General features: G+C 39.9%; 7 protein-coding genes and 1 long non-coding RNA gene across 16 annotated transcripts in view; 2 read left to right on the top strand and 6 right to left on the bottom strand.

The window, feature by feature from the left end:
* The window catches only part of stx7l (syntaxin 7-like), an 11,542-nt gene extending 6,736 nt beyond the window's left edge, over positions 1 to 4,806 (top strand). For both annotated transcript variants that reach the window (XM_012879060.3, XM_021324761.2), the window contains exons 6-10: positions 767 to 807; positions 897 to 987; positions 1,071 to 1,143; positions 2,854 to 2,936; positions 3,693 to 4,806. In XM_012879060.3, coding sequence (XP_012734514.1) covers positions 767 to 807; positions 897 to 987; positions 1,071 to 1,143; positions 2,854 to 2,936; positions 3,693 to 3,788 — 384 coding nt within the window. In that variant the 3' untranslated portion in view covers positions 3,789 to 4,806. The remainder of the gene's footprint in view (positions 1 to 766; positions 808 to 896; positions 988 to 1,070; positions 1,144 to 2,853; positions 2,937 to 3,692) is intronic.
* A 38,187-nt stretch (positions 4,807 to 42,993) lies between these two features.
* Positions 42,994 to 45,666, top strand: ccn2a (cellular communication network factor 2a). 2 transcript variants are annotated; one of them, XM_012879063.3, is made up of 5 exons: positions 43,003 to 43,278; positions 43,421 to 43,637; positions 43,724 to 43,975; positions 44,072 to 44,283; positions 44,390 to 45,666. In XM_012879063.3, exons 1-5 carry the CDS (start codon positions 43,216 to 43,218, stop codon positions 44,684 to 44,686), a joined length of 1,041 nt encoding a protein of 346 aa, XP_012734517.2. In that variant the 5' UTR covers positions 43,003 to 43,215; the 3' UTR covers positions 44,687 to 45,666. The 2 variants fall into 2 exon arrangements, with proteins under 2 accessions (XP_021180447.2, XP_012734517.2); XM_021324772.2 differs by having other exon boundaries at positions 42,994 to 43,278; positions 43,724 to 44,283.
* A 6,216-nt stretch (positions 45,667 to 51,882) lies between these two features.
* Positions 51,883 to 62,460, bottom strand: chga (chromogranin A). Its single transcript, XM_012879014.3, has 8 exons — positions 62,181 to 62,460; positions 61,878 to 61,927; positions 59,046 to 59,139; positions 56,225 to 56,293; positions 56,012 to 56,098; positions 53,971 to 54,207; positions 52,867 to 53,297; positions 51,883 to 52,606 (listed from the first exon to the last, which is right to left on the bottom strand). Exons 1-8 carry the CDS (start codon positions 62,224 to 62,226, stop codon positions 52,523 to 52,525), a joined length of 1,098 nt encoding a protein of 365 aa, XP_012734468.2. The 5' UTR covers positions 62,227 to 62,460; the 3' UTR covers positions 51,883 to 52,522.
* Positions 62,461 to 69,962: 7,502 nt separating this feature from the next.
* On the bottom strand, positions 69,963 to 78,202 carry si:dkey-177p2.18 (phospholipase B1, membrane-associated). Of its 2 annotated transcripts, none has more exons than XM_012879019.3 (16): positions 77,824 to 78,202; positions 77,524 to 77,588; positions 75,792 to 75,882; positions 75,626 to 75,684; positions 75,476 to 75,543; positions 75,305 to 75,348; positions 75,090 to 75,210; positions 74,857 to 74,908; positions 74,692 to 74,772; positions 74,536 to 74,601; positions 74,368 to 74,459; positions 73,590 to 73,671; positions 72,887 to 72,988; positions 72,546 to 72,641; positions 71,884 to 71,955; positions 69,963 to 71,252 (listed from the first exon to the last, which is right to left on the bottom strand). In XM_012879019.3, exons 1-16 carry the CDS (start codon positions 77,879 to 77,881, stop codon positions 71,136 to 71,138), a joined length of 1,266 nt encoding a protein of 421 aa, XP_012734473.2. In that variant the 5' UTR covers positions 77,882 to 78,202; the 3' UTR covers positions 69,963 to 71,135. The 2 variants fall into 2 exon arrangements, with proteins under 2 accessions (XP_012734473.2, XP_036003468.1); XM_036147575.1 differs by lacking the exon at positions 77,824 to 78,202 and adding an exon at positions 77,679 to 77,806.
* Positions 78,203 to 80,964: 2,762 nt separating this feature from the next.
* Positions 80,965 to 92,894, bottom strand: sel1l (SEL1L adaptor subunit of ERAD E3 ubiquitin ligase). 2 transcript variants are annotated; one of them, XM_012879048.3, is made up of 21 exons: positions 92,335 to 92,894; positions 92,120 to 92,157; positions 90,579 to 90,768; positions 89,682 to 89,849; positions 89,398 to 89,503; positions 86,934 to 87,096; positions 86,768 to 86,821; positions 86,604 to 86,663; positions 86,429 to 86,510; positions 86,168 to 86,322; positions 84,878 to 84,934; positions 84,701 to 84,769; positions 84,289 to 84,366; positions 84,094 to 84,156; positions 83,829 to 83,916; positions 83,590 to 83,738; positions 83,312 to 83,477; positions 83,142 to 83,216; positions 82,614 to 82,786; positions 81,692 to 81,820; positions 80,965 to 81,544 (listed from the first exon to the last, which is right to left on the bottom strand). In XM_012879048.3, exons 1-21 carry the CDS (start codon positions 92,444 to 92,446, stop codon positions 81,278 to 81,280), a joined length of 2,442 nt encoding a protein of 813 aa, XP_012734502.2. In that variant the 5' UTR covers positions 92,447 to 92,894; the 3' UTR covers positions 80,965 to 81,277. The 2 variants fall into 2 exon arrangements, with proteins under 2 accessions (XP_012734502.2, XP_012734501.2); XM_012879047.3 differs by having other exon boundaries at positions 80,965 to 81,550; positions 92,335 to 92,893.
* Positions 92,895 to 94,001: 1,107 nt separating this feature from the next.
* LOC118566185 lies at positions 94,002 to 97,098 on the bottom strand. Of its 2 annotated transcripts, XR_004932877.1 has the most exons (5): positions 96,869 to 97,098; positions 96,566 to 96,679; positions 95,457 to 95,483; positions 95,193 to 95,366; positions 94,002 to 95,114 (listed from the first exon to the last, which is right to left on the bottom strand). It is a non-coding gene; the product is annotated as an uncharacterized LOC118566185 (long non-coding RNA). The 2 variants fall into 2 exon arrangements; XR_004932876.1 differs by lacking the exon at positions 96,869 to 97,098 and having other exon boundaries at positions 96,566 to 96,828.
* Positions 97,099 to 101,142: 4,044 nt separating this feature from the next.
* On the bottom strand, positions 101,143 to 133,380 carry arhgap18 (Rho GTPase activating protein 18). Of its 4 annotated transcripts, none has more exons than XM_036147571.1 (19): positions 132,946 to 133,378; positions 130,107 to 130,678; positions 117,367 to 117,604; positions 113,320 to 113,449; positions 112,398 to 112,477; positions 112,142 to 112,291; positions 109,262 to 109,310; positions 108,582 to 108,700; positions 107,526 to 107,597; positions 107,348 to 107,441; positions 106,305 to 106,396; positions 105,994 to 106,071; positions 105,728 to 105,887; positions 105,565 to 105,647; positions 104,924 to 105,130; positions 104,664 to 104,828; positions 103,654 to 103,775; positions 103,500 to 103,555; positions 101,143 to 103,391 (listed from the first exon to the last, which is right to left on the bottom strand). In XM_036147571.1, exons 2-19 carry the CDS (start codon positions 130,241 to 130,243, stop codon positions 103,300 to 103,302), a joined length of 2,124 nt encoding a protein of 707 aa, XP_036003464.1. In that variant the 5' UTR covers positions 130,244 to 130,678; positions 132,946 to 133,378; the 3' UTR covers positions 101,143 to 103,299. The 4 variants fall into 4 exon arrangements, with proteins under 4 accessions (XP_036003464.1, XP_036003465.1, XP_012734499.2 ...); XM_036147572.1 differs by having other exon boundaries at positions 104,694 to 104,828; positions 132,946 to 133,376; XM_012879045.3 differs by lacking the exon at positions 132,946 to 133,378 and adding an exon at positions 124,736 to 125,118 and having other exon boundaries at positions 130,107 to 130,218.
* A 1,657-nt stretch (positions 133,381 to 135,037) lies between these two features.
* The window catches only part of fkbp6 (FKBP prolyl isomerase 6), a 13,878-nt gene continuing 5,874 nt past the window's right edge, over positions 135,038 to 143,041 (bottom strand). Inside the window, exons 2-9 of the mRNA XM_012879072.3 lie at positions 140,660 to 140,777; positions 140,470 to 140,559; positions 140,170 to 140,372; positions 139,312 to 139,431; positions 139,027 to 139,224; positions 138,793 to 138,902; positions 138,586 to 138,683; positions 135,038 to 135,228 (exon numbers count right to left, since the gene is read on the bottom strand). Of these exons, the coding sequence (XP_012734526.2) occupies positions 138,602 to 138,683; positions 138,793 to 138,902; positions 139,027 to 139,224; positions 139,312 to 139,431; positions 140,170 to 140,372; positions 140,470 to 140,559; positions 140,660 to 140,777 (921 nt within the window). The 3' untranslated portion in view covers positions 135,038 to 135,228; positions 138,586 to 138,601. The remainder of the gene's footprint in view (positions 135,229 to 138,585; positions 138,684 to 138,792; positions 138,903 to 139,026; positions 139,225 to 139,311; positions 139,432 to 140,169; positions 140,373 to 140,469; positions 140,560 to 140,659; positions 140,778 to 143,041) is intronic.

Below are 143,041 nucleotides of genomic sequence, written 5' to 3'. Positions count from 1 at the left end.
GGTGGAGGCGCAGAATCTGCTCGCATTTCTTGGGAGTATCTGCAGATTTTAAGGAAACATCCAGACTTGTGATCGAAAGGCCAAGAAAGCTGCAGGAAAAATATATCTTTTGATATTTGCTGCTTTCACAACGAAATGAGCTTTTCTGAATCAGTGGCGATCTATTCAAAGAGTCTTGGAAATCCTGGAGTCCGTGGTACGGTGTTAATGAAGTATGAACGGTGCCTGAAGAAGTGCTAACTCATCGAGAACTATTTAAGTATTTATTTCTTCCTATCCTTTCAGGGATTTTGCCGAAAAGTGGAAATTAGACATGACATGTCACTGAATAACACGGTTCTTGAAACCAAAGTAACTCTGCTTGTCTTACGCTCCCTGATAACATTTGTGACAATCTCTTATGACGTGTTGTCATGAGAAGTTTAGTTTTAAAAAGCTCATGTCACTTTCCCTCATGCAGTACGGTGTTCGGGCTTGGATTCCTCTGTGGGAGCCGACTAGCTTGGCAACTCTGTTCCCTCTTTGCTTATCTCACCAGACAGAGGAGTCTCTGTTCAGACCTCCTTCATTTCAATAAGTAGAATCAGTGACTCGCTGCTTTAAGGAGCCCTTTAGGAATTATACTGCTGATGCTAGAAATTGGTATATTTATACATGGAAGTTACACTCTGTATTCACTAAATTCTTGCTTGGCTTAAGAAAATGGCTCTGCTATCAAACTTTTTAAAGTAAGGCACATAAATATGGACTTTCCTCTTTTCAACAGGGAGGTCAGCCTGAAGACAGCTTTGGAAATGCATCTCCAAGGTCAAATCAGATGCGTTTAATATTTCTTATTCCTTCTACTTCTATTGCTGCAGTAACATTTAAAGTATGTTTTCTGCGCATTTATGCAGTTACACCCAGGTTCAAGCACAGACTGAGGTGATGACAGAGGAAGACCTGATACTGATTAAAGAGAGAGAATCTGCCATCAGGCAGCTGGAGGTAAAATCTAAATCCCCTCAGTTACGTGTGTCAGCAGTCACAGACATGAACAACACCCTGTCCTCCATGTTCTTTGGTTTTAGTCCGACATCACAGACATAAATGACATCTTTAAGGACCTGGGCATGATGGTTCATGAGCAGGGAGACATGATAGGTGAGTATCAGTTATTTTTACATTATATTTTACCATCTTCTGTCTTTCTTCCTCTTCTTTAGCTTCTATAACCTGCACAGGCTCATTGATGGCCCTTTTTCAGTTTACCAGCTTAGGCCACCTAGTTGTTCTTTAAAATGTGCTCATTCTCATCGTCTTTGGATGAAAAACAGGCCCACAGCATGACAAATCCTCTGCCGTACCTATGAGTGGATGTCCTGTGCTTTTCCGCTTTTTCATATTTTGCTTGCTGCCAAACCCACCTGGAAGGCTTGTGTCCGAAAATTTCAACTGAAATGTCCTTTGACCAAAGCGCACGGTTCCACTTTAAGGTCCCAGTTTAGCAAAACTCTCCATTGCTGCTGGGACTTGGTGTCCTCTTCATTGTTGCTAGCTGGCAAAATAAATAGGGGCCCTCCTCATAACGTAGCGGGCCCTCATCCGACGCAGGCCCATTCGTTTTAAGCCAGTGGCCTTCGTGTCACATTGGAGACAGGAAGTAATTAGAAGTGCTTAGAACCGCTGATCAACTTAAAAGTCAATTATAAATGAAAATGGCTCCAATGACATTTTTATGGGTGTTAGGGGTGTTAATGGGTGTAGCTTTGATTATTATGCTAAAAACTGTTTTCATTAATAAAGGTTACTTGTTTTTCTAACACTAAATAAGTATTCGTAAATTATAGTCTTGAATATTCACATTTTTAGTACGAACATATGATACTGAAAAAAGTTTGAATTTATATTCAGTGTTTAAAAATGATTTATGTTATTAGGTTTTAATATAAAGAAAGTCATAAACTCTTACATAAAGATGATTTTTTTTTTACTTTTACATAAAGGAGTGGATAAATATTCTTTATAGGAACATTCAGTTTTTACAGAAAATGTCAGAGAAGCACAATCGATTGCATCGATTACAACCAAAAGTGACACAAAAAATCCACTTCCTTTAAAAAAGAATATTCCTTGCATTAATGTCATTCTTTGTGGAAATGCTATGCATATTTTGGATGAAAACGCTTAGGATAAACTGCTAAAACTAGCATTTTTTTTATTATCTTTAAACTATTAAGAGCCACAGTGGAGCCTCTTGCGGCTTCAGAGCTGTTATGATATGGGTTATGATAAACTCACGTTTTCATAAACTTCCTTTCTTTTCCTTCATCACAGTGACCATTCCCCTTGTGCTTATGCGTGTGTATCTGTGTTGTGAAGATCTGTATCAGCTATGTTCATAAAGCAATAACTGTTGAAAGTCCATCCGGCTGGACAAATATTATTAGCAATCAAAATGTGAATGTAAATAATCTCAGCAAATATTGCATCAGAACTGTCCTTCGCAATCCCGATATTGCACACACTGGAACTGGGATTGGATATGTTGTGCATCTCAAACCCACGCTAATGTTCTCGTGCTCGTAGTTTGAAATGCAAACAAAATATGAGGACTAATTTCTAAGAAAACTTGCAAAATCTGTGTTATAACCGATGCGTTTTATGCAAACAGATAAAAAAAAACAACAAAAAAAAAACAATTGTTCTGGCCAATTTTGTGTGGTTGGATCACTTTTCCTCTCCGCAGTGAGCTTCAGTGTGTTTGGAGATAATAATGCCGGTTTATGGTTCAGCATTGACACCAGCTCTGGCACCTGATGTTATGTAAAAAGAAAAAGATATAAATAACTGTGGTGCTTTTTTGTTTTGCAGACAGCATAGAAGCCAACGTGGAGAGTGCAGACACCAATATCCAGGCAGGCACACAGCAGCTTGCAAGAGCTGCAGACTATCAGGTAAAGTAGGAAACAGCAGGAAGGGCCGATGCAACAGAGATGAACACACGAGACAAAAGCCTTACTAATGAAAACAGCAGTAAGCATGACTCTCCTTCCCTAAGAGCATGAAGCAACACCATTAGTCATCTTGATTTCATAAAAAAAGGGCGAGGAAAAGCAGAAGCTTGGTCCAAACGTGTCGTGACTCATCAGCATTGTGTCACCTCTCTGCAGGGCTCCCAAACAGTCGTGAAAAGTAGGGAATCTGATTTTCCAAAGAAATTTGAGTAAAATTAGGCCTGTTTTGTCAGGTTTTATATTTATAAAAAAAAAAAAAAACATCAAAATGTAAAAAAAAAAAGAAAAACTGGAATTTTTAAATGATGACCATTTATCTTTGATTTGCCACATCAAAACTTGAGTTTTAGCCCTACTGAATAATTTTGTTGCTTTTCTGAATTGCTAAAAGTTTTGTGTTTTTAATTTGGGTTCTCAAACTAAGTTAATGCTCATCAACTGATTTAAAGGTGTCTGAATTTAATTAGAAATAATTCCGTGCAGATTTTCATACCTATTAGAGATTTAAATCATAATCATTCACCTCTGTGTTGCTTCATGATTCATGGAAAGAAAAAAAATACAATATTCCAATATTCTAAATAAAAAAATGGACTCTGGAAACGTGTAGAATTTCTAAATGTAATATATGTAGGAATCATGTATGTTGATGAAAAAACTCTTGATTGATCCTTTTTTTTTCTTACGTTCTCTTAGCGGAGCTCCCGGAAGAAGATGTGCATCCTGATGGTCGTTCTGGCTGTGGTTGCTGTTGTAATAGGACTCATCATCTGGGGCTCTCTGAAAAAATAAGACCTTCCTCTCACCGCTGACGTTGTCCGCCTGGACGAAATATGAAACACTCTCCCTCTTCTCCTAAGTTGTCTTATTTCACCCTCTACACCCCACCATGAAATTGGTCTGCCTGGTCTTTGACACTTCTGGTCATTTTATTGTGGATGGGGGTGGGAGGGGGGCTTTAAGTGACTTGTTTGTCTGATTCACATGACACAGTGTTGATGTCTATTATTGCTTCATTGATTAAGCGACGCCACAACTATTTCAGAGTCTCTCGTTTGAATGTAATGGGAGATTATATAGATTATAGATAACTTCTTGGTTATGTCGAGCAGTATGGAAGTCACCAGTGATTATCCTAATGCTTATTCTCATTAGGTTATAAATTGAAGTTCGCACAAACCAAATACAAACTATCATCAAATATCTGTTTTAAGTTAATAATTTGTACAGGAATTTAGTTGATTTACAGAATATATATATAGTTTGCTAATAATTGGCACATTAAGCTAACATTCCAGACAATAGGGCTGAGATTTGTTCTTTAGGTCGTTTTTGTTTCAGACGTAAAGAGGTTTTTAAACCTTTTTTGTTAATCCCATAACCCTGTCCATCCTGTACATATTCACCTGGTGAGGCTAGGGTTGAGTACCTATCTAAAATGTGTTTATGTGTATGTGTATGGGGTTGATTTTAACCTGCTGACATGTGACACTCCCATGCACCTTCATCATCAGTTTCTGTTGATTTTATCTCATCATTTATCAGAGAAAGGATCCGATTACTGTAGCGGGCGCTGAGTGATGATCATTTAGTGACTGCTACCTATACTGTACATAAACAATCCAAAATCAAACCAAAGTCCAGCCAGGCCCAGTATGTCAAACGCAGAGTCCTGTAATATAAGACAGACATTAATGCCACGGTTTCAGAAACATTTTGATGCCTCTAAAATCATTTTGCCATGTATGATTTTTAATATGGATGTTTAAGTTCTGATTATAATGCTGAATAAAATACAGAACCAAAAGTGTGCAGATTGCTTTTTACTGGATGGAGGAGCTGGATATAACAGCTTGAAAAAATTTAGGGTATTGTAAAAAAGTTTAATATTTTTGGTGACTTTATTCAGAAAGTAAAATTCATATATAAATTCATTACACATAAAATGAAATGTTTCATGATGGCTTAATGACGGTGAAAACCCAAAATTCAGTATATATGAAATTTCACGGCTAGGAGATCTGCAGAACCTGATCTTTGGACTGTTTTGATCTAACTAAATTCTCTTAGTTATCAAAATATTAGCTTCATCTATATCTTCAAATTCTATGTTGGAACCAAATTATTTAAGATGGTGTTTACTTTGATTACCGTCCCCATTTTAGATATGATTAATCTATCCTTCACAAAAGGATGTACCACAGGCATTTAAGGAGGCTGTAATAAACATTTACTTAAAGGTTTATTTACCTTTGCTTGATCAAGGCTAATTTAAAAGTAAAATACCTACCGGTATATCTAATTTTCCTTTCTTATCTAAGATTCTTGAGAAAATATTTGCTTATCAAGTGTGTGAGGACCTGTTTGAAGAATTTCAATCAGGCTTCAGAGCTCTAAGATGGCACGCCAGATTGATAATGTGTAGCACTGAAACAGCTCTGGTGAAAGTCACAAATGATATTATCATGGCCTCAGATAATGGACTTGTCTACACTTGTTTTTCATCCTATGTAAACTTTTAAACTGGCTCAGATCTTATCTGTTAAGCTACCTTTCTCCTCTAGATAAAGCCGCTAAAAGAGACATTTTTAAAATGCTGAAAGTACCCCCTCTCCAGTGCTGCTTTGTTCTTTTTGTTTGTTTGTTGTGTTCTCAAACCCACTGTTTCTACATGTTTGGTATGAGAGATTGCTGCAAAGTCAACAACACAATGCAAGCGACTGTCCACTGTTGCTACATGCGCATCTAGGAGGGGAGATTGCTGCAAGTCAATGACTCAATACAATCTGCTAGGTTGACTTTGAATCTGTCAGAAGCATTTACTAGAACTGACTTATTTTTTTGTAAAGTGTCCTGCATAAAATATTTATTTGCTCTATAATCTACATAAACTGAACTGAACTGAAATTGAATTGAAATAATTGAAGTAATAGCAATATTTTGGAGTGGCCCAGATTGAGCCCTGATTTGAATCTGGTTGAGAAACTGGAGCAGAATATTAGGGTGGTGGCAAGTAAATATGTTTCATGGCATAATACAAAGCATCAATACTGGTGCAAATATGCAAAAATCTCCTTGGCAATTATAAAATGGGTAAGTTTAATGTGATGCCAATGAAGAATTTTCTAGTCAGTGACGAGAGGGATATTTCTGAATGCTGTTTTAAAAAAAAGTTAAAAAAAATGCATGTACTGCATATCCCTATAATCTTTTGTGAACATCAGAGCTTATATAACCCTGCTAAAACAATGTTGCACAAACTCTGGTAACTGGGGTCTATCAATTTATTTTTAGTTTTTTTTATTTCATGAAACATGTTTTTAATAATATTCTACTTTAGAAATGTGTATAACTACTCTTTGGCACAAATGTACACAAAAAATGAGTACGACAAAAACAAAGTGAACACCAAAGAGAAGCTGAAGCACAGGAAGCCACAGCAGCATGTTTCCTAATCTCGGACACTGGTCACAAGATGTGCATGTGCAGACAGGGTAGAGATTTTTTTTCCTGGTCCAAAGCTCACACACTCATATTGCTTCGTCAAAATACCTTTAAACCTAATTTTTCCTTACGAGGAGCCAGACTTTCTTGTACCTTGGTAAAGATGTTTGGGTGTGCTGTTCTTTAAGCCTCCTGAAGAATCTTTTAAACTTTTGCTGCATTTTTATTCATTTTTAATCCAGACTCTCTACCTGGCTTTGACAAGATCGTGTGAAATCCACATAAAAACGAGGCACATAGAGAAAAGAAACAATGAAGTATCTGAAAGTCTTGTCTTAGAGAAAATAATACAGTGCATAAAATACAGTGTACCATATACATTACTGTACATTCCAATATCATAAGCTAAAAACATTGGCTCCAGATCTCCTTTTTGTGGCCTTAGTATGAAACATGTAATATCTAGATTGCTTATATAAACAACTTTTAAATATTAATAATGTTAAATGATTCCTATCTGCAGCAGACAGTAGGTGGCACACTTCCTACAGAAATGCCTGAATTTTAAGCCAGGACCTTGTTGTTGTTGTTGTGAGGCAACAGCGATTAAAAAAAGAGCAACAGCATTATTAACTGATGACAAAAAGCACAGAGGAGACGTAGTCACAGGGGAATTTACAAATCAAATTTTATCTTTGCAATTGTTTGCTGAATCAAGTCACAGTCTCTCACTTTATTGTCAATAGGCAAATCTAATGTGCCAGTAGTGATATTCTGACATTAGGCCAACTCTGCAAAAAAAAAAAAAAAACATTTGTCTAAAGATGGATATACAAACCTATAGTTGGACCCATACATAATTAATGAAAACATTACATTTACTATCTGTGCTTCCTTTATGTTGCTGTACCAAATTTGAAATGTTCTTCTTCGACTTTAACTTTACAGCCGAAGTCATTTACTGCAGATACGTCTCCTTCGTGGTTAATATATCTGCAGCAACTCAAAAATAGTAGTCCCCTAATACAGCTGACACCAGATATTTACATGCACTTTATAATAAGGCTTTTATGTTCATACTGTATGACACTAAATCAAGGAAATCTTTTCCCGTTTAGGTCAGTTAGGATTTATCTAGATTATTGCTATTTGCTAAATCCAAGAATAATTGAAATGATCTGGCTTGGAGGTAAACCCGGAATTCAACCAAAACACTGCTACGTTGTTAACTGATTTATTTAAGGGATGATGAGGAGTGGGAAACAGACAGGCAAACAGAACAGAATCCAATGGTAGGTAAGGCAAACATCCAGGCAACACTTGTCAGGGGGCAGGCGGACAGAACTGGGTCAATAAAACAGAACCAAGGTGCTGGGAGCTCTTACCAGAGAACAGAGGATGCACTCAGGGAAATGACGGGATGGAGTGCGTGAATGAATGAGAGACGAACCGACAACTAGCTGAGGAGGGGGTGAGGCTTAAATAAACAGACAAACAGGTGAGCGGAGTGAAAAACTAATTAACCAAAGGTGGAAGCAATTGCGGAACTGACAGGAGCTGGAGAATTAACCAAAATCCAAGGACAATAATGAAAACAAATCGCAGAACTAAAATCAGAACTTATACAGAAAACAGATAATGAAAATAATCTAGAACGCAAATAAACCAAGAGGCAGGAAAATACTTAACCAAATAATAAACGAGAAGAACCAGAACAGAATATAAAATAAACAGGCTAAACCGGACTTCAGAACTTAAAACACAAAGTAAACGTAAGGCAGGGAAATTCTAACTTAACCGAATCATAAACAGGAACCAAGACCGAATATTACAATAATGACAAGGATAGAAATTTATTTTAGAGAATTTCTATAAACTTTCTTCAAATTGAGAAGTTTGCATACATCTCCTGGGCTACTGGCTAATGGCCCTTTAAACTGCATGACTTGATGCTAAACATAGTTTGCTGAAGTTATGAACAGCTCCCCTAGACAGAACTGATTAGTCCATTCTGTAAACGTCCTAGCTAAAACACAACTTTCATGCTCTGCCAACACATTTTCTGTAGGACTGAGACCAGGCCTTTGTGAGGCTCCAGAACACTGACTTTCATACACTAATTTCGAGGTTCGCTTAGATTCACTGACCATTTGGAAAACCCATTCGTATCCAAACTTTCTATTTACCCTCCAATGTTCTTTCCTCGCTGTGGCATTTTGTGAAACGCATCAGTCCTTCCACAACCAAAACCCAAGACGCTGCCACTCGGGTACAGCGCAGTGGGAATGATTTTCTCAGGCTTGCACCCTTTATTTATTTTCCTCCACATGTAAGTGGCCAAGCAGCACTTCAATTTTAGTTTTATCCTAACGTCTAAAGGCTTTTGCTTCTCTGTGCATCTGGAAACTGTATCCTGGCTCCATATGTTGCTTCTGGAGTAATGGCCTCTTCTTCGCTGAGTGGCCTTCAGCCCATGTGGGTATGGGACTTGGTCCACCGTGGATAATGGCACTCTGTTAACAGCTACAACCAGCATCTTTACAAGGTTGTTTCCTTTTTGTTCTGGGATTGATAGACACGTTTAGCACAAAAACGAGTTAAGCCAGTTTCTGTCATGAAAAGTATAATGACTGGAGAATCTCATACTTTTTATACTTGCATCTAAATGTTTGAACAGATGGACACGGCACCTTAAGGCTCTGAGAAATTGAACCCAGGGATGAATCAGATTTGTGGAGATCCACATTTGTCCTCCTGAAATCTTGGCTACTTTTTCGTCTTCACATGACGTCACAAAAGATCGAGGTATGTTTGAGGTGTTGCCTCGAAAGATAGCCGCAGGTGTTCCTTCATTTGACTCGAAGGTTGCTAATTATCCAGAAGTTTCCATAATTTGTTCAGATGCATATAAATCTTTTCTAATCTATTCCTCTGAATTCAAAGAAAGTGATTTCAAATATCTCTCTATTTTTTCTGGCATTTGGCAAAAAAGAATAATTTTGTTAATCCTACTCTAGCTAATCTAATTGAGATAAGTTTAGTCTGATTTGATGTCAGAAAGTGAGGGAAAAGGTTACATACCTCATTATAGTGTATATAAATATCTTGACTTATTTCAACTGTATTAGGGACTAATATTCTTTCTTCTCTCAGCTAATCTTGGTGATTGAGTTGCTGCCCTTTGGTTTAAATATCACAAGAAGAGGAGAGATAAAGAGATTAACAAGGAATGAGATCTGTCTGCAGTGTTCTCCTCAAAGGTTCAAGTCCCAGAAAGAAATCTAAATTTTTGTATGAGGTATTTAAAAAGAAGCTCCAATAGTAAATCTAAGATTCAGATTTTTATTGCTGCTTTTACTTTCAGCCTGCAAAGAGAGTTAGAAACGTCCCAGTACATCACGTCCTGTCCTTGTTACCTTCGAGAGGAAAAAGGTGAGGGAACTGCCTGGAGTTAGCTCATGTATGCTAGAGCAGACGGTGTTGGAGTTGGACTCGGATGTGGAGGTAACAGTCTGCTGTGACGCAGGAGGCAAACTTTCCTTGGCAGGATGAGAGATGAGGCAGATTTGGATCCTGAAATTGTAAATACGCTGCTCCGGCGAGGAGGAGGGGATGAATCTGGCGTCAGTGGGACAGGGGAATATTTTTAGGCTGGTCGACACAGAAAGTTACAGGTGGTTGCAAAGAGCTGAGCAGGATTTTCCTTTTCCAACCAACATTTCACAGCTGTGGGGCTCAGAGTTACGACACAAACTCCGCTTGTTTATTTTACTGGATAATTTAATAAAAAGGGTTTACAGCAAACGGTAGGACTGGAATCACGATAAGTAACAAAGACGTTTCTTTTCAGTGGTGGTGTGTAACAAATTGTTGTTGTTTTTTCCCCCCCAAAATGCCACGGGGAATCACATATAATCCCAGGAACAAGATTAATTTAAAAGACGACATGGAAAAAACGTCTCATAAAGCTGTTTTAAAAGATTTACCTAAAGTCTGAAGTCATCTTGTGTGATAAATTGCAGAAATGGCTCATCTGCCCAAACACTGAGCTCACCGACATCAGGTTTGCATTTGCGTCAATGTTAAAATGGCAAGCTGTTCCTAGTTTTCCTTTCCACAGCCAAGCTACAACAAGCTTTTTTTCCCCAGGAACATCAGCTCAATAGAAGGTGACTCTTTTTCCTGTAGACTAGAGGAAAGATGGGACCTTAACATTTGACTGGTCCAATAGCAGAATGTAAGGCTGAATATGCAGAAGGTTTGTTTTTCAAATCCTAAAAGTCCCAATGGATATTTAAGACTTCTGTTTATCCAAAGGTTTTTTGTATGTTACCTTAAAATGTAATTCTCCTTTATGACTCATAATAGCTTAAATGCAGTTAACTCTATCTCCGTGAGACCATGACAAATGCTAGTCTGATATTAAAAGTAAGCAAGAAAATGTGTGCATCTTTTTTAACCAAAAATTATTAAAAAATATATAATTTTAGTACTTAGACTTCTTTGGTTGGAGTCTATCAGTACCCTACATCGTGGCTTGGCCATATCTTCTGTCAGATTTAGTTCTGAACTCTGGCTAAGTTATCCTGAAACTTTAATATTACTCTGAAGAAGTTGTTCTTATGTTCCTTCGAGTGCTTGCTTGAGTTCAGTGAACCCCAGAAGTTAAAATGCATCATCTTCAGGTTTCTAGTTTGACATCTGGAACTTTTTTGGGGGGAAAGTGGCTGAAATTCAGAAATATTCATTGTTTCACCCACCTTGACAAAAACAAACAAAACATAAAAAAAATTAGTTTCATCTGAATAAAAATAACTTCCACAGCATATATTTTTAGGTGATTCTGTGGAAAAACCTAAAGTTCCTGAACTGTGGGCTAAAGGTTTTATTTTGTTTCATCACATTCTCTGAAAAGGTTTTTGTGAGACTTTATCTAGGACTAAAACTTTTTTATAAAGAAGGACTTTTCTTTTGAAGGACATGTTTATCAGTTTAAACAAACAGAGAATAAAGGAGATTGTTGTCACCTGCAGAGTATAGAGGTTGCCAGAAATTCCTGCAGATTCTTAGGTGTTGCCTCATGGCAGCCCTTTTTCCCTCTTGTCTTTCATCAATTCTCGCTATTTGTCACATATTTTCTTGTTGCTAATATTCTGCTGTAAAGTGTTAATTGTACGACAAAGTTCAACGTTCAAGATTACTGGATCAATGTGTGCTTCTGTGCTTGTTTGTCTGTCTTGTTGTGTCTCTGCTCTGTCTTCTCTAACCCCCAGTTGGTCGAGGCAGATGCTGGAGGTTTTTCCTTCCTGTTAAAGGGGAGTTTTTCTTTCCACTGTCACTTCATGCTTGCTCAGTATGAGGGATTGCTGCAAAGCCATCAACAATACAGACGACTCTCCCTGTAGCTCTACACTCTTTCAGGAGGAGTGAATGCTGTTTGTCAAGACTTGACGCAATTTGCTGGGTTTCTTTAGATAAGACATTTTTTAGACCCATCTGTATAATTTGACTGAATTTGACTTTTCGAAAGTGCCTTGAGATGACATGTTTCATGAATTGGCTCTATATAAATAAAATTGAATTGAATTGAATTAAATGATTGACAGCCAGGTTTGGCCACCTATAATGCCAGAGCAGAGTTATTAGAGGCTGAGTAAATAGCTACAGACCTTAAAACCTTATGCCCCCCTTCAGATTAGCTAACGAATGGTATGGAGAGTTTAATGGAATTGGTTTTCATTGCCAGGCACATGTATCTAAACCTTACTCCAAGTGAAATACAAAGTTTTGAATGCAACAGTGTAAAGCACGCTGCTACTTCGAGGAGCAGAGATGTGTTCTCTGCAGTGATAAATCGTGTTTGTCTGCCTGCTAATCCAATAGATGAGTGTGGGGTCAACAATTACCAGGAGCAGACACTTTGAGCCAGGCCTTTTTGTCCAACACTGGCCTAAAAATGCACTTTAAAAAGAATAATAATAAAAAATCCCTTTAATACAATCCTAAACCTGCAGGAAACAGGGAGATATTTTTCATCCTTTGCAGTAGGGGTCCTCAAATCCAGTCCTGTAGAGCTCCTATCCTGTGACTTTTGGTGAATCCCTTCTCCAACACAGCTGAATCAAATGGGTGAATTCCCAGATCAGCAACATCATTCAGCTCTGCAGGGACCAGATGATGCCATTCAATGAGTCAGGGATGTCGTGGAAAGGGTGCATCTAAAAGTTGCAGGATAGTAGCTCTCAACAACTGGACTCACAAATCCCTGACCTAAAGGATGCAAAGGAGCAAATGTCACGCAGATCTTACTAAGGCAGCTACATTTGATGCCAGGAGTGAGACTGAACGTTAAACCTGAATCAATACAAATGCTTCACCAGATTATTGCCCATCTTTTATTTTACATTCCCCCCATAAGATGTATTTTTTTTTTATTTTCAGGTATCAAAAAAATAGATGAAAACAATCTTTGACATTATTTAGCATGGTCGCTATATAAAATGAGATTTATTCTCTCATTTTACTAGGGGTGAGTACACATTTTCCACAAGCAATAATAGCAAGTATTTCCAGACATTTAATCGATGAACTTTGTTAATTTAATCTGTTTTCAAAGTATTAAAATTTTTAGTTTTTATCTTTGTTTGTTTTAATGGAAGGTTTGTCTTGTTACCCTGACTTCAGCAGGTTCGTGCTGTTGTTTCGGCCCAGTATCTTCGTTTGATGAATCAAATGCTGCCACGAGGGGGCAGTGTTGCGTCACTTACAGACTCCGTAGTTTCATATCCTCCCTTGGGCACTTTCTCTTAAAATGACATGACAGACTAGTGGCACAAACAACACCGAATAGATTTTCCACCAACAGCCACTTTGCATGCCTGCAATGCAAATTTTAAACGGTATGCATAGAGCAAATTCTTTTTAGAGCAGAACACACTTTCTATGATTGTAAAAAGCAGCAGCATAAAACAACCCTCTACTAATCACACACTAAAGCCAACAAGCCAGGGTTTTTGTTACCCCTTCAATTGTTTTTTTTTTTTTTTTTTTTAGTCTGATAATCAGCGTTGATCTCTTTCAAAAGCTGCTAAGGCTGTAGTCACCTTTAGTCATGGTATGGATTTGAGCAGGGATTCTCAGTCTGCTCTGAGGCTAATACCTGTCATCGATTTCTGGAGAAACAGCACATAAAGTATTGTATTTTTAACCACATTCCTCTTTCCTGTCATCCTCCTCCATTTTTCACCTGCACTGCTGAATCGGTCTGCAGATCTCATTGCAGCCTGAAGCTTTTTCACATTTTTCTCCCACCCAAAAAAAAAAAAGTCCCTACAGTATCAACGGAATAAGTGAGAATCTCAATTTAAAGCTCGTCAGCTCTGCGTACCCCATCAATGCACACATGGACAAAAGCTCTTCTTTTTAATGTCTTAATGAAATAATGTCTGTTTTTGTTGACATCGAGTGTTAACCTTACCTCTCACTGAGCGTACCAGCACCGGCCCACTTGTAGTCCTCTGGGATGTCCGGAGCTGTAGAGGGCAGCATTCCTACCTGAAACCCAGGAATGTCAACTTTATTTTGGAGTACAGTATGAGGAATGCACTGTTTGCTTTGAAAATGTGCTCTATGTGCGGTGCATGAATATTTAGAGAAAAGTCATAAATAAAGATGAGGTGCAGCTGGCACTGATGGCATGACACCTGGCAGCACCGCAGCAAAGTGGGCCATGAGGTTTGGGCTTTTTGGATGTAGAGGCTTCTCTTTATTCTAGTAAATATTGATGTTTTAATCGTGCAGGAGGGAGATCTCAGCCATGAGACAGGATGTTCCGTCCATGCTCTTTCACTGCTTGTTGTTGTGCAGACTTAGTACGTTTTAACAGTTTGATTCGATCTAGTTTGATGGCATTTTGCAAGTAAAGTAACCAAGTGGGTGAATTTGCAGCATTTCTTTAACATTTAGCGGCTGACTGGGACAAGGGAAGCTGGAATGGCTGAAGGTCGCTGATTTTTCAGGCAAGTTCGGCACTGGATGTATCTTGAGCAAAGCAAAGAACAGGAGGACCAAGTGCACTTTTGAAAGAAAGATGCTAGAAAAGGACGCAAGATGCTGTAAAAACACCAATAATAAAGATAAAAACAAGTCTTATGGGAGAAAAAGTCATCATAAGACAAGTCATTAGTCAATGTTCTCTGGTCCTCTATCTATCTATCTATATATATATATCCATCCATTTTCTAAACCGCTTTATCCCTCATGGGGTCGCGGGGGGTGCTGGTGCCTATCTCCAACGTTCACTGGGCGAGAGGCAGGGTAGACCCTGGACAGGTCGCCAGTCTGTCGCAGGGCAACACAGAGAGACAAACAGGACAAACAACCATTCACACCTAAGGACAATTTGGAGAGGCCAATTAACCTAACAGTCATGTTTTTGGACTGTGGGAGGAAGCCGGAGTACCCGGAGAGAACCCACACATGCACAGGGAGAACATGCAAACTCCATGCAGAAAGACCCAGGGGTGTACTCAAACCCAGGACCTTCTTGCTGCAAGGCAACAGCGCTACCCACTGCGCCACTGTGCAGCCTATATATATATATATATATATATATATATATATATATATATATATATATATATATATATATATATATATATATATATATATATATATATATATATATATATATATATATATATATATATATATATATATATATATATATATATATATATTCCTCTTATATTTAAGTTATTATGACTTTTTTTTTTATTGAATTGGTGTATTTCAGTTCAGCCAGGTACTTTATCAGCTAGTTTTCACTTGGTTGCCAACAATAATGAAATCAACCAATCTCCTGGCTCCAACTCAATTTGGGCATCTAGACTTGGTAAAGAACGACTTGATGAAGTTCAAACAGATCCTCAGAATGACGATAAAATTTTGAAATGTTGAGATTTAAGGGTCTTGCTAAATTGTTGAAAACACTTAATCAGACAGGTTGGACTGGGTGTTGCCGAAACTATTAATCTGCTGAAAGATTGAACATTTTTCAGTGAGCATCCATTCCGTGGATGAAAATGCCTTGTTGATGTAAAACATCAGAAGACCACACCTAGTGCCATTCTTATTAGCAAAGAACAGGAAATCTCAACTTCTGTTCACACAAGGCTCGTCAAAAACTTTGATGGCGTCAAACTGGAAAAAATTTGTCTTGTCTGAGTTTTGATTTCCAATGAGGCAGTCGTATGGTAGGGTCTGCATGTGGCATACCCACCATGTAGGAAATGGATCCATCTCACTATCAATACTTCCAGCTGGCGATGGTGGTGGTATGATGGCTTGGGGGATATTTCCTTTGGGCCATTTAGTACCAGCTGAAAATGGTTCACCACAGCCCGCCTGAATATTGTTGCTGACCATGTACATCATTTTATGATCACTGTTTTCCCATCCTCTAGTGACTGCTTCCAGCAGAATGATGCACCATGTCTTAAAGCTCATATCGTCTCAACCTAGTTTTATTTTTATTTATTTATTTTTGGACAATGATTTAATTTGCACTCTAGTGGCTCGTTGGGATGTGGAGGAATGGGTGATGTGCATCATGGATTGGCTGCTGATAAATCTGCTGGAAGTGTATGATGTTAGCATGTCTGAAATTCTCTGAAGCATATTCCCAACACATTTGTTAAATCTGTTTTACAAACAAAAATTACTCAGTTCTGAGGGCAAAAGGAGCTCCACATTAGCACTAGGAATATTGACCTAATAAAGTGGCCAAAGCACAGCTCCACCTTGTGCTGGCAGAAGGACAAAGCACCATAGCTGCCCCGGGGAAACACCAATGTCGTTAACAGAAGCATTGTCATAAACACTGCAAGAAAAAAAAAAACACAATAACACGGCAGGAACTTAATCTGTATTTCTTTTTTTGTTCTGGTTTTACACACACTGCAAAAACGGACTTAAAAATAAGTAAAATGTTCTTAAAAATTGTGTTTTTGTCTTTGATTTGAGCAGTTAAATTGTATTATCTGCCAATGGAGTGAGTATTTTGACCCATAAAATAAGACAATTAGACAACCTGCACTTGAAATAGGACGATGGAGATGAGTTGTTCCTATTTTAAGTGCAAAGATCTTATTCCATTGGCAGATCATCTTATTTACCTGCTCAAATCAAGGACAGATACACTAATTTTAAGAAGATTTTACTTGTTTTTAGTTCCGTTTTTGCAGTGCACATGTTAGCTCTGTAGCACAGCAATCAGCTGCAGGAAGATAGAAAAGTAGTAGCTGAAAACGCCATTGAGCCTTTGTTTCCATTTCAACTGCTTTGATATGAGCAATTACAAAAAGGTCCTCCAACAATGAGTCATATGCTCCTAGAGAGGCCGTGAAAAAAATTCAATGAAATAAGACGTACACGTATCTCCATGCTACTGAATATAGAGTTCAAGTGGAGAAAACACTGATTTATTTGCTTGGACGTGAGACAAATTAAAGGAGGCTTTCTTGTACCTTGCTATTAACCCGGGTTTTATTTCATGTGTGACTGACTTAAATACCATCCTAGTTTGCTCACCTCAAATCATCTCCTATAAATACACAAGACTATGTGCAGAGCAAATGTTACCAGGCGGAAAGAAATGCAGGAAGACAAAGTAAGGTAACTTCGCTCTGGCCATCGGACGTCATACCCACCATTGGGGGGGGGGACGAAGACGGAGAAAGGCACGCCGGTTACTGAGGAATGGACGCGTGTCTCCTAGGTGGCCGTGGTGTTGTGCTGGAAGGATGTGGGCACTGGTCAGACCACACACACATATACACAAAAACACACAACCACCAAAAACCCAGTCGTAGTAACAAGGTCATGCCATGCTGCAGGTCGTATTACTGTTATGCAGCAGTGAGCTTCAACTTCACGGTGGACAACCAGAGGAATCAGATTTTGGGTAAGCATGCTTAGGTATTTGAATCTTGGTTTCTGTAATGGTGGGTAATAAATTCAGGGTGTATGTCTTGGTGGGACGGGAGGAATTTGGCCCTGGAGCAGGAAGTTCCTGTTAAACCAGCGTTTGAGATTCTGGATGGAGCTGGGAAAACATACCAAGAGAGTGGGCCAAGCGGCGCTCCATTCAAATTGTATAATTTGAGGCAGTAAATCAGACAGCTCCACATAATTTTCTGTTTTTTCGACTATCAGTGCCTTGGGGAATTGGATTTTAGAAACATTTTTCTAAGCTTTTAAAGCTTTAAAACTAACTCGACTTAATTTTCCAACACAAAAAGCTCCTGAGGTGGGACACAGCTCGATATAAGCAGCTTTTATCACCACATCTTTGTCACTGAATGAATTATTCCTGTTAATTTGTAGCGGTGGAAAGCCTCTGACGTCAGAAGAAGACAAAGCAAACAGCAAAGTTAGGTGTGAAGAGCTCGAGCATGTTTGAGTAAGCAGGTGGGGCTGTCCGGGTCAAAGGTTGAGAGGCCATGACGGGTGGGGCGTGGTGGTGGTTGGGTGAAAGGAGGTCGGCAAACAGTTTTTCCGTCAGAAACATGCAAACTACATGAAGAGCAAGAGAAAAAAGATGAGGGCAAGGCGGGAAGAGGAGAACGGGGGAAGTATTTATTTTATTTTTTTTAAAGAAAATAGGAACGCTGAAGGAGGGAGGCCCTCGGGTTTGTTCACGAAGCTGTGATATGTTCGTCACGTTCCTGCACAGGGCTGGCTCCTGCATGAATGGGCGAGCCCCTCTTTCTGTGCCCGAGAATGTGACAAGAGATTTAATTATTTAACTTTATGTGAAAAAAACAAAATTTCTCTATAGGCTTAAAGAAACTGATTAATCTGTAATCAGTGAAGGATATTTGCATCCAGGTTGTCAGCATGATACAGTTTTCATGCTTGTCTCAACCATAGCTTGTCCAGATGCCCAAAACCCAGAAAGGGATGTTTTGAGTGTTATCACCCAAAGGGGGAAAAAACCTCAAACTATGGTTAAAATTATCTCTTTTCAGTGATACAATATGAGCAGTTGATGATTAAATTCCCGGCAGAGTCTTTAAAAAGAAACCAGAAGGACTGATTTGGAAACTTTAATCAGCTCACAAGGAGTTGGTAAATCATTCGGGCAGCAGCTGATATAGTTCACTTGTTTTAGCACTTGTGCCGCCCCCTGAGAAAGAAGCGCCCTGGGAAAGAGCCATTTCGCTCGTCTAACAAACCACTGCCGCTTCTGCATCAGGAAGGTACTTCAAGTTTTTTTTCTTTCCGTTATGTCTCAATGTTGCCTTTAGTTGTTGAGAATTTAGCTATAAATAAATAAAAAAAAAATCACCAGCATGACATGAAATGATCCCGGTAAACCAGAACCAACCAATGATTCTACTGTTAGGTAAATCTAACATCTAAAGGCATCAAACATATCAATATGTGATAAGTAAGTAGTGGTGAAGCTTCAATGATGCAAAAAAGGCAGTAATGAGTTGACATGCAATCACAAAAGCTCTGTAATTTGATAACTTGAACTTGTTAAAGGTGTCTTGACTTAGTAAATCATGACATTAGAACATCATTTTCAATCAGTATTCAAACAGTAGACTAGAGACCTGTTCTTGATCTGTTTGACTGAAAGCTGTCACAATAACAAGGTGCGCTCTGCTGATGTATGGAATGTGCTGGAAGTGGCATGGGCACCTTGAAAATAAAGACAGCTCTGTCTAAACTGCAGCCCTCCAGAGACAAGCTTGGCTTTCTATTAATTTCATGGCCTGTCAGCACGCCTGTGTCATGTCTGAATGACCACCCCACAGCTTTTCAGGGACGATTTCGACAGAAATCCGACCAGGCAGTGAAGGCATCACTTTATTAAAAAAATAGAAAACTTCAACACTGCAACTTTACACAACCAGATTCACACAGTAGAACAGGAGATGTAGGATAAATTGGGCTTTTTGTTCACATCTATCTGAGGGTACAGTTCGAGTAGAAAACAAAACTCTATGATTTTCCTAGATTCCTAATGGCTTTATTTGCAATGAATATTTTTTTGTTTCCTTTTCCAGAAAAAAATGCTTTTGAGCAAAAACCTAAATTGTACAACACTTCATCAATGTTACACACTTCTACCATATACTACTATCTTTAATAGACCAAGTAAATCTAAATATTAAGCACCCACTGCAAATGGTGGAAAATAAATGAAACTGCACATGTGGGAAGGTTAGTCACATTGTAATTGGCAGTGGGGTTGCCCTACCGGTACCATTGGGAGGGTCCGGCACCACTTCATGGCTTTAGAAATGCCAAAATTCAGTGTGGACTGGAGTCATACAGCCATTATCTGTCATGATTTGGGCATTTGTTCATGTTTTTTTTTTTTTGACAAATTGGCTGTTTTCTCTCCATTCCATACTCCATTCATCAGATTCAGTCACACCTGCCGTGCTCGTTGTTTCTAAGCCATTGCCCCTGGGACTTCACCTAGTTATACCTGCCTCACACAGCCACTCCCTGCCAGATCGTCTCAACTCAACGCCTGCATGTGTTTCCCTGAATCTGGGCTGCATTGCTTGTTGAACCACCGTTCCTATGCTCGCTTTGCCCCCACTTGACCATCGTTCTGGTGGTTGTGTGCAACGCCTGCTTTGTTGTGTTCCTGTTCGGGTTAAGTGCTTGCTGTGATTCTGTGGAAAACTCATCGGCTTCTGCTCTGGTCAAGATCTGTCTCCGTCAGCATCACCTGGTCATTGCCACACCCTTCAATAAATTTCTTTAAACTAACCACACTGCGTTTGGTCGAATTTCGGGTTCCCAGAGTGCTGCTAATTACATATCGTGACTCACACCAAGGTCAAAGTTAATGTTTCAGTTAATCCTACAGTTTTTTTGTTGGGTAAAGTCTGTCCAAGGGAGCATCTCAGCCCGATTTAGACATTTCATTGACACTCTTGCTTCGTTTGGACATATCTTGTCTCGTTCAAAGACTGTACCAGGATCTTATCTCAGACGTGGAAGCCCAGAAGAAGCAGATTATGTATGCACGGTAAGTCATCCCTTATAGTTCTCCACACCATGATAGCAAGGGTAGCACCGGTTTGTCTTCCCTCAAGGTAGGATTTGTCCGCGCTCTTCTTGACATCTGCTATGCAGGCACACAGTCTTCATCCATCGTTATGCAGTTCAGTCATCAGTCTGTAGCTCCGGGTCATGGGATCACTTCAAACATGACCTAGGTTATGAATAGGGCATTGATTATGCAGTTCAGCTCATGCTATTAATCCAGAAGCAATGCAGGATAGCATATGGTGTGTAAAAAGCAATAAAAATCCAATAGTTGCGGCTAGATGGGTGCCACAGATATTCTGAAGTTCTTGGTGCACAAGCAAGAAACAACCTTTCTTGGTGCTTTATGTGCTTGGTTGACTGATACCTGCATAAGTTGTGGGGATGCCCTTAAGTACTCAATGGTTCCAACATTGGGCCTTGATGAGATCTGTATGGCCTACATACAGAGCAGCTGCACAATACAACCCCCTGGCTTCACTGAAAGCCACACTTAAACCTCGTCAAGCTCCATCAAGTGCTGGTCGTGCTGTCTGATAGTAGAAATCATCCTCTGGGCAAAGGTAGCGCGGAGTGTGCCAAATGACACATACTTTAAAGATACATTTTTCATAAATTGTTATATTATTTACTTGAAATTGTTGAAAGACCATGCATTATTCGTTTTGTGAACACTGATGTCACAATAATAATAAATGATAAATAAATTAAGATTTTTTTGATTTCAACATTTTAAAATGAGATATTTGAATATTGCTCACTGCTCATATGCCTACATGTAGTTGTGTAAGTTAGTAAATAGTAAATTACATTACAGAAATCCCCTTGATTATGTCTGATGTTTTTGACCGGAGGACAGCACGGGTAAGGGGGGGGGGGGGGCTTTAAAGTATAGTGCCCAGGTGCACCACATTGTCTTAATACGGGCCTGCTACTGGGAGCACGAAGGATCACCCACCTTTTTGCAGCAGGTATTTTAATAATCTAGTTTATTAGAACTCAAGAAGTCATTAAGTAAAAAAAACAAAAAAACAAATGCTTCCATTCACCACTGCTTTGCTTACACCATCACTGCACATTAATTGAAATGTATGTCAATCTAAAATGTTATCAATAAAAAAAAAACATCATGCACAAACAGCCTCGGTGTGCGTTTTCGTAAAAATGTGTATGCCCTACATTTTTGTTTTTCTCTATCTCTCCGTCTCTTTCGCTTTCATGTCCAAGAAGACACCCCCTAATAACATAGATGATAAAAACTAGAAAATAGATATGCGGAACCATACCAAGAACAGTTTGTAGTCATGCAGTGTGGTGGTAGGTAGTTTAGTTATTGAACAGTAGTTGCTTCTAGATTGCCTATTCATAGATATTGAAGCTTCATACAGCATTTCTTACTTTGTAACGCTGCTGGACTACGGGGAAAATCTGTTTGATCCTTAGCGCAAGGGAATCTGTCTTGTTCAGATCAGGAGTGAACAAAACTGGCACTCACCTCTGGCAGCTATTTTCCGATGGGTTTTGAAAATCATTAAAACACATGTGGTAGTTGCATTGTTGGATCCCTCGATAAATGGGGAAATAAAGTATGCCGAACAGCTTTTTAGACTAAACGAGGGCTCCAAACGCCTCACCCTGCAATGCATGGACTTGCTTTGTTACCTTAGCTCTGGTGACATGAACAGTGGTTTGTTTACCTCTGACTAAAAAAGTTGATTTCTTCAGCACCTTCCAGCAGCCTTTTTTTTTATCTACGTGCAATTTTTAAATCTATTTCTTACAGTACTTTTTTGACCAAACGTCAAGCATTAGAGAAGGAGGCAAACAAGACCAGTTAAATTCAATCTGACCCTCAAAGGCACAAATCTGTCCCCACATTAAAACATTTTCTTCTTCTTTCTACTCTTATAGCTCTTTGCCTTTTTGCTTTAATTTATCTCAAGAATATTTGCCAGCAACACATGCCGTCTTTCACCAGCTCCCCACTTCACACATTCAAACGTGCAGGTCAACAAACATGGGATCGACCGCAGCCTTTCACCGTTGGCCAAGCAGACAGCTCCTCCGCTGCAGCAGCAGCGATTTTGATGCTTAGAAAATTGCAAGAAACAAGCAAAGGGGGAGGGGAGAAGGTCAGACTCACTTACCGGAACAACAAATCTGCAGGTTTTTGCTTCAGTCTTCTCATCAAGCTTCTTAGCTGAAAGCAGCTTACTGTATATTAAATCTGAATCAATGTGTTATATTGACGCAGCATCAAATGAACAACCTAGCTTGGTGTACTGAGCACATTAAGATTTCTCAAATGTAGCAATGTTCAGGCAACAGTAGAAGTGGGAATAAGCTTTTCCACAATGTGAAGAATGCATTACCTATTATTGTGAGAGGCATGTTTGTTGGCTGGCGAATAAAGTTAAAACACAGATTGAGAGATCAGAGGTGATGGTCATTTCGTATAATTTTTTGCTATACTCATTTCATTTGGATAAAATCATGGCACTGCCGTTAAAATGCCTTGCAAAAGTAGTCATGCCCTAAAAGCTTTTACCATTTTGTTTTGTTGCAACCACAATCTTCTGTGTGTTATGTACCTTCACACGAAGAAACAAACACTTGTGAAATAGACAGGAGATTTTACAAGGGTTTAAATATTTCTTTAACAAATCTAAAAAACAAAAAAAAACTCATAATTTTTCTTTTCATTCGTTCTCTCCAAATAGCACAGCTCATACAAGCAGGTTGAGGTGTCTGTGAAAGACGTTTTTTTTAAATATTGCCGCGTTTTGCAGCAAACAGGCTTGAATCGGAGGCATTTGCTCAGTTTTTCAACACCTGTTCAGGAGTCTTTGTCAAATCTGGCGCCTCACATTGTATATAGCGACCTGTAGTTGGAGCCCTGATGTTTTTAAGGCGCATTCCGAGTCAGATGCAAATCAGCGACCCACCCGTCGCTGTCCTGGGTCGTTAGAGGCGATTGCTTGGTGTGAGTGGAGTACTCGGACACCTGAATCATGAGACTGCATAAGACTCATCATGATTCAAGTACTCCACTCGCACCAAGCAATCGCCTCTAATGACCCAGGACAGTGACGGGTGGGTCGTGGTCCTGATGCTGATTCAAAGTACAGTCAGTCTATTGTGTCGCTTTGTAGAGCAGCGTCCGGTGTCAGTCCTTGAGGGCCGGTGCCCTGCATGTTTTAGATGTTTCCTCGGTTCAGCACACCTGGATCACATGAATGGTTCATTACCAGGCCTCTGCAGAGCTTGATGACATGACAAGGAGTTAATTCAGGCGTCTGGATCGGCAGTCCCAGCGACCCTGCACGGATAAGCGGGTATAGATAACGGAGGGACGGCTGGATCAGCAGTGTTGGTACATGGGGGGCATCTATTCAATTCAGCTGCTTTTACGGCGCCAATTCACAACACATGTCATCTCAAGACACTTTCCATGCAGGATGTACTTCTTTTACAGGATGCATATTGCACAAGAAAAAAGAAATCGATGGTTTCATGGACATTGAGCATCTGACAGTCTGACAGTGGCTCGTCGCACCAGATGAAGAGGTCAGCGCTCTGCTTTTCAAAACAGCTCTTCCTTCATTGCGGCGGCGTGTTCCTCTGCTCAGACCAGTCTGAACCGCCCCTCACCAGCGCACGGCCGCCTCGCCATCAAACGGTATTTTTAATGAAGTGGTCAGAAGCTATTGCACAAACATTCTAAAGTAGCTTAGGTCAACAGCGTCCCTGAGCCTGTTTCTGTTAGCTGGAATGCTCCGGCACGCTGCGAACAGGCCTCTCTTTGTTTTCCAGGCCAGCAGCCCCTCGCCACACCGCGCTGCACAGGAATCCTGTTTGTTTTCTTTCAGATTTCTCGGCCTGGTTCGCTCTGATGTGCAAGCGTGTGCGTGCGCTCGCCGTGCCCTTAGGTGTGCGTTAAGTGTGCATCTGTGCTTTTATCAATACAGCAACAGTATGGCTCATTGAGCGTGCGCTCATTATGAGACAGTGCCAAGGTTCACAAACTTTAAAGTGGAACTCGCGGGGAGAATACACTTATTGTGACTGCGGCCAACAACAGTATGGGTCGTGTATAGGTAGGATGTAAGAGACTCGGATAGATGGCTGGTGGATAGGAACAGATAGATGTGCAGTAAATGTTTACATTTCTGCTCTCAACACTCACTTCCCTTTAGTTTAATCGGCTAATTTAGTCAATCATCTGCAATTACCCAACATACAGTGTTCTTTTTAATGCTTCGTGCTGACTGGACGAGTCCCTCGCGCCTCCTGTCTGCCTCATTAAGGTCTCCTTCCCCTTTATTCTGATTTTTAGTATTGGCTGACCAAACCAGAGGAATTCATTGTCCTAGAAATCTTTCACAACAGTTTCTGTCAAGCAGGCCTTTTACTGACAATGAAACAGGAGACTTGTTGGTTCTTTCAATGACCTCCACTGTCTGTAACATATCAACTGTAGCCCTGGAAATCAGGATAGCAGGAGCCACGGCCTCAGAAACGTCAGCTAAAAGTCGTCTGATTAAATATAAATTTTTAGGTTATATTGGGAACTTCCCTAAAGATAAATGGAAGAAACCTGATGGCTATTTTTCACTTACACCCATTCAACATTAGAGTATTATGTCAGACCAATAGAAAGCCATTTTAATACAGAAATGTAGGCTTGATGAAGAGTATGTTTAATACCTGCCTAAAGGTTATTTTCAAAAGATCCTTTTAATCTGGTATAATTCTCCTCAACTGAATATGACTGGAATCAAAAAGACGTGTTTTAGACAGAGAATTGAACTCCAGTGAGATTAGGTATTCATTGAGGAAAAGGATCCACACAGTATGATACGGGCACCACCATGTTTCGTCGTGGGGATGGTGTGTTCAGGTACATGTGTTGTGTTAGTTTTTTTTACCCCCTATAGGGTTTGGCATGTAAACAAAAAGTTGCATTTGGAACTCATCTCCAGCAAACCTCTGAGTTCAGCACAGAACAGCAGATTAAATGACAGGTTAACAATATATACTAACTGGGTGGCTAATGAAGGATTCTGGTTGCCCAGGGGTGTCACTGTAAATGGGAAATGCATGAAAATACAAGCCATATGTTTAACATTATTATTTAAAACAAAATCGTTCTTTATGTAGCACAAATATATAATGATGTGTGTTGTTCCGTCCCATAAAATTCCCACACGTTACGTTCAGGTGTCTGACTTTAATGGGACAAAATGCAGAGAAGTTCAAGACGCATAATTACCTTTGCAAGGCATTGGACATACATCTTGTTTGTGTTGTTACCTCACAATGTTTGGTTGAGCATCTGTCATTCTCTTACCATTAAAACATGCCCTGCTTTCACGAATCTCCTGCTGTCTCTAACTACTCGGTTTTCACCAAGCCGAGGAAATGCCTGTTCTGGGTTGTCCCGCTGAATGCCACATATAGGCGGCACCTTCCAATGCCACAGGGAGAGCCGCTCGGAAAAGCACCTCCGAAACACTCGGCGAGGCGGCGTGCCATGAAAACTCCTGCACCTGCACAAACACACTGAGCCAGGAGAACAGCCCACCGCCCTGCCAGGCACGCCACACCGCACCACATGTCCAAGAGGCAGGAAAATAACATACCTGGGAACGGTTACCGTGAGAAGCAAAGGTAGCGCGGAGTAGAGTTTCCCACCGAGGGCCGCGCTCGAAAAAAACGGCTACAGCTCTAGTCTGCACATATTTAATGAAAGTCAGTAGGGCACGTCTGCGGACAAGCTGTTCCCGGTACAGAACACCTCAGACGTGTGATGCAGAGCAGATTTCTTAGTGAAACAAGCAACGAAGCGCAGGACGAGGTGGAGGTGACGGAGAGAAATGGAAAAACGTCTGAAGCGAAGTCAGATTGGGTGAGAACAACGACTTGGAAGCTTTGCGGGTATAATTAAGTGGAGGATACAAGCGGCCGTGTGGAGGATACAAAGGGGGGAAAAAAAGTGTTTTGACCAGCCAGAGACAGGCTGAGGACCGACCCACTCAACAGAACACCTACCTGTCAGACGTGCCCCGTAAAAAAGGACAAGGCCTCACATTCACACAGCATCACATGACAGCCCACGGTTACGTAACTGCCCCCCTTCAATCATTAGCTCGTAAGTGAGACCCCACAAGGGGCCCCCGGTCACGCATGCTTTCACGGCACGAGAACTTACTTTGTGGCCGGTGGGCCTCAACACTTAATCTTTAGGCACACTTTAAATCTCAGGACGCTCCGCAGAAGTGATTTGGCCTGATCTGAAGTCTTGTTTGCTGCATGTGTTTAAAAGTATTACACTGAAAACGTGGGGGGAAATTGTGATATAGAGGCAGAACAAAGCTTTAATGACCTTAGAAGTTGCAGAATGACACTATGCACCGTAGTTAGAAATATACTGTAACCATTTTTAACAGCAGATTGCATTACGTCAGGTTTAAAAATCCCAGGTTTGCTTCGGCCGAGTTGACAGGTACCAAAGTGGTTGGTTCTTCGTGCGTCATCACCTGCTTCACCTCTACTCTGACAGAGCCGTATCACAACGATGGCTGAGTTCATCTGGAAAAATAGCAGCGAGCTGACAGCTGATGATGCATGACTCACATTGGGTTGTTAGACACATGGATAAAGATCCTGCATTCAGGAGGATAAGGATTTATAAACATTACACAGTGGGATGAGTCATAATCCTCTCACTATGATGTTACAAGGCTGCTATGTGGCTGGCGATTAAGGCAAGTGGTGATGATCTTCTGAGGGCGTTTCAGTGATTCGTTCAGAATGAAATAGACGTTAACATGATTGCCCCATAGTTCATTAAACATAATTTTATAATTCAAGGGCATTGGATTAGAGACGTGTTTGCTTTCAAAATAGTTTTCAATTGACTAGTTGAATTGAAATAGTTTTCTATACTTTAGCATACTGGCAGGAAAAACAATATTATTAACTATTAACATACATTGTGTTATGACAAGAGATACACTGATCTGAGATTTGTGGCCCGTTTCCTATTTTAAAGCTCAGTCCTGCCAATATCGACTAGCTGATCCAGATTTCTCCTTGAGAACGACAATTAACAGCATTTGAAACATGTTTTCTAGACTTTGTGGGGTAAATGGTTATTTCTTTAATTATAAATGGAGTTGAGGTGACCTCTGCGACCATTCTCATTTGCCTGATCCAGTACAGTGTCGAGTCAGGAAATGAATCGGCTGGTCCACTGATGTGGTCAGAACCACCCAGAGCTTTAACCCTGTCAACGGTCATTTCTGGTTCCTAGGAATCACTCTTTATGTGAGGACCAGAGATGATTCTCACGTATAGACACTGTTCAGCAGGAGGTCCAGCAAAGGCTGTGCTTCCTGCTGCAACTCAAAAAGTAGAACCTAGAACAAGAGCTGTCCAAGCCGCAACAAACAATTCGTTCTGTGGAGAAATTCATTGGGGCTGACCATGCCTCCATCCTGGACTTGGACAGGCCCGTTGTCTCTGCAGACCCCACTCATCTGTGTGGACTTTTACCTTGAGGAAGGCCCTACATGGTGTTATTGGCTGAAACCAGCCGCCACAGAGACAGTTTCTTCCCCCAGGCCGTCTCTCTGATGCCAGCTGGTCACACAACAAACGGCACTCTTCATCGACTACTAAAACACTGATTGAGTACATTTCACGTATTTCTGTCTTTCAATTGGCAGCATTAGGGATAGGTAAGAATTTTGGAAGAGGTAAGTAGCCTCGATCAGCTTAGCAAATAGTTAAACTACTTTGTTTTTTCATTAGAACCTATTTGCTTTTTTGTTCACTTTATTATTCAATTCAATTCAATTCAATTTTATTTATATAGCGCCAATTCATGAAACATGTCATCTCGAGGCACTTTACAAAGTCAAAATCAATCATATTATACAGATTGGTCAAAAATTTCCTATTTAAGGGAACCAGTTGATTGCTTCAAAGTCCCGACAAGCAGCATTCACTCCTCCTGGGAACCGTGTAGAGCTACAGGGAGAGTCATCTGCATTGTCCATGGCTTTGCAGCAATCCCTCATACTCAGCTAGCATGAAGCGACAGTGGAAAGATTCTCCCCCCTTTCGACATAACAGTCATTCATTGCTAGACAAAGATTCCCGATTCACTCGGATGGATGACGTGTTTCTTGCCTGCGTGGACTCGGGTAGGAGAAACATGTGAAACTTAATGTTGTCTGCTGCTCCTTCGACAGCTAGCTGACTGATGACCCCTCCCCTGCGTCATCACTTCCACCTCACTTTGGTGAGGAATTCACCTTCAACTCTTCCGGCCGTGGAATAGTCCGTGTTGTTGTGAAGAGGAAGAGGATGACGGGAACCTAACATTTTCCACTGTCAGTTTTTTAAGCGGGAAGGCAATGCTAAAAGGTAAAGAGGACTCAGTTAACATAATAAACAGATGGACCTTTTTCCCTCTTATTTATCTGGATGGACATACTGTCCTCTTGGTTAGCGAACCTTGCAGGGTGCTATGGCACACTTAGTCATTGGGGTTTTCAGCTGTCAGGAGGTGAAAGTACCAACAGACCAAATCTGATCTTCAAGTTTATACTCACGCAGACACTCACATAAGATCTGCTCATGATCGGACTGACAGAGATACCCCCGACATGTGCGAGGAGAAGGTACAGACTTCAGGCCGACCTTGCAGCTCACAGACGGATGGCAAATGGCCCTTCGGTTCCAGAGGTGCAGACAGACAGGGAGGGGTCCTGGTAGCAACTGTGCAAAAAACTTCAGATCTGGAAACAATTAGCTCAGATGGAAAGCCCGGCCAGACCGTTTCTGTGCAGAATAGCACAATCCCTTTAAGAGCTCTTTGGGAACAATTTGATCTCCGGTGTTAACACCAAAACCACAAGTCGGAGAAAGGCAGCTTTCACTGTCATCTCTCGCGATGCCGTCTTATTCTTTATTTTAGCAAACACACCTTGGTGTGCGCGCTGATCTTAAAACGTAATATTTTCACAGCTGTTTGTCCAACACGAGCAGCCCGCGAACTTATCTCTCACCTTTTGCCCACTGCATCAGTCATCTGAAAACGGTTTCCCTCTGCTGTGTTCAGCAGTAACAAACCCATCTAGTGTTGACTTTGAGCAAATGTTCCTCCTCTCCTAGGATCACACAGACGCTGGGCTTTTATTTCCCTGCAATGCCAGAATGTCTGACCAAGCCTCGTGGGCAAAGCCAAAAGCACAGCAGTCGGTGAGATGCCCTCGTCGCACACTCCGCTAGCGAGAGGGTTTGTGGCTTGAACATTGTGTTTTTGTTCTGGAGAGTTCCCTTTTATTATTTTTTTTTTTTGGTGTTTGCGCCAGATTTGGTTGTTAAAAATGCGAGCTGGTTTCACTCCTAAGCCACATACCCAAATATTATTAGCTGTGCAGCTGTTTGAATGCTTTTTCCATTAGATTACATAACAGAAGACAGAAAAGCTTGTAATTAAATCACAAAGTTAATCCATTTGACCCTTAAGAGGAAGTCGTCATGAAAAGGTATTTGTGATTGTTTATATGAGGAACAGATCCATTTAGGCCCTGTATCGGTTCTCCCTGTGTTTATTATGTCTTCTTTCACTCTGAAGGAGTTAGGTTGCGTCTCACAACATTTGCCCAGTAATGATGTCAGGCGTGCCCCAGCTACAGTTCTATAACAGCAATGCTGCATTGCAAACTGCGTTTCTGGTGTTGAACAGACCTTGGTGCTGACCGAGCAGGGAGGGCCTAACAAAAATATATGAGCTGCGTTAAAGGGAATGCCTAATCCAGCATTTTTGAGGTTGACTCATAGATTTGAACTTGGCTTGTTGCTCTTTCGAAAACTTATCTCGCGATCCAAATGACTCCAGAGCTCTGGAGCTGATTGGAAATCCCCCAAGAACCAGTTTCTTCCACCGGTTCATTTAGTAGGTGTTCAGGAGGTTTGGGTTATAACCCAATTTACTTTAAAGTCCTCTAAGGGTTTCCTTCTATGTGCAGTTTGCATCTCCTAAGCATTCAGGCAGGGGGTTTTCTTCCCCATGAAGGTCCAAAAGCATAAGGCTGATTGGCGGCTCTAACTTCCCTTTAGGTGTAAATGTGTGGGTGTCTGAGATTGTTCTCCATTTTGTCTGCGAGTCACTGGCGATCCATGCAGGGCGTAGCCCCGCTTGGGACCTCCAACTGTGAACGGTATCAGGATTATTGGCAATTATGTGAATAAGATGACTGTAAATTACCAAACAATCCATCTATTCCAAAATAGTTTAAGGTCCCTTCATCTGAATGTGTGCCTCTTTCATAATCAGACCTACAACTTCTGAAAGTAGTATGAGTTTTAGTACAAGTATGCACAGCTCCAGAGTTTCATTTTGTCGCGTTACAGCTGCTAACCTCATCATCACAATGCCGTGCATTTGTATTCAGCCCCCTTCGCTCAAATGCTCCTATAATTAAACCCACAGGTGGACCTTCAGAAGTCCCTTAAATACTATAGTCCACCTGTGAGTAATTTTAATGTCACTGTAAGTCCAGCTGTTCTGTTTCTGGCCTCAGAGGTTTGTTAAAGAACATGATGACAAAACAGCATCAGGAACACCAAGGAGCTCAGCTGACAGGTCAGGAAAAAAGTTGTGGAGGAGTTTAAGGCAGGGTTAGGGTTATAAAACAGCATCCCCATCTTTGAACATTTCACGAAACACCGTTCAGTTGATCGTCCGAATAACGAGACAGTGTTGCACAACCTCAAACCATCCAAGGCAGGAAAATTTAACATTTTGGCCTGTGGACAAAACACTATGTGCAGTGAAAACCTAAAGCTGCAGCAAGACTAGCACAGCACCCTGAACATATCATCCCCACCATTAAACACGGTGGTGGCAGCAACATGCTGTGGGAAAAGCCCCTCTTCAGAATGGAAAACAAAGGTGGTCAGAGCTGGCAAGAAGATGGAAAAAATTTTATTACTTATGAAAGGCATTCTAGATAATCAACATTTATGCTGATCCAGTTCTCCAGTTCATTAGAAAACGCATCATCTAAGGGACAAAAACTCAATCCCACAGCCAGAAAACAAATTGATGAAGAACCCTTTGGCATCTACACTGTGCAGGAATTTATTAGTAATAGAAGACAGTCATAGAAATCACATTGAAAATAAGACGTTTTTTTTAACTATATAAAGGTAAAGGCTTGTATTAACTTATTACCTCTTTGCTGTTCATCTTCCTGGAATCTTAAATTAAAATGTTGAGGTATTATTTCTTGTCTTATTAATAGAAATCTTTAGATTACAACCTGCACAAATATTTTATTATGCTGTTTGCAGAACAGCCAAAAACTACAGGAAGCTTACATGAACCCATAGCTCTCCCGTGGCCAACTGGGTAAATACCCATCCGGTAAAACAGACAGTAAAAACACCCTCCTAAAAACCAATTTGACATCTCAAATGCTCCCAGATTTAACGAAAAAAAAAAATCCTCTTGAATTCATACGAAAGCCTTTGAAATGTCTAATGACAGAAAAACACCCAGGCTCTATTTGATGTTGAGGAATGTTAAGGTAACATTTTGACCTGAACTGCGGCACATCACGGAGAGAAACACCTGTCCGGGAAGCAGAAACCAGCCTGGTTCTTTTTTTTTTTTTTTTCTCTCTGCCCCGAGAAACATTTACCTTGGCAGTGAATGAGACGAAGCAGCAGCGTGTGATTAAAGCCCATGTTTTTATGCGACGCTTTTACAGGAAGCTAATTAGCTGAGGTATGCCGTCGTGTGCCAAGCTGGTGTGGGGGGAACTGACATTCCTGCAGAGAGGCAGGCGGTGGCCCCGAAAAACTTCAGTGTGTGTGTTTACATTTAAAGACTCGTCTTTGAAAGTCGCAGCACATTCGTTGTAGAATGAGTTGGTGACAAAAGAGGAGACGTGGATAGAAAAAAAGACAGGGTTTAAAGCAGGGGTGTCAAACTCGTTTTGGTTTAGGGGCCGCATTCAGCTTAATCTGATCTCAAGAGGGCCACACGGGTAAACTCATTGCATGATTAAATAGAACTAATAAAAGTGGACTTGTTGGTGAATTTTATATTAAATTAATTTCACTTTTACACAATATATTATGAATAACCTCAACGTTTTTAAGAAAAGTATGTGCTATTTCAACAATACTTTTACTCATTTAAACATTTCCTTGTGCATTATGCATAGGAACTGATCACAGTGATTGTACAATGTTGAAAAACATTTATTCACATTTTATGGAACTTAAAAATACTGTCCTGCATGAAAAAATACATCGAACAGATAAAAATTATGAAATTATTTAAAATCAATTTTCCACTTCTGAAGCTCAGTGCTACCATCTGCTGATTAAAACACAGCGCCCCTCGTGGACAATATAGGAACTGCAGATTTTCAATTAAACGAGGTACATGTTTTTTTCAATAATTGTTTTATCATTCTCTTCCTTTTATCTCCTCTTTCTTTCACCTTTACTTTTTTTCTTGTTCTTCCTTTCCTCTCCTATTTTCCCATTGTAGTGTCCATATCATTTGAGATAATCCCCGCATGAATCTTAATAAAACTATTCTCATTCATAAATCAAGCGGAGCACTATGGCAAAAGCAGTGCTGTTCCACTAGTAAATGTCAAATCTGACGAGCTCTTTTTGGCATTAAGACAACAATTCTTATTGCCACATTGCCACACAGGACACTGCAAAAAAAAAAAGATCTGGACTTTGACTGCACCATTAAACATACGGATAAGCTTTATTTAAACCATTTAATTGTGGCTCAGGGTGTCTCCAAGCCTATTGTCCAGATAAAAAGTGAACATTTGTCCCAGGCTAAAGTCTTTGGCAGCCAATAACAGAGGTTTTCTAAGGATTGCCCTGGATTTAGCTCCATTTATCTTCCCATCATCTCTGACCAGTTTTCCAGTCCCTGATAAGATAAGCAGCCCCACAGCATAATGCTACCCCTACCATGTCTCATCAAGTGGCCGTGTGCTTCAGGGATGTGTGAGTGTTGTGTAAAATGCTTTGGGGTCCTCAGAACTTGATAAAGCGCTGCACAAGTGCCGGCCATTTACCATATTTACCACTTCAGGTGTGTTTTCAGGGTAATTGTGGTGCTAATTTTCTGCTTCACATGTTATCTTTTTTAGGCCAGAAAGTTGAATTTCAGTCTCATCTGATCAGAACACCCTCTGTCACATTGTTTCTGTGTCCCCTACATGGCTTGCTGCATACCACTAACCAGGGGTTAGCGGGTTCCTTTTTACAATGGCTTTGTATGTTGACGCTTGTCTATAAAAGTCATATTCATGGATTACACAACTAATAGTTGTCCTGTTAACGGATGGGATAAGCTGTGAAACTCATAAAACATTGTTTTCTACCCTAACCCTGCTTTAAATCTTCCCACAGCTCTCTCTGTTCACTGGTCTTCATGATGCTGTTTGTCCCCCAATGTCCTCTAACAAACCTCCAAGGTCTTCTCAGAGCTGCTGGGTTTGCGTATGCTCGGACTTTACGCACAGTGGGACTCTCTAGTGACTGTGCACCATTTAAAGGCAATTGGCACATGTGTAGCAAAAGTGTGTGACAAAACGTGCAATGGGGTGTGAAAACATTTGTGTTTTACTGTACTTTGGGTCTCTCCAGGTTCTCCCGTTTCGTGCCACAACCCCAAAACCTGCGTAGGGGTTCCTCATCCCTAGTGTCGGGATGCTCATGCTGCCGGGGGGCTGGTATGGATGTCTGGCCGCCAGGCAGGCCCAGATATCGGGTTTGGCCAAGGCTGGTGGATGTGGTGGTGAGGTCGGATGGGGGGCTTTGGTGCCCTGCATCTCTCCCTTCGCCTATTTAGCCTGGGGGCTTCTGTTTGTAGTAGAGGAAAGCTGCTGAGGCACCTAAAGGCAACCAGCTCCTCTAGGTGATAAGCCCGAAATGCCACGACAGGATACTAGAAAAAGAAAGATGAACAAATAAAGTGCAGAGGTGCATTTGCTAGGTAGACCCATTCACATGGTTCAAGACTTCTTGCCAATTGACTGCTGGGATAGGCTTCAATGAAACAGATAATCTTTCATATTATGGACATTTTCATTAAATAAAGACATTAAACATCCTTTGAATTTCCTCTAACAGTCCGTTTACTGTATCCCTGTGTGCGGTCTGGTCTATGCTAGAATAAGGGGACATCATCTGTAAAGGCCAGACCACTGCAAGGGTCACAGGCACTTCATGAACCTAAGATTTTGCACATTTTTCTTCAGAATCAGGCATCAATAGATTTCCTTTTTTTATGGAGACGTCCTCATCGTCGTTGACAGCTTCTTCAGTTGAAGCGATTGCAAGAGGTTTAGGGAGGTCCAGAGGAGGAAGCTTCCAGGGTTAATGTTTACAGTATGTTTAAAATTAGAAACTCCCTCCGACTTCCAGCTGAGAGGTCACAGAACCAGAGCACCGGCTGTCGGGGACCCACATGTAGCTGTGTTTTGGTAAAGACCACCTGACTTCCTTACCTCTGTGTGTGGCAGTAAATCTGCAGCTGCGACGAGCTCGTCTTGTTTGTTGAAATGGCCACGGACCCTAATTCTCATCAGTGTCTCTAGTCTAAACAATTTCCATTACTGCTATATAAATAGATAGTTTCCACTTTCTGTTTCTGCTTTTGAAATTTCAGCCATCCGACCAGCTCCCCTCGTTATATCTCTGCAGATGTTTCCCGGCTTTTGGTCCGTAGCGAGTTTCCACCTGTGACTTTCTTTTATAACCAGTCGAAAACCAGAAGCAATGAAACCGATATCCTTCTTGCTTCACCATAACAAAATGATTAAGGAGAAAGTCTAAGCGAAAACAGCGATCCGCCTTCAGACAAAACTCCTCGGACACCAAAAATACATCATATCTCAGCCCATTACCCTAAGTAACACTAAACCCAGCTATTTTCTGCAGGCTGTGCGTGAAAAAGATTTTGGTCTCATGCGTGTTTCCAGGCTCCACGGTTTCCACTGCTCTGGGCTTTAAATAGGCACACTTTCCATCTTCACAGTTCATCTGCCCACCAACCCCATTGTTAAATCTCAATAGATCACCACAGGCTCCAAATCCATTATTAGTTTCCACTGCTTGTCTCTTCACAGATGGACCTCAGAAAGTTTCCATCAGCCTCCAACCCTTTCATCTGTTAGGAACTGGCTCCTGCCTGCTTCATTGTTAAAATGTCCACAGATCGCCGTCCAAAACATTTAAGACTCCCCCCCCCCCCCCCTACAACTGTTTTTGCAGCCTGGCTTCAAAACTGTAAAACAAAGCAACATTTCCCTCGCTGCGATTTGCTTGTTTTGCTTTGCCGACCGAATCCAGATACATTCCAAATGACACTGTAACGTTACAAACTAACAGTATTCCCTCAGCGCAGCCAACTCTGCATTCTTCGCAGTCGACGCTTGAAGCTTGTGCACGTAAAATGCGTAAAACATAGAGAATGAGAACGAAAATGAGATGGAGAGCTCTGCTGTTTGCAGCCACGATGGTTTCCACTCTGAAGATTGGAAAAACAGTTCAAAGCCGGGGGGGGGGAAAAAAATATGAAAGCAGGAAAATAATTTTGAGCTCTGGGTCTCATGTTCAGTTTGCACAGTGGTATATAGATGGCGTGTTTGAAGTTAAAGCCATGGAACATTCTTCAAATAGCTTGCCAGCAACCACTAATGGCATTCAGTTTAATTCAGCTCAATGCAGGCAACACAAGTGAGGCTTCAAACGTGGGGAAAACCCGACAGGTTTGCATGTCTAAGGTGTACCTCGGCATACACAGGACGCACATTCATGCGACGTATATTCGGGGATGTTGGTCCAGCTGAATCAGCAGAAACAGGCCGCTCCTTTCATGGAGGGTATGGTTAGCTAACTAGATGGACCTGATAACGTTGCTACTGAGGGCATAAATGGCATTTAATACTTGAACCTTAACTTGTCAAAGAAATAAATAAAAAAACCTGGTCTTGGTCTAAAACGTTGAGATGCTGTAAGTAAAAACAAGTCTTTTTCTTCCCACGGAGCAGGGAAGTAACAGGAGGGTATGACTGCGCCTCCGCTGACTGCGGGCAGTGTTTTGGGAATCATGGAAACAGTGACGGGATGGCCCACGGGACGCACAGAGAGCCGCTCTGTAACGTCACCGGCGGGTTTGACATCATGGTCCGCGGAGCGCCGTGCAGTTTCCACTTTCTGACCCTGAAGGTGAGACTAAATGAGGAAGGTGCTGTCGTGAGGCACAACGTCGGTCCTCTCCCCCTTAGGATGCTAAGGGTGGAAACCCCCGGCTGTTTTGCTTTAGCGGGCTTGTGATGTCACACAGGAACTATGAATGAGCATGAATGCGATGAGGCTTGTAGATGGCGGGTAGTAACCTGTGTATATCTGGACTAGGAGAGACAGGCCTGCAGCTGTAAATACTGTGAGAGTCATATGAGCTGAGATGTGGTGGTGACCAAATGGCTAATTTAGGAACTTAATGAGTTCATGTCTTTGTAAGTATCTAAGCAATAAGGCTTATTAGCAGATGATATAAAATAAATAAAAACAATGACGTAGAACTCATCCATATATTGTCACTGAAATTGATTTCAGTGCCCTCCAGCAGAGACAGGTGACTCACATCCACACAAAAAAACAGGTACACCAGAATCCTGACAGGTGCAGATCCTTAATAAGGCGATACCCATTCATATTGAGCATGTGTCTATGGGCTGCTTGCATAATTTTAAGGCACACCCATGTACAACCAAGTTCTCCTGATCTTTCCCTGGTCTTTAAAATCCCCCGGACATTAACCCTGACCCAGTGCTAGTCTGCTGAACTTCACTTTGCATCCAGCTCCATGCGCTACCACATCCAGCTGACACGAGACCAGAAGTGTGCTGAAAAATACACCCCACTATCCATATTATATGATATTGTATCATTGCAGTTTAACTACATGCTTTTTTGACAAGTGCAAAATGTTTTTTTGTCAGTAAATATTAATCTGTTTGAGTTTGTGCTAGTCGTGTTACGTGTTCTGGTCCACAAGGATATTCAAACCCGACGTCTCCCAGGCTCCTGTGAAGCAAAGTCTCACACACTCTTAAATGTATGAACAGCTGAAAACGAGAGACGCTAAGTTGCACTTTAGCTGCCTTTTCAGTTTCCGTTGCGTCGAATGGGAACAAGACGAAAGATCAGACCTTCAGCTCCTTTAACGACACCGTTGCCAACAAGTACAAAGTTGAGCAGACAGCCATTATAACACCAGCCCAGACATCCAGTACTGATTTAAAGCTTAAGTAACTCTTAGATAAATACCTCCATCTATACTTAGCCTTGACATATCCGACTCTACCTCACACAGAGCTGTGTATTTCCTTTGGCCACCACGACCATCCCATCCACACAATCACATCAGTAAAACAGAGAGGATACGTCCAGTCATTGGACTAATATTCAGCACAGGAGTCCCTAAGCTCCTGAAGCAAAGGTTAGACATTTAATGTGCTAGAAACAGGCAAAAATAACTCACAAACATAACAAAAACTTAAGAATACAATTGAAAAGAAAACATAAGTGAAAACTTAGTGGTTACAGGGCAGTTTTGGTCATTATGAACTATAATTTTAATGTAAGTAGGAGCCATTTGCCAGAGGTGTACCAACAATACACCAATCCTTACCAGACTTCAATTTAAAAAAATGTAGTATACAGGGCCAATTAACAATAACTGTCCTGTCAAGGCACCTTACGTAATACTACTACTACTACTATTAATAATAATAATAATAATAATAATAATAATAATAATAATAATAATATGATCCAATCTGTATAATCTGATTAAATTTGACTTTGGAAAGTGCCTTGAAATGACATGTTTCATGAATTGGCGCTATATAAATAAAAATGAATTGAAAAATGAAATTAATAAAATGCAAGTTATAATGAATTTCATAATCAACTGAAGCCAATTATTCTGACTGATTTAAAGTTGATTGCACATATTCCAAATCAATCCAAACAGTACATAAAACAGGACAGAGAACAAACCCACTTTTTGCTTTCAAATGCAACATGAATCCCCTTGTTGATGTGAATTCCCCTCAAACCAGCACACATTATGGGGACATATGAAGCATAACGCGAATGCCTGTTGTAGCATATTCTACACACACCAAGGATTGCACTGGAAGCATTTTTCTGCCATCTACTGACTTATCCTAATTGTGGTCAATTGTTGCAAATTTGCACAATAAAGACCTATATCTATATCCAATGAATGTTTTATATTTGAATAAATAATGTCTACCTTACTTAGAATCAGTTTGATTGCTAATATACCTGTAGGTAATTTTTTTAATGGATTATCAATAAATGAAGACTACAAGGGGTTAAATGGCATTGTACTTTTAGTTTTCTTTTTTCTCGTCTCTGAATTGTTGATTTTCTGTTGCATTGTTCAAAGATTTTGTATTTATCTTTCTTCTGCCTTTTTAGAGTTGTCATTTTTGTTGTCGTCGCTATTTTAGCATGTTTTAAATGAAGGTTCACAGTAGCCAGGACAAAGAAAAGAAAGAAAAAAAAGAAAGAAACAGCAGAAAACAGGAAACAGAAACATTTCATTTTATCTAGAGAGGACATTCATTAAAATCCTCTCAAAAATGTCCTGCGGTGGCAGATAAATGGGCCGCCTGACAGCAACTACTGTAAATTACTCAACATGTGAGATAACAGCATCAGCCATGCCTGGCTGTTGTTCTGCAGTGTGGCGGGAGCACGTTCCTTCATCAAGCTGCTTCCGTTAGATATCAGTTCAGGTCCTAAAGCTGCGCTTACATACAGCACACACATTTTCTCTTGTCAGCTTTAGAGGCAGACATGAATTCCTCACACACACGCCACACTTTCGCTCACAGCCGTGGTCGAATGGTCGGGCAGAAGTTTCTACTGTACTGAGCCAGCGCAGAAAGAGAACATATCCTTTTTAGGAAAAGCAAAGGCGCCTTATATGGGGACACTTCCTGTCTAGTAACAACCCTGTCTGCTGGCTTGTTTCTCACATTCCTTTCTTTCAGCTCCAAGCTTCTCTGGGAGTTTTTCATTTCCGATTTGCTGGCTGGAGAAGGAGCAGGGCAGCGTTTTCAGTCTAGCCTGGTGTGCAGTTCCCCCCTTTTTCTTTAAAGAAAAAAAGGTAAAGAAAATACACAAACCTCCGTCTAGCCCCTTTCCTGCAACCCTCTACTTTGGGTTTGATGTAGTAAAATAAGCCTGGCCCGAGACGGGGCACACCTGGCCTTTTCAAGTCCATCACAGACTAAACCTCATTAGGCAGGTGAGAACTCAAAGAGCATGTAGTCTTTGTTCCCGCCGTATCTGGCGTGCACGCACTTTCACCGAAGTGGACTCGTGATTTCTTATGACCACTCATCCTTACCCAAGACTCGAGATGTCCTGTTCGACGTGAGATAAAATCTGCAGCCTTCGGGTTAACATGAAGCACTCTTTTGAAGGAAAGCATCAAGATGTTCAAATGTAGAAACATTTCCTTCGGAAAGAACAGTTCAGGCTGAAACTGCTGTTCTTAAGGTTTGTGCTGCAAATACCAGTTCAGGAAACAGGCCATAAAGTTCTAATTTTGCATTCAGAAGCACAGATTGATGACACAAATAAGTGTATAACAAGTAAACATTTAATTAATATTTTGTCCACTTTATCTAAAATGAAGTTGAGTCCTTTAGAGTGGAGAAGTCAGCAGTTAGTCAGAGTGGAGTGGAATCTGGAGGAAGTTCATGGTACTTAATGCAAAAGTTATTCCAGTATAAAACATTTTGTGTGTAATAATATTCCTTTGAATAATTTTTTTGGATCAACCCTAAATTCCAGTGTTCTTCAATTTGATAGACCAAAAAAATAAAAAAGCAGTACATCAATGTAAAGTGGAAGGAAAGGGATGCATGCTTTTTTTTTTTAAAAGAATATCTAAGAGGTTTTCAGTGCATTTTTACTCTGATGCCCCTAAATTAAATCCAGTGTGGACAATTGGAGTCAAACATTTCCTGCATAGTAAATATAGTCCACATGTTTGCAATGTAATCTCATCTTTAAAATAGTTATCAATGATAAAGTTTTGGAGTAGTTTAAACAACAAACTGCTACAACATGACCGTCCACTTGAGCCGATAGGCCTGGGCGAGAGGGCATTAATCAGAAAAGCAGCCAAGACACACATGCTAACTCTGGAGGAGCTGCAGATCTGCTGACAAGGCAAATACTGTTGAAATAACAATATGGAGGACATGTCTAAGAAAGTGGTCAGACGAGGACAAATTTCAACTTTTCTGGCCTGTGAATCTGTATGTATGGTGGAAAGCTAACACAGCACATGTCCCAGAGCCCATCATCCCCATGGAGAAACACGGTGTTGGCAGCATCATGCTGTGGGGATGCTTTTCCTCAGCACGAGGGGCTCGGATGAACTGGTCTGAAATGACAGAAAGACGGAGGGAACAAAACACAGGGTAATCCTGGAGGAAAATCCATAAGAGGCTGTAAAACAACGGAGACTGGAGCAAATATTCACCTTCAGTAGGACAATGAGGCTGAGCGTACATCCAAAGCTACGATATAATGGTTTGAAGCACAGCAAATTCATGGGTTAGAATGGCCCAGTCTATATCTAAATCATGTTGAAATTCTTTAGCGGGACTTTAAAACCCGATATTCAGAGACACTCTTCATCCAGGTGGACTGAAATGGGCAAGGATTTCAGTGTCTAGATGAGCAAAGCTGGTAGAGACATACCCCAAAATATGTGCAGCTGCTGTAGTAGCGAAAGGTAGTTCTTCAAAATATTGGTTCAGAATTAATACAAATGCATGACATAAGTTTCATTGTTACATATTAATAACCCACTCGTGCCCAGCTTTATGACATAAATCCTTCTTGCGTTTTTAATGTGATTAAGAGTGGAAATGTTCACGAGGTGTGAACATTTTGTTTAAGATAGTGTAAGCATTCACACATTGTAATAACAGACAAGTTATGGTTAAAAGACATGAAGAGTAACTCGGTGCCAGCATAATGGTTAAAGGAAATAACGTACATACAGGGACTGCAACAACAAAGATAGCTACATTATTATCACAACATGCTTTTAACACCTTTGGGACAGAAACTACAAGTTAAAACAATATTAGTGTTTTAATACATTTGTCGTGCCTTATTGTCTTTGGAGCAAACAGCTTCATTATATTTAGCTGAAGTACAACTACATTTACCAGGTTATATTTATATAATTGTCTTTTCTGTTATTGTTATGATGGAGTGTAGGATTTCAAATGCAATGATGGAACTTGTACTTGTCCTGTGCTTGTATATTTATTTGAGGTCGGAAGAGACAATGTGTGAGATTTGGTGACACCTAGTGGTAAACCTGCAGGTTGCAGCCAACTAAATCTTGAAGGCTTTTTTGAGTATGCAGGGGGAGTTGAGGTTCCAGGATTCAGTGGAAACTAATCTGCAGACATAACATGTTTTTAAAAAGAAACTGTTCCTGAAATGGTCTCTGCAGGAAAAAAAAAAAAACACATGTAGGTCAATAATTTGTACAAATAACATAAGAATTAATGCTTAAAAATCCCGATGAAGAGATCAGCATGTGCTCATAATAACCTTTGAGCACCAAACTGCAGCATTTTCCCAGACGTGACCGCATGAGAACAGAGGACAAGGTTTAAAAAGCGGCATTTTCCAAGCCTCTTTACTGGAATGAGCACCTTGACAGATAACCAGCTCAAGCTAATGGCTCAAATGATTTCCTTTCTGTAACCGCTTAATGCTCCTTTACCAAAGTACACGGTGTCCGCGCACCTTTGAAGCCAGGGTTCTGGAATGCTGTTGTGGTCTTAAAGTGTTAACCACCTGTTACACATCAAGCTGTTTGTTTTATGACTATATGCTTATGCATTTTAATGAGCTTCCACTTGTTTTTTTTTTTTTTTTCCCCCCTGTTCCTCTTTCATGTAAAGTTATGTGTGGCTTCCCTTTTGAACCTTGCCACCTCTGTCTCTTTCTTCTCGTCCTTTTTATAAAATGTATTATTTATAGGCACTGGCAGCCTGTTTGTGAAGTCAGTCTTCAGGAATTCCCAGTGTGGGGTCCCAAGCCTCCAAACCAGACTTATCCTCCCATCCCAGATGAAAGCTTCTCTGAGAGAGACGGTGTTGTTTGGCGCGAGCAGCAGAGCCTTGCCTTCAGACGGCAGGAATGTGGGATGTCTGGAGTGGGGGTCAGGAAGTGGGGAAGGAATGCCAAGTATGTCCATGTTTGTCCAGGGCTGGCTCTCCATTCAGCCCCCAGTGACGTGCCGCGAGGGCCGGGGTGTATAAAGGGAGCTCGAGTGTGCAGTCAGAACTCAGATCAACTCCTCTACCGAAGCTGAACTCCAGCTTTCACCAAGAACAGGGAAAAAAAAAGAAAGAGTGTGACCGGAGCCGCGGCTTGACAAGAGATCGACTCGATCAGAAGAGGTTCACAGGCTCAAACTCTGAGACTACAGGAAGACTTTCTCCAGGACGGCTTTGGAAGAATCTGAATTTGTAACCAAGAACAAGAAACAATGTCTGCTGGAATGAAGAAAATGATCCTTCTCCCCGTGCTGTGCATTTTGCTCTCATACACGGTAAGCTCAAACCCCGTAAATGATGCTGTTAGGCTTTACCTTTTTCTAAATATGTGTGTCAAATATGCATCTGGAGTGTACTAGTGTCCAAGTACCACCATGTGTCCATGATATTTACGTGCCCGTGTGGCTTTTGTCTCAGGCTGCGGGTCAGGAGTGCAGCGGCCAGTGTTCCTGCCCCTCCACGCCGCCTCAGTGTCCCCCAGGTGTGAGCCTGGTGCTGGACGGCTGCAGCTGCTGCAGGGTGTGTGCCAAACAGCTGGGCGAGCTCTGCACCGAGAAAGACGTCTGCGACCCCCACAAAGGCCTCTTCTGTGACTTTGGAGCACCCACCAACAGACGCATTGGAGTGTGCACAGGTGAGCCGCTAGGCTTTTTTTTTACCGTAGACATCCCGAAAACGCGAGCTGAACTGTGAATTTTAAATTGCGAATCGTTCCCGCAGCTCGGGAGGGAGCCACCTGCGTGTTTGGCGGCACGGTGTACAAAAACGGAGAGTCGTTCCAGAGCAGCTGCAAGTACCAGTGCACCTGTCTGGATGGAGCCATAGGCTGCGTGCCGCTTTGCTCCATGGACGTCCGCCTGCCCAGCCCAGACTGCCCCATGCCAAAACGCGTCAAAGTGCCTGGGAAGTGCTGCGAGGAGTGGATATGTGATTCTCCCAAGAAGGACACCTTCGTAGGCTCTGTTTTGGCCGGTGAGTTAAGAAACATGTTCTCTTTCCCTCTTGGCACAGAAATAAGACTCCCCCCTGAGCTGTTATCTAACCCAGCGTGTCTTCATTTGTTTACAGCATACAGAAAGGAGGAGACCTATGGTCCAGATCCCAACATGATGAGGGAGAACTGCCTGGTTCAGACTACTGAATGGAGCGCCTGCTCCAAGACCTGCGGCCTTGGGATATCTACCAGGGTGACCAATGACAACCACGAGTGCAGGCTTGAGAAACAGACCCGGCTGTGCATGGTGAGACCATGCGAGTCCCAGCTGGAGCAGAGCATCAGGGTGAGTTCTTGTACAAAGTGCTTCTTGGAAAAACCTTTCATGAAACAACATCATGGTGTTTTTTAGCAGAGAGCACGCGCTAAACCTTCGTTTTCTCCCCTTGCAGAAAGGGAAAAAGTGCATCCGCACCCCCCGGGTCTCCAAGCCCATGAAGTTCGAGATCTCAGGCTGCACCACCACCAAGTCCTACAGGCCGAAGTTCTGCGGAGTCTGCCTGGACGGCCGCTGCTGCACCCCCCACAGGACCACCACCCTGCCCATGGAGTTCAAGTGTCCCGACGGGCAGGTGATGAAGAAGCACATGATGTTCATCAAGTCCTGCGCCTGCCACAACAACTGCCCCGGGGAGAACGACATCTTCGAGGCTATGTATTACAAGAAGATGATCGGAGACATGGCGTGAGCCGCCGAGGAACGGTCCCAGCTAACGACTTGAAGAGAAACAGAACTCCATTTCGATTTGCAGCTCAGTATATATATGCCTTTTAAACACGTCATTTTCCCATTGTAAAAGTAGCCCAGAGACTCTGAACGGCTGAAGCATGTCAGTCACCTAGACTCAGACAAAGGGCTGCGTTGCAGCTCCAAAAAAGATTTATGCACTATAACTGTTTATTTTCGAAATGACAAACCTACTGTCTGGTTTCCGCCCATTCCACGGTTGTATTTCTTGTCACAAATCCATCCATTTTAACTTTTTGCATATTTATAGCATATTTAAACGCTGACCTCCTCTCTAAATGAGGTGTCTAATTACGCCCCCCCACTCCCCTCCCTGAATCCAAAGACCAGACCTGTAAACTCTTAGCAGCTGTAGAGGCAGCATACCGACCACAGCGAGCCAGTGTTCCACTGTCCAAACGGGCCTGAATGTTTCCTTGTGTGAGTGTGTGTGAGTGCAGGACTGAATGTCGGCCTTGTCCGTGTGTGTGTGTGTGTGTGTGTGCCCGTTACAGAGTGGAGGAAAGGTCAGAGCTCCGGCCCAACGTGTGGATGAGAAACCAAGCCGCACGCCGAGTTTAGGGTTAGATATGGAACACAGTTGCAAAGGCACTGAGAAAAGAAAGTAAACATTTAAAAAAAAAACACGAAAAAGCATGTTGACTGTAACTAATTCAGGTCTATTTTGTGAAGAAAAAAAAAATAGAAGAACAGACTGGAAGGATTGTATTTTCATTCCTTTTTTTTTCATGTTGATTTGTAAATGTTGTACATATTTGTACAGTTTAATTTAATTTAAAGATAACAATTTGTTCGCCGCTTTAAAAGTCTATGTATGGTGTTCTTGACGTTATTTTTTACTGTTCTTATTGAGAAGTGTGACAAATTTGTTGCATGTTTCACTGTGTAGCAGGAAATAAAATTGTATATTTTTTATAAAAACTAGCTGTCTCGGGTTTTTCTATCTTTAAAACCACTGACTCCTATGTGGTGATCTTCTAAACTCTGACCAAAAGCTCTATGGTGCATGCATGTTTTAGTTTTGTTTTCTTCCCTATAAAACAGAAAGTACCATTTCAGAAAGAAGGGTTAACATACCCTGAGTAAAAAGCAGATGCTCTGAGCAGACTTACTCGACTCTATCATACCCAAGGTTCTTGGTTCCAGAACAGGCGGGAACAATTAGGTAACGTTAGTCTGGGTCCAGTTTCCCCTCAGTTAATCACAAGCATGAGCTTAAAGAAGCCCTTGCTAAACGGAACATAGATAACGCAACTCACCATGGAAAGGACAGGAAATAAGAAGCCATGAAGTGCATATTTCTCATCAATGAAATTAGAACTCTTAATGATGACACATGGAGAATTTTAAGAGATAATTGACAAAATAAATAACCCTGTTGCTGCTGAGATAGAGACAGAGTTAGCTGCAGAGGATTGCTGAGCAAGTCGATTTGTGAGTGTTACTGGACTGATAATTAAAGCTGTATTCTCACACTACACTAATACAACATAAAAAAAAGTGTGTGTGTGTGTGTGTGTGTGTGTGTGTGTGTGTGTGTGTGTGTGTGTGTGTGTGTGTGTGTGTGTGTGTGTGTGTGTGTGTGTGTGTGCATTGATTACGTGTCCAGATGCAAACAGGACATGGCAGCAAATCAAGATGAAATATAAAAATTCAGTTTAAGCAGGTAAGGTTGGGTTATAAGTTATTGTTATGTTTAACCTTAACCAACTAAAACATTCAGTGGTTATATTCAATAAACGTAGTTAATGGTGTGATGATTTGTGAATTATTAAAATAACAAATATATTCATTCATCCTTTTGCCAGCGTTTTGGCTCTATGACACCCATCCATCTTAAAAAGTGGTTGACACTGATTTTCTTGTGGGTGTCTAATTTTTGCCAACCTCACCTTCATATGAATTATATATAATTTTAAGGTGAAGTGACAGTGGCATTATATGTGTGAGGAAATGTGATGTCGAATAGCTAAAATTACAGCTGCAGAAAACACGACATGAAATACAAGTACTGGCGGCACCTGTCAAAAGTGGGGGATGTGTCCACAGGACTGGATGATTTTATTAAAACAAAATATTTATAACTAATGACTTTTCATCTGCAAGCAACGAAGAGCATTTAATAAAATGAAAGGATTGTTGTCTTTAGTCTTTAGTCAAACTGCTTGACCATCTCTCATGTCCATGGTGTGGACATGAGAGATGGTCAACAATATAGTCACAATTGGGAAGGAAAAGGATACAGTACATGGTTTTAGTTTTTGTTTTATTTTGTTTTTTGACTCAGTATTTTGTCAGATCTCTGTTTCTCTTGTCTTTTGTCGTGTGCATCCAGCAGCTTTGCAAATCTAGAGAATGAATGTTTTTTTTTCCATTATTCTTGGCACAATAATTGATGCTCAGCCAGATTTGCTGAGGAGCTTCGTTCATCAGTTTTCAAGTATAACCACAGATTATGGATTTAAATCTAGGTCCATGTTTTGACTTGTGCATTCTAACTCATGAATATGCTTTGATCTAATCCATATGGTTACTCTGGCTGTATGATTAGTGTTGTTGCCTGGCTGTAGGGTGAACTACTTCTCCATTCTACAGTATTTTGCAGCCTTTCTTCCAGGATTGCCCTGTTATAAGTGCCATCAATCTTCCCATCGGTATTTTCCTCTCCCAGAAAAGCATCCCTACAGCATGATGCTGCCACAAACTCACCACAGGTTTAGTATTCACAGTAAGTAACCTACATTTTTCTGTGTAAAGGTACGTTCTGGTCTCACCTTACCAGTTCACCCATTATATTTGCTTTGTTCCCTTTGGCATCCTTTAAACAGGATTTTTTTTATCACCTTGTTTCAACAGTGTTTGTTTTTCTTGTCATATAAGCCATATTTGATTTGAGTCCTCAACTAATAGTTGTTGTGTCTGGAGAACCTCTCACATGAGTTGTGGATCTCCACAGTCACCATGAGCCTTTCAGCTCTCAGTAAAGCTCTCTCCTTGCTCAGCCTGTCAGTTTAGTTTGTCATATTTTTGTTTGCAGTCTTGTCTAATCCTTCCCATTTTCAGATGGTGGAGTACTCTATGAGTTGTTCAAAGCCTGGGAGGCCTAATACCCTAACTCTACATTATCATTCATTTTCTCCTCTCACTGAAACCCGATTAGCCTGATCAGAGGAATTCTGAACAGCTGAGGGAGATTGGAGAGCAGTGGGCAGAGGAGAGATGACGAAAGTGAAAACCAAAATGCAAAGAGAACAGAAAGACAGAAATTACCCCAAAAAACCCCTCAAAAGAATAGCCTTATATATAAATACCCTAATGACAACAATAAGCCCCATAGAAAGGATCCAAAAACCAACACAAGACAAATTCTGAACCTTTGTGATTTTTTTTTAAATCAGTGCATTTCTTTTCTTTCACCAGATAATGATGCACTACGTTGTGTTAAGGTGTTGCAAAACATCCCAATAAAACACTTTGTGGCTGTAATGTGACAAAAATGAGGATATGTGATACTCTGTGAAGCAAAAGGAAATAGACTAATGATAAAGTTTATTTTTATTAACTTGACAAGGTGCTCAATGAGCATTTTTCCGAACATTCATTCTTTATATCAATTTAACTTGTTTTACTTCAAACCAAGGAGTAATATACTGCGGAAAAACATTACTTTATGGAATGGTGTGTCATGTCATGTTCTTTTATATAACACGATTCTCTGCAATTCACAACAAAAATGTAAAGAAAAATGTGTGTTTTGGCACAAATATCCACGAAACAGGATTTTTTGCATCTATTTTTAAATGGAAGATTGATTGAGAGAAAATAAATCAATGGTAAAAAAGGCTTTTTGTTTGCAGAGCACAAAACGTTCCAGTACAACCATGGTCCTTGTTTAAACCTGCTCCACAGTCAGCAATCTCCTCTGAAAAAAGGACTGAAATGGTGTAACATCGCCATCTTGTGCCTAATAAATCCCCTGCACTGAAGTGGGCCCTACCTCAAGTACATGATAAATCATTTGCTTTAGCTCCAAGTATGGCTCTGCACAACCTGAGATTATCTTCTCCATGGCAGAGAGACAAAAAAAATCCCTGATCAAAGGCACAACAAATGTCGATGAATGCAAGGCTTCATTTTAGTTTTAGGCAATAACCAGAGCCGGCCCTACATTATATGGGGCCTGAAGCAGAAACTGAATTGGGGTCCACGTCCAGCTAAGCCCACCAACCATGACAGCATCACTGATATTGTTTTTTATATATATATATATATATATATATATATATATATATATATATATATATATATATATATGTGTGTGTATGTGTATATGTATATGATACTTTCATTGCTCATTTAGCACAACTTGTTTTATTATTAATGAGTAAATCAGTATATAATTACTTAAATTGACTCATATCCTACATACAAGGTGACAGTTTTGAATTTTTTTATTATTGTGGATTATTTCTATGTTTTCCTGTTTGAGTTTAGCATTTGTCTCTGCAGGTGTACGGCTTTCCAATAGAAATGTATCAGATTAAAGTAAGTGGGTCATTGTCTGTTGATAAACTGAATCATTTTCAAGGAATTCTACACATTTTACTGATACGAGTCTTGATGTTTCATCACTTTTAACTCATGTGGCATCTGCTGGTTGCAGGAAATATTGCAACATTTAGAAAAATTCACAGCAAAAGTTTTGGAACCTTTTAAAATGTTGATGCACCAAAAGCTCCAGAAGGAGCCATAAAAAAATGGTTTGTGTGGTTGTAAAAAAAAAAAAAAAAAAAAAAGATTTCCAGCTCCCTTTTCCTTATCCCAGATAATTTTTGGTTTATAAAGCAAGAATCTGATGGAATAAAAAAAATAATTTTTGAAACAGGAGTTAATTTGAGGAACTCCCTTGATTATGAACCGGATAGCTGGAAAAACTTTGTAACGTGGAGACTTCAAACTTTAAACCAATAAAACATAACTTTTGATTCTCTTCTGTAAATACCCAGTGTATCTGCGTTCCAACCATAACCTACACAGTCAGCATGTTTCAATGGGAAATTAAACTGTAGCACTATTGTATATATAGACGCCTATTGTTATGTATATATGTGATCCTGTGTCATTGTAAAATCGGATATGTGTCATCCAAACTGATTAATGTTGCACACTTTTACTTTGTGTAGAAATGCTGTTGACATTCAATTTAATTTAGGACCCGTTTGTGCTTTAGCTTCATCTAATGAACAGTTTAAGCTTCAAAATCACTTAATTCCTAATTTAAAAATTTGTTATAATGCAAATCTTGTTCATGCTTTAGCTATAAAATTTGGGCATAACTTTTTGTTTAATCTTCCCTAAAGTTATATATAAATATTTAATTTTCAATAAACTAAGAATGTGTGAGACCAAAGTCAAATTCCTCCACAAGCCAGTGTGCATCAACCTGGGCAATAAAGCTGATTTTAATATTGTAAAAGAATGTTATTTAAATCCAATCAAACAACAACAAATACAGAAATGTTTAAATAAAAGATATGCGAGGTTAGTAGAAAAAAAGAAACTTCTGTTGCTCAGCTTAACGTTTACTGTGAAATGCATCATCAGCATTTTTTCCCCATCAACTTCAGTTGCACTCCCTGCTTTTTTGACAAATATAAAATACATTTTATGTAGTTTTCATGTTTGGAAAAGATTAGCTGTTTCTCTGAAATTAAACTACATCTTTTGTCATCACACTCATTTAAGACTTGGAGCTTGTCTGGAGACTTAAGAGGAAAGACTGAAGATCTACTTTTGACCTGCAAACCAGTGACTTTTTCCCCCAACTCTGGATTATGGCAATAAGTTGTGACTGTTACCGTCTTTATCATGCTAAGAAGATTTTCATAGTTATGATTGCAGCCCAAACTTTAGTTCAATCTAATATAGACGCAAAACAAGAGTAAATCATGTACGTTTATAATTGGTTCCTTTTTGAGCACAAAATCAAGCGGTCTTGTGAGTAGGGGTTTAAATCACCAGCTTTAGCACGATACAATGTTAAATCGATTTGTTTGATACGATATTTGCCGATATCACAAAGTCTTGTACGATTTCCGATCAACATGATGCAATATCATCTGCCCATCTAACACTATAATTTACATTAATAGCAATTCACGAAAAAAAAACAACAAAAATAAAAATAGGATTTGGCCTCTTTTTCCAAGCTCCTACAGGTATCAGACATTTTAATCATAAACAGCATTCTTCTAATTTTAAAATAATAACAGATCACCTGTTCACTATGGTCTATGGACTGAATTTCAAAATAAAATGACAATATGGATCGATATCTTAATTTTGCATCGATGTAATTGAATCGTTGGCCATTTAATCGATATATCGATGTGGATCGATGTATTGTTACACCCCTAATCGAGGTTCCTGTACAAGAGAAATCCACCAACCCTTTTTTCATTTGTTTGTTTAGGTAAACATGCAGTTCGAATGTTTCTGCCTGTCCAGGCTTTTAATGACTCATTGCATCCATATTTTCTGCTGCCTGGTGAAACAAAGATGCTGACTTTATTCATTAACCTATTCTAAGCGGCTTCCACCGTTTTTATGTCGAGTCAAGCGCCCAAATGAGATTGAACTGTTGCGCTTCACTTTTTCTTCCACCCACATAGCAAAGCTCTCTAAAGTCCTATTAAAACGGCAACGGTGTGACTCCATCCCTGGACCGGGTCTGCTCGTCCTAATCCTAGCTACCAGAAAAAGGTGGATTTCGATGCCAAAAGCGAAGGGCTGAAATGGGCGTTGAATAGATTGTGTCAACAGCCAATGTGTCACCCCGATGATTCACGCCGGCAGCTTCAACGCCCACAAACAAACAAGTGCAAACTTCAGCTACTCTCGCGAATGATGTGTTTTTTTTTTTTATTATTGTTGCAGCGAGATACTAGTTTCACTCCCTCTGTAACAGATTCCTCGTTAAGTATTTGTTTTGCGACAAAAACATGCAAAAAAAAAAAAAACGATGACCTCCAAAATCTAAAATATACATTGAGCTTCCTGACTTTTTGTTATTATCTCGGGTACGTCACAAGAGGATGTCTGCATATTGAGGATTTATCAAAAACAAAAGAGAGACTCCCAGAATCAATTTGTTTATTTTCTTAGAGAAACTCGATACAGTATTAGAATACAATTCAATCATTTACCTGCTAAAAATCTAAACTTATTGCCTTGGCTTGATTGGAGTTAGCTGTTTCTATCACCGTGTGGAATAATTTGCATCCTCTTCTTTCACCTTTAGTAAGCAAATCATCATCCCAGAGGGAGACTTAAATACTCACACTGAGCTACAGTGTTCAATTTCAGCCTCATCCTTCCTGGATTAGTCCCAACCCTTTTCACATCAATCATTTTTAACCTGACAAGCAGACAAGATGCATGTGCAGAACGAACAGGTGGCTGCCATAAACCATAAATATACCTTAAAGAATGCCACTTTGCAGTGTAGTACACGAGTGAGAATGCATATCCATGTAGTGTTAGTATGCACATGTAGCTGCACCCTACTGTGTGCTACTCTATGTGAGGAAAAACAATGTCGAAAGAAAACAAAAAAACAAACTAAAGAAGCAGAGCAGCATCCTGCAGGAAAAACAGGGACGGATAAACCCTTGTCACACATTTTGCACGATCTATCTATGGAAGCCGGGCGTCTGGTGAAGCGCAGAAGGACGAGGAGGCAGGCTGCGGCGTCGGCTCCGGTGCCGCTCTCCTGGTTTCAGCCTCGCCGCATCTCGTGGAGCTTCTGTGCGACGTTCTCCAGCTCGGACTCGATGGCCGCCAGGCTTTCGATCTCAGGCTCCTTGCAGGCATGATAAGAGGAACCAAATATAAACAATTTAAGTGTTGTAACGTGTGAGCGGCTGTAGTTATAAGCGAAAGCAGGGATGGGTGAGTGGGAAGGGTGGGTGGGTTAGGATCATGAGTGGGAAGAAAAGAGGCGCAGAAGACAGATGGGAAAGAGGAGTGAGGCGAGAAGGGGTTGTACGGACAAAGAGGAGATGAGTGCGGCGTTTGAACTATAAGTCTCCTGCAGAATTTGTTCTGGAGGGCAAAGCCTACCTCTGGCTTTCTGGTGCCGCTCCCTTCTTCCTCCATCATCTTCCTCTCCTCCGGCGCTCTCCGAGCTATCATCCGCAGCTCCCTCTCCTCTGGACTTCTCTCTGGATCTCTTTTCTTCTTCTTCTGCTGCTGCTGCTGCTGCTGCTGCTCTTCCTCCTCTTCCTCCTTCGAATGGTGAGGCACTCCCTCTCTTCCTGCTTTCTTCTTCAGCGCCAGGGCCTTGGCCCGCTGGGTCAAGTGATTTAAGCTTTCTCTGCTCCCTCTTTTTGCCCCCTTCCGGCCCCGCTTCTCCTCCTCCTCCTCCACCCTGGCGCCGCGTTTTTCCGGGAGGAGCTCAGACCCTTTGTCGCTCTTCTCCTCGTCTTCCGTCTCCGCCGCCTTCTGTTTTGGATCCTCTCTGGATGAATCGCTCCTTTTATCAGAGAGATCACCTGGGGATGAGACGCGTCAACATTGGGGACAGAATAGAGGGGCCGGCGGTCCACGCTGTCAGCAAGAATCCACTTTCTGTAATAAACTAGGCCTTGCCAGCTGGCAGCATTGTCTCCAGAAGGGCACTCTATGCTTTATGTGGATTAGCAGTAAGTGAGCCAATGAGATATCTTAGTGATGGATTATTTTGTGTATATATATTACATAGCCATGGAAATAGAATCACAATCCCTGACTACTATCATGATCTAAGATTGATTGCCAGCCAAAGCCGCCTGCATTGTCTCATTTGAATTTTATCACATGGGCAAACTTAATCAATTCTCTTTGTGCGCTGTCAGATTGCCAGCCATATTGGCTCCGTTCCCTCTGCAGAGGGAGTAAAATTCATCATGTATAGAGGCGCACTTCCATCAATCAGCCGGTGGTGAGATGGCAGCTGCTGCCGTACACAAAGGCACTTTATAAACACTCTTTGCATACAGGATGGAGCTCTCCACCTTCAGTCATTGCTTTGTTATTTATTTTTGGCAAGATGTTCCTTTGTGCCTTGAGTGAAAATAAATCTGACAGCTTAAACTATCAAGGCCCAAATGTGAGAGGGCACGTTTTCCTGGCGTCTCTCTATGAAGCACATCCATTTCAAACCAAGGACACGATATTCTCTCTTACCCTCCGTCTCGTTCTCCTCTTCTGAATTCTCCTCGGGGCTTCTTTGATTCTCGTCGTGTTCACTTTCTCTCTGGCTCTCGTCTCCGTCCCTCTTCACATGCTCGCCTTCGGCTTCGCTCTCCTCCCGCGACTCTCCCCCGGTCTCATCCTCCTCTTCCCCGCCGTCTCCTGCCCTCTTCCTCTGGGACAGGATGGATCGCTCACCGGGGCCTCCCAAAGCTTCCAACATGGATTGATCTGGAAACGGAGACGGGCCGGGAATTTAATTCACTTAGAGGGATTGATTTTCCCGTCATGTTAAAAGCTGTTCCCTCAACGAAGGCAGCATAATTCATCACAGGGGGTATTTCCGCACGGTACCTGTCAAACGTATACAATCCGATGTCAACATAGGACCCCCTTTTATTTGTAATAATTCCTGCACTCATTGAATGCTTCTCTCCTTGTGAGTTAAAGGGAGTCTGGCTGTGCCTGTGAGAGCACACCAGGTAAGGTTCGGTGTGGGAACACATTATCCGTGTCCCCATTCTGTCCACGGAAAACCTCGGCAGACTTTAAATTCACCTCAGCAAATTTTTCACAGCCTGACTCAATCTGGAAAGCAGGAAAGAATGAAACCCTTGCAAAATAAAATCGGAACTCTTGAGCACGCATTTCCTGAGCATGTCTTTCATAATGTCTGACAAGCAGAAATCTGAAAAGCGCGGCTGGCATTTACGTTCAGGCCCTTTGCGCCGACACCCACGAACACAATCCGATCGCCTTCAGACATCCGTTAATTTGTAAACGGACTCTCTCTGTGTTTAACTTAGGCTTCGCCTCATTTGTTTGTTAGACAACATGGAAGATTAATCATGAAGATCAAGGATCAAGCTGACATGTTTAAAGCCGGGTCGGGTTACAAACCAACAGTCCAAGCTTTGCACATCCCACAGAGCTCTGTTCGATACTTCAGCTCTCCGCCCAAACCTGACACGCCAGGTTAGGAGTCGATTTATATCAGAAGCAGCCAAGAGGCCCCTGGTAACTCTGGATGAGATGCATAGATCCATGGCTCAGGTGGAAGAATACGTGGGCAGGACGTTAGACATACACTCCAAAAATCCAAACATTAAGGAAGAGTAGCAAGAACTCTTCCATTGTTGGAAGAAAGCCATATGATATCCGGGTTATCGTTTGCTGGAGACCATGTAAAGGAAGCAGGAGGCATGGAGGATGAAGGTGATCTAAAAATACCGTCCCTACTGTGGAACATGGTAGTGGAAGCATCAGGCTGCAGGGATCTTCAGCAGAGATAGGGAAGCTAGTCAGAGACGATGGAGATCAATAGAGGGAAATCCTGGAAGAAAATATGTTCACCTTTAAGCAGGGAAACAGCCCTACAGCCAGAGCTACAATCGAATAGATTTAGGTCAAAGCCTAATCTAAAAGACGAATTGGAATAATATTCACTCTCTAGGTGTGCAAAGCTGGTAATGACCTACAACTGTAGTTAATACTGAAAACCATGCATTATTTACCTTCCGCTTCACAATTACACAGAGCGTTGCATTGGTCTACCTCAGTAAACTGGAATATGTATTCCTACAAGGCTCGCTTATCAGATCAAACGTATCTTTCAAAAATAACATTTAAACAGATATTAAATATGCTTTTCTTTTAGCGCAACAATTTAATAAAATAAAAAACTTCTTTTATCGGCCTGATGTAATTGTTGTAAGTGGAAAAGCCTCATAAAGGCTTGACAAATATTAGCCTGTGTGTAATTAATCCATATAAGGGGCTACACTTAGTGAATTCAGTTGCTGAAATAAATGAACCTTTCAATAATATTCTAATTTATTCTGCTGCATCTGGTAAATACTACTAAGAAAAAAACTCAAAAATACTGATGTTAGTGGTTGAACATGAGAAATACTGTAAAATTCAAGGGACGTAAACACTTTAGAAACATACTGTTAGTTTGGTTGGTGGCGTATTTAATCATATTTATTAAACAGTCATCGCCTGCTCCTTCTCACGAATCAGTGACCAGACTCACCAGCGTCATCAGCTGTAGCGTGTAGCGCCTGTGTGGTCGGAGCTGCTTTGTCAGTAGATTTCTGCAGCCGAGCCCGCTCTTGATCACCTTAAAGGAGCAAAATAAATAAACGATGTTGCCGAAGTGTTTTAAGTTTGCTCCGCTCCTTCATCTGTATCCACAGGCGTGCACCTTCAGCACACGTACATTCGCTGTGACTAATCTGTGACTCACCTTGAGCAGCGATCCTCTGCAGCTCCTTCAGAAAGTTATGATGACGGAGGATGGTGAGGAGCTTCTCGTCTGTACAAACATGCAAATGCAGGTGAGGATTTCGGCCTTTTGTTTGAAAATAGAACAGAGGAAATGAAAGGCAGTAATGGTGATTTTGCTGGGGGGGCGAGGCACAACTGCCTGCCTTTTCCGCTTGGACTTTTTCAGAAGACTCAGCGTTTCGCTTTGGGGATTTCATCGACGTTAATTGCCCGTGAATTTACTGCTTTCAAAGCAAGAGCACAATGAATCATTTGGCTCATAGAGACACCCTCAGTGAATTAGAGCAGCAGCAGCAGCGAGAAGTGGACTTTCTGCTGACCCACAAACAACCTTACAGTCCGTAGGCAGCAGCAGCTTCTGCACCGCGTTGTGGACTCTCTTGTGCGATTCTCTGATTTCTCTTTCCCTCCCTCCCTCCTACCCCTCTCTTTTCTTTCCATCCATCTGGTGGTGTACTGTTTCCCTCGCTCACTGAGCCTGCTCTGAACGTTCAGAGAGTGCTGCGCCGATTGATTTTTTTTTTCCTCTGTCTTAAATAGCAAGGACAGCATGAAGGTATAACAATGCCTGTGCAACCGAATAGTCTTCGGCGAGTGCTGACGACCGTGATGGGTATAACGCTCTGCAGCAGGGCCTCGTCCAGCCGTGACCGCATCAATCCATTAACCTTTCGGCGCAGGCATTGCTCAGTCTGATGCAACTGCAGGTGGTGTCGTTTTGTGGTCCTTAGAAATGCTGTTGGTTCTGGTTTCTGGTTCAGCGTGGCACTAAGTGCCGGCTCTTGTGGAAATAGCGCCCTGGGTAAGAGCCCCTCGTTTTAGGCCCAACAAAATGTGTAGCCAGGGCAGCTGGATAAAGAGCTCACCACTGTATGGATTTTGCATTTCATGTCTGTGCTTTGGAGACCCAAATGCTAAAAGAGCCTAAAACAATTTTTTGTAAACCTCAAAGCAGTGTTTTAAAGACTTCCTGTTTAATGTAGAATAATCAAGTTTAGGTCGGACCACTGAAAATGTTTCCAACTCGACACCTTGCACTCCAGATTACATAAACAGCAAACCAGATGTTCAAACCAAAAAGGCACCAACTACCATGTCATCCAGTTTGCTTACAGGGCTTACACCCCCCCCTTTCAAGAATGCTGCCTAGGCGGTGAGCCACATCTCTTAACTCAAACACTGCCACTGACGAGGACCGCTTTCCAGATAAAAACGCTCAAATGCCTCTGTTTAAACACCAACTTCCTTAAAGAGAGAATAGCTTTGCAAAGTTCCGTCACATAGTTTCTGAAATACCAGAATTTCTATCATTTAATGAAGGCTTTCGGCTAGGCTACAGTTGCCAAATTAATGTAGCTTGTGTGTTTTCTTTCAGTTGCTGGAGTCTCAAGACTAAAAGTGTTGGTTAAAAAAAAATCTAAATCAGTGTTTATAGATCAAAAAGGGGAAAGCGAATATTTTATTAAAGAGACACGTCTTGGAAAAACTAAGAAAAGCAATATTTTAACACAGTGCTGCTGGAGATTTTTAACCTTCACAAGAAGGCTGCCAGCAGCAATCACTGTTGTTTGTGCATGTTCTTTCCAACGTAAGTAAACATTTGTATATTTCAATATTCTCTTGATATTTCTCCTAAAAAACTAACAAATACCAACCTGACCGCAGGACATACAGCAGCTCTCAAAGGAGTATTTAGTAATATAAACACTGAGAATATGACAAAAACAATTGTGTGATGAATCATTTCATGGTTTTTAAAGACATAACGCGGCATTTATTTAAAAAAACAAGCATTTCTCCAAAGGTGATGAAAAGACATGAATAAAACTGCCTAAGACTACCAGAGAGCTAAGAGCAACACTGAAAAAGCTGCAGGAATTGCCAACAAGGACCGATCTATGTTGGACTACAATCTCCTGCATTTTGCATTTGTCTGGGCAGAGAAGTAGAGTTGAAATACAGAAACCTGTTCATCCAAAAAACACATTGAGACCAGCCTGGTCTAAATCTCCCAGAACCTTGTGAGAGAATGTGGTATAATTCGATAAAACTAAACTTGAGCTTTAGAGTCATAATTCCAAAATGTTTGGTACAATAAGACACCAAAAGAACCTCAGGTGCACAGCGCAACATGGGGGCGGCCGCATCGTGCTCTGGTGCTACTTTCCTACAGATAAATGGGAAATCTGATGAAGGAGGCTGAAATCCTCATCTTAGACCCATGTTTTCGAGGTGTCTGCTAGAAAGGTAAAGATGAAAAAGGATTTGATTTTTTTTACCGCAACATGGTGAGTCCAAAACCTAAGGATGACCTGATCAGAAGAAAATAGCAGTCTTTTAATGGCCCTGCCAGAACCCAGAGCTAAATCTGAAACATTTGGTGGGGTCAACAGCAGAGGGCCACATTATATGTGGTTTTAAAGATTTTTTTTTTTTTTTTACTATAGTCACCATTTTACATTAAAGAAATTGGCATTTCAACAGCAGCGTGTACACTTTGGAGAGCAAGTGTAGGGGTGTCTGTATATATTCATGGCGACAAGTCTTTTATTGGTAAAAGTAATTTAGTAAGTGGTATTAGGGATGCAAAGCCTAACACAAAACAATTAAATTTAATGTATTTTGGAAGCAGTTACAGCTATTAGACATCAGTGAATCGTTACAGTTGTGCAGACTTTGTTAAAAGCTGATAAAATGGTAGAAACTCATATTTATTTAAATAGGTTCTCTTTGCATTTCCCTGATAGATTGACAGCTTTGTTTCTTTTCTACTAACTTACTTGTCTTCAGAGTGTTTAAACATTCCTCACTGACAGGAACTTGCTTCGGTCTTGATAGTACATCTGCCAGCGCCTCGACAATGCATTTCATCACCTGTGGACAAGGAAAAACTTACTGTTGCATCTTGATATAGCTTTTGTTTTATTGTGCTAATTTTTTTCTTCAAATATTGCCTTCATGATAAAATATCAAGACGTGCAAATACCTTAAAAGGGGAGATATTTACCTTTTTTATTTGATTATTGGAAATCTTATATGTAGTCAGTATCTTACCTGCAGTAGACAGCTTTCAGTATGACCTTGTTTTTAGAAGTGGGTGATTGCCTGTGCTGCTTTAACCCTAGTGGTGACTAAAATTATAACAACTACACTCAGAAAAGGTTTGACATTTTAAAAATGAAGCAAACACAAAAAAGTTTGTGGTTTTTTTTATCATTTAACATTTATCCACATAGAAATGGCAATTGAATTACCATTTGTATGCTGATAAATGTTGCATACCAACAATAAGGTAGTTAGCTCCACTACAGCTATGATCAGAAATAAAACAAAAACAACATTGAAATACATTACTGAATGGTTGCTTTTGTTTAGGTAAGGCCTAGTGTTGGTAACGTAGTACCGCTAGTTACAATAGCAGGTTAGAAAATGTGTAGCTTAAGCCTCATTTGAACCATTTATTTATTAGTTATATTCATTAGTTATATTCTATTTTATTTTATTATACTATATATTTGCCATAAGTCAGACATTGGGCAGATAATTATTGTAGAGTTAATTTTTCATGTTGCTGATAACATTTCCATTATTACAGTGTCAGATGCTGCTAGCGTTCACTGAATGAGCAAGTGTGTAAAAAAAGTAATTACTTCAGTAGATGAATGAGCCAGAATGCAGATCTGAATAAAAGGTTGTCTATCAAAAGCACTCCCTGATAAAAGTGAGTTATAGCAAGTCTGTTTCAGTTTGGAGAAACAGAAAGCAGCTCGGGGTGGTGAGTAATCCAACAGCTGTTGAAACCCTTTACATGTCATTAACTTTTGAATTAAATGTTTTTTTTAAAACAAGGAGTTAGAACATTTCTGCTGAAGTCTGAGTCAGGTAGTACCTATAACTTTTCATGTAAAGCGGCTCAACAACAGAGAAGGTGTAAAACAAAACTGGACAGAAAACAAGTAAATTAGTGTTCACGTAAACTACAGATAGTTTTTTATTCATGTTTGAAGATATTTCAAATGCTTTCCATTCATAGCCTCAGTTTCTTCAAAACCAGGTCTGTCAGAAAATGGCTGCTGCAGATAAGATACTGACTGCTCTTAACCCCGTATATGGGGCCTTTTCTGCCTGAAAATAAGTGAATAAACCTTTAAGCAGAGAAAAATACTGTGTAAAAGACACCAAAAAGACATAGTTTCTTTAAATCCAAACAATATTAAAATGTAGGTGAATAGTTAAAGGGGAAGAGACTTCTACATAAAGACATACTGATACCCAGATATGGTTGAAAAGTGTTTGAAGTCGACCAAACAGGCTGTAACCGAGCGTGTGATTCACTATTTCTTAATTTAGTGACTCTGTGTTGGGTGTTTGGGCTATTAAAAAATCTAATTTTCAAGGTAATGTTCTAGGCTAAGTAAAGCCAAGGACTTGTTCAGCAGAAATAGTCATAAAGGAAAATGTCTCTAGTCATTACATATAATCTCAATAGGTAATGGATTTACTAGGAGTCACTAATCCTTTCTAACTATTCTCCTGGTATAGATGCAGTTCATTGCATTCACTAAATAATTTGCAGATTTGATACGCCTCAGATACAATACTGAAATCAATTTAGCTACTGGCATTTTCTAATTATTTGTTCTCCAAATCTTGTTTTAAAGGTCTGATAACATATTGTCATACAACAAGCTTCTTGCTTTTCACAACAAAGTATATATATATTTTTCAAAATGTATTTCTTATTTCAAGTTTTACTTTTTTAAATTGTATTATTTCCTTACTTTCTATTTGTTTATTTATTGTTGAACTTCATTTCACAATGTAATGGCATGAGATAACTATTAAGTTTAGTGTTTCATGGTGGGTTGTTTCTTTAATTAGCTTTTTTAGGTGAGAAAGAACAAGAGCCATGGCAGACGGTGACTCAGATGAAGAACAAGCTTGGGCCACAATAACTTATCAGTATTCATTTGGTTGGAGCTGCCGCGAAAAAAAAAAAAAAAAAAAAAAGTGAATCATTTTCAAATTATTTTACCTACCCAACAGACTATATTTGATTGTTCTTAGGGCCACTTGCTCTTTTCACACTGGGATCCATTTTTATCCAAGGCATAACGCTTGATGCATTTAATCTAGAGAAGCCAGGATACCTACAGCATCAAAAGAGCACCTTTCTAAGGCCATACAAAGAATAATCCCGGATTCCTTGTCTTCAAGTGTCTTCTGAGATATGCAGTATTTTGCTGACAATTTATTCACTCATTCAACCAGTTAACTCTCTAGTCTTGCGTCCCCGTTCTAGAAAAACTACCATGGCTGTGGGAAATAAATTGTTGCCATCTTTAAATCATGTAGATCAAGACTCCCTTTTGGCTCACTATTAGTATTAATTTCACAACGTAAAGAAGGTGCATTGAATTAAATTGCAGTGATCACCTACGTGTAATCACTCCACAGCTCTGGGGTGTAATAAGAGAAACATTGTGCACAATTATTCAAATTGAGATAATCAGTTATAGGGTTAAAAAAAAGGCTCATATACAGCAGAAGTCGGGTGTGTTATGGTTATGTAAACCATGGTTACTATCACAGATACAGTCAGAGCATCTCACCTCTACGTCCTCATTCTCCAGCTGACTTGAAGTCACTGGCAATGACAGAACTGCAAGAGAAACAAGGAAAGGCTTGTGTTTAAAACCTTTCTGAGCTTTGTCGTCGCGGCAGCAGAGTCGTTAAACGCGATGATCGTAAGAGGACTGAACGTGGCAGAGGTGCCGCCGGCGTCCCTCCGTCTCTGCTTGGAGACGCGCTGCCTGTCGCTGTCCTTGGTGCTGAAGCCCTGCAGCTACGCGTCCTAATCAAAGGCGGCTTTCAGAGCCACTCCACTTCCACGAGGTTATTCATGCATTTCTTACCGCAGTTGGACAAAACAGCGAGAAGGAGCAGTCCTCTCCCGATCATGTTGGAAGCGAGGTGAATTAAGCTCTCCAGGAATAAAGCAAAACAGCAAAGCTTTTTCTTCTTTTTATCAGAAGCTTGTGGATAAGACGGCGAATTACGGATGCATTCTGAACAAAAAAAAACTTGGTCGTCTTTCGGTATTTCTGGAGAGCTAAATTATATATATTTTTTGCTACACCAGCGACCTGGCAGCCTCTCGTCCTCCCCGGTTTCTCTACTGACACTTCTCCGCGGCAGCAGCGCTCTTATATGGCTGGGTGGTGGGAGGAAATGACATCATCCTGGGACGGGAGGACATTGACGCTCCTCGTGATCTTACCCAGGTGGGTTTCAGGGCGTGAACAGGTGGAGATCTGCTCAGCAGAGGACAATATGGCTGACTTTTATTCAGGTCTTTGAAAGCGTTTGGCTTTTTTTCAATTATTATTTGATTTTTCCAGCGTTTGTGTAAAGGGTTTGGTATGAGAAGGTACATTAGGTAGCACAAATATTTGCAAATCTAAACAAAACAAACACAAAAACAAAACAAAGAAACCCGCAAATAATGTCAAAAGTACAATAAGCCTTTCTCGTGGTGACTTTGTTATTCCATTTCATATTCCTTTTAATTCTATGACGGTGATGCATGTAAACAACTAAAGAGCCTTTTCAAAAGAATGTGTTGCCTTTGGTCTTTAAAAATATCCATAATCATAAATTAATTTCATTAGAATTTTCTTTGATAAACACACTAGAACACAATGGTCAACAGAGGTGGGTAGTGACTAGTTACATTAACCACATTTACTTGAGTAACTTTTTAAATAAAATGTTATTTTAGGAGCAGTTTTGCCACACTTTTTACTTTTGATTAATATAATTTTTAAAACCACTCCCCGCGAGTAACTTGTCTGAATAAATAACACACTTGTTTTAATCAAAAATGAACCAGAGAGTCACAAACCTAAAATGTATGTTAAAGTGAGACTTCTTCTTTGTACACAAGCTTTGTTTTAATTTTTTCTAATTGTACCATTTGGAGGTGAAGTGAACGGACAGTAAACAGTGCTTATTGCTGTTGGAAGTACGTTCCACTATTGTAACATACTGTATATACATTAGCTGCTGTAGTGTATTGGTTTCATTTGTGTTATATTGAAAAAAAAATCTGAAAGGTGTTTCTTCTGTCTGAATTTATCTTGTAATTGCTATTTTGTGTATATTTATTATTTCAGTCTTTAAAATAACTGGATTTATACCTTATATATTTGTCAGTCCAATTACATCACTTATAATATTAAATCAGATGTTATGATTAATTACTCAGTACTTGAGTTGTCTTCCTACAGTACAGAATACTTTTTTACTCTTACTTGAATAATTTCTTGGTTCTTTTTACATCTACTTGAGTAAAAATATGTTGAAGTGCTACTGTTACTTGAGTAGTTTTTCTCTTGTCCCTCCACATCTGACTGACAGTGAAAGGAAAATAGTACATGGTTTTAAGAAAATATCACAAACCAAAATCAATCTGAAAAGTGTGGAGTGTACTTATTTTCATTTTGAGTCTGTTCACTAATAGTTACCAATACCTGTGATTTGCATTTATGCTGAGGTTAAGCTGCAGACAGGTGGACTCTGTTTTGTTGTGAATGACTTTGGAAATAGTTAGGTTGCACAGAATTTTATTTAGGGGCATCAGAGTACAGAGGGTTTATTATGTATGCACACCATACTGATCAGATTTGTATTTATAAATATTGAAAAGCATATACTGTTATATTCAGAAAATTGGTGTCAGCATTCTGATTGGGGGGCAGAAAAGCAACACTGTACATCACCTTGACCGCACCATCCTTACAGTGACACATGATCGTGGCAGCATCAGGTTTAGGGGGTGCTTTCCTCAGGAGGTACAGATGCCTGATGGGCTCTGTATTTAGAGCCACCACTATGTAGGTCTGTCTCATTGAATCCCAATAAAACATACTGACATTTGTGGTTGTGGTACAAGTCACAGGTGTTGGTTACAGTTTTTTGTATGTGCAGGTCATTTTTTTCTTCACCACATACAGTTTGCCACCAAATTAGAAAGCAATCTGTAAAATAAAACATGAGTAAACAAAAAAAGTATATGTGTAGCAAAAACACCCAAGACACAATAAAAGCAAACTTAAAAAAACAGTCACTATGGCATCCATGTACCCCACAGTCATAATATAAAGCATTCTAAATATGAAAAATACAATAAAATGAAATACATGAAATAAAAACACTCTAAAACAACAAATAAACAAACAGAAACAAAAACACCCAAATAACAGATATGTAAAACCACTAAAAAAGTGAACATATCAAAAAACAAAAGCAAGTCAATTAAAGGGGAAATTAAAAAAGATAAATACATTTTTAAGGATGAAATTCTCTGGTATCTAATTTAGAAGCTGACTTAACAGAAAAAGAGCCTGGTAGCTGAAGGCTTTGCCTCAAAATCTGAATTTAAAACCCCAGGGAAAGAGAATAAGATTTCTGACGGGGAGAAATTAGATCCTTTTGTTCTACATCTTGGGACTAGACGTCTCCACCTGAAGGAAACAGACAAGACTCATTGTGCAAAGGGGGGGGGATTCGTTTCATAAAATCCGATTTAGCTGTCCACAGCTCCTGCCTGATGGACGGGGTGCTGCAAACAGCTGCGGGTCATCCACTCAACAGGTCCAATGATCTATTGTTTAAGAAGTGTCTGCCTTTCAGCATCATCTGACCAAGCAAAGCAACAACAACAAAAAAAAGGACAAAACCGGTTTGAGAAAAGCAACATAAAACACGATCAGTATGGTTTAAGGATAATTTTGACGACAGCTTAACAGCACGACTTTAGTGCTCCACTCATTCATTACATAACATTAAACACATACATCATGTGAGGGGACTTTTAACATAAAATAGTTCTCAGTCATAAAACAAGCTGACATTCTGAATTACCTGCATAATTTATGGTGTTTATGTTTTCATATTTGTGTGGTACATGTTTGCATGAAGAACAAACCAGACAAAAACGCCTTTCATCCAACAGGGCATCATTTACCCTCAGATCCTTTGTTTTCAAACATTTTACAAAATGGTAAAAAGAATTAAACAATCATCAAACTTAGGCACCATTGCTATTTAGATTTTTTTTAAATGGATTGTGATAGTAGCATTGATTCAAATGGCAAACGGTATACAGTGGTGTAATCTCTCCAAAGATGATTTTCAGAAAGTCAGACTCCTTATAATCAAATATTAAGAACTCGGGGATGACTCACTACTTTTGCATTAGTACAAGCCAAGTATTTGGGAATATTGTGCTCCAAAAGGCTGAATTTTGACAGTAGGCACAGGGGCAGTACATTATTTACAAGCAGAATCTGTTACAGCTATGAAGTCTATTAATGGAAATGTGATTTTTCAGTAGTTTCCCCTCAAGGACACGGCAGCTTGACAGTCCAAATTTAATTATTGTTCTTGGATGCTAGAGGACATTGCGCAAACATCTGCTTGAAAGATTTGAAAATGTTAGTAGACCTTTAAAGTGGGTCAGCCATATGTAGCTCATCAACCATTTATAAAGGAAGAAACCAAATGAATGTACAGATTTGAATCTGATTTTAGAACTGTGAGGAAATGATAATGTACAGGACAGAAAATTGTGAAATATTTTGAGACTCACAAAATTTGGCTATGAGAAAGTTTAAAAAAATAAAAAAAATAAAAATAAATCAGTCCAGTCGTTTGGGGCAAAGTTTTCTTTGAAGAAAAATGTGCTTATGTCTAGGCCAAAAAGACTTCAATAATAAACAATTTAAATAACATATTTCTTCATAGAGATTGTTCAAATACAATAAAACAACCACAGATTTTGTCTCAAATAGCATTTTACATTTGAACTTGAACTTTTATCAATTCAGTCATGTGTGAACCGTATGCTTTGTTGTGGCCTTTTTTTCTGGGGGGTGGAGGGGGGGGGGGGCTCTATGAGATAGACTAACACATTGTGCATAATTCTACAGTGTCCAGAAAAAGGACACTCGTCCCAGTATTTTGGGTGTTTTCGATTGGTTTCCAGAATCCATTAGTCTGATCCTCCTAAATAAAATCTAGTGTGATCAGCTGCCTTTGATTCTGTTCTGTATAGATCTCAGAGGTTTGCTGGTGAGCACTGATGAACAAACAGCATCACGAAGATAGGGGGAAATTCATCGTTGTCATCAGGCCAACTTCTTGCATAATCTGAAAGGGCTTTGTATGAAAAGGGACCTTTTCAAAGAACCTGTTCTGGTTGTGTGGTGCTGGGACATAAGTTCAGTAAACAGAGGATGATAATAGAGCTAATGACGTCTTCTCATGTTATACACATCCATTTGTATAGCGTCAGTTTGTAAAATTCTCAGTTTACATGTGAATGTAAAAAAGCGCGTCTGGGTTTATACAACATGAAGCGCCGTGCAAAGGTTTTCATGCTCTTTGAACTTCTTCTAATCTTGTCGTTCTCCGGCTACAATTGGCAAGTTTTTCCTGATAGGCCACCACAAAGTAGCTGGAATAAGAACACATTTCTTTGTTTTTAAGCTGTTTTATAACAAGTATAATTATATAGTTGCCTACGTGTTCTCAAGGAACTGACATCTAAATTGTGGAACCATCTAAAAACAGTCTGCTTGCAGCAGATTCATCAAAATAAACGACGAAGAGAGGTTTCCAGCGGCGGGAGCTGGACCGCTCGCCGCTTCGTTTTACTCCCCCAGCACCATCCACAGAGATCCCAAAGATCCCATTATGCGTTCTGAGCGGCAATAAAAAGGTCCACCTGCGTCAGAGACGGATCCATATTGTCCCGCGTCAACCAGCGGTGGGGTTGTTTAAACATGAAGAGGCCCGTCTCTGAATGGGATCATAGCTTCATTATAAAACCTGACAGCTAAGTGGTCTGATTGAAATTCACCCTGATGACACCTCCAGAAGGAAGGAGATAAAAGCAGAGAGGAGGGTCATATTCCAGACGCAAAACTGATACTGTGGGATAAAAAGAGCAACCTCCAAATAGTCTCCGTCCTTTAAAATGCTGGAAAAATAAACAAGAACACATAAAAAGACATCCCCGTCATTCAGTCGCAGTGTAAGACTTGTGTACATTGCAGCTAGTTTCTATAAAACCCATTACCTGCCATGCTATCCAGCGCATACATTCGAAAGGTAAACATACCAATTCTGAGCCAAACCGCATATAGTTGAACCAGAAACAGGCTCCCATCTGCTTTTGTGCTCATGATAAACTGTTTAACCAGACAGCAACTCAGTTTATGTTACACCTGGCTCGTCCTCCTGTGTCCCGTTCACAACAATGTTGACAATGACTCTGTGGTTTTTAATCTTCTTTTTTGTGATTTACCCGCTCTTAGCGGCTTGCTTTGTGCCTGTAAGAGTTCTCAGTGCATGGACATTCAGGTTCTGGGGAGAAAAATGAAAGTGGGCCAGTCACAGCCTGAAGAGCTGAGGAGCAGACTTTATTCCACGCTGCTTGAAAAGACTGAGCCGTCTGGCGAGATCTCCGGAGGATAAAAAGAATGACAGCATTTCCATATTTAAATCAGTTTTGCTGAGATTGTAGAAGCTAGCAGCCGCGCCTTTCTACGGGATCCCACATATGAGCAGGATTCTTATTTGATGAGAATAAAGTGCCTCACAAAAGTATTCACACCCCTTGGAGTTTTCCATGTTGTTTTCTTGTTACAGCCACCACCTTTGTTTTTCATTGGTATTTTATTTGATTTTTTTTTATACAAGGGTCTTTATACATTTTTTTTACTGTGAATGTAATGTAACGTGCTTCTTTTATGTATTTATTTTTCTTATAATGGAATTTCTATAGAAGTGTTTTCATGTGTGAATGCAGTGTGACACATAGTTTGAAATAGTTTAAACTATTTGTTCATCATAGTTCATCATCATCATAAAATAAAGTTGTACATGATTGTGAAAAGGTAGAAAATTGTTGCGTGGCTTTCGACATGCTTTTACTAAGTGTGTCCCTCTTTTGCTTTCAGCCCACAACGACATCCAGCGCAAGACGTAAATGTGCATCGGTTGGATGAAAGCCTCAGAGGTTTGTTAGAGAACATCGATGAACAAACAGAAGAAGTCACCAGACAGGTCACAAAATAAGTTCTAAAGAAATGGCTGCAGCCTCGTGCCATGCAATGAAATCAAATGTTAGTCATAGCAGGGCAGAATACGTGCGTGTGAATGAGCGGGACCCAGTGGAGCCATGAGGTTACAAGGAGCAGAGATAGAGAAGGTGGAGGTGGATTTTAAGCACTTAGGGTCAACAGTCCAGGGAAATGGCGAGAATAGGCACAGAAACATGTCCAAGCAGGATGGAACAGGCGCAGAAATGTGTCCGCTGTTGTGTGATTAAAGAGTATCAGCGAGAATCAAAGGAAAGGTGTACAAGACAGGGGCTGAGAGCAGCGATGTCTGGTTTAAAGACAACAGTGCTCAGGAAGAGGCAGGAGGCAGCAGAGATAAAGATGTTTTAGGTTCTCTTTGGGAGTGACGAGGATGGATGGGATCCTGAATGAGTGCATCAGAGGGACAGCTCATGTTGGACGTATTGAAGATAAAGCCAGAGAGGCCAGATTGAGATGGTTTGGACATGAACAGAGGAGGGATAGTGGGTACAACGGTAGAAGGATGCTGAGGCTGGAACAGCCAGGCATAAGGCCAAGAGGAAGACCAAAAAGGAGATTTATGGATGGAGTTAAAGAGGACATGAAGGTAGTTGGTGTGAGAGAAGATGATACAGAAGACAGGATTAGAACGCTGAAAGAGAAAAGCCAAAAGAAGAAGACGATTATGCCGTGGACAGAGAAGCTGAGATTTGACGGGTGGTGTGTGTATTTGTGTGGCTAAATACAGGATAATCCTGGAAGAAAACCAGGATTATCCTAGACTTGAGACGGAGGCGAAGATTTGGCTTCAGCGTGACAACAACCAACATTTTGTCAGAGATGTGATGGGCTGGTTTAGATCAAAGCTTAATCATGTTTCAGAATCGCCCAGTCCAACTCCAGACCCAAAGCCAATTTAGGAACAGCAGACAAATGTGGAAGCCAGTGTTCATAGACACCCCCGCCTCCCCAACCAATCAGATTGAGCCTTAGCCATTTCAGCAAGGAAGAATAAGCAAATAAATCAGTTTCCAGATGTCCAAAGCTGGTATAGAGATACCCAATGAAACCATGCTGGTTCTACAGAGTCCTGCCTCAGTGGGGCGAAATACAAATACCTGCTGTGCATTTTAGATTTTTATTTGTAAAAATAATTGTATGATTTGATTCCACTTCCCACACATGTACTTCACTTCTTTTATCACATAAAATCCCATTTAAATACAATGTCTGGCCTCTCTGGCTTTATCTCCAATACGTCCAACATGAGCTGTCCCTCTGATGTAATCATTCGGGATCCCATCCTTCCTCGTCACTCCCAAAAAGAACCTAAAACATCTTCATCTCTGCTGCCTCCAGCTCTGCCTCCTGCCTCTTCCTGATGTACAAGTCTGAAGCTAAAGTCTGTGGTCACAGCAGGATGAGTGGAAATCTTTAAGGAGCATCAATATCTTCACACACACACACAACCAGAACATTTTGCCTTGAGTTCCAACATCCTGTTTGGTTATGTCTCCATGCACGAGTGTAAAAATGCCATAACACCAATTTAAAAGTTTTACTCGTCCGTCTTTATTAACATCTGTGTGAAATAAATACACATTTCCGAAGGCAGACGACACATGCCGGTAATTTCTCCTCAAAAATACACAAAGTAGTCATTGTCTACAACGGCTAAACCTCTCCGCCAGCTCCAAGTCTATCTGCTAAAGACGGGTTCATTGTGTTGTAAAAAAAACAACTGCTGGAATCTTCCCAAGTGATGCTCAGACATTCAAAGTGGCGTTGTGGCTCACTCAGAGACCGCATCGATGGAGAGACCTACATTAGGACAAGAAAGCAACAGCTCCATACAACATTGGGTCAGAAGTTCATCATATATCCGGGGCTTTTAATAGTTCATTTAAAACCGTTGTCTTCGTGGATTAAAGATTATGCAAAACACAAGTTCAAAATATATATATATATATAATTAAATGCAAAAGTAAGAATTTATTGTAAATTAAGTCCAGAAATTACCCAGATTGTACATGAGGATGCAAGAAAATTCAAACACCTAACTAATAAGTATCTTTTGTAGAGAACAGACATGTGTTTTGCCAACATCTACAAGCAGCTGGTATAATTCTGGCACAACACTGGACCTCTCTTCCTAGCAGTAATGGCAGAGCTTACTTAAGCTCCCTAGCATGGACTTGGATCTTAAGCATATCTCACAAGTTTTCAACAGGATTCCGGCTGTTCCAGAAGCTAAAAGCTAACCTGCGTACCTAAACCTGTTGGAACGCCCAGCCATGTCCAAGTGTCAACCATCTACCCATATGCTTGATAAAAATCAACGAATTTGGAGCTACTTCCTTGTGTTCATGATTCCATTCCCTTTGTGTAACGCACCAGTACCAAAACGGGCCCACAGCATGAGGGTAAACTGTGTGATTCTTGAAAACACCCATTATAGAGTAGTTGACAACATTTAAGTAAACACTAATAGAAGATTGTGTCATTTTGATCATGAGTGGATTAGAAAAAGTCCTCATTAGCTTCAAATCTGTGCACCCAGTTCTTGTTCTTAAAAACTACTGAAGGTGCTTGTTGTTATGTCTTACTATCATGGCAAAAAACAGTTGTCTAATATTTTATTAAAAGCCCAAAATAATTAAGAACCTTCATCCCCATAAATGTATGTAAGGTTCTGACCAGAACTGGAAATCTGAGATGGGTTTAGGTCACATGCAGCAGGAGCAGCAGGATGATGGCTGCCAGCGAATTAGCCTTGGAGGGAAGAAGAGTGCGACTCGACTTTGCTGCGACCGGCCGGGTGTAGATATACGGGTGTTCCTGCAGGCACACAAATAACACAAGACAGGAAATTAATTTATACCATATCTTATTACAGATTTATTTTATAGATTCTCTATATTTTGCAAATGTATTTATTTGTCATATACTATTTGTTGGTCCCCTGATTCAGCACCAGTAGCTGCTCAAGGACTCTCGTAATACCAAAACAGAGACTACTTAAAGTATCCCATGACCCTTCCCATTTCCTGTATGCTGTACCTGTTGGTTATTAAGCACTTCTTCAGGATATATCCTGAATGAATGTGCTGATCCTGGGACCAGAAGTGAACCGGACCAAAACGGCTAAAGCGATTTGTGGGTTCAAGATCCGAGAAACAACACATTGCATCTCTTTTAAAAGGTTAAAACGTAAAATCAACAATATGGAGTCTTTTACAGAGCACAGGTTTGCTAGATCTGGCAACACAGATTGATTCAGCAAAGCAAGAGTCAATAATGTATGTAAATAACATATTTACACGTCTATTCAACATCTAACACCTATTATCCTTCAGATGTACAACGTTTTATTATTATTTAGTTAATATACAGTGAACTGTTTACTGTGGCGGGTGTTAGTCTCGGTTTCTGAGCGTTACCCGGTGAAAGCTACCATCCTGGGACTCACCGAAGGCGGACAGTTGAGACTGATGGGTTCAGAAAAGCTGCTCACGATCACCTTTCCTCCGTCGGGCTGAAACTGTTAGCAGGATACAGAAATAGGTGGTGACATGTGTGTCGCAGCTAAGTTTTTATATATAAAAAAAAAAAAAACACGACTAATAATGTAATCGTTGGGATGGAATGCAACATGCATTTTTATTTTCCACTGGGTGCAGATTAAATCTAGGAAAAATGCTTCATGTTTCACAATATAAATGATCAAGAAAGAGGTCGGACATAAAGAAACTTAAAATAGTGATAAAAAAAAAAAGGAGCCACTTTTGCTATTCAAAAGCTAGCTGTACCAGTGATACAGTACAGTGATGTGGTTTGAGCTGTGTTATTTTTTACTATTCCTGTTGGATTCATTGGCAGCTGTCCAGCGTCCAACATTTGAAGCTAAAGTCACCCCAACCATGTTGCACCACCTGCATAGCCTCGATTAAAAGACCGTATTTTTAAAAGCAATCACATAACTTCAGAGTACTTCATTAATTAATGTTCTGTGGACATGGCTGCTCTCGTGGCATTTCTATCTGCAGTAAATGGATCCGAATGGTTTGTTCATTTTTTTTTTTAGCCACTGCGCTATTACTTTTAACAGAGTCAGCGTAAGGACTAGTTCACCATGTTGTTCCACAGTCCTTTGGCCAGCTCCTCGTGTCCCTTTATGGTGAAGTGGAAGCAGTCATGCGTGAAGAAGGTCATGTCAATCTTCCCATTCTGCCCAGAGGGGATAAAACATGCTTTTTAGATTCAGCGATGAACTCTCCGACCTATCAGAACAACAAGTGTGAATTAGCAAAACCAAAAAACCCCAGATGTTTGAACAGGGATCCTGGTGATTCAATTCTCTCAGCGCAAAGTTTTGCGCTGATTGATCTCCTGAAAGCAGATCATCCCATGACAACAATATGATTGTTTTTTTTTTGTTTTATCTTTTTACTTTTTGCTGTGGCATTGATTACCGGGAGGCGAGGAGGGTCAGCGTGTTTCAGGAAGGGCTGGAGAACAACAGCAAAATCCTCCCTGAAGAAGCGGTCGCTGTACAGCAGCTTCTCAAGTCTTTTCTGGAAGAAAAGAAATTAATCATTCACCCGATTTCAAAAACAAGCAGTAAGCCACAATCCAAGGAAAGATCTGAGATTACAGAATCGTTTTATGATATTTAGGACAGAGGCACCCATCAGCTCTTGTACTCTTTTAAAAAAAAGGTACTTATTTAGAAAAGGTAAACACGGCCTTATAAATACTGGTATCATCACAAATGACCCGGTTTTGGAGCAATAAAACCCTGTGGCTCTACGCTTCTTCAGGAGTGAATGCTGCTTGTCGGGACTTTGATGCAATCAACTGGTTTCCTTATATAGGAAATTTTTGACCAATCTGTATAATCTGACCCAATCTGTATAATATGATTGAACTTGATTTCGTAAAGTGCCTTGAGATGACATGTTTCATGATTTGGGGCTATATAAATAAAATTGAATTGAATTGAATTGAATAAAAAGAAAAGGTAAATGGTTGCAGAATCATTTTATTCATATAATGATCATATATTTGTAAACCTGTTCTAACCCTTGTACCTGGGACTCAGGGCTACAAAAAATTAACGAGCTGATGTAATAAATAATAAATACCAATGCAACAGAAAAACAGCGAAAGTGGCACCTGAAACTCCAGATTGACCTCAACAAGCTCCTGAAGTTCAGGAGATCTGGACACTGGTTCTATCAGGCATGAGCAGAAGGAGCTGAAACAGGCAGAACCAAAAAAGAGGAAACACCAGGAATAACAACTTAGTACAGAAGCTTGCGTAAATCTTTTAGGATTAAATAGAACAAAAAAAGAGCATTTAACCAACAGTTGGTTAAATGCTCCTTACCTAGGTTCAGAGAAACTCACATCCTTTTTTAGTCAAAAAAGGTAGAGCTCATTTAAACAGGTTGGTTTACACACACAGGGCAAGCTTTTAGCCTCTGGGCCGTTCCAGAGACAAACTTTATTCATGCAAGCAAGCAACATTTTTGGCTGTGTGTTTGGAAACACTGTCCTGCAGGACAACCCAACTGTGCCCCAAGTCCACCAATCAGATGAAAGCTGTCACCCTCAGATCGATGACATTGGGTCAGGACGTTTCAGATCAACATCACCGCCTTCAAGAACAACCAAAATGTGGAGCAATCTACATACGGTCCAGATGAAACCAAGTTTCAGTGGTAAGAAGAATTACTGGAGGAGTCAAGGTCAGTCTTCCAACCTGAGTGCTGCTACCATAAATGTCAAGTTGCACACCCAATTAATGTAAAAAAAATAAATAAAAAAAATCAGGAATCTTAGAGAAGAATAGTTGAAATATGTCATAACGAGCCCTACATCATGATCACATTCCTGACTGTACACCGCAGACCAGCACTGTAGCTGGACATCCTGATTAATATGGGCTCACCGCTGTAGAAGACACCCTGGCGTGGGCTTCTGCACCTCCCTCAGAGTATGCATGGGCAAGATCTGCACCACGTTGACGATCATACGGGGAACCTAAAACAAAAGCGCGGAGACTCACTGAATAAATGTATCAGACCGCGTTTGTTTCTTCCTTTCGTTTGCACTTCACCTCGTTCAGAAGCATTTCCAGAGAGAGGGTCATGTAGTGAATAAAGTTGTCCACCGAATACAGAGCCTAGAGAGAAAGAGTGGAGCAATTCAGCCAACCTGTCTTTGTCTTTTAAACTAAATTCAGCACACACAAAAAGGGAATTACGCTGCTGGCCTTATCTTTGCAGTAATCACAGATGTCATTCATGCCCATGAGGATAGTAAGAAGCTTCCAGTCTTTTTCAAAGTTAAGGCCCTAAAGTGGCACAAAGCACAGTCTGCATACAAGACGGTCTCAAAGCTTTCTTTTGTGTTCAAAGGGAGCGCGCGCCAACACTACCTCATATCCTCTCAGGGTGTCGATTAACTCTCTTGTCTGGCCAGGGAGGTTGCTAGACAAAATAAATCACGTTAAATACAGTTACATGTCTGACTTGCTCAGAAACCTGAAGCCGAATATTTATCAGAACGTGAAATGAAAAGCAAGAGCGTGAATCGTAGAAACTAATATCTCCACTAGGACGCTGCCCCCTCGGGCAGAGATCAGCGTCCGGTACAGTGACGCGGTCTTACAAGGTGTTGTGTCCAGTCACGGCCAGATTAAAACCCGTGTCACTGATGTGAGCATGCATGCCATGGATAGTCTTTCCCGGAGAAGCGCCAAGCAGATTGGGGTTGAATAATTTGAGGATGTCTAAAATGCACAGAGAGGAATAAAGTTGTGAAAAGGCCCTGACTCCAAATTGATTAAACAACGAGAGGATGGGAAGAAATAGTAAATGTCTTACTCGCCAAAGTTATGACATCTTGAAAAGTCCCATAACCTCCGATGCTTCACGGGATACAGATAATGTTATTAGTACAGAATAAATACAAGTATTCGAGCTTTAAGTTTAATGTTGTTGACATGCAGAACCTCTAAAGGAGACGTGTTCTTATTGGGAGAGATAAAATCTCACCTCCATGACACATGGCGAAACTCTATAGGGATCCCAAGCACAGTGGTGGCATTAGCACCTATGGCTGTCTGGAAAAAAAAAAAGTTACTTTTTTGTGTAAATATTAACCTCAGAATAGCTTGTAAGGTGCACAAAAACAGAAGCACCTACTGTCAGGGAGTCCCCCAAAGCGGCAATGACTTTAATATCTGCTGCCTTCACAAATTCAACTAATCCAAAGGTTGGAAAGAAGAAAAAAAAAAAACAGGAAAAGAAAGACAGTCAGTCGAATGCGGTTTAAGCTCCTGTTCCAAGACAACTTTGGACGTTGACATACCTGAAGAGGGGACAGAGGGGGAGGGGGTCATGTCAGGGCACTGGAACACGGGATGTTTGAAGCTCACAGGTCGCGTTTTGTCAGGAAACTCCTGTAAAGGTTAAACAAGACAACAAAATACAACCTCTCTTCTCTTGCATCATTGTAGGAATGAATATATATATATATATATATATATATATCGCCATGGATGCAGGGACTGGTTCTTCATCAAGTCTTTATAGTGGACTCGCTCTTTGTTTTTCAGGAATTTGGTACACAAAGGGAAACTCCAGTATTCTATCGATTCCCCTCAAGGTGTTGTATATTTGCATTTGTTTCTGTTAATTTCAATAATTATTGCTTACAGCCAACGAAACCCAATAATTAAAATTTACAAATACATCCACCTACTAAATTGGAGCAACTTTTACATGAATAACTGCATCAACATGACATGAAATGGAGATGACCAGCCTGAGGTACTGCTGAGGTCTTAAGGAAGCCCAGGTTGTATTAACTCCTTTTCTGTTTTATTTTTTTGTAAGAAGTAATGTAAATGCAAGTTTTATAGCACCTTTAATAGATGCATAGCACAAGAAATGTGTGAATAAAATACTTATTGACTGGTTTATTGTCTCTCTTCATCTTCTGGCCAATGGTTTTCTGCCCAGAGATCAGACAGAGAGACATGGTCATAAAACCAGGTGTTGGTACATCTGGCTGTGTGGGCAGGTGCCAAGTCCTGCTGAAAAATGAAATCAGCATTAACATAAAGCTCGTCAGCAGATGGAAGCATAAAGTGCTCTCAAACTTTTTCTTAGATAGCCGTTCTCCAGCAGATGACGTGGCTCCCCCAGATCTCAACAGACTGTAGAAACTTAACACATGAGGTTCTGGGCCTCTCCATTCCTCTAGACTGGGACCTTCATTTCCAAATAAAATAAAATCTTTACTTTCACCTGAAAAATGGCCTTTTAAACCACCGAGCAACAGAGCAGTTATTTTTTTTCCCTTTAGCCTGGGTAAGAAACCACTGACATTTTCCAGAATGTTGACTTGATAAATGAGAAACCTGTAGCACACATCCTGGACGTGTCTGAGCGGCAGGTCCTAAAGGATTAACTTTACGCTTTCTAAATCTACAAACTCCTGAAAGGCCTCTGCTTCACAAGCCTCTCGAAGCTGAACTTATCCGCTATGTTTGCTAATTTTGCTAACACACTTTTTCCTTCCACTCAGCTTCCCATTAACATGATTTGATACAGCCCTCTCTGAACAGCTGCCTTCTGTAGCCATGTGGTTTACCTCTCTTATGGAGGACGTCATTGACCACCTGCTGGACAACTGGCAAGTCAAACGTCTTCCTTAATGATGTTTTAGCCCATAATAAAGATTTGTAATTTTTTTTTTACCGGTATTAATATTTAGAATTTCTGCTATAATGAATTTTTATGGTTTCCACAGCTGTAAGCCATAATCATCATAATGAAAAGAATTAAACACACTAATTATTGTATGAGATTTCCTTTTTGAGTTTAATCAGAAACGGATGAACCTTGTTTTACTAAAGATAAACCACTTATCACATTATATGCTCTTTAGATTTAAGCGACCTAGACTCTGAACTAGAATAAAGATGCAAAGCAGAGAAAAACCTTTGATTTCTAATGAGCAGTTCTGTTTTTTACCCCATCGTGTCTGATACCACTGCATTTTGTGGTCCAGGTTTAAAACGAGGGGTAAAGCGTACCTTGCTGAGGGCCTCCTTGCTGTAGTGTCGTATTCCCTCCTCATATTCCCACCACCAGTCGCTTCCTTTAAAACAGATTTCAATCCTTTGACTCTATAAAGCACTTAAGTTGTCTTGCTACCGATATAAAACATTTCTATACACAACAAACCCACAACAATGGAATCCCCTGACCTGTTTCCATACATGTATCTGTTTGCAAATTACTATTTGGTGACAAAAACACTGAAATCATGTTTAAAATATAGGATGCTGCAACAATAGCTATAGGCCCAGAGTCCTGCTTGTTCTAGCACTTACCTTTGACAGAGCAGGACAAGGACGCACATGCCACGGCGATGATCAAAAGCGCCTCCATAGCCGCGCGTATGGAGCAGTCAATAGGTCGCCCCCTCAGACCGCACAATGTGATGCTGTGTTTTCACAGCGCTGTCACTTTGAATAACCACCCCGAATACAAGCTGAGGGACAGGCTGCTGGGCCAATGACGGACATCTGAATTCTTTACCACAGTATGGAGCAAAACGCCGTTTTAGGTAACATTTTTTGTTGGTCTGTAAATATTGAGTGAAAGCTTTGAAGCCATGATATAAACCAACCAAAACTGAAGACAATTAGTCTTAAAAGTTTTTCATTCTTATCTTTTTATGTCTGCAAATTAATCTGAACTTGACGCTTTTCTAAAATGGTTTTCAATTCAATTCAGTTTTATTTATATAGCACCAATTAGCAACACGTCATCTTAAGGCTCTTTACAAATTGAATCAAATAATTCAGACAGATTGGTCAAAATGTTTCCCATCTAAGGAAACCCAGTTGATTGCATCAAGTCTTGACAAGCAGCATTCACTCTTCCTGAAAGAGTCTAGAGCCACAGCAAGAGTTGTCTGCATTGTCGATGGCTTTGCAGCAATCCCTCATAGCGAACATGCATGAAGTGACAGTGGAAAGAAAAACTCCCCTTTAACGGAGGGGAAAACCTCCAGCAGAACCAGGCTCAGTGTAAACGGTCATCTGCTTTGACTGACTGGGGTTACAGAAGACAGAGCAGAGACACAAAAGCACAGATTGATCCAGGAATCCTTTCTATGTTGTAAGGTAATAGCAGATGATTAGTCTCCCCTATATGATGTCACAGCTAACAGAACGCCAGACAAGGTGTACCTGCTATGAATTAAAAAAATTACACAACAAAAAGTTAAAGTTGAAATGGCAACAAACAATGCAAAAACTCAGCATAGACCCTGATGTCTTCCAGCAGCATAACTAAAGAGATTGCTCAGGGTAACATAAGCCACTCTAAGTTTATCAAAAAGGGAGAGATATGTTCTCAACTTTCACAGACAAGCAGTACTATAACAGGTGTTAAAACAAAGGAGTAATTGTTAGGATTAGTCAGGATTTATGTATAAATACAGCTGAGTGTCATCAGCATAGCAGTGGAAATTAACCCAATGCTGTGATAATTTTACTAAATCGGGATATAGATATATATATATATATATATATATATATATATATATATATATATATATATATATATATATATATATATATATATATATATATATATATATATATATATATATATGGGCTGAACGATTTTGGAAAATAATCTAATTGCACTTTTTTTTCTAAATATTGCGATTTACTGCGATTTTTTTTTTTAACCCAGTTTAATTTATCATGTCTTTTTAAACATATACAAACAACAAATCAACCCGTTTCCTCGCTGTGCGGATTAGTTGCTAAAAGACCCACAGCATCTAAACTCAGAGCAGAAATGACTGCGTTCTGCCTACGATATATTTCAACCAAAATTGCAATTTTGACTTTTCTCTGCGTTAACCACAAGCAACAAATATGGCCTCTAAATAAAGATGTTTGTAAACAAGGACTATTTAAAACAAGAACTTTTAATGTTTCTATTAATCAGAATATTATTCAAGAGAACAGCTTTTAGTTGATTTGGACATCAATCCTTGTTGAACATAAAGTCCAACCAACAAGCAAGTCTATGTATTAAACTATTTGACCTGTACTTAATGCTATGTATGATTATACAAACTCTAAGACAAGTAATGCAATTAGATTATCTCACTGCTGCAACTGTCTTCCCTTCCTTGTGGAGGCAACCCACTTTAAACATTTTACCAACACCTAATGGACGTGTCTAATTCCCTGATTGTTACATAGCCAAAAATGGCAGACTGACTTTTTTTAAATCGCGATTATATTGAAAATGCGATTAATTGTTCAGCCCATATACACATATATATATATATACATACACACATATATATATATATATATACACACACACACACATATATATATATATATATATATAAAAATTTGGTTTTGGAATAATTTCTTCCCCAAAAACAATAGAACCAACAACAATTACATGAACGACAAACAGCTAAATATCCATAGTCATTTGTTAATTTAAGTATAAACGTGGTGTTGTGATAGTAAAAATACAATTGTCCAACTCTTGATTGGAGATTACCTACTGGGGAGTTTTCTTCTAGCTGCAAACCTTCTTGTCCTCAGAGTCCAAATGTCACCGAGATGCACAGATATGTTCTCAGCTTTCAAAGATGAACAGTACTATAACAGGTGTTAAATTGAAGAGTAACCGCTTCAAATCTTGTTCAAGATGAACATGTTTGACCAAAACATGGCTCATCTTTGTCATTGCTGGAGCGATATATACAGAGGTCTGAATGAGGGACTCAGGCCTCCACTTTAAAACATTGGGTGAAAGTTGAGCAGATGAAGCCATTTTCACAAAGAAAATAAAATGAGAAGAAAAAAAATAAATAAATAGAATAAACTTGCTACAAGACTCAACTCCAATAACTTTACCTGCATAACAAACAGCCAACCAATAAAACGAGGAAAGACACTAAACTGTATGTTGTAGGTCAGGTTTTCTTGTCCTTTAATATGAATTTAAAATCGTATCATTTTTCCAATAGGATCTTATTTTGATGCCGTTTTTTTTTTTTAAATGACCAATTTCTGATGCTCCTCTTCATTTCCCATCGTATTTAAAACCAGATTGTTTATTTGCAGTCTACAACGGTCCAACATCCTGTTTTTCTAATACAAAAAGCACATGGATTTTGTTTATTATAGCATAGTAAATTAAAGTAAAACTTTAAGCAATCCAGCTGAAGGAACTTAAGCTAAAATTAACTTATTAGTAAAAACTAAAAAAGTGCCTCAACCAAAAGTCTGCAAAACAACAAAAAAAGCTGAATCCCATCTGTCTTCAGCAACTAGATTGCAACAAGAAAATTAAATAAGCTTAATTCACATCTCCAAGCCTAATTTCAAAATCTGTTATTTAGGACAGAAGCAGATCAACTCCTGACCTCAGGAACATTTTACAAAATAGGGACGTATGAGAAGAAACTACAGCAGAAATCAGAATCCTTCTCGTCGGCTGACTTTAAAATGTTTTTAATCAGGAAACTCCAACATATTTCATGGTGAGGACGTGGTTGCCTCTGGCAGAGTCCTGAGTCACAGAAAAAAAAAAAAAGAAACAGTCCTAGGATCCCACATTTGTTTCGTCACCTCTCGAACTGAGCGCAGCTTTGAGACCGAACAGTTTCAGAGACGACAGTTTCTCTTTCTCGTAACGAGGAGGAGAGCAGGCAGTGGGAGACATGCTAGAAGCAGCAGGTTTTTAAAGGCGTTCTGCCCTCAGTCTTTCCCTCGCCTCGCTCCCTCTGCCCTCTCCTCACTGCTGCTCCTCTTCCTCCTCAGCAGCGCCTGGGGCTGCCGTCTCTTCCTGATCCTGAGGCTCTGCCTGAGCTTGCGGCTCCTCCTGAGCGGGTCTTGGAGGGGGTGCGGGGGTCGGGGCAGGGGCGCGGGGTGGCACTATGATTTGGTGTTGGCGCTGTCTGTAGGCGATGACTGTGCCCAGCAGCAGGGCGATGACCGTCATGAGGTAGAGGTCCCACTCTGGGCCCAGAAGCTGGTCCAGGTCCACCTGAGCAGTCAGCTCCTTCAGCTTACGAAAAGGTCAAAGCAGAGGGGGAGGAGGGACAGAACATAATTAATATTCATCTCACAGATTAGGGTATATTTAAAAAAAGCTAAAAGGTGCATTTGAGTCAGCATGTCAGGGCAAATGTATGAGAAGGAAACTTACATTGAAGTCTTGCAGGTACTGCAGAGTGTAAATCAGGCCCAGCTTGCACAGGGCCAGAAAAACTGGGACCTGAGCATCAGGACTGGCTTCAGCCGCCATGTCGTAGAAGCGCTTGGCTAAATGGATGTCCTGCAGAAAAGTCATGCATTGCACAGAACGTCAAACAGAAAAATAAAATAAAAAATATTTGCCCATCCACATCCAGCTAAGGCTGGATGGTTGACAAAAATCAAACTTGCAATATTTTTCAACCATAACTGCAATTGTGATTTAATTTTAACTTTTCTCTGAATTAACCACAAGCAACAAAAATGCCCTGTAGATAAAGATGTTTGTAAACAGGGAGGACTATTTAAAACAAGACATTTGGCTTTTTATCAATCAGTATATTATTCAAGAGAACAGCTTTTAATTGAGTTGGACATCAACCCTTGTTGAACATAAAGTGCAACCAAAGTATTGATTATAAACTCAAACAATTAATAAAATTTGATTATCTCACTGCTGCAACTCTGTTCCCATCCACATGGAGGCAAACCCACATACATATTACCGACACCTAAAGGACACGTCACATCCGTTTAGTGTTACACAGCCAAAAAACGCAGACCTCTGCGATTTAGAAATTGCATTTAAAATTGCGATTCTATTGCAAATGCGATTAATTGTGCAGCCCTAAATCACATGTATTCACAGAAACATATTTATCTCAGTTAAAGCCATCCACTGCTGCCATACACTCATAAGCTTGCAGAAAGCAAGTAAGAACTGAATCTGTTTGTCTTCTAAAATGCCTCAACACAACATCTGTAGTGAATTGGTGTTATGTAAATACACAGAGTTGAACTCATAAATTTAACGGCATCAGTTTATGAATGTGAAAATATGGCCATGAATAAGCTACTAAAATAAGTTGGCTCACCTGTTTGATACCCAGGCCTTTCTCATGCATGTATCCCAGGTTGAACATGGCCTGGGCGCCGTTCTGCTGCTCAGACGCGAGCCTGTAGTGAATGACCGCCGTCTCATAGTCCACATCCGTTCCATATCCGTAGAAGTGGTAGTCTCCCAGCTTAATCCGAGCCACGGTGTAACCTTTAAAGGAAAGGTGTATGCATGAGATTTTCATTTTTTTTTTCCCCCAGGAGTCACAGAGGGAGACTCCACCCCTCATCGTACCAGACATTGTTTTTGGTTAACACACTACAGATGAGCTGAGGATCTGTCATTATATACACAACTGAGAATAGCTGCAGCCTGAGGCTACAAACGGTCACAGCTCAGTCTGGTTAAGGAGGCGAGAGTAAACAACTTCACGTGCTCCTCTACATTTCATTCAACCGCACACATGGATCAGCGAGGCCCAAAACGAGATCACCAGAAACAAAATACTTCTGCATGTTAAAACATGTTCATCGTGCATGAACGAATAAGGCGCCCACGTGCTTACCTTGTGCTGCAGCTCTGGTCCAGTGAAGTAAAGCACGAGGATACGTCTCATTGTCGCTGAAGATTCTGGCCCCTTCTGTTGAGTTTAAAAACATGTAAACCTCAACTTACCATTACCAGCTTGAAGTTGCAGTCAGTCCTGGCCAAAAATAAACATCTTAGATTTCTTACTCTGGTCCAGGATGAAGGCGACGTTGCTCTGCGCCACTTCGTAGCCCTGCTCGGCCAGCAGCAGGTACTGCACCAGAGCGGCGTCGCTCTCGCCCTCCTTGAAGCTGCCGTACGCCGACATCAGACGCTCTGACCAGCGGCCGCGCTCGCACACGTTCTTAAAAAGCTGAGAGCGGGGAAACGCAAAACGTTTCAATTTCCGCATAAACATTTTTTTGAAAGCCATCAGAAGATGATGAAAAGCGTTTGAATGCGAGTCGTTAAGATCAGCAGCGTACCTCCACGGCGGTGTGGCAGGAGCGCATCACGCCGGTACCAGTGGCGTGCATCTGGGCCAGGTTGTAGAAAGCCAGGATGTGACCCGCCTGGGAGGCCAGGTTGAAGAATTTGAGCGCCTGTTTGTAATCGCGCTTCACACCAATGCCATCTGCAATAGAGATATAAGAAATAATGTAATTTATAGAAGAAAATAAGTAAAATCTACATAACTTGTGACCTGCAACCATTTTCATCTTACTGTAATACATGGTCCCCAGCTGGAGTTGTCCGTCCACCCAACCCTGTTCTGCTGCCTTCTGGAAGTATTTTAGAGCCAGCTCATAGTTCTGAGGACAAAAATAAATAAATGACTTGTAAAACATTTAGTTTTTGTAACAGCCCGACATTACAAAGCTAGTTTGATATCTAACTTTAACTCTTAGTTTTGGCAGATTTGTCTCCAATTAAAAAAAACATTAAAAGTAGAAAATCAATTCAGGGCTTTAGTCAAATGTGTCCCTTACCACAGGGACACCCCTTCCATACAGGTAAGCCATGCCCAGTCCACTCTGGCCCACTGGATTACCCTGAACAACAAAGACGTGATTTCAAAATGAATACTCAGGAATTTGGCTTCATCAAATGCAACGACTTTAGTAAATCTATTAAATATATATATATATATGCTGTTAAAAAGATGTGTTGTTTCTCATATTTACCATATCAGAGGCCTTTTTGAAGTACTGCAGAGCTGTCTCATTGTCCTGAGGGAGAAACTCGCTGCCTTCTGAATACATCTGAGGGGAAAAGATTTGGGAAAATACACAAAAAAAGTGATTTAATCTCTTAAATGTCTGTAAAAACAGTGATGCAGAAATACTGGCTAACACTACGCAATGTATTCAATCCTGTCTGCACAACAATTTAAGAGTGCTGGCGCTTAACATTGAAAGAAGAAGAAAAAAAGTCAAATTGTCAGTGACTATAAACTCTTTTAAATATACAGCTTGATAATACATGGAAAATAAAGGAAATTAATGTATTTAAAAAAAAAAAAAAAAAAAAAAAAAAAAAAAAAGAAAAAAAAGAAAAAAAAAAAAGAAAAGAAAAAAAGGTGGTTCTATCTCCAACCTTGCCGAGGAAGGCCATAGCATGAGTGTTCCCAGCATTTGCAGCCTGTGTGAAGTAGTCATACGCCCTCTGTTGGTCAGGAGGCAGCAAAAACATGTTAAGCAGAGGAAAAAAAAGAAAAAAAGAAATGCTACAGTAATACAGTATCAAACATGATTAGTGGTGGTTAAATATTACCTGGTGATTCTGCTCCACTCCACGTCCACCGTGTAGATGAAGCTGACCTAAACCAACCTAAAAATGTAGATTTCACATATTCAACCAGTGAAGTAAAACTGAAGAACAGCTTTGTGACCGATACTGATTCCATGTTTGCTTTGGAAGCTCAGATATTTGTCGGTACCTGGCTCTGTAACAGTGCCTTGCAAAAAATATGCATCCCATTTAAACTTTTTCACATGTTCACTTGTCTAAAGCACCAAAACCCAACCTAATTTATCGGATAATTTGTTAGAATCAAACAAGTTAACGTTTAGTTGTAAAGTGAAAGGAAAAGAATAAATGGCTTTGTGTAAAGCGGATAAAAAGTCAAACTAAAAACACATAGCATGCTGTTGTATTTAGGCTCCTTAAGTAAATCCATTTAGAGCCACCATTCTATTGCAGAAGCAGGTTTTCCCAACGTTTAGCTCCATCCTAGCTTCCCGTTAACTCTATGAAAAACATCTCCACAGTTATGATGGTTGGGGATGTCTCATAATCCACATCCGTTCCAAATCCGCTTTTAATTCATTGTCAACGAATTAAAAACTTTTAAGTTATCGGGAATAATCTTGTACGTTTTTCTGCATGACATCTGAAGCCTTGAGAGCAGGTTGCATCAGACAGCTGATTCAGAAGATTGTTTGCCGGGTCGGCGCGCAATTCCTAATATAAAAACGTGCCAGAGTAACAAAGAACCTCACATTCTGCAGACCAAGGGATTTATTGTGCGTTAGTTTGTGGTTTATTTGACCCATCTCTAGTGACACAGGCTGAGCAGACTTAGTAAAACCAGCATACTCTGATCAAAATTCTTCCCTCAATTTGTGTCAACTCTCCCTGTCATCATTTTATTAAAAAAATAAATATACTCCTCTCTACAGCATCCGTTCACAGAATAAAATCATTAAAATGTAAGCTTTACAAACAGGGCCATTTATAAATCAGCCTCATTTACATTTATTGTCCACAGCACAGAGCAAAATAAGCACCATGAAGCGACAGACTATGCGTGAACTAATTGGATGGAAAGCTTCACCTTGCCTACTTAATTCTGTCATTTTCATTAACTTCACAAGTATGCTCTACTTTACGTTGGTTAATCCCACAAAATCTCATTCAAGGTCCCCAATGTAACGTGACAAAATGTGAAAGAGCTCAATGAGTATGCAGTTTTCTTTGCTCCAAATACTAGTGCTCTCGCTGCTACTGTACAAATTACAGACTAGGCTGAAAAGAAAAAAAAAAAAAAAAAGAACATCATACCTGAGCTTGAACGTCTCCTTTCTCGGCCAGAAACTGGTAGTACTGGATGAGGTCCTCCTCCAGCATCCCACTGGTGGAGCCCGGGTTCTCCACCTCATCCAGGAGTCTGATCCTCTGCACCGCCGAGCCTCCGGTCAGCGACACGTCACTGGCCACTGGAGGTGCACAGTGCCAGAGTATGGAAATAAGACTCAAAAGACGTCGGAAATAAAATAAAACTGCACCCACAAGTAGACTTTCAGCAAACAAATAAAAGCTTACCGTGATTTGCCACCAGTCTATAATGTGTTAGTGCTGACTCACAGCTCTGGGGAACACCCACACCAGCCCAGTATCTGTACCCCTAATCATAAAGAGGGAAGATTTGTTATTATTATTATGAACGTACAAATAACCTGTCCATCAGGGCAGCGATTATATGAACAGGCCGACTCACCAGAATCATATGAGCTATTAAGTTTCCACCCAATGCACCAAAGGTGTAATAAACTAGAGCCTGAAACGCAGAACGAGAGCCTAATGTGTTAGATTTAACTTGTAATGACTGGATTTACTGTAAAGGATAAGACAGAACTGAAGTGAAAAAAAAAAAAAAAATACCTTGGCTTGACTTGAGTTAACTCCCAGGCCTGCTGCATACAGAAAGCCAAGAGCCTAGGGATGAATATTAGATTTAAAAGGATACACATATAAACATATACTTTAGCAGATGAAAGCATGAAAGCTTAAAGTTTAGGCAATATTTAAACTTTGTGAGACATCTTACCATCTGAGCTTTAGGTGAGCCCTCCATAGCCAGCTTCTCAAACATCTCTCTGGCTTTGGTGACGTTTTGGTTCATGTAGTCTCCAAACAGCATGGCGTACGCCACCTTCTCTGTGGCTTTCTGGTGGCCTTTCTCTGCTACCTTCAACAGCTTTTCATACAACCTGAGGAAGAGGTCCGAAAAGCAAAAGCAGAGACAAGTGATGTAGCTCAACAAACAAAACCTGACATTATATGTGCATGACAAGCAAGTGTTACGGCATCCAAAGCAAATAAGGAAGTGCATTAGCTGGTAATAAAGCAGAACAGGATGAGGTTTTTAAACTAAAGCCCAACTTTCGATCATGGCGTGCTGCAAAATCCAAAAATAAAATACTGGTTATCAGAGCATAAAAGAGTATAAAAAGGCAATTACAACTCTAAACGATTTACCAGCCCTATATAACACTTTGATTAAGCCATAAACTGATAAAACACATTAGAGCTACAGTTACAGTCACACATCTTTACATTTGTAGGCATTAAGGTGATATTACACCTGAAACTGCTGTTTTTGCAAAACATTCGCAATACACTACAAGCAATCCTCGATCGCAGCCATTATTAACTGAACCAGAAGAAACGTACAAACTGCACCTTCCCATCATACTGCGAGCCGTCAGTCGGCTTCCCATGTTGCTGCTTCTAGCGCTACCGCATCTTTCGATGGTTCAGGAATTTTTGAAAGGACTTCCCAAATTTATTTTTGACACTGTATGCCTGCTATTCTGGCATGTTTAGATCTATTACATGTTGGTGTTCAGAGGTCCTGGTGCAGTAGATATGTCACGATTATGAATATTCTCACTGGATTTGAGTGACAGCGTGTTATTTAGATGCCAGGATGGCAACACCCACGTCAAGCACAAAAATAGAGCTGGGCGATAAATCGATTTAATCGATTAATTCGAATTTACAATTGTTTAAGATTTCATTTTTGGAAAATCTGGATTTTATTTTGCCAATACACTCATTGGGTTTCCATGAAGAGAACAGCATGTGATGCTGGATATATGTTTAGGCAAATACACTGTCAAAATATTAAGTGGAAACTTTTTTTTAACCATAATACGAGGTACTATATTTACTTATTTACTTTTTTTAACTTAGTTTGAAGTTCACAAGTGCAGTGAAGCCTGTTCTTAGCTCAATGTGTAATACCACTAGCAGCAAATGTTTTGTTATATTTTAATTTTTTATAAATCTTGTTTTACAAGCATGTTTCACAGCTTGTTTTTAGTTGCACTTTGAATTCAGATCAACTCCCTGACGAAATGGTTGACATAAGAAGCAAGGTTTTAAAATTATTTCTTTAATTTATTTTTATGAAACAAAAAGGAGGAGAAAAAAAAAAAAAAAATCGATTAATCGGATTTGGTATGATAAAATCTGAGATTTATTTTTTAATCCATATCGCCCAGCCCTACACAAAAACAACGTAATTTTTACTCGATATAGGTTTACATTGGTTTATTAGTGGTAATACTTTGAGTTTGCCATTATATAAAAATGAAAAAAACATTTCCAACTTTAAAAAACAAAATTTGGGACGATTGGCCGAAGCGACACCTAGTGCCCGCCTACCAAAGGTTGGCTGCAGCCAGTCACGGTATCTATGAAAACGTAAGCGGCAGACGGCATGAGAAACCACAACAAGCTAAGCTAGTCGAGGCACTTCTTGCTGTTCGTCTCTCAAATATGAAATCATGGATTCTGACAAAAACAGCAGGAGCTACACGTGCGTTCTCCTGCGCTGCCATGTTTATATTAGTTCAACTGTGAACTCATCAGCTATTGCTTTCGTCACAGCTGTATGTCCCGCCTTAAACCATAATACTGCAACGTGATTGGTCCGAACCATTTTTTTCTGGCTGGTCACAAACAGTTGAAGCTGGAGCTGTACAAGATGGATTCTCGTGTGATTGTGAACGCACAAAAACCACGAGGATTCAGCCTGTAGGCAAGGTTGGAGTCGGATCACTTCAGGACAAAAGGCCCTGACTTGTTTGGCCACAGTGACAGGAAGGAGTCAAAATGAGCCTTTCAAAACTGAGAAAACTATACGGACTGTAAATCATGGTGGTGGTGGTAGTGTCAGGATCCCAATCACACATCAGAACTAGTATCAAGGACATGAAGCTTTGGGAAAGGTCCTCAACCTCAACCCAACTGAAGACGCGTGTATGAACACTGCTTAAAAGCCTCGTCTGTGGCAGGAAACATGTTCCTGCAATCCTTGTATTGGCATATTTTATAATAAAAAAAAATAATTAAAAAAATCATGTTAAATCCTTAAAAGCCCCAACTTACGAGTTTAACTCCTATAATGATAGTAAGGAAACATCCAACCTAAACTGTAAGTCAGCTAAACTGTAAGACGAGCAGCCTCATCAGAATGAAAGCTATAGAGAAAGTAATAAACTCACTCCTTCTTCTGAGCCTTCCTGGTGGAGCCATTCAGCATGCGCAGGACTGTCTGGTACTGCTCCTCGGCCTCTTCGGCCTGCAGTCTCTGCTGTGCCTGCTCCTCCGCTGAGAGGAACAAGACATTTAACGAAATGAAGAAGGGAAATTGAGATTTCAGAACACTCGCTGACAGAGGGGCCAACACTGTACAAAATCTTTATTACATAAAAACGCCAAAACTGGGACTGAAAAGGGAACAACAGCCCTACAACTTGAAACTTTTAAAGCTCAGCTGGAAACGTACTCTCACAGAATCCCCATTTCTTATCGCTGTCGTAGTCGTAGCTTGTGGCGCACCACAGCCGTCCATCCCCCCGCCCGTCCGTGGTGCAGTCTGAGTACTCCTTCCCGTGGAAGAAGAACGGGAAGACGCAGGGCTCCCCATGGGTTGTTCCCCCATTCACCAGAAGAACTGAAATTAAACAATTTTTCATTAAAAATTTAACTTAGAGCTGCATTAATACAACCAAAACTCCTCCCAGCTTTTAATTATAGCTTCATCTAAAACAGCAGCTGTAGAGGAACAGTGCAGGAAGCCCTCCTGAGTAAAATGACGTAACAGATTGCAACAGAAGCCACAGGTGCAGGACGCTGTTAGAATCTCACAGGGTTTAACCGTTTAAACCAATCGCTCAGCGTCAGCCACAGAGAAAGCACGCTAACAAGCTGAGACTTCAAGCTTAAAAATAAATAAATAAATATATATATATATATATATATATATATATATATATATATATATATATATATATATATATATATATATATATATATATATATATATATATATATATATATATATATATATATATATATATGAAAAGAACATTATCTTCAAAAAAGGCAGGATCGCTGAAGAGTCAGTAAATGATTCTCACTGCTACTATACAAATTACTGCTTCTACAAAATTGCCTTTGCTTTTAAAGTGCTTCAAATCAACTAGTTTAATTATAAATCCAATACTCTAAATGATCACAGACTCTAATAGAAGACTTAAAATGGCAACACTGTTGTAAAATCTCACTTTATAAAAATAAAAAAAAAATGACTTTATATACTTAGTTGCATTGATTATATTGTATAAACAGGCATTTCATTTTCTTAGTGTTACTGTAGAAAACTAAAGTAAATCTTATTCACCCTCTCTAGGTTTCTCCTCAGGAGGAGGCGGCGGAGGCTGTTCAGGTAGTTCTTCCTTTTCCTCCGTCTCTAGAAGTGACTGTTGTTCTTCTTCTTCTGATTCGTCGAGCCGACGAGTCACCGAGGCGGCTGCCAAAATTCTCGACACAATATGGACGTCTTCCTCCTCAGAGTCTGGATCATGATACGACTACACACAAACACAAGGGCGGAATCAAGATCACCAAAACACAACATTTATGTGTTACGGATCTGTTCAATACACACCATAGTTGATACTTCATTTAAAAAAAAAAAAAAGAAAAAAAAGGGGGGGGGGGACTTCTCTCTTTTTGTTATGACTGATAACCGAAACACCTCAGATACTTTCCCCCCCTAGTTCATTAATTTTTTGGGACTGGTTTGTTACTAATAGCTTACATTCGGGCTTTGCATAAACAGTGAAATAATCCTTGAGCAGAGTGAATGACAAGCAAGAATAATTGTGTGGGACGTCCAAAAAGCATGGTCAGCACTTTACTGAGGAGATTTATTAGAAAAGTAATGATAAAGCTTTTCCTGGCCGTCCAAAACCAGTTTGCAGTTATCCTTGAACTCAGACTTGCTGAGCACAATTCTAAACAAGTCAATTTTTTTTTTTAGTAAAAGGACTACAAAACATCAAACAGTGCTGCAGGTTTTTGAGGAACATAATTTGGAATGACGGTAGAGTAATAAAGAAAATTTGTGTTGCAATAATATTGCTACAAAACTGCATTGACTTAATTCCATCACCCCATTTTCCTGACTCTCTGTCTTTACCATCACTCTGTGAGATTGCGACCAGTTTTCTTTCTAAAAGAAAAGAAATAAAAGAATATCCCCATGTATGCATCTACACACAAACATGCCCCTAGCATTTATCTGATTTTATTAAAGGCCAAAAAATGCATCAAAGCACATAACATCAATTGATGTGCCGATTGATGCAATTATTGTCCCCCATTTCCTTGACTTTCAAAATCTGACCGAGTGTGCGTACAGATACAGCTAAACAAACTCAACTCTGAAAGCTTGATTTTCTCTAATTCTTAAATCTAATTTGTCTTAATACCATTTTAATCTCTCGCTTGAGGTCAAATAAAAAAGTGATTTGGATCAAATTTATGGAAAAGACCAAAGATATGGAGGGGAGTTTATAGATTTGATGCATTTAAGAAATGTGAGGGAAACAACCAACTAAGCATTTGGCTAATATCTTCAACCTCAGTGTATAACAGTTTTAATCTAACTTGTATGCAGCTGCAAACCTTCCCCCATACTTAAATTTGTCGTTTTCAAAAAGACTTTTACATTACTTCATATTTAGGTTTCAATTCTTTAAAGTCAAGCTTCGAGTTTATGCATGTGCAGATCTCTAAAAGGAAGCTTGAAGTGAAAACAAAACCAACAGGGTCAAAATCGGCTTGCACAGAACAGTAAACCATTTATTTTTCTTATAAAATATTCCTGTTCTCATACTTTTTTCCCCCCCGACTAATCTCTAATATCTCATGACGCACCTTTAACTCAGATCCATCGTCTCTCTGTTGACCTTCATCTGAAACACATTGATAGGGCAGCAGTAAAGACAAAGCTTGTCGAAATGTGCAAAGCTACTTCCTAAAAAAGCAAAATTCAAAACAGCTGCTAGCAAACGGTTATGCCACGGCACGAGCCCCTACGTCTGCGCGCACACCCTCCACAGACACAAAAAACACAGCCACCCCTCACTCACCTGCTGTCAACCCACTGGCGAAGACCAGAAGCAGAAAAGCCACAAAATAAAGCCTTTTCGCCGTCTTCGAGCCTCCCTGACAACCCATTGTTGTTGTTAACGCGCTAACCATCTGCTAGCTGCAGCCGCTGCTGTAAACGTTACCAAACATTCGGTCCCACTGAGAAAAGTAGCACGGAACAAAGTCTCCGACACAAGCCGGACCAAAACGGAGCCCGGTTCGCTGCGTATAAGCGTGGTTAATTTTAGCTTGCCCCGCTGTCAGACAAGCCAGGGGATTCCAACGCAAGAAAACTAGCAAGCAGAGTTGCTAGTTTGAAGCAACGCAGAGCTAACAGGCTAGTTCTGCAATATCGCATAAAACAAAAAAATGACGGAATATCAACCTAAGATAAAGCTTTCTAATATAAAAGCAAGTAACTAAGTATATATGTAGAATTTACAAAGTCAAAGGGCTCTGCTTTTAAGCTTGCCATTTAGATTTAAATCTAACCCTACCCAACCTAGCTAACCATGTTAAGCTTTTACTATAGAGCGACGCTTCCGACTCTTGAAATTCCGCCAATCAGAACGCGCTCCGAATGACAGCAGCCAATCGGAGGAGGCCGAAAATCCGTCAGCGAATCAGCTGGATACACAATTATATTTCCAGGTGACGGGCTGGTCCACGACGCCAAAAGACGAAAGAGAGCAAGTACACCTCGCTGCAGCCTGCGGAAAGGGGGCGGGGACGGACCACTGTCAGTCTCATACCTTATATGGAAATGGGACCATTCCACTCCGGAAATTAAGGGGGCGCCAGTGACACTATTTCCTGTACCAGCCGTGTTATAATAATTATAATATTAATAACGCCATTTGTTTGCCAACCATAAATCAAATTAATATTTTAGAGACAAATGTACATTACATTTACAACACATTTATCCATCCACACCTATCCCTATAGTGGGATCGTTAGGGCTGCTGCGGTGGATCCTGGACAGATTCCCAGTCCATCGCAGATTAAGAAAACATCCATCCATCCATTTTCTGACCCACTTAATCCCTTATGGGGTCGCGGGGGTGGTTGGTGTCTATCTCCAGCGTTGAGTAAGAAAACAGATAAAACCAAATACTTGCTAGTGCTGAAGTTCGAATAACAGATTTTGATGTTTGAATGGTACTCTTAAAATAAATAAATTCAAATCTAAAATATAATAGCCTTTGCCTTATTTAATAAGGACTAGATAGAAAAGAGGTTTGGTCGGTAAGACATTTAGACAACAATTTTGTCCAATTTAGTATGTCCATTTACAGTGCACTTTTGTTCTGTTTATTTGCCAAATATTTCTCTTATTATTCACATTGTGAATACAATTTACAAACAAACCAAATGACTTTTGAACTTCTAACAAGTGGCATTCCGAAAACTAAGATATACTTCTTTGCAGGCGACCTGGCTCAACTATTATCATTGTTTACCATAATGTCTCATTGGAAACTTTTCTACATAAAACTGATTGGTGTCCCACTATTCCATTTAGAATTTCCACATCAATTCTACCAATTGCAATCGATTCATAAACTGCGCTCCAAATACCTTAAATATCCACTTTTTGCTAAACCAAAAGGGATTCATTTGAAACTTTAAATGTAGCTTCAACCTGGAAAGACTCACACAGAGATAGGTTTTAGAAAGTTTATTTGACAAGAAATAATCTTTGGCGCTCGGAATCCGTCAGTAGACATGGTGCTGGTAACCGGCAGAGAGAATGATCCGCTGTGGATGAGGGTTTTTTTTCTATATGAAAACCTTTTTGAATAAAGTCACTGGATACATAAGTTAAACCAATGTGTAAATTCTAACTATAACTATCTTCATCTTATCTGCTCAGCGAATCACTTGATCATGCACCTCTGTCCCAGCCTAACGGCGGCGGTCTCATCTCCTCCACCCTTCATAAAGTCCGGCTTGATGTGTGCAATTGCTCCTCACCTGAGCTTTCCTCACCTCCATCTGGTCTCCACCTTTGTTCAGCATACATTAATCATATGTTTGCAATATGACTATGTAACCGAACAATGTTTTTCTCTGTGCTTGCTTTATTACAAAAAAAAAAATCTAATTCTGACTGGTAAAACATAAACAACTTAGCTGTATGTCGGATTTGTAAAGAAAATTTCTATTGATTCCAGTCATTTTTCAAAGATTTTAGGAAACATTTTATTTAAACATATAAAATATTGCAAGTTATTAACTTTGATTGTATGTCAAATTTTTAAAACAAGATTATCAAAATGTTAAACAATGCTGTTACAGTATAGTTACAATAACTTTATTGGTTCTACTCTCTTTAGAACATCTTACAGCCACAATGTAACTTTTTCTGGAACCGACAATATTTCTATGAAAACTAAATGAATGAATGAGCTACAACAAAAAGAACATTCAAAAATTTACATAATATTGAAATAACTCAAAACGAATGACCGCACAAGTTAAAAGGCAAATGTGCTTCATCAGAAATGTTTTAAAATGGCATGTCACACACACAAAAAAAAAAAAACGAACAATGTGTGACAACAGAAATATGGAAAACAACTGATTCATTCATTATTGACTTTCAGGGCAGCGTCCGGGTATGGCATCACAGTAGTAACGAGGGTACTCCCCTTCCATTTCTGGTGAAGCCCACAGTCTTTATATGGCCGGTTGCAGGAAGAACACGTTTCGACCCCAAAAGGAATCCGATTTTCTGCTTTGAATGACTCTTAAAATTTATCCCAGTGGATCTCACCTGTTAATAAAAAATATATTTCACGTAGTTCAAATCTAATTTTGCATGTTTAAAGTGAAAATATTCAAAGGTCCTTACCATCCAGCCAAGCAAAGTGAGTCTTCTTCCCGGAAACTGGGTCAGACACAATGGCTTCAAAGCACTTGAAGGTCGATGCCAAGGTGTGTCTTGGCATGCCAGGGTGAGGTAAGCTGTGTCTCCCTGTGCTAGTACCACCTCCTGGAGAACAGCTTCAAGTCCATTCAAAGGCATCTGAAAATAAAAAAAATAAAAAAACAGGTGCATTGCAAGACAGTCATACCAGATAAATTGCTATGACACGTGATTATGAGTGAATCTTACCTGTAAGATTGGCGATATCCTTTGCACCTGCATGGTGAAGAGCATTAAACGCTAGTTAATACTTTATATCGCTCAAGATCTTATCCTTTCCATCTCTAATGGTATAAAAAATGCTGTCCAAATAATGAATTTAATTTTTGTTTTAAATCATTTAGGGTTTTAGTGTCATTTGCACATTGTAAATTTAACTTTAACGTAAATTTAAGGACAAATCGTAATAGCTACTGACATAAAAGGAAAAGGTTAGTACTCATCAGGAAATATACAAATGATTGGTATAAAAAAGGCATGTTTGAAATTAATCACTGTAGATTTTTTAACTTTATTGTTACTGCTTTGTAGGATTTAACAATTAATTTTAGAAGTCACAATGGCTTCCAGTTAACAGATATATATTCTGCAAAAAATTAATTGAAATTGTAAAAGTGATATTGCTCAAACAGCCAAGGGCAGGTATTAACTAATTAGATTTACTCAATTATTCTGTAACGTTTGACAAAAAAAATAAAAAAAATAGGTCTATTTTTCCTTATGTTGTAATCTTGAGTAAATTTGTTGATACGCAACCCAATGCGTGTAATTTAACTGAATGAAGAACACATTTTAACCTACAAAAAAATAAAACACGATACACAGATAAATGTTGTTCATGCTAGGTTTCTTCTAACCTTAATTTGTTTTCTTGTAATAATATTTTTCATTTTTGGTTAGAAAATGCCGAACAGTGTACATAACTTCATTTTTATTCATGTCTGCTAAAATAAATGGGCAATATTACATCGCACATTATGATCAGTAAAACAGGACTTAATAATAGCCATCTCACAAAATACTTTGTTACTCTTACTTGTGTGTATTTTTGTTTTTGTTTTTTTGCACAGTTACTTATTAAAAATATATTGAAGCAGTGCTACTCGTTATTAGAGCATCACATCTGGGTACTACACCCACATATGATGACAGCTGTTAGTTTATAAAAAAATATTTGACTTTCCAGAAATGTAACATTCATGTTCCAAAAACACATTTAAAAATAAAAGAAAAACACTTGAAAACTGATAAGCATGTAAAAAAAATATTTTATATTTTTCAAGTGTTACTTTACATACCGTTATGTTGAGCCATAGCAGCTTTTGCTATATGGTTCTGTACCTTGTGCGACTCATCGGCATTGTATGAGCAAGGGGGACATCAATATGTTGCAAATAGATAGATGCGTGGATCTGTGTGATTAAAATAACAAACAAATTCCATCTAATGGTGCCCTGCAGGAAAATAATTATCTATGCTACATGTTAGCCTTCGCTGTATAAATTACGAATTTCACTTGTCTACAGCTGTTAATTATATTTTAAACCTAATCTAAAAAAGGATTTACTATGTGAAAACAAGTTTTAAGAAGGTAAAAATACCTTTTGCTGACTTCGTAGGTTGCATTATGGATCGTGTGCCGAACATCAGTGGAAGAACCTCTACTTCTTTTAATCGACTTCTCAACTCCGCTTCTTTAAGGTACTAGTGATAATGAAAATAGCGCCCCCTTCATTTCCGGAGTGCAATAATCCCATTTCCATATAAGGTATGGGACTGACAGTGGTCCGTCCCCGCCCCTTTCCGCAAGGCTGCAGCGAGGTCCTTCTCAAAGAGAGAGAGATGAAAGGAACCTGAAAGTTGGGGAAGGTTATTTTGAGCCGTTCTCTAGCTTCAGTTACACCAACTTTTTATGCAAACTAGTTATTCAACCCGTTTGGCTCAGACAAGTTGCAAATTTAAGCGCTTATGTACATAGGTTATCATGAGAAGTTGGTACATACTTTCACATTTAACGAAACATAAACACGTTGATAGACAAAGAATCGAAATTATTAATTTAAACGTATACTATACATTTTCATCCATTTATGTAAAAGAGGTGTTGGGCGAAAATACTTAAACATATGAAATTATTATACTATGTGGATCCTTATTCAGTGCCTTATTATATGACTAATGGATCTTGTTCAAATCTCCCTCTTTGATACGAGGTAATTATGCAATGTTTTGTATTACTTAACAGCACAGTGATCACGTTGGTTTCACTTTCCTAATCTTTGTGTCCTCTCAATGATCACATTGTACTGTGAGCTGTAGCATATGCATAACAAATAATACACCAGCTTTGGACACCAAGTCAAATATATCAAGCTGGCCATATATCGAACGGACAATACTGCAAACCCTGCATGCTGTGATATTGTGCATGCTGATCAGTGGTGGAGAAAGTACTCATACAATGTACTTAAGTAAAAGTACAAATACACAGACAAAAATATACTCAAGTAAAAGTCAAAGTACCACATTATTATTTTACTTAAGTAAAAGTAAGAAAGTACAAGCTTTTAAAACTACTTAAGTATTAAAAGTAAAAGTACTTGCCAACCATAATACCTAACGGCTTATATAATGTCATTAAGTGTACCTATCGTATTTAGTTTTAATAAATCAGTAATCTACCATTTTAATGAGCAATGCTGCAGATAAAGCATGTTTGTATTGTGTTTACCCCCTGTGACAGTTTAGATTTAGATATTTTATTCTATGCATCAGAATTCCAGGGATCGATATCGATAGCGTTTAGCAACTTAACTTACCTCAATATGTTTTTTCAAATTTGATAGTGAATTTTTGAAAGATAGAATTTCATGCTTTCGGGGAAGGCAAAGGCGGCATTTGAATCTCCAGGAAGCGTTTTTTGACCCAGTTATTTCAAAGAAATTTTTTAAATAAGGCCATGGGTGGGGCAGGTCTTCTGGAGGATGACTATCCTTGGACTCCATTCTGGGAGTTAATGGCCGTTTCTCAATTCACGAGAACGCGAGTCCGTACTCGCGTTCTCGTCAAGTCTGTTCTCGGTAAGAACACAGGAAGATCGGACTTGACGAGAACGCGAGCACGCAGCACGCACTGTGTATTGGAACAGAAGCGTACTCGTGACGTTGTGAGACGCACAATTCTTTAGCATTTCATTTGCATTCCAAACCATTTATACACTACACCACAATAAATCTTATTGATTTTTTTTTTCAAAAACATTTCTAATTTTTAAAACGCCTAAAAAAATCTATTTTTTTTTTAACAGAACTGTGGGTATAAAAGCAGCAGTCGCGGGAATTTCTTTGTTGGGAGTTGTGCTGCTCGTAGTTGGAGCGTCGATTAAGACTTGCAAATAAATCATTCCTTTGTGGAAATAAAATGAGTAATAGGCGCGCTATTGCTGTTGCTTTGGCCGTTAGTCACCTTTACCAGCAGGCTGCACAACGGGCGGCGCAGTTGAGGAGGCAAATACGAACCAGGAGGAGATTGATGCGGCAGAGGAGGCTCAGAAGGCAGGCTTTGCTCGCCCACCTGTTCCAACTGGTAGGCATTTTAAGATTGACAGCCTGTTTTCAACTTTTATCTTTACAAAAACAACAACAAAAAAACATTGAGGATGGTATTAAACACGTGAGCAGGTTGTAATTGTGACTATTGCTCAATGAAGAAAAAGACAATTTTAACATTAGTAACAGTATGTCAGTAGTGTTAAGCCATTTCATTTGCACTTATTGACCATTCCAGCATTGAATATTTAGAAAGGACGAGTCATTTCTATGTCTGCCCACCCTTACAGTGATTAATCTTTAAATTATGTGCAGTAAGTTCAGCTCATTCTTTAAGTGAAATGTTAAAAATACCAGAGAAGGGAAGCCAGTTGTTACATTTACTATATATGACTAGTTTTACAGCACTGTACATTTTACTTTTTATTTCTTGAGAACTATATTAATCTGCATGTTAAGCAGGTATAGTTTTATGGTGTGAAAAGGTGAGAACTAAAAAAAACAAACAAATTTGGTAACATTTGGACTTTTTTATTTACAGGAAGAAAAAGCAACAAAATATGTGAGGATAAACACCTCGGTACCAATCCTCCAACTATTTTTTAATGAAGGAGACCTGAGACCAGCCTTCAGGCTAAACAGGTCCACCATCGTCCTCCTCCTTCAGCTGCTGCCCATCCAGAAGGTCCATGGATGGCCACAGGAGATAGAGGTGCTGGTGACCCTCTGCTGGCTGGCCGACGTTTGCCCCAAAAGTAATCGCCGCCTGCTGCATCCTTCACAATATTAGTATAGAGGCAGGGGACCAGCTTGACGTGGAGGACGAGGAGGTTGATCCAGAGGAGGATGACAATCCAGCGGCTCCAGCTGGCTGCATGTTTAAGTGAACATGACTACACCTGACCTAATGTAGATCAGTTGGAGTCCTGTTCACATGCTGCTTCATTTCTTTTTTTTCACCACCTGGAAAAATACATAAAATAATGCATAAATTAATTTCTATTCCAACTATTTTTAATTGTAAGTTTATAGGCATTGTCTATTTGTATAAGATCTTAATGAGTTATTTCTTTGTTTTAAACCATGTTAGTAACTGTTAATAATGTGTTGAATATATTACACCTTCATTCTTTTCCAAAGATTAAACATTTGTATAAAATAAATGTCTGGTTTTTCATATACTATTATTACTATTATTTTCTTTCCCTCTTTCTCCTCTCAATTATTCGTGTCCTGACTCAGAATAAACTCACTTAGATAGTAAAAACATTTATAGAATGTATTTATTTATTTATTTTATATGCTGCTGCCGTCCAAGGCAGACATATACAATTTATTCCAGCAAGTATTGAGTTAATAAAGCAACACACGTCAGTCAGATAAACACAAAACAAATAAATCATAACCAGCGGTATTATGCACACTACTTTTTTTAATTACGCACTAACTCTGTAAACAGGCCACATAGGGAAGCTTAAAGTATAATGTTCTCGTCTCAAACGATCTTAAAACGTACTTTTGAAGAACAACAGCAGCAGAAAAGGGAATTTTTAACTTACCGCTGTGAGCTCTGTTTGCGCTGTCTCAAATCAAGCTGCGGCCGCGGTGCATTCTGGGCAAGCGGTCAGTCTGAAGAACGCACAAGTCTGCTCTGATGCATGCTCGATAAAGAGGGCGGGCGAGAACAACATCCGGGGAATTCGGTGCGTTCTCGATTTGGCGTTCTCAGCATTGGAACAGTGCTCGGTCTGAGGCTGATGACGTGTCACGAGCACACGAGCACACGAGAACGCTCAAGAACGCATATTGAGAAACGGCCAATGATTCTGCAGGTCCTGCGTACTGTGCTGCTCTTCTTGAGGGAGGGCCTAATGGTTATTTCCCGCTTTGGATTGGTTTAGCGGACTGATTCTGCTCTCGCCATTGGATACTTTCAAACTAACGAACAAATCAAAAAACCGAAATGTAGAAAGTATCCATTATTAAATCTACTTAAGTAAAGTACAGATACACGGAAATTGTACTTAAGTACAGAAACGAAGTACCTGTACTTTGTTACTTCCCACCACTGATGCTGATATTGTGATGACTGCGATTTAATGTTTTGCAGCTCTAATTTATTTTTCATTTATATGAAATGACAAACGTGGTTTTCACTGCTGATTAAATGTTTTAATGTCTTGAACAATCCAACAGATTAAGACAGCCACTCCTTGTCTCTACACATGAAGGTTCAAACATTTTTAAAGCCACCGTAATCAGATATTAATATTTGTTCAAATGTGAAAACGTGTGGGTGTGCTAATTAGTAATTATAGCAGCCGATGTGGTAATGAATTGCTTCAAGTTTATTTACAGGCAGTCGTGGTGGTCATTTAAAAGGCAAATAAAAGACATCATTTAGAAAACAAAAATCACCCAACGTCATACATTACACAAAGTGACAGTGTACATTTTAAAAACAAATCAGAAAAGGTTCATCACATTGTGGTTAATTCTTCACAATTTCCCAGAAGTGAACTGTTTGGGAGGTTAGACATTGCAGTGCAGATATTATGTAAGGACTGTTAGAAGCAATTAGATAAACCTGCTACTCAAGGGACAGTACGTGCAAAAAGATAAAATATGTATTTTCTTTTCCCAGATGAAAGGATTGCCGTTCTGCAACACAGTACCCGGCGTCAGTGGTGAGGGGGAAAAGGACACTTAAAAGTTTCTCAGCATTGTTGCTCTTTTGTCCATTGCATTGTTTTCAAAAGCTGAGAGAAAACCACAGATTAGAAAGTTATCTTTGTAAATGTACTCATTTATGTCTTCCCTGCATGTCCTTGCAAAGACAACATGATCTTAAATAATTTTGATTATTCTTAATAATACCTGAAAAACACAACACAAAGAGTTTAATCACATGGCCAAAGTTAGACCTCCTAAAATACATAATTCCCTTTCGACACCTTTCTGGACTACAGCTCTGATACAAGATTCAATAAAGAGGTCAAACTTATCTGAAAGGCCTAATAAAATAAAAGATAGATTATTCTCTCATAGTAAACAAAGGAGAATGACCCTAAAATAATTTATCTGATGGATAATCTAGATGTGGGATCTACCAATTGTCATATTATTGCACAACACCATACTTTTCCATCCAATTACTGCAAACACATTAAAGTAGAATAGAAGCATTAAATCACAGTATGGAAACAGGAAGAATTTTCCCACCAGTGGAAAAAAAAAAAAACTTTTAAAAAGTGGTTTTCTTTAGGCATCCTGGCTAAAGTACAAACACTCCTCCTTGTTATTGACTTTTCAATCACATTACAACCACAAATGTTAAGGTTCTTTACAAGAATTTCATGATAGACCAGCAAAAAGTAGAGTATTGGGTGGAAGGAAACGGAACCATGTTTTGCAAAAACAAATGACGTGCATTTGTATTCAGTCCCCTTTACTTTGCTACACTTAAACCCCGTGTAACCAGCTGCTCTGATACCCTCAGAGTTTTTTTTAATATTAAGGAACAAACAGCATCATGGAGATCAAGTAACAACAAGACAGCTCAGGTTTAAGGTTGTGGAGGAGATTAAAGCAGGATTTAGGTTATAAAACAGGATATCAGAGAACTATTCAAATCATCTTCCCAAAATGGAGTTTGGCACAAGTGCAAACCTAAAAAGACATACCTGTCTACTTAAAGTGACAGGCTGGGCAAGGAGAGCAACAATCAGAGAATTTAGACATGCACTCAGCAAATTTGGGCTTTACTGAAGAGGAGAAAGAAAGCTATAAGCAATCTTGTTCACAGTTTACAAGCATATATGAGACACAGCGAATGTGTGGAGGAAGGTGCTCTGGTCTGAGGAGACTAAAATCAAAAACCTTTTGGCCTCTGTGCAAAATCCCTCCTCCCATCTCCACTGGGAAACAAGGTGAAGGTAGCATCATGCTGCGGGTTGCTCTCCTTCAGCGAGGCCAGGGAAGCCGTTCAGAAAGCTTAAAATCAGTATTTGAAGCAAAATGTGGTTCTACAAAGCATCGAGTCAGGGAGCTGAAAAGAAATGAACGCCACACTTACAGACGTCTTTTGTCAAAAATTCAGAAAGCCTGAAGTGATTTTCTTTCTACTCCACAATTATCCAATACTTTTTGCAGGTCTATCACTTCAAGTCCCAATAAAAAAAAAAAACAGCATGTAGCTTCAGAAAGGCAGCTGCGGTAAAAACGTATAACTCCCTGTGAATCATTACAACACAAATCACTTTAGTAGACACATTTTCAGTAAAGTGTTTCTCAACATGACAAACTGCAATCAAACCGCCAGCATTCTCTTACAGATTTCAGGATCAAACAAATCTTTGCTGCGACGACGTGTTCCCGATTCATCCACACCCTGCAGAAACTTCACAGAACCAGCTGCCGTTTTTGTCTCAGCAGGAAATCTAAAGCAGTCTTGGATCCAGCAGGACGAGATGGCGGTCCAGAGTTTATCGCTGTACTGTTTTGATGACCCACTCTGCTGCAGGGTTCAGCTGGAAAAGATCTTTCATATACGTTTCCCCGTCTAAGCATCTCTCCTCTAAGCGAAGGGTAAAAACAGCAATAATTAGGAGACGGATCATCATGTATAAAAGAGAAGCGGATGAAAATTTAAACAGCTCAGTAATATAGTGCCAGGGGGACTTACTGATGTTTCCACCAATCTCATAGAGACATAGATCTTCTTTTTTCACGGACACTGAACTGGAAAAACAAAGACGAATAGAGAGATGTACAGCAGACTGGCCGGCAGACCACATTTTATTGCAGCACAGAGAATCAAGTGCAGGTGTAGACGTTACCTGTCTTGGCTGAGGAAGCGGGTTAATACATCAGTGGCCTGCAAATCTTCTGTGAGTTGAATCGCCATGGATATCTTACTGAACTGTGGCGCCTGAACTCGAATAACACCCTGGGTGTTCTCCTGGTAATTAACAGAGACGTGCAGAATAAGAGAACAAAACCATAAAGTTGACCTCACAGATAAACCCCAAGGTCATACTCCAAAACACCTGCCCCACTAAATGAGAACTTAGACAGAAATTGCTTCTGTTTATTAAACCGTTACACTCTAAGGAACTGTAACTATGGTTAATGTCATTAAAAATTGTCCAGAAAATGCTTTTAGATCAGTTGCTTTTCAGTGCTGTAGAAAAGATTAACCATAACCCGTCTAATTACCCCTCAGCTAATTAGCCAATCACATCAGCGACAAAAATAAGACTGCAAACCAGATGTGCGTAGTGTTTGGCTGAAAAGGTAGGAGCAAGAGTTTGTACTGCTCTGCAAATGACTGGATAGTTCTAACTTAAAAGCTTCGGTAAACCTTACATCACCACTAGATGTCACTGTTCCTCAATAGACTAATGTTATGATTCTTTTTTTTTCGTCTTTGATCCCGGTTGCGTCAGGAAGGAGATCCTGGGTGAAAACTCAGCCAAGTCTGAGCGCAGATTTTACTGACCCGTGAAAAAGGAACCAGCCCAAAGGACTCACAGCTGTGTTATGTGTAAAGAAGATCCCTATTCAACTGTTAATTCACCATTATTAATTATGTGACATGTTTAATTAATTTAATATAAAGCCCACAACTTTTTCTGTGTTTTTTTTTAGAGTTTATTTTAACATATTTATTTACTTTTAGCAACAACTTCAAACTGATCAAAAGGATCCCCTTTTTTGCTTCTAAAACATTGCATTTGTTCTACATCCAGTAAAAATAAAGCTTTTAAAATTAAAATTATGCAACTTTTATGCATTTATACCATTTGATTATTACAAGATACTGTTGAACACAGAACATTGTAAGCACCTTAATCGATAAATATACACCATCTCCCACCTCTGGGATAGTTTTATCAACTGGTCTGTCAATGGTTATCTTCTTCAGCAGCTTCCGTACAGCTCTCTCCTTGTGTAGTTTTCGCTGGCTTTCCATATTCTGTCGTCTGACCTGAGTCAAAATGAACTTTGGAATCTGAAGGAGATGGAGATAAAATCGTCTTTTAGTACATGTTGTTCTCGGGGAAAAAAACATTTTCTTTATGAATAACCCGTTTTAAAAAGTGCTACCGTCCAAAGGAGATCCTGATATCTTATCAGCAGCCGGACGATGTTGGCTGTGCTGGTCGCCATGGAGAATTCCTGCTGCTCTGTCACCTTGGACCGAAAGCCTTTGAACATGAAGATGTTGGGTGCCATGACCACGGAGACGTTGTTTAGAGTCATCTTGTTTTTGGCGTGCTGCTCAATCACTCGCTGGAAAAACTCAACCAGTGCCTGTAAAATGAAATTCACAGTGATTTTTTTTTTTTTTTTAGGTTTGTTTAATAGAGATGCCATGTGATTTTAAAGGATAATATGCTGCTAGCTTCAGACACTGAAAAATGCAGCATGGGGCTCCACCTCTGGTAGGTTGATTTAACATTTTAACATTTAACACACTGTATAATACTAATTCAGCCTATTTAGCAATAATTTTCTGAATAGTTTTCTTTGTATCCTAAGAATTTTCTAGCAATTACAGTTTTTCATCATTTTTATCCTGCCTTAGTAAGTTGTCAATTGACAACTTTTAAATCTGTATTATTTGAATTTATCAAATTTGTAGTTATTAATTTCATTGTAATGTTACTAGTTTTTTAATTTACCGTAAAGCATTTTTATCATCTGGTTACATTTGGTGCCATACAAATAAACTTGTCTTGCCCTACCTTCAAAGTATCCCGATTGGCCTCAGGCAACAAAAGTACCAGCAGGTTCAAGGCCTGGAGTTGCTGCTTCTTTGTGGGGAGCTCTTTCATAACACAAAACAAATCAACATGGTCAGACCTTACAGTATGACACACAAACGATGAAAACAGATCAGACACATACTGTTGACAGCAAGAAACGCATTGAGGTACTCCACGGTGAGCAGTGGATAGGGCAGCTCCCTGATGAACAGCTTCAAAAGGCTCGCAGCATCGTGCTGCTTCACCTGGTTCCACTGAAACGTCCCGTCGTAGAAAGATGACTCGAGCTCCTGGCACAGTGACTGAGTTTGGGTGGAACAACAGCATTAGGCATGCAGTGTTAGTTAGGGTGAAATCTAATGCAAACAATTAAAAAAAAATGTGTGTGTGTCTATGCAAAACAAACACCTTGACTCTAGTGGCTGCTCCAGGGATCCGTAGCAAACCTTCGGTGTCTAATCCTTCTTCCTCTACATGATTAATGAGCTATTGAAAAAAGACAGGTTGGCACAAACACAAACGCGACAAGAGTAAAGTGTTAAAACAAGTTTTATTTGAAAACAAGAGGTGGGGATGTGTAGCATCTTGACTGAACAGAGAGCAATAAAAGCTTCACAACACAATATAATGCAGCTTGTTAAAACAATTCATATTGTCCTCCAGCCCTACTGTAGCTTTAAAATGTCTCTAAGAGAATATTTGACTGGCTGGGCGCTCACCCTTTGCATGATAAGTGGCACTTTGGTCCCAGGTGCCTGCCGCTGGTCTTGATCCAATAAAGTGGTCAGAGGAACAGCAAACAGCCCACTTTCTACACACACAGACAAAACAATGAACAAAAAATGTATTTAAACAGAAAAAGTTACAAATCCAGGGCAACAAAACTTTGCCCTGTATTTGATTTGCAGCCTTACTAATAAATACAATCCGCTCATCATTAATTTAAAATTTAAAAGTAAAAAAAAAAAGGGGGAAAAAAGGAAAAGAAATAAAAAGGGGAAAGAATATATTCCCAGTATAAATCTGGCTGTTTTATGGGCCAAGAGGCATGCTAGGCAGGTCAAGGATAAAGTTTTGGAGGCATTTAAAGCAACAATATTCCAAGTTTTGAAAATGTCATGAGACATTATTTAATTATCCATCAATTTCTTATACCTGCTTAGTTCTTGCAGGGTCGCAGAGGGACTGGTGCAATAGGTGAGACCCCGTGACCATAGACAGGTCACTGATAGAATTAAATAAATCATCCAAAAATACAAGAGTAGCAGGAAGAAAGCCACTGTGGTGACGTTTTTCTTTGACAGAAACAACAAACTGCTGTTGAGCAGAAGGATGAAGCTACAGGGTGATCCTGGAGCAGGGGTTCACATTGAAGCAGAACAAGCAGGAGCGGAGGCATATTCATCTGTTTGAATGGCCCAGTCAAAGTTTAGGCATTTATTGAACCAAGAATATGTGGATAAACTTGAAAAATTATGTTCACAGTCACCATTTTGTTAAGCAGAATAGACACTAGTTGCCTATGCTTCAAAAGAGTTGCTGCAAAAGGAGGCTCTGCAAGACTCAACTGGGAAAGTACAAACGTTTACCACACTGTTCAGATGATTTATGTATCATTTTCCTTCCACTTTGCAATTGTGTGCCATGTTATGTTGGTCTATCACATAAAAATCCTAATAAAATATACAATGTTTTTGATTGTGATTTGAAAAATAACTGTGCAAGGCCCTCTACTTTTTTGTTCACTATGTAGGAACCATACCTTTGCTTTTGACTTTGCCAGGTTTATTGGCCTTGACGTCTATCCCAGCCGTGTCGAACAGAGCAGTCATCTCTACAAGCACAAGTCTGCGCACCTGAAAGATGAAGCGCAACACAAAACATAAATACAAAACTATTTCATTCTTTAACCATGTATCCATTGATCCGCCTCCTTTTACCTTTTTCATATCCAAAGGAGACAGATCTCCCACTCTGGTCTGACCCGTTTTATCCCGGAGGAGCTTGAAGTTCTGGAGCAAGACAAAAGCAACAACCGTGTGGCAAAGCGTGTTCAGCAACTGGGAGAAGATATTGTTAAAAAAAATCCTGCCTCCGTTTACTCAACAACAAACATGAGAGCACAGTGTCTGTATGAAAGAGTTCATTTTGATACCGTTACCTGCTACATAAGCGTCAACCACCAGGTGGCACTACAGAGAGAGGGAGAGGGCCTCTGACACAGACAACCTCCTTCATGTTTATAATCAACATGAAAATGCTGAATTTCCTTTTTCTAGAGCGGATCTACATTGCTCCTAATTTACAGCAACTGCATCTAAAAAAATGCAGTTGCTGTAAATTGAAGTTTTAGATCATTGTTCCTATATAGTAGCTAAAAACCAAGACACTTTGCAAATCACTTTTTTCATTGATGTGATTTGAGCTTGAAAAAAAATACCAGGGATCTTCTCCGGGATCTGGAAATTGTATCCAAGGGTGAACCAGATCTATAAAAGGTCAACACTTCTGCTGATATCTTACTGGGTTTCTTTTAATTTTTCCATGATGTCACACTAGGAAGCAGCTGTTGCCTTAACGCAAACTTTGTTAATTAACCCCTCACAAGTTCATCATATGGATTTTAACAACGTGTTAATACTTATTTATCTCAACTTCTGTATTAGAAGAACGGAATACAATCGTTTTCCTGAAATAATTTTGTTTAATCCAGAAAAGTTTAGTCTGAGTCAATGTAAAAATAAAATAAAGATTATGGGACTTTATCTGTACAGGATCTGGTTTCAGAGTTAAATATATCTCAACTCGATGATCGATAATCATAAAAAATAAAATAAAAAATCACAGGTAATGTGAGTAATATAACTGGACTGTTGTGATCACATGACAGTGCATACTATTAAAAGAAGTTCACACTTTTAAATGAGAACTTGCATGTTGAACAGTAGTACACTTCTGGATACTTTACAGTCATTCTGTCCAAGTTTATGACTTACTGGAAGTTTGTCATCGGGGGAGTTAAGGCTGTTGGAGACCTTCAACCTCTGATTATTGTCCCGGTAGGAGAGCGCCTGTTCCGAAAACGCCACTTCCACGTCCAGCTCTGTCTCAGTCTCTGCAGAGAATTAAAAGCAAACGACGAACAAGTAGTTTGGTTTCAATGTGCTTCTACTGACGGCATGAAACTACCCTGCAGAGGAAGCCAAAAAAAAAAAAAAGGTTTTACTGCTGTTACATCTCCCAGCATATTAGTCACTGCAGCAGGAAGAGGGGACGGTTTACTTTTAACTACTCTGTTGGAAAATTAACCCACATTTACAAGGCTTCACATGACTTCCAACTTATGCAGAGAAGTCCTTCACTTAACTGTATTTTCAGTAGATATAAGTCAATATAACCACCTTAATCTGATTATGTTAGCTGTAACTTCCCTTACCCTTTATTAATAATCATTAATAGCACTTCCTCTAAAACGCCGCAGAGGCTTATTTTACTGTGTTGACTCATTTCCTGGTACATAGCACTGCACTGAAACAAATCATATAGATCATGTTTCCTCCCAGCTGTGATTAGATGTCAGTTTTAAAAGGCAGATATTTATTTGGCCTGGTTTCACCAGCTCCACGCTAGCTGATCCTTAAAGTGGTTGGATCTGAAATGGGCGAGCTGCTCATACCAGCAGTAGTTGCATCTTTTTCGCTTTCCCCTTTTGGAGGCTCTTCATCCTGCAACGAACATAACAACAGTGAGACGTGAGACACAGTGGCGAGACACAGAGCAACATGATTTATTTGGATGCAGCTCAGTATATTTTTTATGTACAGATTTATTACAGAGTAAGTGATATATTACAGGCATTTATTTCCCTTAATTTTGTCCATTATGGCTTGAAGCTAATCAAGACCAATAAAAAGGATTTTTAAAACAGAAATATTGCCCTACTAAAAAGTAGGCTCACATACTGTGCAGGATATGCACTCACAAACGTTTTGCATGTATACCTCATCGATGCAGCCTAAATCCAGTAAAGAATGCATTGGGTCTGGATCAGGCTGTGGAGGTTCTGGCCAATAAAGCACGCCATGCCTATTATACCAAGTACTGGTGTCTTTGCCAGAATGGGCTAGTGCCAAGTCCGGCTGGAAAATAAAATCTGCACCTTTCCATAAAGCTTGTGAGCTGAGGGAAGCATGGAGTGCACCAAAATACTCTAGTAGACATGAGCACTGAGTGTGGACTTACAGTAGAGAAACACAGCAGATGACCTTGGATTCTGTGCCTCTACATGCGTTTTCTAGGCTCGGAGGGCTTTATTTCTAATGCTGCGTTCAGACCGAACGTGATTTGAGCATCTGGGGCATCTGGTTACATACAAAGCCTATTGTGGATGCACATCTAAGAGCGTCGAGAGATCCTGCGGCTCGTTTTGAGATTTTAAGCATATGAGCGTCCAGAGCAAAAAATGCTAGAGCTGGAGAACTTGAACTTTTGCAGAATGCGGAGCGTCAACCAATCAGAGAGACCCCTTGATGTGATGTAGTGGGGCATTTAACAACGGGACAGAAGGACCAGAAAAGGCCAGGAAGTCAACGACGGAGGACAAACTCATTGTTTGTGCCGCTCCTATCATGTATGATCAGTCGACCAATCACCACTCAGACAGTAATGGGCCTTGCCTGGAGGAGGATTAGTGAGGAAGTTGGGATCTCTGTATGTTAACTTTCACTACGCTAATATTTCCCCACATTTGAGGAAACGAGAAGTGAAGATCCTCCCAGCGTGTCAGACCAGTCTGTCCACACTTTGCTCAGAGCGTCAAAATGCTCTGCACAAGTTGAGTTGTTGGACACCATTTTGACGACCAGATCACGTTTGGTCTGAACGCACCATAAATAAAATATAAAATTACTTTTGTCTGAAAACAGAACTTTGCCCCATTGAGCAATGGTCCAGTGATTTTTCTCCTCAGTTTAGGTAGGACACTTCTAATGCTGTCAACAGGTCAGGTTTGGCTTAACACCAGACAGCGACGGTCAGGGGCCACGTCCTGGATACGTCCATGTGTGGCGGCTCAAGAAGCACCGACTCCTTATGTATCCCTCACCTTTACCCGATCATTTATTTATAAAAGTACCTCATGCAAAGCTTTAATTACATTTAACACTCCTTTTTAGCTTGGCCATAATTTCAATGAAGCTAAACCTTACTTAACTAAGCTTACTAACATTTAACTCATACCTTTAGAGTTTAAATTTGAAGAAAATGTTTCCTAAATGAGCTCAAAGCAGATTTCTTAGGTGAATGCTTGCTGCTCAGACAAAAGAGGAGCTGTACCATTACGATTTCCACGAATAAGAGGATCAGATCAGATCTAATCTGCTGTTTTTCTTGTGCAATACACTGCAGAACAGCAGAAGGTTTTAAAGAAGGATAATTTAGTTTCTTAACGATGGAGTTGAACAAAACCTTTTAACATTGATCCTCTTAACTTACCTCAATTAAATAATGATTTTCTATTTGTATGAAATAATAATTAATAGGGATAAATTGTAATTCAACAGCCAAATAAAGATAAATGTGCTACAAGGGCTGTTATAAAAAATTTTTTTTCCAAATCTGCTACTACTTTATTAATTTGCTGTTGAATGTTAATTTAATATTAGTATCAATATGTATGCATTACTACAGTCATGTAATTCAGTTAAAAAAAGCTAAAACAAAAAAAAGTTTATTTAGACTAGCAGTCCATTTTGAGATTGAATCAGACCAAAAAGAATTTATTCTAAATCTTAAGAATCCGAATTGAATCAATTCGTGAAATATGAATCAATATCCAGCCTATGTGCTACTGCAAAGAAATTAATTAAACTTTATTACATGAAGAAGAAATCTTGTTTTCTAAATATATTTCCTAGCAACCAAACTGATACATTTTACCACCATTCCTTCACAGATGAAACACTTTTGTTTTTCTAGGCTGTAAACTATATATGCAGCGGATGCATTTATCATATGAAGATGTTTTCATGTAAATTTTTTTATATGCACGCATAATCATCTTTTACCTGACTCCGCCAGATAGATTTGCTCCGCATATCCATCTGGAAACCTTCCGTTGAAGTAATTTTGGGAAGGGGCGAAAATACTGGTTAGCTGATTGGCCTATGTTGGTGATAGACGGGCCAAATAAACCAATCAGATTCGTCGTCGCTCGTAACAGAGCGACGACGAAAACACAACCACAAGCCAAGCTACTCTTGCTGCTGCAGGTAAAGGCTCGTTAGCTCAGCAAAGAAATACTCTGTAATTCCGATACAATTTGCTCGATAGCCACGCTAACGCTAGTTTCATCGGCTGAAGCCGCCATGTTCTTTAGACTGAACTGTCGCTCCTCGTTGCGTCACACCTCAACCCGCCTCAAAGCCAACGCTGATTGGACGTTCGTTTGGTGAACGGCTCCAAATTTTCTTTAACGGAGAGTAGCCAGACTGATCTGCGAGTGAAACCTTGAAAGCTCGCGAGATCAGGATGGTCTCACGAGGCTAAATCATCTTACCTTTTCAGGAGGTCTGAAAATATCCCGAACATTGGGGAAGTGTTGGCGGTTGCGTCGCCGCAGCGTCTGCTGGTAAGACGCCACGCGGCGTTGCACGGCAGCAGCCTGCGTTCTGGTGAGGGTGGACAGGAACGCGCCGCTGTCTTCCTCCTGTCAACCACCGGGACCAAAAATTGAGCAAGACGTCTGTTTGCTCATCTGCCTTTATTGTCATTATTCTCATTGATCCAAAGAGAATCTGTATTTATCCTCTCACCTGGTCGTCAGCAGCTAAAGAGTCACCAAAGAGTTGTGCCAGCCCCGCCTCTGTAAGCCACGCCTCTTCATGCTCTCCTTCTGAAACACAAAATTTTTAACATCAGGAACCTGAATTGAGACATTCTGAAATGGAAAAAAAAAGACATTTTTCAAGCCAAATGTTCTTCCTTTATACACATTGATGGAAAAAGGGATTGAAGTTTAGAAATAACACATTTTGCCATGGCGTTTTCTTTTTCCACACATCATTCTAGTTTATAAAAATCCTGATTACATAAAAAGCAAAACTGCCAAAAATGGGTCCACTTTGAACCCGATCTTGAACCTTTGTAAAACCTGTGTAAAACAGGTAAATGATTATCCAGCTTCTTTCCTACAGGAAGAAGCTGTTACTCCCAAGAACAATGAACTGTTAGGCTGAAAATAACAGGAAAAAGACAGACAGGGACTGCATTCCTAATGTGCAATGAAATGAGAGCAATTTGCACGAGTCTGAGCCAACTTTTACCTTTTTCCACACCTTTAAAAGCACAAGTCAGTAAACTACTTCAATAAAACTAAATGATCCAAATCAAGGACATAGGAATATTAACAGCAACAGCCTTTGTGACACATTATATACACGGTTCTGAAAGAGTCCAAGAGTTCTGGTTCGGCAACAAAGTTTCACTAAAGCAGGCACAAAATGTCAGTGCCGACATCTTTCCAAACATATGAGGGCTAAAGGGCAATTTTCAAGTCTCATGTCTAATATTCAGATCATGACTGAAACCATGTACACACACACACACACACACGCACACACCCTAACTAACTAACTACTGTTTTTAAATACTGAATCTACAGCACAAGAATCATCTGGACATAGAAGAAAATAAGGTTTAGCTTACATCCCTTTCAATGTAAGCGGCATATCTCACCCTCAGGAATTTTCTGCTGCTCCTCCTCTTGAACTTCTCCTTCTCCTCCCCTCTCTGGTTCCCCGCCGGAGCTCTTGATATTCTCAATCTCCCTCCAGTAGTCGCCCATCTCCAGTTCGTCCAGAGAGTCCTGCATGAAGTGCAAACACTCAGGATTCGGGGTGTACACAGTTACAGCTTCAAGACATCGTTCTTGTTTTTGTCCTCAGCTGAGGACTTCTTTGAAATTTTCGCAGAAACCCCTCCAGGACCTGACGCAACACGATCACGGTGGGAAAAATGACAAAACAACCACAGCCTGTCAGAACAAGCCTGATATAACAAGCCCTGGTAATGAGAAAAAGAGTTCCCAAGATCAAACAGAAAACATCCTTTAAGAAATGCCCTTATATTTAAGCAAAGTTCTAAAGATACCAATGATGTATTTTCACAGAGCCAGATATTACTGCAGCAATTTTAATACGGCTGGTTTTAACAGTAATCAGCTCAGGACTTTATGAACATTCACAACAAATAAACTCCAATTCAGCAGGTGGCGCTGGAGAAACAAGAAAAAAAGAACAACCTTAGTTAAAGGAACAATAAGTAATTAAAGCTGCTAGCAGCATTGTCGGCCCTCGCAGCTCACCGCTGATCGGCCTATGTCGGCACCGCGGAAGCGTCGCTTGACGACCTCCATGCCAACCGCGGGATTGGGGCTCAATTCCACCTATCACCATCATTGCAATAGTCATAACTAGTGATAAGTAGATGAGGCGTCATAAAACGTTTCGACACATTGCCAAACTGTATTCATACTGTGTCACTAATTACGGATTCTGCAGGAACTTAAAAATCCCTACAGACTCAACTGACATAGATTTGATGACTTAGTATCAGAATAATATAATTTAGCTGTTGCTTCTAGAAAATGGATAAGTGAGAAGACTTTTGTAAATGACTGTGTATGATTTGCTTTGTGAGAAAATCCAGACTCTTGTGTAACCCTGAACAATTGCCTTGTTTAAAGACTGCATACTAATGTCATTTTATTAATAAACTTACTAAAATATTTTTCCCATTTTCTATTTACTGTGATACATATGCAGTTTTTAAAGAAGGCAGAATCTCTTTATTTATCTGCCATTCAAACGTACTGTAATGAAAAAGCGTGAAACAGCGCCATTAGTGGCCGAGAGTGGTATTTATTTTTCCATAGAGAATGAATAGGGCAGTTTCTATAAAATTCAAATATTTATAAAAATTCAACCACTGGCCCTAAAATCCTGGAAATATTTACAGGTAATCTGGAATGCGTGTTCTAACTGCAATTTCTTTTCCATGTAGTTTGACACAGAAATTGTAGAGAAAAACTATTTAGAGCTTATAGTGACATAGGCAAAAACTTTAATGTGACCTAATTTAGTCAAACAGGTATGGATTTGCACCAAACTGACAACGTATTTTAGGCTATGTTAACTGAAGATGTGTGCCCATTATAAAAAGATTGAGACATGCATGTTGTAGATATAGTGATTTGTTAATTTGACAAACTTTTAAAAATTTTGATTGAAGGACATAAAAAAACCTTGGATTAGAGTGTACCATATGCTTTAATCTATCCATAGAATAAATCCTGATATTCTGAGCTCATAAAAATAAACAGCTGATTTTTAGTCAATTTCTTTCATTTACCAAATAAAAAGGTGTTTGAACAGACAAAATGGTGATTTTGATCCAAATGGCGGACTTCCTGTGGGGTTTGGGCCATGGGTCCAAGAGACTTTTTTGTAGGTCCTCATCAGTTACATATATATATATCCAATTTCATAAACCTCAGACAAAGCATGGCTTGGGGCAGATGTTTTGAAATATTTTAGAGGGCGCTGTAGAGCAAGTAGGCCACACCCACAGGAAATTTCACTGTAAATCATTTTGGGACTGGACCAAGATTAAATTTGTTGAATTTGGTACAGATCAGATGAAAAATGTGGAATCTGGAGCCAAACGTATGGTCATGACGAGATGCCTGACTTTGCCACGCCACCATGGCCAGACGCTGCATCCAAATGTATTTGAGCTTGAAAGCAAGTGAGACCAACATGTTATCTGTCTTCTGACCCATTTTCATGTGGACTAGATCAATGGTGTTTGCATGGGACCCTTCCAAGCTAAAAACAACACTTTCTGACCTCAGGGGGCGTGGCTTTGATGACGTCATCGTTTGACCACAGAATTTCCTAGGGGACCTGACAGGCATCCATCATGGCCACGCCCCCTAAACCTTTTCAAAAACTCATGAATTCCATAACTTTTACTCTCACATGCCTCAATGGCAAACAGACAGAATTTGAAGTCACTAGCTAAAAAGCCCTAGGAGTTTGTTAAAGTTCGAGGTGAGTAAATGTCAAAAAAGGGCCCAAAAAATGACCTTTGACCCAAAATGGCTGACTCCCTGTTGGTTTTAGGGCATACCCCATAGAGACTTTTTTCATGATTTGTGAAGCTCTACCTACATGAATTTTTTAAAATTTTTTGGACTTACCAGTAGCCCCAACTCACTTCAGGTGTCGCTGTAGAGCAGTTTCACCACACCCATTTTCAACCCCATTAATATTCGAAAATTTTCATTGGGGGACAACTTTCTGCCAAGTATTGTGAGTTTTCGTATATGTTTAGGCCCCCAAAAAGGCCGCTCAAGTGGCAGAAAGGAAGAAACAATAGGCCTTCACAGCGCTTCGCTGCTCGGGCCTAATAAAGATACGTAGTGGTTAAAATCGTAACAACACATAAACAATGCCTTTCACAGTGCTCTGCGCTCTGTTTCAAGAACCCTGGGAACTCTCATATGATTGGTTCAGGAACCAGGAAGTAAACACGGGCTACGCACTGAACCGAAGTAGTCCCAGAGCGTACCTCTAGGTTTGAAAGGAGAAAAACGTGACTAAGACATTGTTGATGGAGAGGACCGATTTAGGGAATGTTACTTCCATCCTGGGTGACAATGAGAATGATTCAGGTTGATTATACAATCAATATCTTACTTATTGCTCCTTTAAATTACACATCAGCATGGCTGTTTCAAGAAGACCTGCTGAGAAAATTGCAATCAATGTTTCTAAAGACACCACAGGGAGATTAAATTGTGTCAAAGCCTCGAGAGAAATAGCTTTCTTGATCACACAGTTCACAAAAAAGGCCACAACATGCACCTTACTGGACCAGAGTGTGAAACAGCACTGCAAAAAGGGAACTAAAAGTAAGCAAAATTTTCTTGAATTGAGTGCGTCTTTCCTTGATTTAAGTAGGTAAATAAGACTACTTGTCTTATTTACCTACTTGTTTCATCTCCATCACCTTATTTCAAGAGCAGGATAATTAATTATCTTATTTGAGGGTCAAATAGTCTTGTTTACTTGCTCAAATAAAGGAAAAAACACTCAGAAAAAGAACATTTTCCTTACTGTACTTTTAGTTCCCTTTTTGCAGTGAGATTTATGAGCTGAACACTATGGCATAGCTGACACAAGATAGATAATATAGGATTGCAAAACTTTATTTAAACGTGCTATGAATGAACTGTAAATCATTTCTGATCTCCGGATTTAAACCTTCTTTAGGGTCTTTTTCATCACCTGATTAGTTCGGTTAGTGTGGCTAGCTAAAGCCTCAGGCTAAATCTGTATTCCAAATGTAGCATGTTTCAGGACAGGCACAGGTTGAAAGGACGAACAGATTAAAAAAAGAGCACCTCTGATGTGAATCGTTCAAGCTTCATGTTGTCTGCTGAAAGTCTTGATCTTTCTCACTCTCTTATAGCCTTAATGAAGCCCAGACATGCCTCGGCTATGGGATATACAGTTTCTTCGTACTTAACATGACTTATCATTTTTTTAAACAACTCACTAACACCTAAAAAAAAGTGTGTTTAAGCTTTAGTCAGGTATATCGTTCGCATGGAAAGTAACATTTCTCGATAGGCTGCATTGATTCCCAAACTATGACGTTTAAATAGCTAGAAAACAGACGGGGAGACATGCATCACCATTATTTGCCTTCATGTCTTACCTGAGAGTAGCTGCGCTGGCATTTGGGCCGTTGTCTGGGTCTGGAGCCGGGACTGGTGCTCGGCTTAGGGCTGGAGGAAGTCTGGGCCCTGGGGTGAGCAGCAGAGCTTGAATCGAGAAGCAGAGATGAGTCAGTGCCGCTGGTTCCTGTATCACTGGTTGTTGACGAAGGCCCATATTTATCTTCATGTTGCTGTGCGTTTTGGTGCTGCTGAAGACTGTAGTGGCCGGTTTTGCGACTGTTTATGAGACACAAAAAGACAGAAATATATGTTAATAAAAAATAAAAAAGACATCCTTTTATTGGTTAAAATCTTTGCAAACATTGTATCTGAAATTCATATTTTGTTTCACTTGTAGGTATACACTTTGTACCATGTTATCAGTGACGTAACATGCACAAGAACCGTAAAAATACTCCTTGTTGCATTGTCTGAGAGTTGTTTACATTCTGCCATATTTTCTTGGACTTGAATGACTTCAACACATGTCTGTGAAGCACGAGTCAGACAGAGGTGCGTTGGCCAAAGACTGAATGTACAGAGAGGCCAACCGGCAAGCCGAACTTTCAACCAGGCTTCTAACGAGGGCAACATCTGCCGGGAACAAGAATAGCACATCTTGTGCACCTTGACCTTGGATATGCTAGATAAACACACCAATCTCAGTCAGTCCATTGCTGCACAGTACATTAATGGTGCTTAGCACAGCCGAGGCAGCGAGGACAGCTAAGAATAACTGAGAGGAACTTTAATAGGTGAAACCACCCGAGCACGACATTCAGCAAGCAACTTAACGATGTTTGCCCGCTGCAAAAAGAGGACCAAATACAACAGTACTGTAAAAAAATAAATAATATTGTCCGCCAAGATCAAACCAATTTCAATAAAAGATTAAAACAGCCTGAGTAGATTCAAAAAGCCCTCTCTAAATGATGATTTAAGTTATTAGGGGGAAAAAGCTATCCAAACTAACATGTTCCAATGTGGAAAAAGTAATCGCCCTTTCATTTACTCATAAATTAGTTAACATCTTTTTTGGAAAGATGCATTAAAATGTACTTGCTACATCTGTTTCTACAAATCACTTAGCAATACGCAAAATGGCATTATTTTAGATAGAAAGAATGTAAAAAATAGGTATATGAAGAACTAAAGGTAATATTTCAGATGGAGTATGGTATGACTCCACACCATATCTCTCTATGTTGTTCTCCAGTCTCTTGTTTACATAGCCGGACCGGCCGCGCGTGCATGCACATGCGTGTGAACAGCTGCCACTCAGGGCTAAAATGCCACCGTCAGAGCAGCGCAGCGTTGGAGCAACATGGGGGAGACCAGATGAAAATATTCTCTTGCTAACAGCATTTTCAAGTTATGGGTTACTTAGTTCTTCACTAGAAAGGATTCTCCAAAAGGTGAGGCTGTTTTGCTGTGTTTTTATCCTTTGCAAATGTGCACATAGAAGGCAAAGTGTGAGAAGGGGATGAGTGGCAGCTAGAGTCAAGGTATAGAGCCGCCGCTCGTCACACTGCAAAAAGGGAACCAAAAGTATTTAAAGTTTTCTTGAAATTAGTGTATTTTTCCTTGACTTGAGCACGTAAATAAGACTATTTGCCAATGGAATAAGATTTTTGCACTTAAAATAAGAACAGTTAATCTCTGTCATCTGAGGATATCTAATTATCTTATTTTAGGGGTAAAAATACTCATTCCAATGGCAAATAGTCCTATTTAGCTCCTCAAATCAAGGCAAAATATACTGATTTCAAGAAAAACTTACTTACTTTGAGTTCCCTTTTTGCAGTGCACACATCTTGTTTTGGTCTGCAGACAGTGCTCAAGCACCACCTAGTGCTCCTCGAAATAAAACCTGTCTGACAACACGAAGTAGGCTAAAAAGATGTCAAAAAGATACAAATACTGCCCCGTTTTAGAGGAGGTCGAAATATAACTTTTTTTTTTAATTTAGACATGACTTGTTTCAGGTGATCAGAGTTTTAAAGAACTTTTTTAAAATATCGAGCAGGTCTTCATTGTGACAATTAGATGTCTTTTAAATTCAAATCCGTTGATGAGGGGGAGGCCAATAAAAGGCGTTTCTGTCCTGCTATCACAAATGTAAACGTGGGGTTCTAGAGTAACTCTACTGAGACTTTACTTAGAAATACTTGCTTTAGTCAGATGAGACTAAAGCCCCCCTTCAGATCACTGTTAAGCAACAAAATAAAATAAAAAGTGATCACCCCCCCCCCATTCCTTATGAATTCATAATTTTTCACATACTACAAAATCAACCCATTAAAGTTTCGGGCCATGTGTGTTTTCAGAGAATGCAGCTGAGGTTGCAGAACCCTAAGGAGACAGCTGATAACTCTGATAAATCTATGACATAGGGGACCTGCCATGTGTTTGGCTGAGCTCCGTGTCCCGATCCTCGTGCCGGCTGTCCCAGATCCATTCATTGTTTTAAATCCAAGCTAATTTGATGTGTGTGCTATCCCTAACATGTAATTTGCATCCAACACTGCTACTTTACATATCAGAACACACTGACAGTGGAAATCATCCAGCACCTCTGCTGCGTGAACAACTGGAGACTGTCCCGGTGCCGCCGCTGCGTCCTGTCGCGGCACGGCATCGCACTTGATCTACAGACGTAGAAGTCCGTGGTATAGTGAAGTAACACAGAATAGATTTTTTTTTTTTACATGTTTTTATCAATTACTATGGCAGGCACTTTGGTAAGAAAACACATTTTCTTACCAAAAACAGCTAAACTATGTAATTTTGTAAAAATCTGATGTGTCAAGTCATGAGACATTAAGCATTTGGTGATATATGATCTCCCTCGCTTTTGTTGGCTACAAATTGTCACCTTCTTAAAATAACGGCCTAAATTTTTTTTATTTTTTTTTGCCTAAATCAACTTAATAACTTATTGTCGCATTATTTTGTATGTTTTCTTAAAAAAAACAACATAGGCTATTATTTCAGGAAGGTGACGAAATCTAAAAACCATTCGAAAGCTCTTGTGAGATTTGGTCTGAGGATCCCTCGTGTGTTTGTTGGTTTCAGCAGGTCTTCATTCTACCCAAACAAGGCGAAGAATCCTACGTGGCAGAAATCCAAGATGCATAAACACACCAGAAGAGATGCCTCACTGATGGCTCCATAGCGTTAGAAACACTTAACAGAAACTCTTCTGGTATTAATTAAGCTCGGCAAAGGACCCAGCTCTGTAATCCCGTCAACAATGGCGGCAAAGATTTTTATTATAACTCAGAGGATTACACATGAGCAATTTTACACTCCTTCCTCATGCCCTGCAGCTGCAGCTGTTGCAGAGCAGATGGCGTAGTTGTAGCCTGCACAGCTCTTTGTCATACTGCGTCAACAGCTGCTGAACGCCGGCTTTCACCTGCCGCCTCCATCCATCATCACCTGTTCAAACACACCGTCGCAAACAGCCCCACTCTTCAGCCGAGCTGTTAAGCACAAAAATCCCAAATGTAAACGGCAGAAGATTCATGCGTGAGTAAGACTCGAGGTCCTGCGATTCCTCCTATGGGAGAAACACTGGCGAGGTTTTACTTTAATTATATTTTACTGTAAGCTCTGGTCTCTCACAAATAGTCCCTGCTGTCCACTGATCTGAGAGGGGTTTTGTGTAAAAAAAAAAAAAAAAAAAAGGAACATCTTGTTGTGGTTATGGAAGTGCTTTAGGAAGCTGTCAAGTCTGGACAGCACTGAGTTGATGTACTGTATTAATTAACTTGGAATTACCAGCAGAGCGCTTTAATCTGAAAGTTCACAGAGTAAGGCCACATACCACAGCAGACCTTCTGCCAAAGTCATGAAGGGTTTACGTAGAATAACACTTTGGCAAACACACACAGGTACATGCTCAGATCAGACATCTTTCTAACTCTAAATCATCACTATTCCCTTTCTTTAGCAGCTCCTTCGTTTTAAAATCTCTTTTTACCCACTCCCATCTTTTTTCTCTCCGTTCAGCACTTTTCTCCCTCGTGTTTACGAGGACCGGCTACAACCAGTGTGCACCAGCTCAAGTGATTCGACTTGTATGGAATTGCAAAAATGTTCCAGTTATGCAGATTTACGTGACAATATTTGCTTTAAATCTAGTCGACACACTCCAGCTCATTCACGCATGAGTTAATAATTTACATTAGCAGAGCTTTAGAGGTAATTAGAGTTCAAATCATAAATCAGAGACTAACAAACTGGACACACAGGCGCATATTAAGCAGCATTAGGTTATCATAACATGTGCATATCTTCACAAAGCAGAACAAACTCCCACCTAATGGATGAAGAGACTTCTCAGCTGGTCATCTGAGTTGTTGTTCATTAGTTGAGCTTAAAAGCCTCTTGCACTGACAGACTAACGTGACCCTTTTATCTTTTAGAAGCTACAGTGTTTCATTGGTGGACTTAAAATACCAGAATTAAATCAAGTTCAGGTTCTAAAAACCAAGAATGATTCACTCTTAACATTGCATGTGCATTATTGTGCAACAGATTTTAAAGATCTCAGGTCAGGTGGGCCAACTCTTGGTTTTGCTGTTTACTCTCCTCTTTAAAACTTGTAAAAATGTTGCCATTAGAGTTTAAAAGCCCCATTATTAGAACTGTATTGGGTATTATATAATGACTCCAACCTACACTTTTTTCTCTAAATTATATAAAAAAAACTCCGTACTATATTTTTTTGTACATTTCTCCACTTTTCATTCATGATTATTTGATATTTTTCCAATTATTTATCCTCAATAAAATCACATTACTAGAGCTGCACCTTTAACCCATCGGGCCACTGACACTAATAAATTTCCCTCCATGGGGAAGATAAAGTTTATCTTATCTGCATGTGAATAATTGTAGGATTGCTAAAGAAGTTCATGGGCTTATGTCCTCCACTGTTTAGGTGGTGGATCAGCCAAACATCTCTCTGTTTTTGCCATATTCCCTGCTTAACGTGTAACTCACCCCAAAATTAACTTTGTTTTGTAGAGAAACGGAACCTAAGAATTCTAACTTTAATGCTAATGTGAAATTATTTACAGTTTAATTTGAACTTGTTTAGTTTTGCAATATTTGTCTTAAAACCGCCCAAGTGCTGCCCTCTTAAACCGAGCAAACACTGTACGATATTTTCAATCGTTGTACTCATATAGAGCTCAAACGACAAAACCGCAGGGTTTAATAGTTCACAGCTCACGATATATGTTCTTACACTGTACAGCCCGATGCTCTGATGTGATCTGACTGCTCACACTGTACGTCCAAAACCCACACGTCAGACTCCCGTAGATAGATGGCGCTTGTTGGACTAATCTATCCGGAAGCCAAATGTCAACAGTAGAAGAAGAAAAAGACGGAAGTGTCAATGTTCACTGTTAAATTAAAAAAAATCTCGACTGAAGAATTGGCCCAAAAAGGGCAAAAAAAATCGTAGAGTGTATGATTGAACTGTGGCTATTACAGTTGACTTTTCCTACTGGTTGCATGTGCAAGTTCTCCAGTTATCCAAGTCATCGCAACAGCAAAGAGGCTTAAAGGTATATAGCCACGTAATAAGCTTATAAAAAAAAATATCAAAAACCGTTTGATCATGATAAAATAAGGTTATATACACCAAGCCTCCATCTTGATAGTGTTTTGATGGTCCTTTTTGAGCAAAAAAATAATTCGCTCTCGGGTGCGATTACCAAATATAAACAGATCAGCTATCTAGCGGCAGTATCGCAGAATTATCATAATGCCGGTTTGCTTAATTAATTAATAAAAATTAGATAATGCTGGACAGAGCCTGACCCTCTGAAAAGCCTTGCAGTAAAGCGGCAGCTCGGCGTGATCGAAGACCAACCATTGTTAATTAAATAAACCCATCTAACTTTAAGAGCGTCATATCAGAAAATTTACTCACATCAAATAAACTCTGCGGTAAAATCTGAGCCTTGGCAGGTTTAGCCTCTACTTCAGTGAACACCAATGGTCAACACTGTATTCCCAGCAACATTCCAGTCTTTCTCTTGGAATCGTATTTTTTTGCGCGTTTTTTTCTGGATCTTGGACACTTCTTCATTGTTTCACTGGGAGATGCTAATAGCCGTTACCTGCTTACTTGTACGCAGTACGTACTTCCGTTAAAATCATAGACACCAAAGGCTTTATTTACTAATAAAGTGAGCAAAAACAAAGCATAAAACACCAAATTAACAAAACGCCACCAGGTCGTGACCATCGTTTATAAAACTTTGTTTGCTACCAGAGTGAGACTTGAAACTGACGTTTAAATTTAAAAAAGTCAAATAATGTGGCTATGCACCGTTAAATCGGAGGCAACCAGACTTTGCTCAGTTTTTCTGAAAATATTTTTGACCTATCCAAGAGTCTTTGTCAGTTCTGGTGGCTCACTGCTGTTTTTAAGCACATGGAGGCCATTCCTGCTAGGCCCATTCTAAACCCACCTGTCACTGTCCTGGGACGTTAGAGGCTATTGCTTGATATGAGGGGAGTACTTGCTCACCTGAATCCTGATGAGAATACTTATGTAATCTCTTGTAAGACATTACAATTGTCCATTCTGGAGGTTCGCAGTTAAATAACCTGGAGTTTGAGAGTTTCAGTTTTAAGCACATGGAGGCTCGTCCTCCTAGGAGCATTTCAGGGCTAAAGCAAATGACAGATTTCCCCGTCCCTTCCCTGGATCATTAAGGTCTATTGTTTGGTGCTACTTTTTACATGTTCACCCAAATCCTCGTGAAACTGTTTGCGTAGTTTTATTAAAATTAGTTTCAATGCCAGGTTAACATAAGAAACGTTTTTACTGTCCCACAATAGAAATTTGGGCATGACAGTGACAAAAACACAGTTACATACCAAACCAGTAATAATAAAAAAATAGCTAATCTAATGTAAAATTAAGTTCATTCCCTGTTGCTTTAGAACCATCAGTAAGGCTAAAAAATGTTTTTTTAAATACAGCCATATAAAGTATGGCACAGTTATTGATAATATGATATGGTATATTCAGGTAAAAAATTAAATATTCAATTTAAACAGAGGAAAGTGAGCAGCTGGAAAGCTGAAATTGCAAAACTTGGGAGGGTTGCGTTCGATAGAAGGTAGGGGGAGAGTAGCTCAATAGCAGGACTCCACAATTGACAAAGACTCCTGGATAGGTGACAAAAAGTATTCACAAAAATGAGCAAAATTAAATTACCTTCAATTTATTTGTGTTGTAAAGGAGATTATTGTAGATTTCAAGAGAAACGTGAAAAAAAAATACAAAAATATTTCCATCATGGGGAAAAAATACTGGAGGCGGTGGAGTATAAATACCTCGGTGTTCCCCAGGACAACATGCTGGACTGGAGACGCAACCGTGAAGCCATCTACGAGAAGGGACAGAGTAGACTGTACTTCTTGAGGAAGCTTTGGTCCTTCGATTTTTGCAGGAATTTGTTGAATATCTTCTATAAGACTATTATGGAGAGTCCGATCTCTTCAGCCATCATCTATTGGGGTAGCAGTATCAGTCAGTGACTTAACAAAGCTCAACATGGTGATAAAGAAGGTTGGCTCTGTTCTGGGGACTGCTCTGGATCCTCTGGAGATGATGATGGTGGGAAGAAGGATACTTCATAAAACGAGGAACATTACGGGTAACTCTTCAGACAGTCATTCAACAGAGCGGTCTTCAGTCGGACGCTTCTTCAGATCCCCTGTAATACAGATCGGAGATATTTTCTTCCCTCAGCCATCAGCATCTACATCAACTCTATGAAGAAGCCCGTATCACATAAGTTACAATAACATTTAATTTCCCTTTGGGATTGGTAAAGTATTTTTGAATCTGAATTGAGTTTGAATGTTATTTTATTTTAGCAAGGCATTGAATATGTATTGCTTTTGAGTTTAAATTAAAACCATATACATGACAGTAAACATTTTTGTTATAATATTGGGCATAAAGACTGATGTGTTTTTGCTAAAGGTAACAGATCACTCCTAGTCACACATGATGGTGGTGCATTTTATATATTTCTGAAAAATTCTGAGGTGCTTTTTGTGGCATCTTTGAGTCCACATCATTTCACAACCTTGGACAACAAAATTCAAAAATGTCCTTTACAAAAAAGGTAATTCTGTCAAAATGTTTAACGATAGGTGTACTGATCTCACAAGAGAAACATTTTCAAACTTGTTTTAGACAAATGAAAGATGGACAAGGCCCTTCCAAAATAAAATAATAACAGAGGCACTCGAGTGTTTAGTCCAAAACAAAACCACTGATTTGATAGACAGCACTCAAACGTCGAGACTTTTCTATCTCGTCGGTTTAAGTGTTTAACATGTGTTAAAACAAGCACTTAAAGGGTAACTCACCTAATTTTTTTGTTTTCTGATAAACTGCAAATAAACTGTATACATGTTTCAACACCCTGGAAAATCTGGATATATTTAAACTTTTAAGGCCTAAAAATGAGATATTTTCTCAACCAATGTTCACTGGGTTCAACATTCAACTTACTTGATCTAAGATTTTTTTCAGATCAACTTTAAACAGAACCATTTGAAAGAGTTTGAACCAGACAGAGCAATTATATGCAGAAATTCAGATTGTTGATAGATAGCTACTTCCTCCTTGCCCTCTAGTTTCACAGCTATGCTTGCCTTGTTGGCTATCCTTTAATAAGAAGTCAATTCCTCATTGCCATTGGTTAACCTGGAACCAATCAGTGACGAGCATTATTCAAATTATAAAAATGACTTTTTATTCTATTTTATGTTCGTTCCAGAGACGGCAGGGTCTGAGGGGAGTCAAGGTCTCGCAAATAACCCTCATTAATAAGCATGTGATTATGTAAATATAAAAGAAGTCTCATTGGCTACAGCTACAGTTTTGCCAGCAAAGAATGGGAGAGTTTAGGAAATCCGTGATCAACGTAAAAACAATGTCAGGGAATAAGTATTGCTTGTGTGTGGCATTTGCATTCAGACCTTTTGAAATGGGTCAGCTGGCCCATTAGAAGACAGAGCATGCCTCTGTCCCCTCTGTCACAGCTACCGGCCTCAACAATGTGCAAATGCTTGGATACACAATCTGCCTGTTAGCGCTGATGAATCCGTAACATACAATCCATCCTTGTCCGTTGGAAAAGTCCCAACTTTCCAGACAGCTCGTCATTCTTTCTCATCTTATTTCATAGGCGCTCCATTTCATGACTTTAATTGAACTCTGAATCGAGCTCAGTTCAGCCCATTTAACTCTAGAAAAAGTCTCTGGAAACTCCGGTCGCTGCATGGGGGGGCAACGGAAAACGCAACCTCCACACTTCCTTACACGTAACCCAAGGCTCCTTATGTAGGATGTCCAGCTGGTACGACGCCAAAAGCTTACGGTCTGTTTGTTTTAACGTTTCCTGATCTGGAGGAAACAATGGCCTCTAAACTTAGCCGTACACGGGTCAGCCTAGATGGGACTCGCGCACTCTGCAGACGGAGGTGAGACAAAGGAAGTCTGTAATGTGACGCTTCTTCTTTTTTTTTTTTTTTCTAGCAAGCCAAGCAAGCCATCTGGAACACATGCATCTCCATTATATATGCCACACTCACATGGGCAGATGTGTCAGACTGGTTTCCTCAGCGTTACCGCATCACAGTCTGTTATGCTGATGCATCAGCTTCACATCTTGGATGGAGGATGAACAGATGAGCTAGTTATAAAAAATTAAAGCTGCAGTAGGGAGTTCTGAGAAAACAGTGGACTTAGCCTGAAGATTTGAACAAGCGTACCTTACAGGTCCCTCCCCCTTGCTGCCGTGCAGCTCCGATGTTTACCTTCGATTCATTCTCGGGCTTGGTCTAATTCTTTCCTTTTAGTTGGCTTTTCGGCATCGTTCTTCTGTTTACCTGTCTTTGTTTTCTGAGCAGATGCCCCTTGAGGGATCGGTAGTTCTCCGCACAGCTGCAGCCCACCGGCAGTCTTGAGCTCGAACGACGGTATCACAGTGCGAGGGAGGCTATGTGAGCAGCGCGTTCGCGAGCGTGACTGACACTGCAAAGACACTCCTGGCTCTGATTGGTTGTTTCTGACTGGGAGCGGTGTATTTCCGCAAATGGCAGTAGGACCACTGGTAGGAGCCAGAAGAGATTTTTTTTTTACCCCAGATTATAAGTCTAATATTTTACTGTGCAGACAGTGACAGCTTTGACAAATGCTTAAAAAAATGAATTACAAAAGTTACCTACCGCAGCTTTAATTTTGCGAATGAGCGAAATTTGTAGGAGCGTGAACTAAACGAGGTCTTCACTTAGTGGAAGAAGCTTTAAAGATTGTCATTGCAAACAGGACAATATGTTCACATTTTTTCACTTTTAAATGAAGTTGCTATAAAAACAAAGTTAAATAAAATAGCAGGAAAAGCTTAAAAATCAGTTTTGGGATACTGCGAATCATCATTTCTCAGACTAACCGAACTCCAGAAGATTTTGGAACAACAAATCTGTCTTGAAGGTTTTAGTGATTCTTATACAATGCAAATGACTTTAAATGTGGGGTTACTGCTATAGTCAAATCGACAGAAGGCCTCCAGAATAGGTAGGAAAACAAATATTCCAGCCAGCTCTAAAGGAAGACACTTTGGAGCTTTTTCCTTCCCTTTTGAGGTTGATGACATGCTTTGCATAGTCAGCATGCTGAGTCAACATTTATAGCTCCAGCCGTCTAATACTCTTGGCATTTCAGTCATACAGTCTTAGAACCAACAAAAGACAGAGTGCTTTGTAAAAGTATTCCTCTCCCTGATTACGTTTCACTTTTTATTCACATTACAACCACGCATCTAAATGGATTTCTTCAGGATTTTTTCATTGGGTATTAAAATAAATATATATAACTTATATGGTTTACAATTAGCTTTTTTAAAACAAATAAGAGTGGACGTGCATCTCTAATATGGAATCTAAGCTGGGTACCTTGCAAAACGTGTTTTTTATAGCTGACTACCAGCCTCAACAGGTTAGAACCAATCAGAAAACTACGGATGTGACCCAAAAAAAAAAAAAAACTACAAAAGACGCGCTGTTTTTTCAATTTGTAGTCTGTGAAACATGTCACGCCATCGAGCAAACTCTCCAGTGAACAAATTTTGCCACTTTTGTAGGGCTGGACAATAATTCAATAACGATATACATCGATCGATAGACGTATATCGATGATAGAAAAAAAGAAGGGGTTAATAATAAGTTCAATAGAATAACAGTTTGCCTTCTCTAGCCATGTAGGTTAATATTACATCCTCCCAACCAATCACAACGCAGATCCAGGAACCAAGCCCGCCCCTTTCAAACAGTACACATTCTTTTTTATTTTTTTTAAATACTTGCAGTTTTGGTAAAAAGTTGGTTGAATAAGGGTTGAGTTTGAATTCAGTGTTTGTTCTTTATCTAAAACTAGTTTGCTAAGCAACAGCATAAAATGGCCAGGGCTGCACTTAAAATATATGTTTTCAATTTGTTGATAATTATCGATATCAATCAATAAGATTTATATTTTATCAATTTTATCGATGGCTTCTAGTAAACTTGAATCGGAACCACTTACGGCTCTTTTTTCCCCACTTTTCCCACTCCATAAAAAGGTAATTTAGCAGCCTGTTAGTTGCCCTGTCAGCAGATTCTTCCTGTCAGCTTAGACGGATAGCCATGCCCATTCCATCTTCCTATGTTCTTCTCTAACAAACCTCTGAGGGCTTCACAGTACAGCTGCATTTATGCTGGAATTTAACAATACACCAGTGGACTCTGTATGTATTTACCAGCCTGGTGTCTTCTGATGGAAATCGGCTGGGGTGGGATTTTATTTTGGGGAAACCAGAGTAAAGGGGTTTGTTCCACATCTCTGAGGTTTGCATCTGTAGCTTTCACGGCTGCTGCATCCTTGTTCCTACTATGTCACAATTACGCACTACTTTGTGTTGCTCTATTAAGCAGAACCTCAAAATGTGAAAGAGAACGAAATATAGGAACACTTTCACGCTGTTTGGAAATTTAATCTATGGTTAAAGAAGGCAACAATTAGACTTCAAATAATCCTTTGTGTTTAAAAGGCTTTTGATGCAGGTCTGAAATATGTTCTCCATCGATGGGTTTGTTAGTTAAATGTGGGCTTTGTTTGATTCTCTTCACAAAGTTTTGATTTCCTATAAGAGGGCAAAGGTTCCTTTGCCACATGTTTTTCCTCTAATTTATTGTTTCTTTGTGTTGAAAACAAGGCAAAAAAAAAGACCCTGCTATTCAAATATTCCCCATAGAATGAGCTGATAATTATTTAAATTAGATGACAGAAAAAGACAGCAGACTTTAAACTAACCCCAGACCTACAGGGCCGTGTGGCTTGCTACCTCTGTATAATCTAGACCAGAGGACCAGAGTCAAGGTGAGCCTGCTGATTAGAACCGAGCTAAAAGAAAAACCATAAACGCGAGGGTGGAGCTGCGCGCTCCCATGAGGTCCAATAAAACCTGCCGGCCTGCGGTGCCGTTTAGCGGCTTCACACTCCGCCGGTGCTGCACTCGCACCGACTCGCCGGAGCAAAACCCTGCGCTCTCCCTCCGACCTTTGCCCGCTGGCTCGTAAACACGGACGCGCGTAGCTTCTTTTAGCCCCGAACACGACAAGCGTTTATACGCGACAGTTCCCCCCCTACCTGAGCGCGTCGGTCTCCGGCTCCGGTGCCGGCGGGCAGCTGGGAGTGGAACCGGCACACAGTCCCGTGTGCGGTAACGGCTCGGTGTTGCTGTGGTAACTCGTTAAAACCACTCCCTGAGGCTGGTGCCGACTCATGTTTCTCCTCCTTGTCTTCTTCCGTCGGTCCCCCGCGCGGCTGACATCCGATCTATAATCGATAATCTCCCGCTGCACTTTTCCGTCTATTTAGGGGTCCTGCCTGTGGAGGCTTCCCATTGCCGGAGCTCTCTGTTACCGACACAAAACTCCGCTCCGACCGCTTCTTCTCCTGGTTTTCTCTGGACTGTTCCTCTCTCTCTCTCTCCCGGAGCGGAGGAGCAGGACTGGGGCTGGATTACACGGTGACCGCAGCTCGGGGATTGGCCGAAACATCAGGGGGGGAACTTTCCATAGACAACAGCGCCCCCGCCTGGTGCCGGAGAGTATTGAGGAGTTCCTGCAGTCCGCCTCTCTGCATGCAGTCGAGGCCATAATTATTCGTACACCTGGTCGCTCTATAAGCTCCTCTTCATTCAACCAAGAAGTTTGTTTCTGATAGGAAATAATGCAGACATCTCTTAAATAATAATCAGACAACGTATAAAGGGGTTTCAACTTTCAAAATTTTGCAAAAAAGAAGTTGAAAATTATTCCTACTCGATAATTAGTGGAAGAGCCTTTATTAGCTGCCAAATCCCTCTAAATAGGGGTTTGATTGCTTTTCACGTGTTTTCATCATTGTTGTTTTTTTAATCATTATTGTTTTTGGGGGTTTATTTATTTTGATTCATATTTTTTTCTTCTAGGTCCGCCTTTGGGAAGGCCTCCCTGCCTGTCACCCTTTGTGATTAGCCCCCTCCACAAGTCAGGACTCTGGCTCAGGCCACTCCAAGCCATTAACATTGATTCTGCTCAGAAGAAATATGTTGTTCAAATTTAAAGATTACTTTAAATCTATCTCTGCCTGGGGTCTCAATAATGTAAGGCTTAACAGTGCACACTTTAAAGTACTTGTTAGTCATATCTGTATTTTGCTTGTGTTCAAGCACGTAGACGGGGATTTTTTGTGTTTGGGGGGTGGAGGCTTCAAATTAAAATAGATTATTAGGCTTGTATTGCCATACCCTGAGAATGCCAAACTAAATGATCAATAACATAAAAATCTTTAATGTGTAAAAGTATCTTTCACCAAGTTAGTTAATGGGGACTCCTTAATATGCTCATTAATACATAGAAAGTGAAAATGCATATATAGTTCCCTCCATGCTTGTTTGCGTCACTGGACAAATATTTGAAAACTGAAATTTCAATTTGAGTACATCCACTATGGTGAAAAATCCCACATCAAAGTAGTTTTTAACAAAATCCTTGACATCACATTCAGTATGACAGCCAGTCTCTTACTCGCCATCCCAGTGAGTTCCTACTTCTCCATCCAGTACCCATTTTTACATCTAGATTAAAAATTGCACAAATCAAAATGGTGTTTTAAAGAACCTCTGATTAGTGTAGAATGATACAGAACAGGCTTAACTAATCTATGTAGTCTGGTTCTGCTCATCTCAATCTAAGGCGGGTCTGATGCTAAAAAGACATTGAACATCTTCAAGGTCCAATGTTCAAAAGTATGTACAAAGAAGATAAAGGTTTTATAAATCTAAAAGTGTGTTTTAAATTATCTCTCTTCAATGTAGATCAATCTTGTCTTACAAGTCTACCAATTTTAAATTTTGGACTAGAGATGATCAAATGTAATCCAGATTTCTTTTTAAAAAGAGTGAAATAGCCCTTTATATTATCACTGACTAGGAAGTTGCAGCTTAAGTGGAAACTTTAGCTTCATAGGTTCTAGCGGTGTACAGTCATATTTCTTATAGTGCGTATACTGTAACACATAAGCTATGAAACTGTTGGTCCTTACATTTTTATTTATTTTTTTAATTTGCTGCCCCCTAATGGAATGGCACCCTGGGCAGTGAGCCATATCTGCTATATAAAATACTACCACAGTTGTTAATACTTTGTACAACCCTCATTTGCTAACACTAAGGCACGAACACTTCTAAATCAGGTCGGAGCATGTAGAGATGGATCTTTAACCATTTCTCATGGCACGATCTCTTTAGATCATCCACAGGTGCTGGGTCCTCTGTTGTGGTTTGATCTCTTTAACCAATGGTTTTCTATAAAAAGGTTTTTTGTCAGCCTAAAAATTCATGTTTTGGCCATAGGTTTCAGATGATTATCATAGTTTCATAGCAGAGGCCTCAACATTTTTATAAAGACTCCTGCGGCTTTCATGCTGCCATGGGCTTCTATAGGAATAAACAGGCCCACAGCATCACGGCATCATTTTTGGATCCTTGGTATTTTCAGTCCAACATCCCACTACAAAACTCATCAAACATAATGGGAGCTGGTACAACAACGCACAATACGAGCAAAAAGAAAATGTTTATCCGTTTCTGCTGACACCTCTACCACAATTTTTTTAATTTCTACAAAACAGAAGGCAAGGAAAATAAGGACACATGGAGAAGTTGAAGCTAGCAGTGTGCACATTACTGCTTAATGAAAAAAAAACATTGTTTATAAGCAGAGTAACAAGATATTTGGCAAGCCGAGAATTAAGCAACCATTTTAACTGAGGTAAACACTGACCGGAAAAGACTCTTAAACACCAAACACTCTGCATGAAAGACAACACACGGGTCAGAAACATGGGACACAGACATTAAGCCAGACTTGCACGTCTACACGCCGATTTTCACACAAAAGCTTTGAAACACAAACACGTAACTTGGCTTAGATTTGCCTACCCAAGATGGAGGTACTCTGTGATTCTGGAGACCATTCTGTCCGTCCGTCTCAGAGTCCGGCCACGCAGGGTGTCCTACAGGCCATGTGTTAGTAAATGGGGGGTAAAACACTCACACACAGACGCTAGTGGCAAGTGGATTAACCAGTGAGGTCAATCAGATTTTTTCCTGCTCCTCCCAGTCTCTGATCCTTTGTTATTCCAACCTCTTCGGTCCCAGAACTCCCAGTAGGCCCTTTAACTCCCCTCTGAATCCATCTGCCCCTATCATTCCCGCTTCTCTGCATTCCTTTTCAAACACGTTATGCGCCCCGCTGCAAAGGTTACAACGTGCTTTACTGCTTACGGCAAATAAGGAGACAACAGGCCGGGATCGTTGCATTAAAAGGTGGGTTGATGGCTGCTGTCTGAAAAGACTAAATAGACATCAGATCAACCACAGCTAAAGTCCATGTACCCTCTGTTTCTGTTTAGACTGACGGCCAAAATATTACGTAGGCTTGCTGAGAGTTCTGCATATAGTGTGGCTCAGGTATGCTCCTTATATTTGTTGGTACACAAAGCAACTTGGTGACATTTTTAAACAAACTAATCAGCTCCTCCTACTGATGACACCCAGGCTATCAGAGGCCAAATGAAACACTCAAGCTGCGCGGTTGTGCGCGCCACAGCCACATGTATGAGATCCCACTGAATAGGTGCAGACTGGGTGGTACCAACTGAAATCTATTAGGGTATTTATTTTATTTTCATACATTATGATTCCTTTAAAACAGGGTAAATTATTAAAGAAGCTATTATAAAATTCAACTCTGTTGCTGGTATTCAATTTTTACATTTAAACATGTTCTGCTCTTCCAGATTGGAATCCAGTCTTAAATTTCTCTGGCAGTTTTCATAGACACCTGAAAACAGTGTGTTTAGGTTTAATTACCTTCAGGTTCAATATATTCTGAAAAATGGCGCTACCCAGATTGGTAAAGGAATATTTCTAATCTTTTTTCGGCATCTGTACCAACTTTAAAATTGTTCGCAAAACATCTATATCGGTTAAAGAATAATCTTAAAGCAGCACCGTGTAACTTTTAGCCACTAGGGGGCGCCAGACCTGTAACTTCCAGGTTTTGAGCCCCTGAAGGCCAAAGGTAACACTGCTGGGTCGCAAAATTAAAGAATCCGTGTTAAAGAATCTGATAGCAGAGCACTTTGGAGCAGCGGATTGAGAAGTTATGGGGCTACTTGTAAAAAAAAGGCCACATTCAACCCTCTAGATTAAATCCTACAGAGAACCAAAAATATGCCTTGATCAGGTGTCATATCTGTTTTGTCTTGTTGTTACACCTAGATCTGTCGCTCATTAAGCGACAGATCCGACCCTTTCAAGTTACATAGGCTTGTTTTCGAGAGGGAAGCCCCCACAGGGCATCGATATGCACCAAGTGCTGTATATTGACCAGAAAAATCATTTAATATATCTCAAATTAAGCTAATAGGTCAAAACTTACACGGTGCTGCTTTAACAGTGGACACATATTGGTTAAATCACAGTGTGTTATCTCAGATTAATTTGTTTAAAGTAAAAAAAAAAAAAAAAAAAAAAAACTACAAAAATGTTAATGCACTGTACGACACCCAAGCTGAAATCAGTTTTGGAACCACAGGTCCAGTTTAAAGCCTGGATCTCAGTCTACTGGCCCAAAAAGCAGAAGAATTACCCATTTTAATGCATTTATTTCAATATTTTATCAGCAACTCAAAACCAGAAACAATCAGTAAATTGGCCATTACGTTCTGATGCAGCACATCAAAATTATGCAATCTCATCTAAATATAATCCAGATTAAATTTTCCTGTAAAATCCTGAGTTTTATCTTTAAGATAATACAGATAAGAAATTAAACTATGGCACCTAGAAATCTTGCTTTACTCAAATCTGAGAAACTCAAATGTCATACTTTACTCATTATTTTAAGAACTGAATAGGAAATTTGAGTACCTGAGTACTTTATGAGTAAAAAAACAAAACAAAGTCAAGTCCTGAAAAGTATAACTTTTTTAATTGAAATGAACCTCGGGAGTGATTTGTGACAAAACAAAAAAGGTTTACCATTAGTAAACCTCGGGATTCGTGAGAATACAAAAAAGAACAGCTACCAAAAAGATACAAACTTAATGAAGTGAGAAGCGAATGAACATGGTGTTGATTTTATACCATGAGCAAGAACTACTTTCACAGCTGGAAGATGGGAACATAAACAAGAAGCAAGCTGCTGAATCTTGAAACCTGCAAAAGGAGAAAAGGCAGCTGAAGTCAGTCTTCTTAAAACACTCACATGATACATGTCTTTTGCCAAAAAGGCCTGCTTCGTTTTTCAAAGTTAATTGGTCTATTGAGGTTTTGACACAGGGGGAATTATGGGAGCTTGTGCTTCCTAAACTAAACTAGCAGAAAAAAAAACGTTTGTGTCACAAAGTCCTAACGTCAAGGCTACTTTCTCTCGGAAGAGTTAAAAGATTTCTACAACTCATCTCCAGCTTTAATCAGTGAAGAAGGCAGTAGCGCCTCCAGAAATGTTTTTTTTTTTGGGGGGGGGGGGGGGGGGGGGGGGGTTGCACACTGAAACTCAAAGCCATCATTTCAGGATTTTATTCTACTGTTTTAGTAAAGTTGCCTGTAGAAAGCTATCTTAAAAACTTAAGTAAACGCCTACTGATATCTTTTGGTTTATTGTTTGATTTTTAATGTTACTAATGATCTACTGTGCACAGATCAATAACAGTATAGTTAACATTTTTAGTTGAACAACAATTTATTTTTATTGTTTAATTATATTAGGAATAAGGTGCGCATTTATTAATTTATTGAAAAACAAAAACAATTACTAGGGGAAAGTGGATACTGGCAGATACAAATAAAAGTGTGATAGAAGGTCAAGAAGAGGGGCTGCCTTGCTGGCTGTATATAATGGGATGAAAACTGATGCTACTACAATTTACACTGGCCAGTGCCCCCCGGTGGTGCCATTAGAAGAAGGTGCCAAAACATGCAACCCCCTATAAATAAAACCAACCCTTTTTGTATTATAAGGACATCAGAAATTATTCTGATAGATTTTTCGCCCCCCGTAGTGTGACGCCTCAAAACAAAAGTGAATGACTTTAAAATAATTAAGTATTACTGGAGTTTCTAAAGTCTGTTTTAGGCATCTATTTGCCAACAGCAAATGTTAAGTACACTAATTTAATGTGAACCCACCAGACAATCAGTTGACTTTCTGCATCAACAAGCCTTTAACACAAAAACTGATCACATTGAAATTCCTCATTCAGTGGCTTAAAAATCTATTCACAGCCCTCATACTGTCACATTTTGTCACAACACAATCCAAAATGCCAATGTACTTCATTTGGATTAGTGTTAGAACAACTGTTAAGTAGCGCATAATGTTGACATGCCGGATACGTGGATTTCTACATTTCTTATCTAATCAAAAACCTGAAAGATGTACCTTGCTTTTGTATTCAGCTACCCGAGTCAATATATTGCAGAACCTCCTTTCACTGCTACAAGCCTTTTAGGGCATCTCCACCAGCTTTACCTGTTTCCTTTAAATAAATGATTTAAGCGTAGTTCTACTGGATGTAGTGCATCTGTGAACTGCAATTTTAAGCCTTAACACATCTACCCAACTGGATTAGTTCTGGACTTTGACTGGGTCATTCTTACACGGATATGCTTTGTCTAAAGCATTTATTGCAGCTTTGCTGTATGTTTAGGGATGAACCCCCGCCCCATTCTCCCATTTGTTTTTGTTTTTTCATGCATCTAGCAGGTTCTCTTCCAGGACTGCCCTGTATTTAGCTCAAACCATCTTCCCAACAACTCTAACCAGCTCTCCTGTCTCTGAACAAAAACACCATGATGCTGCCACCGTCATGCTTTACTGTGAAACTAGTGGGTTAGGGTGATGAGTGTAGAGCACCAACATAGAGGCAGACTAATACCGTACTAATACTGAATTAAGCATGATGGTGTGGGGACACAGCATGGACCTAAATACATATTGGGTCAAAATACCCCTGAAATATCTTAGGTAAAAATATATATAACAATATAACAGAACAATTCAATATTTAGTACCATATTAAACAATTAAGTTTGAAAATAACATTCACAATACAAAACTGAAAGTTTTTAATATTTAAATGACCTCCTAGAGGAGGATCCCCGTGTACTCTGGTGCATCTTAAAGAAGAATCTTAAATTTACTTTTTAATGAGTTTTATGGGTAAAATGACACGGTTGACAACATCCACATGGATATTAATTTCACAGATTTGACAGAGCTGAGAAAAATGTGATGGCACCACAGGAGGGAGGTCTGATCTCACCAACATTTGGACGTATCATGCTGTGGCGTCTCTGCAGGTGGGGCCAGTGGGGCCTGGCCCCAACAGATGTCGCCGTGGAGCTCCATGTTCACAATAATCAGCGGGACAGGATCGATCTTTATAGAGTAACATGGTAAACAAGACCGAGTCCCTTACCAAGAAAATTCTGCTATAAACATCTGTGTCTATATATCCAAGTCTGCCAGAAAACTGACAAGCTCAGTAGGCTAAATCCTCTTAAGGCGCCTTGATATTGGGGCCGACCCACCATTGTTTGTTTAAATAACGAACATCTGAAATCGCAGTGCGGATGCCCAACACGCTCTCAGTAGACAGCCGTGGGGCACAAATCCTCTGGCCCCAAGCTTGGCTCGTCCAATCAAAATTCTGGAAATGCACTCGTTACGTTTACTTTCTGCTGGATAGTGTGCGACCATCTAGTGTTGGTTGTCCCTGCTGGCTCATTGAAGGATCCATGTGAATGTTTTCTGTTCAATAAATGAACAATATAAGTGAACCTTTATTTGTAATTTTTATGAATAAAAATGTAATTACATTTAGCTTACACACAATGGCATTTCTAGTGTGTTGGTTTATGCTGATTTATCTGTTTCATTTAAAATTGATCAATATCAGGTGGTATGCATCACAAAGAAATTTGTTGCTTCCAATAAGTGTTCAGTTTTTGTGCCCCGCTTAAACTTATCATGCCAGAGACGCCACTGGTCTCGTGTACAAATACAGAATGGTTAGACGGACCAACATTAAGTGTTTTTACCATCTTTTTTTGTTTTATTATCACAAAGATTGACCGTGTGTTGATGCTATTCGGATTAATGATCAACACCGTCTCATTCAGAATACAATTTCACTCTGAGCTTAATACCATCACAATATTCTGACTGGTATGTCATTCACCATTTTGCATGTTGGCTAATAAGTTTATTTGTGATCTAATGTGACTTGAGCACCTTTCCACTCATTTGCTGTGTCCTCTACATTGATTTCAGCAGACTATCAATAGGAGTTTATGTCGACCGGCAGCGCTCTGTGACACGTTCAACGCTTTGGATATCGTTTTACAACCCGGCCCTTTTAACCGTCTATGAACCTCTTTTTCGTGTTGGTGTGACAAAATGTAAAAAAAAAAATAATAATAATGTTCAAGGATTATGAATGATTTTGAAACCGGCATCGTTTTCATTTTCCTTTCAGGGCAGAAAAAAAGAGACAAAACGAGATTCCTCACCACAATCCGATGTTTCCTACAGCTGCACTGAGCTCCTCGGCTCCCTAAACATCTTTACGCACATGTCTTTTTCTTTATCCAAGCAGTCTTTATAGGCCCTGGAACAAAACATCCCAATCAAAGGTCTCAGTTTAAACGCCGCTTTCAGAGAATGTCACATTTACAGCACAAAAACAAACTGAACTCCACACACAAACAACAGCTTACAACGCCGTTTTCTTCAGGAGGTCGTTGATGTCGCTGTCGAACGGCTTCTTCGACTGCGCAGCTATGAGACAATCCTGAGCGCTCTCGTACTCGCCCAGCTCGAAGTAAGCCTACGAGATAAAAATCCAGTAACCAACTAGTAAATCACTGCAGCCACTGACCGGCTCTAAAGTTAGTCCTTCTAAACAGCAGATCTAGCTTCCACACTTGAGAGAGCGCGAGCCCCGGTCTGACCTGTCCACAGCGGAAAAGAGCCTTCGTGTTGACAGAGTCTATCTCCAAGGCTTTGTTGCCATATTTGAGGGCTTTCTGGGGGCTCTCCAGACGGAGCTCGGTGAGAGAAAGGTTCAGATACAGCGGGAGAAGAGCCACCTTGAGCTTCCCTTTGTCCGGCTCGCTTCGCGGGTCCCTGTTTCTCAGAAGAGTTATTGCCTGGTGGCAGAGCAGAGCACGTATAAAATGAGGCGCGGCGCCTCGTCGTGAGACGCTGACTGATAATTACAGGAGACTTTACGGTACCTGCTTGTAGCGGTCTTTGGCGTGGTCATATCGGCTTTGTTTGAAGCAGCGGTTGCCAAAGCCCCGTAGCGTGTTGGTGACTTCCAGAAGTGTGGACAGAGGAGCGTCGTTCTGCTCCTCCTGAGGAAGCACAAAAATGATCATATTCTTGTAAACTTGATGAACTTGAGGAAGTTTAAAAAGAAAAGAAACGGGAAAAAAAAGCACCATTCATTCCTCGGTTTTCTGTAACCAAACAGAATGAATATCTCACAAGGTTTGTGCACATGCTTCAGAACAAAATTCCAGACATTTTTCAGACTCACATTTCCAAAGCTCCGTGTTCTTTTTTTCATTTTTAAAGGAGTTTAAGGATCAATACAAAAGTTCACTACTATGGAACAAAGCTGAAATATAGAAATGGGGAAAATAAGAGTTGAGATGAGGAAGGAGGACGGATGGAGAGAGGGAATGCAGGAGAGACGGAGGGATGGACAGCATCGACAGCATGGACGTTAGACAAGCAATGGATGTTTGACAAAAGGACAGACAGATAAATTAATAAAGTGATGGATAAAACTATTAGACAACGGTGAAGGGGATAAAGCCTGGAAACAGAAATAAATAAATAAATAAATATATATATATATATATATATATATATATATATATATATATATATATATATATATATATATATATATATATATATATATTTTTTTTTTTTTTTTTTTTTTTTTTTAAATCGCTGTTTTCATAATTATCTAAACCTGTTATGGTCATCAATCCAATTCCACACTTTTCCAGACTGTCTAGAAATCCTAAACTGAAGTAGTAAAACCATCGGCTGATGCCCAGAATGCTTTAAGGAAATCTCACCGGACACATGCCAATAAACTCATCCACCTGACCCGAGTCGAGGTAGTCCAGGATGTGGACCTCGTACAGAACTGTAGAAGAGGGCGGGATGAAAGGAGGGCAGCCCATTTCGCCGTACGCGTACTGATGGTGGAGCAGGAACCGGGCGAACTCTCCTTTCTTCATGGTCAACAAGCCTAGCTCCAGTCCAGCTACGGTCACATCTGCAAATTATGATTTAGACAAAAAAAAATGTCCTAATGAAACAAAGAAGGGACTTACTTATCGGCTAATTCAAAAATATAATAAAAAAATTCATACCTCTTCCCAGCTTCATCATCGGAGGGTACTTGAAGTGAGTAGTGCTTTCAAAAGGGCGATTAGAGTACTCCAAGAAACCCGAGTAATACACTGGAAGAAGTAACAATATGCTAAACACCAGCTGAAAAAATGATAAAGGAATCCGTTAAAAGGGCTTCAGCTTTTTTTTTTTCCTGTGGTAGATAGATACTTAGCACGGAGGCATTTTGAGGCACAGGTGGGCCCTCTCCAGGCTTGACCACCTCCTTCAGGATCCCTCCGTCTCCCAAGATGTCAAACATCTGCCGACGGAGCTGCTCAAAAGGACTCTAGAAGACAGACGTACAGATAGGACTGGCAACATCAGAATAGCATGCACTCGCTAATAGAATGCAAGGAGCCATGAATAATTTGGACTTTCAAAATAAAGCTATGTTATGGGAGGTTTGGGTGGAATATTAAACAATAGTAACTGAGTTCCCATCTTTACTAAATGACGAGACGGTGGTATAACGTTCCAGCAATTTTATTGAGAAACAGAGCAGAGATTCACATAGATGGAAAGTAATCGCACCCCACGGTTCCGCTGCAGTCTCTGTCTGCCCTGTCTCCGTCTGCCTCGCTTTTCGGGCTTCCCCTAATACTGCACCGTGGCCTTCCCATGAGACAAAACAAAGACAGTCTATCGTAAACAATCAGTATCCCTCAGCAGCTGCAGCATTTGGCCTTGAAATCAGAAAACAGTGGATCTTATACACAGACATCAGGTCTCCAGGCCTCCTCTGTCCGAGTGGTGTGAGGCCATAGTGACTTCAGAATAATAATTCTTATAACATTCCTCTCTTTTTTTTTTTTGATGATGGCGTCGTCAGCATCAAGACAAAACAAGATGACCCATCACTTGAAAATGTGAACAAAGCACAGAGGAACCATTTCTGTAAACTCGTAAAGTGGGACCCAAAGGGTTCCCGTGTTGGAACCGGGTAGTGCTGGAACTTTTAGTACAGATCAACATGAATGCTTCAAAGAGCTTTAACACACAAGATCAAAGATTTAGCTTTTGTCTACAATTTAGGATTCATCTAATTAGGTAAGGCCTGTTTTAGGTACCTATGCGCACATTATTTTAAAATTACATTAGACTATGGTAAGCTAAACCCTGTTCATTAACCAAGGTCGAATCCGTCTACTCTTTACCCACCCTGAATACCCTCCTACTCCTTTCTCCACTCACCCCTACGATGGACAATAATCCACCACTCCAAACTTATAACACCAGGAGCAAAGGCAGGAGAGGTTCAGTGCGTGCAGGGGAACCTCCAGAAAACGCTACCCCTAGGGGGCAGTAAAAACTGCAAGGCCCCCTCCCAGGGAGATCTGCTCTCGGCCAATCTGAGCCTGAAAACCCTGTATTGAATCTAAGTGTTATCATTACCAGCTAATATTAAAAGGATCTTTAGAGCCAATCCGATCCTGGTTCTTCCTATATCAAATCAAAAGGTGCATAAACCATAGATCCTTGTGTGTCTGAAGCAAACAGTTTCCATTTTTTACCCCATAAAACCATATTGATCAACGTGATGTAACATTAAAGTGTAGATCTCATAACACAAAAAAATCAAACATGTGAGTCAGTGGAACAGAGCAGTTAAACAAACAGCAACACAATATGAGAAGAGTCCTAAACGTCAAGAACGCAAAGTTAAGAAAGCCTTCAGGCCATTCAGGCACAAGGCAGAAATTAATCTAATCGCGCTTAGGGTCTCTTCAGGCAACTCCTCCCGTTGAAGAATAAGGAATCAGAGTTCTCTGGCTTCTTCATCCCCAGTCCTCTTCTTGGTTCCTCCTCGCAGGCTGGACGATTGAGCTGGATGGTAATAAGCGTTCAGTTCTGGATGGGCACTGAGCATTTTATTTTGCATTTCTTTCTAATAAAACACTTTGTGAAGATGGTCTGCAGACACGAGTCCTTGTTCCCACTAGAGAACAGAAACAAGGTGTAATTAGTGTTCTTATCAAAACCCCTTTCATGTGTCATTTATTAAAACATTCTCCAAGCACTTTCACATTCAAGATATTTCTGTGCACAATTATTTAGCTTTCAGAATTCTGCAATTTAATTATTAATTAAAATAGTAATCTTTAAGTTCAAGTGTATCTGCAGTAAATTCATAATAATTCTTAACAGAATGCTTTTAATGTGTGTCTTAACTGTTGTTGTCTGACAGTTGAAGTTCTCTGCAACATAATTTCATCAACATATTCGTTTCATGACATTTCCCATTTATTTTGAAAACCCAACTGAGAAAAAGAAAGCCTTTCCATGTGAAAGTCTTTTCCCTCTCTCCCTCTTTTTTTTTTTTTTAAAGAAAGCGAGGTGCTGTTCTGCACAGAAAAGACCAAATATTTATACCATGCTGTTACTGTTCAAAGACGCCAAGGTTCTACAACACAAAACAAAGCAGAGAGCAGGAGAGAACAGGAGTTTTTTGAAAATGTTCTAACATTGTAGAACAACTAAAGCTACTTAAGCAAATCAGAATTAGTTCCCAAATTAATCCTAAAATAAAGTAAACCATACATGTGATTATTT

Source organism: Fundulus heteroclitus, chromosome 15 (assembly GCF_011125445.2).
Source record: "Fundulus heteroclitus isolate FHET01 chromosome 15, MU-UCD_Fhet_4.1, whole genome shotgun sequence".
In the NCBI taxonomy this organism is placed as follows: domain Eukaryota; kingdom Metazoa; phylum Chordata; class Actinopteri; order Cyprinodontiformes; family Fundulidae; genus Fundulus; species Fundulus heteroclitus.
The sequence above is the reverse complement of the archived record's forward strand: the minus strand, read 5'-3'. Positions and strand labels throughout refer to the sequence as shown.

Bases quoted from the DNA above. Each gene is read 5' to 3' on its own strand.
- chga (XM_012879014.3), bottom strand. From the start codon at position 62,226: ATGATCGGGAGAGGACTGCTCCTTCTCGCTGTTTTGTCCAACTGCG. The intron at 56,099-56,224 runs GTGAGTCACAGA...TGCTCCTTTAAG, and splicing joins GCAGAGGATCGCTGCTCAAG to GTGATCAAGAGCGGGCTCGG. The intron at 52,607-52,866 runs GTAGGCTTTGCC...CATGCCTGCAAG, and splicing joins GCGGCACCAGAAAGCCAGAG to GAGCCTGAGATCGAAAGCCT.
- sel1l (XM_012879047.3), bottom strand. From the start codon at position 92,446: ATGGTTAGCGCGTTAACAACAACAATGGGTTGTCAGGGAGGCTCGAAG. The intron at 86,822-86,933 runs GTAAGATGTCTC...ATTCATCCCTAG, and splicing joins GCTCACCTAAAGCTCAGATG to GCTCTTGGCTTTCTGTATGC. The intron at 84,157-84,288 runs GTAAATATGAGA...TTTGTTGTTCAG, and splicing joins TCAAAAAGGCCTCTGATATG to GGTAATCCAGTGGGCCAGAG.
- si:dkey-177p2.18 (XM_012879019.3), bottom strand. From the start codon at position 77,881: ATGGAGGCGCTTTTGATCATCGCCGTGGCATGTGCGTCCTTGTCCTGC. The intron at 74,909-75,089 runs GTAAGACCGCGT...TATTTTGTCTAG, and splicing joins GTGACTGGACACAACACCTT to CAACCTCCCTGGCCAGACAA. The intron at 74,773-74,856 runs GTAGTGTTGGCG...GTGCCACTTTAG, and splicing joins ACACCCTGAGAGGATATGAG to GGCCTTAACTTTGAAAAAGA.
- arhgap18 (XM_036147571.1), bottom strand. From the start codon at position 130,243: ATGAGTCGGCACCAGCCTCAGGGAGTGGTTTTAACGAGTTACCACAGC. The intron at 117,605-130,106 runs GTAGGGGGGGAA...TCTCATAAACAG, and splicing joins CCGGAGACCGACGCGCTCAG to TCGCAAAACCGGCCACTACA. The intron at 106,397-107,347 runs GTATGGTTCCTA...CTGTGTGTGTAG, and splicing joins TGGCAAAGTCAAAAGCAAAG to AAAGTGGGCTGTTTGCTGTT.
- ccn2a (XM_021324772.2), top strand. From the start codon at position 43,216: ATGTCTGCTGGAATGAAGAAAATGATCCTTCTCCCCGTGCTGTGCATT. The intron at 43,279-43,420 runs GTAAGCTCAAAC...CTTTTGTCTCAG, and splicing joins GCATTTTGCTCTCATACACG to GCTGCGGGTCAGGAGTGCAG. The intron at 44,284-44,389 runs GTGAGTTCTTGT...CTCCCCTTGCAG, and splicing joins AGCTGGAGCAGAGCATCAGG to AAAGGGAAAAAGTGCATCCG.